The sequence below is a fragment of the Oncorhynchus nerka genome, linkage group LG24, assembly GCF_034236695.1.
Source record: "Oncorhynchus nerka isolate Pitt River linkage group LG24, Oner_Uvic_2.0, whole genome shotgun sequence".
NCBI lineage: Eukaryota > Metazoa > Chordata > Actinopteri > Salmoniformes > Salmonidae > Oncorhynchus > Oncorhynchus nerka.
The window spans coordinates 55,456,610-55,600,788 of NC_088419.1; the positions used below are offsets into that span (position 1 = coordinate 55,456,610).

The 144,179-nt window shown below is 43.0% G+C and overlaps 3 protein-coding genes and 1 long non-coding RNA gene across 6 annotated transcripts in view; 3 read left to right on the forward strand and 1 right to left on the reverse strand.

Annotated features, from left to right (window-relative positions):
* Positions 1–3,250, forward strand: part of LOC115108213 (cystathionine gamma-lyase-like) — a 7,129-nt gene extending 3,879 nt beyond the window's left edge. Inside the window, exons 8-12 of one of the 2 annotated variants that reach the window (XM_029632292.2) lie at positions 68–220; positions 501–622; positions 843–895; positions 2,019–2,157; positions 2,404–3,250. In XM_029632292.2, the coding sequence (XP_029488152.1) occupies positions 68–220; positions 501–622; positions 843–895; positions 2,019–2,157; positions 2,404–2,418 (482 nt within the window). In that variant the 3' untranslated portion in view covers positions 2,419–3,250. The other variant, XM_029632293.2, reaches the window with a different exon arrangement.
* A 4,302-nt stretch (positions 3,251–7,552) lies between these two features.
* Positions 7,553–103,953, reverse strand: LOC115108211 (unconventional myosin-IXb-like). Its single transcript, XM_029632284.2, is given in 43 exon segments — positions 7,553–7,811; positions 8,198–8,325; positions 8,511–8,629; positions 9,652–9,702; positions 10,015–10,138; positions 11,343–11,474; positions 11,624–11,729; positions 11,982–12,110; positions 12,333–12,525; positions 12,646–12,719; positions 12,875–12,986; positions 13,602–13,643; positions 14,031–14,201; positions 14,290–14,397; positions 14,561–14,712; positions 17,739–17,848; positions 18,906–19,006; positions 19,928–20,083; positions 20,275–20,344; positions 20,499–20,987; positions 20,989–21,636; positions 21,869–22,026; positions 22,267–22,416; positions 22,622–22,747; positions 25,592–25,702; positions 27,109–27,189; positions 27,368–27,490; positions 29,533–29,572; positions 32,280–32,372; positions 33,392–33,467; positions 34,402–34,597; positions 34,804–34,945; positions 35,135–35,256; positions 35,380–35,514; positions 35,781–35,897; positions 36,036–36,125; positions 36,638–36,767; positions 37,077–37,177; positions 39,097–39,196; positions 40,327–40,389; positions 45,458–45,552; positions 62,152–63,058; positions 103,556–103,953. Coding segments are annotated over 42 exon segments (6,366 nt in total). The 5' UTR covers positions 62,992–63,058; positions 103,556–103,953; the 3' UTR covers positions 7,553–7,749.
* Positions 103,954–112,781: 8,828 nt separating this feature from the next.
* On the forward strand, positions 112,782–114,300 carry LOC135564317 (uncharacterized). 2 transcript variants are annotated; one of them, XR_010460918.1, is made up of 4 exons: positions 112,782–112,955; positions 113,025–113,139; positions 113,236–113,347; positions 113,442–114,300. It is a non-coding gene; the product is annotated as an uncharacterized LOC135564317 (long non-coding RNA). The 2 variants fall into 2 exon arrangements; XR_010460917.1 differs by lacking the exon at positions 113,025–113,139.
* Positions 114,301–128,827: 14,527 nt separating this feature from the next.
* LOC115108214 (sphingosine 1-phosphate receptor 4-like) lies at positions 128,828–133,040 on the forward strand. Its single transcript, XM_029632294.2, has 2 exons — positions 128,828–128,929; positions 129,739–133,040. Exon 2 carries the CDS (start codon positions 129,887–129,889, stop codon positions 131,084–131,086), a length of 1,200 nt encoding a protein of 399 aa, XP_029488154.1. The 5' UTR covers positions 128,828–128,929; positions 129,739–129,886; the 3' UTR covers positions 131,087–133,040.
* The last annotated feature ends 11,139 nt before the right edge of the window (positions 133,041–144,179 follow it).

Sequence of the window (144,179 nt, forward strand, 5' to 3'; positions counted from 1 at the left end):
AGGGGCTGATTGGTAGGTTTTGTAAGACTTTGTTCTTCCTTATTGTGCCTTAATCCTGATCCTAAAGCCCTCGGAGCGGTGCCGTCCCCCTTTGACTGCTACCTGTGTAACCGCGGCCTGAAAACCCTGCACCTGCGCATGAGGCAGCACTTCAAGAACGCCCTGGCAGCGGCCAAGTTCCTGGAGGCCGACCCCAGGGTGGACCGAGTCATCTTCCCAGGTGACGGGGGTGGGGTCTCTGGATATCAAAACTAGTATTTCTGTATGTTGTATAAAACACATGTAACATATTTTGACATGACCTGCTTTCTGGATGATATAAAAAATATCAATGTAGTCACTCTGGTAATTCCCTGGGCCAGTATAAACACAGTTCAGTCACACAGCACATGCATCTCCAGTTACCCTCATATTTTCTGATTGAATGGACCGCACCTTGTGGTCATTGAATCTAACAGTTGACCGATTGGTTTTCCTCTTATTCCCTCTCCACTCTACAGGCTTGCCCTCCCACCCCCAGCACGAGCTGATGAAGAAACAGTGCACAGGCTGCCCAGGGATGATCACCTTCTACATAAAGGGAAACCTGGAGAACGCCACCATGTTCCTCAGCAACTTAAAGGTAATTACAAAATTGAGATGCTCATGTGTGATTGACACGACAATGCCAAGACGAGCTGTACTGGGCTGATATGGTTATGCATACAACGTAGTTGCTGGAAGTGACTGCAAGGATCGGCTCTATAGTATGAATCGGGCATTATTGTATTTTACTACAGTATGTGTTGATTCAATCACAGATGGACACTGCAATAACATTGTGCTGTTTTTTTTATTTCAAGTTATTTGCACTTGCCGAGAGCCTCGGTGGTTATGAAAGCTTGGCAGAGCATCCGTAAGTATACCCAAATATCATCAATAAACATTAACCTGCTACAATATTACCATTCATTCACTATTCCACTAGTCTTGTTAATTACAATGTTTCAGCTGAACCAATTAATATGCTGTAGTATGAAAATGTTCAGTATTTTAATTGCTTAACTTTCAACAACAATGCCATAAGGGGGCAGCAGTGGTTAAGATAATTGTATTGATTTTGAACCAACTTGAATCAGACAAAATACATTTAACCTGTTTTAATAGTGGAAGAAATTGAGACCTGCACACTGTCAAAAATAAATGGATCCAAAACTGAGGCTTGAATGCAAAATAAAGATAATGTTTAATGGAAACATCACAGTGCCCAAAGAATATCATAATGCAAGAAAGGGAATAAATAAAAGGTGAAAACAAACGGTGACCTCACGCCATCAGTGTGAATTGTTGGTGCACACACCTGCTTCTTAGATTGCATCCTACCTGGCAGGCCGCTCCTGCCTGGTGACGTGGAGAAGATCTGTCTGCACCACGTACACTCATTACTGGTGTCCCCCAGGGCTTGGTTCTAGTCCCTCTTCTCTCGATAAACCAAGTCACTCAGGAGACCATGTGAGGATATGACGGAGCTATCATTGCTATACAGATGACACTCAAAATTCAACCTCCAGCTGTGTACCCCCTCTAGCACCAGGGCAGGGTCAGCGCACTCTCAAATGTTGTTTTTTTGACATTGTAAGCCTGCCACACACACACTATACAATACATTTTATTAAAACACAAGAATGGGTGAGTTGTCACAACCCGGGTCGTGGGAAGTGACAAAGAGCTCTTACAGGACCAGGGCACGAAAAATATATTAAATTATTTTGCCATCTTACATATTAAACCGTATTTGTGAATAACTCCCCACAGGTTAAGCCCAGTCCAAGCTCTTCTCTGTCCTGACACCCCAATAGTGGAACCAGCTCAGACCTGTTCAATAGAGTCATGATAAAATGTCTTTAAGTGCTTTCAAGCTACTCTAATTGAGGTACAACATTATACACACCCCTGCATAACTTGGCCTTTAATCAGAAATTCACTTTTTTTGGTTTGAATAGTGAGCTATTTATTACCCTCTTCGTTCCCTCTCTCAGAGCGATAATGACCCATGCGTCTGTTCCTGAGAGTGATAGGGCGGCCCTTGGGATCAGTGACACACTGGTCCGTCTGTCTGTGGGGCTGGAGGACGAGCAGGACATCATCGAGGACCTGGAACAAGCCCTGAACGCTGCTGTAAGTACACTACACTCCCTAAAAACAGGTCTCAAGTCAGCTAGCCTAACACCAAGAACCACAGATTTCTGCCCAGCGCGAAGTACAGTATCTATACCAAGTCCAGACAAATGGGTCCTGGTCAAGAAGTGATAATTACCCCTGGAATATTTTTGCCCCACACATCTGTAGCAGATCTACTGAATATCCTGACCACACACACAGTTGTTTCCATCTGTTGATTTATTCCCTCCTTATTTTGAACAGCATCCAAAGAAGTAATATCTTCAGCACGTGCCATGACCAGAGGTGGTCTGTCGTCAGCGGGACGGAGCAGCGCTTTAGCACAACGCACACAAATGATGAAATCATCATCAGGGAACAACCTGCTCTTTAAACATGACTCCTTAATTATTTAACTGATTCTTTGGATGCTGTTTTTATCAGGAGCACTTCCAAGGACTTTTTAATCCATTTGGCTGCTTTTGCATTATTTTAATGTTATCTTTTGTTTGAAGGGTGTTGACAGGGCATTGTGAATTTGAATAAACTGGTATCCGGGACACTAGAGTAAGGCAAAACCTGAGTTACTTTCTGCTTCATTTAGTTAACTTGAACTAATGAACCAGAAGATCTTGCTCTGGAAATGTCTGGATAGTATGCCTAGATGGATAATGTATGCCTAGATGGATAATGTATGCCTAGATGGATAATGTATGCCTAGTAAAGGGAGCGTGGGGAAGCTTTGTCCCCCAGAGTTTGTCTTAAAGTTGGCCAGTGAGGGAGTGCCAGTTTGTCCTTGCCGAGCAGTTTTATATTTTTAATGGAATGACAAACTAGTGCTGTGGTAGGATTATTTTTTGAGCTATGTGGTGGTGTTGCTGAACTCGACTCAGTTCACTAACGGGCTTGTTCTCTGATCAAATCACAGTGACATCAGGGTTTTCTATCTGAGGAGAACCAACCCCACATGTTGGAGCTCTCATCTGACGGTGTAATCTATCACATATACTGCATCTGCCTGCTACTCAATGAATGTGCTTTGTTTGGGAAAGACCTCGTTTGATCATGTGACCATTACCAAACTCAATAAAATCAGTTTGCAGTACATTAACCTGTGCCTTTCACTTCTGTAGAATGTGGCCTAGCCGGCAACTTTGTCCTTTAATATAAACAATGAAGTAAAATAACCTTGTTTTGGCAGCTACGCAACATCCGGGTCTAGCATTAGCCACTAGCAGGACCAGGGTTGCTTACAACAAACCCACAGCAAGGTAGCTCTCCAGGACCAGGGTTGGTTGCAAGGTAGCTCTCCAGGACCAGGGTTGGAGAGCCCTGCTCTAGTGCCACCTGGTAACTTTATGCAGACTCAAGACATGGATAATCTTTTAGCCATAGTGCACTTATGACCCTTGTAAAAATCTGTCCTCAATGAAGTATTTACACATTCAAGCTTCTACAGTAGGGCTGTTTGATGTACCCCTCCCTAGGTTTGGAGCACTTCCAAATACACACTGCTGTCACATTAAGTGGTTCCCTGGCTCAACATTTGAAACGCATGAATGGGTTTGTTAAGGTTCAAAATGCCTGCCAGGGTGGATACCTTTCAGATCAAGATTGTCACACTGCTGTATGGTCTAAGTGTAGAAGTTGAGCTGTTAAACGCTTTGACACCCTCTTTCAGATGTGCTCCGCCCAAATGTTTTGATTTCCACAATTTGAACTGACTTGTTTGAGTGGTGGTGGTAATGTCCTTTGGCACAATGCTCCCCACCACTGTCACTCCCCCAAGTCTGTTCCTTTGCTGCAGCAGATAAGACTATAGGTAAAAATGAAAGTACCCTCAATGTGTGCATCAATACATGTGCAATTGTATTAAATGCATCTTTTTTGGGGCCTTGTCAGATTTTGTCTGTGTTTAGTACATATTCTCTATAGTCGAAGCCTAACAGCAGTTGGTACAGCTGAGCATAAATTTAAATAGTATTTTTATTTTACTGGGCTGATAGTAACTGCAACTGATGGTCATGGTGCTTTCAAGACAAAAGTGAACTCCAAAAGAAACTATGTCAAATGACGTCAGTGATCTTCAGGTCAGAAAGTTGGAGCTCTAGAAAGATGCCCGAGTTACGAACTTTGAATTCCAAAGTGGATGATCGTTCAAAACTCATTTTTCCCAGTCAGATCTCATTTTTTTCAGTTGTTTTGAACACTGCATTAGTCTCAGTGGAGGGAGAGAGCAGCAGAGAGTCCGCCTCTCTTTCCTCCAGAGGGGACACCTCTTCTAACTGAAGTCGCACCGCTTCCACATCTGCCTCATGCACAAATATTGTTCCTATGACCAGAGATTTTGAAATATTCCATGATATTAAAACAAACAAGATGCTAATAAATAATAAAATGCAGGGCTATCGATACACTTGGCTATTCATTCATTGCAGCTGCAGCGCGAGTGAAAGTAGGGAGAAGCGCATTGTTTTGTAATAGTGTTGAATAAAAACTTATTTACAAAAACAGCACTCTTGCTGGTCATGGTTTTATAAAAGTTAAGAAATCTCACGTACGCTAGTATCAAAGTTTGCTGAGGGCAGTGTTGTGGAAACTATAGACCGCGCAATACGGGGAAAAGGGAGTGCAAAGCCTTTATCGTTGGAGTAAATGATTAACAGTCCCTGTTGTCATCTTAGTTCACTTTGATAACTTCCTCATACTGTAAGGACAGACAAAAACTAAATGTGCCACAGTCTTGTGATACAAGATTCTGCTTTTAGTTTAGAGAGAATAATCACAAGTAGGATTCCTTACATACACTGGTATAAAAATCAGGAAGACCATACAGCACCTTTGTTTTTGAGTCACTTGTATTGGATGCTTATATCATTAGCTGCCTCACTACATGGGTTGACCTCTCAATAATGAACATCCAGATTCACTACACTGGTCTCTTATTTTGTCTCCGCCTAGTGGTGAATCAATGGTAAATCCCCAAAATTAAAAGACCACAGCATGGGATACAAGCATGTACTGTATTGTCCTGTTAATATTCATTACAGCTCACATCATTCAATTCACACCATTCAATCCCAGACATTCCAAATTGGCATTCTCAGTATGCAGGCACAGACATACAACATCAAACAGCAGTCAGAAGGACAGTGATTCCTCACAAAACCCAGACATCATCACCCCCCCCACACACAAAATGTAATCCATTGGAAGAAGTATTACCGGGATATTTCTGACATTTTGTCTTTATTCCCATTAACACTCCATAATGTTGAATCTGTAGACGCTACAAAGCAACAATTAGTGTCATATGAAGCTTTAACGCTTTGCTCTGGGATCCTACTAATAACCCCAGACAGGTACCCAAAATGATCAGTTCAGGTTCACATTTTGAACACGTTAACAATAGCTTGGTCGATTGTGTTGGTTCTCCTCTACACGCTAGGAGGCATTTGATAATGCATTAGACTCATAATACAGGTCCCTCAAGCGTCTATTAGCTCAAGCAATAGCTCTAGCGATGCAGAAGGAGCTAGGCTATCGTCCTGTGCTAACACATGGACTATTTCCTACCCAGAGCAATAGCTCAAAGGTCTAAAAAAAACATACGAACAAGACTTTTTAAAAATGAGATGTTTCAGGTGTTATGTCCAATAGAGCAGTGATTATTAAGCAATGATAGATGAGAATCATTGCTATCGATACATATATTGTTGAACATAATATACTCTGCGGGCATATTAAAGTTCCAGACTGGGGTGTCTGTTACTTTTAGCGTTATGATCCAATTTTTAAGCATTACCAACAGAGTGAAAGTGAAAATGGATTCCTGCTGGTGATTTTCAGGATGTGCAATGATACAAGTAAAAGGAGGGCTGTGATTGGCTACAATGCCTACTATGTCAATTTCTCTGGATAAAAATGGGCCATAACTTAAACTAACAGAGATCCCACTCTTGAACTTTGATATGCACGTAGACTAAAGTATGTTCAACAATATATTGATAAATAGGCCAAATCAAATCTATATTTTCAATATTCATCAATTAATGTAAAAAATGTCTTATTGAAATTAAAATACTACTCATATTACAGAGCAAGAGGTAGAGCTTCATATGACACCAATCTTTACTTTCGCATCTACAGATGAAACATCATGGAGCTTTAAAAGGAGGCCTCTAGGTGAGGTCCAAAATTACATACATATGCCAACTTTGATTCATTATTTCTCAAATTATGCGTTTAGATACAAAATGTCAAATATATGACAATCCTTCCTCCAAAGGACTATTCCATAGATTACATTTTGTGAAAACCCCCCAAAAGCATGTTTTTTTGGGGTCTGGTTCCGTGAGGAATCACTCATTAGTATTACATGTCAAACAACTTTTGAAGAGGGGGTCCTCTGTAGTCGATAGTGATCCTGACCCTCCGATTGACATAGTGGCAGGTACAGTACAGTTGACTGAAGCCATATGTATGTAGCTGCAGAAACGTTACAGAAAGTAGAATCTAAAAAAAAGGTCCATTTATAAGACATGGCATGCAGACCTTGACCAGGGTTTAGCGGGTTTTCATCCAGGAGGAAAGTGGCTAGAGTGCTGCTCCCATTTCCCCTTTGACAAGTGAAAGCAGTTCCTATACAGGGAGGAAATGGTGGGAGAGGGAAGAACGTGGCGTCAATCCATTTCCCACGAGAAGGCTGTTCAAGGCCCCATAACTGGATCACAAGTGTTTTGGTCCTCGTTCGAGCATGTCTCGAGTTGGTACAATTTCTTTGAATCAGCACAAGAGTATCATACAAAGATACATACCCCCCTCACCCTCATCGAATATTAAAAGTAGAAATTACCAACGAATTTGTACACTGACAATGTGCAAATCAAGGCACTATTGACTTTACATTGAGCAAACTGTTTGGGTCTTCTCATAAGGAGACCGTGGAATGGAAATGTGCAATTGCCTGCAGTTTTTCCTCATGAAAACTAAGTATTTAAAAAAGAAAACATTTGTCCATAGAATCCATGCGGCCGCGCAAACTTGATTTAATTTGTCTCTTAAAAAACTACAACAATATATTAAGTGTAGAAAAAGTGCTTGGTGACACATCCTGTTATTACCAGGCATAAGTCACAAGTATATAAACACACATCCATGATCCGTGTCCATGGCAACAGCGACAATAACAGACTCCATACTGTATCCTCAAGACCGAGGGGGGCCCACCATAGATATCCAGTTCCTTATCGAGTTCTATTCTGCCTCCTGTCTGTGTCAAGCTGGGTCACTATAGGGGATGTCGGGGTCCGAGAAGCGTCTGAGGGCCTTGTTGGTGGCCTGGAGACTTTGTGGTGTGGAGCTAGAGAGGGAGGAGATGGAGGAGGTGGGAGAGGGGAACAGGCCTTTGTCTGGACTGATGTACAGGGACTGGGTGCCTTCTTTGCGTCGGGCGGGCTGTTTCCGCCTCTTGATCAGGCTGAAGCCATGGCTGGCAGGAGGGGTTGAGGGCCGCAGCGGGGGGCTGCGAGCGGATGCCCGGCGGCAGCTTTACTGTGCCGAGGATGATGGGGCGATGGCGTTGTGGCCGGGAGGTGGAGCCAGAGGAGACTAGGTTGCAGAGAGAGGAATGCCCCCTGGGGCCTTAGGTCTCTGGGCAAGGTCAGCTTGGCCTAATTCAGCAGGAGAGAAAGAGGATGAGAAAGTACATGTTAAGAGGGGAAAAAACAGCATCATCCACTCAGAGTTCGAGAGTAACAGCCATCCTGAAAGGGCTCAATATCACCACAAATAAACACCATGTTAGTTCGGTCAATATCTCTGTGTGCCACACAGACACTCATGCAAACACACAAAACGTTGCTTGTGAAACTGGGAGCCTCCAACCTGCTAAAGAGCAGACCTCCGCCACCCTCTTTAAATGCACCACCAGTTTCACCACAGCTTGTCTAGACCTACATCAGAGACAACATGGACAGACGGGGCCGGGTAGGGCGATGAGAAACACGTGTGTGAATAGGTAGGAAAGGGGGGGTGAGACAGTACCTTTAATACTGACCTTCGGGCTCAGAGTTGTGGCAGCGCTCGTCCAGCAGGCTCTCAGAGCTCACCGACGCCTCAGAATCCAGGTTCTCCTGGTCTGAACCAGGCTGCTCCAGCTCTGGCAGTCTGTAGGCTAGTTCCTCCCTGGAAAATAGGGGGAAGGGAGAGACAGAGAACAGAGCGGTCACAAAAGTAACCAAGGGTTGGTGGATCTCCGCAACCCAAAACTATATCAATCAGATATAACCAGTGTATAAATCACAGTATTAAAATGTGCTGAATTCAGTGGTGAATCTAGGCGTGACTCAGAGGCTCTGCTCGGTTCTTACTTCTCCTGTTTGATGGACTTGATGCGCGCCATCAGGTTCTTCTCAGCCTCCGTATCGGAGTCCAGCGGAACATCGTTCCCAGGGACCACAGTCGGGTCAGAGCACTCTTTCTCATGCACCTGGGAGAGAACACAGTTATTCAGGACACTTCAACGATTGGGCTGTCGCAATGGCAAGTCTACACCACACCGGTTAAGAGGATGAATGAATGGAGGGGAATGGTGGTGGTGTGGGGGTTAGGGGGGCTGTGTTAAGTAATCATGCATAGTGTTGCATAAGGTACCAGGGAACCATGATACCCTAAGGCAGGCAGGAGGTTGTGTCACGATCAGTAGGGAGAAACAGGCACTATGTTATTCAACCACACAACATGTAGGAAAACGTCGGTATCGGATGGGAAGGGTTTGATGCACTATTGAACGCAGCTTGAGACTGCAAATCTGAGCAGAAGTCATGTCATATGATACAAGGTTATTTTACACTAGGAGAAAAAAGTATATCATCAAGACAGACAAGTCATTCCCATGTCAACCATTTCCCTGAGTTCCAATTCTTGGTACCGGTGAACAGGAAGAATCCACAAACCATCCCTCTAAAACCGTGGTTGTGCTGTGTGGAATCATGCATGTTCCACAAAGCACAAGTGAGTTATGATCAAGAGTGAAATGTCACTAAATACTAGTCAACCATACAAAAGTCAAACCATACACAAAATCCTATGTAGAAAAGACCAACAACACCAACCCAACACCATCACCCTGAAGAACCTTCCCATCAGACGCTGGGGACTGAAACAAATATGCAGTATCACAGGGGCCTAACAAGTTCCCAGAGAGCTACTAAGAGCAGGTAAGGTACGCAGGCATTTGCTACAGCGCAGCACTAACAACTCTACTGATCCTGGTCTTTACTCGGGTCCACCATTCGTTGACTTAGTTGTGTTAACGCTGGGCTGGAACAAAAGCCTGCATGCCCTGTAGTTCTCCGAAACCATAGTTGGGTGACCACTGCAATATTGTATACTACCAATTAGTATGAAAAGGAGGGTAAAGGCATCGACTACTACACGTCATGCACAGACGGGTGGACATGGCAAACTGCATCTAGCTACCAGGAGAACTGGAGCTAAGTGGATACGTACCACCACTCCTTTGTACGGAGCAGAAAACCTGAGGGGCAAATGCCAGTGCAGCTGAAGAAAGGGAGAACCACAAAACAATGAGCAGTAACCCACGATGGACATGGGACAGTAGAACACTGCCCAACAGTACATCAAGTCCGTGACTATGGTTGGTTTGCCTAGTGAGTCTACGGACCTGGTAAGTGTTAGGGTCAATCCATTTCAACTCAGGAAGTAAACAGAAATTCCAATTCCAGATGTTTCTCACAGAGAGGCATTGAGAAAAACAAATTGAAATGTCAGTTAACTTCCTGAATTGACATGAGATTGACCCCAACCCTGGGTATTGTTCAGACAGACCAAGGCATGTAGCATTGTGCGTACCGTGTTCTGCCTCTTGAGTTTGAGCTGGTTGACGGCCAGAGCCTCTGCATACTCCAGCTGTTCAATCTCTTCCATCTTCTCGTTGTAGCTTCGGATCTGCTCGTTGATCAGCATCTCCACACACCTGGGACACAGACATTACATCTTAGTCATCCAATTCTATTGTGTTAAAGGCACTGCATTGTTCTTCATAGAGTGAGTGTCCTACCTAGTTGCCTGAACAAAATAATCACTTGATAACAGCAAAGACTAGGGTTGAGATCAATCAAATTCATTCTAAAATGTACCATTTATCTTATTGTATTTCTTTCCCCCTTTATTTAATCTAGGTGGGCTAGTTGAGAACCAGGTAGGCTAGTTCATTTACAACTGCAACCTGGCCAAGATAAAGCACAGCAGTGCGACACAAACAGAGTTACACATGGAATAAACAAACATACAGTCAATAATACAATAGAAAAAGTCTATATACAGTGTGTGCAAATGAGGTAGGATAAGGGAGGTACGGCAATAAATAGGCCATAGTGGCGAAATAATTACAATATAGCAATTAAACACTGGAGTGATAGATGTGCAGAAGATGAGTGTGCAAGTAGATATACTGGGGTGCAAAGGAGCAAAACTAAAAATAACAGGATGGGGATGAGGTAGTTGGACGGGCGATTTACAGATGGGCTATGTACAGTTACAGTGATCTGTGAGCTGCTCTGACAGCTTGTGCTTAAAGCTAGTGAGGGAGATATGAGTCTCCAGCTTCAGTTATTTTTGCAGTTTGTTCCAGTCATTGGCAGCAAAGAATTGGAAGGAAAGGTGGCTGAAGGAAGAAGTAGCTTTGGGGGTGACCAGTGAAATATACCTGCTGGAGCGCGTGCTACGGGTGGGTGCTGCTATGGTGACCAGTGAGCTGAGATAAGGCGGAGCTTCACCCATCAAAGACTTATAGATGACCTGGAGCCAGTGGGTTTGGCAACGAATATGAAGCGAGGGCCAGCCAATGAGAACATACAGGGCACAGTGGTGGGTAGTATTTGGGGCTTTGGTGACAAAACGGATGGCACTGTGATAGACTGCATCCAATTTGCTGAGTAGAGTGTTGGAGGCTATTTTGTCAATGACATCAGAGTCAAGGATCGGTAGGATAGTCAGTTTTACGAGGGTACGTTTGGCAGCATGAGTGAAGGATGCTTTGTTGCGAAATAGGAAGCCAATTCTAATTTAATTTTAGATTGGAGATGCTTAATGTGTCATTTTAAATGATTTAAACATTTGTTCCAGATATATAAAGTAACAGTGGTTCCGGTCTATGCAGTGATCAGAGAGAGACTTACGTGGTGGTCTTGGCCACGTCCCTCATGCTCATGAGCGGGTCGGCGCTGTCGGGACAGCGGAGGATGCAGGGGGCAAACACGATGGCCAGGGAGTTGGGAGACATGCGGTTGTGAGACTCCTCCTTAGACACTCTGGGAGAGGAAATAAACGTTACTCATGTTTGAGGGGAAAAATGTGTCCTTTCAAATTGTATTCGTCCAGCAACATAAACTGAGCATGGTGTTTTTTGTCATTAATCCTTTATTCAACCAATCGAGAGCCCCGGCCAGGAGTATCGCACCTGACTAGATGGAAGACAAGCCTTTCCAAGGTGTTGAAGCATGCAGTGGGGAGTTCTTCCAACACTTTGTAGATGGCATGTAGCTGTTCTTGCTTTTCAGGATGTTCTGGAGGAGAAAAGTACCAACATTTTGGATCAACAACAAATGTAACGCAATGACACTCGACAATATTACACCACATTTCAACATGCAGTAGAATAGCTCAGTAGAATATACAAAGGAGAGCATAACCCACATGGGCTGATATAGGGGCTGAAGAAGAAAAGAAGAGTAGCCATCTCTCTCAATCCTGGAGAAGAGCCATGGTCTATAGCGGGGCAGAGTTTTGTCTAAACCTAGCGTTATAACAGGACTCACCTACGGCCCGAAGGAAGTCATTGTAATGAATGAAGGTCATGAGGGGGTCAGGCAGCTCCCTCAGCCACTGTTTGACCAGCCCCGTCACTGTGTGGATGGGGTAGTCCTCCAGGCACACAGCGTGGGGGTCTGCCACACAACATCAACCATTACACAAGTCATGGAATGGGAACATGAAGAGGCATTCTTACGTCATACATAAGATCTTTAGGCATTATGAAATAAAACAAACACGCTGGTGCTTACATGTTAAGTACGTCTTACGTAGAACCCTTCAAGTGTTAGCCTTCAATATCTTTGTAGCGCTCTTGAAAGCGCTGCTATACTGTTTATGCTATGGCTGGTCCTTACCAGTCTCCATTAGCTGGTGGAGCTCCTTCATGCGGTTGGCAGAGCCAGACTTGCGGTAGATCCCCTCCGTGTACAGGCCGTTCATCTCCACGTGCTCCAGCATTATCTCCAGCACCATGGGAACAGTGTTTTTGTCGCTGGTCAGGTGACAGACTCGCACCCCAAAGTGCAGGCCTCCAGACTCCTCATCACTCTGCATACAGACGTCAACCGTCAGTGGCAGGTTAGTCACATAGGAGTAACATAGGGACCAATCCTGACTTGACATCAGCCAACCTAAATCATGGTCCAAGAATGAGGTTAAAAAGTATACCTTTTTGACACAAAACGTGGAGCAGTCTGTGACAATTTTGCAGAGGCACTTCTTGTGGCACACCATCTTGCAATCTGGAGGAATACAAATATTATCTTAGCATTTGAGTTCACGGTGGGGCTCAGAAGAATGTAAAAACTATTCTCAACATTCACATCAATCATTTGGAGTGTCGTACTTGTTACTTAAATATTGTCAGAATATTTGTGTGTGTATGTGTGGTACTCACAGCTACACATGCAGGCTTTCTCCATGCCCCAGATATAGGAGCTGCACTGGTCACAGGACTGCATGATGTTAACCTGGTACGTGCTGAACACATGGTCCAAAGGGTTCTCCATCTAAACCATAACCACAGGACCATTGATATAAATCTTTAGAGAGTCGTTTCTTTGAATACATACAGGTACCTGCCAAAAATAATGGAAACACTTGAGTAAATTAGCAGTTGCTTCCACACAGGTGTGGTTCCTGAGTTAATTAAGCAATTAACATCGCGCTTAAGGTCATGTATAAAAATTCTGGGCAGGCCATTGTTTTGGCTACCATGGCAATGCCCCTATAGGATGACAATGCCCCCATCCACGGGGCCCGAATGGTCCCTGAATGGTTTGAGGAGCATGAAAACAATGTAAACCATATGCCATGGCCATCTCAGTCACCAGATCTCAACCCAATTTAACACTTACGGGAGATTCTGAAGCGGTGCCTGAGACAGCGTTTTCCCATCAACAAAACACCACATTTTAGATGGAAGAATGGTGTCGCATCCCTCCAATAGAGTTCCAGACACTTGTAGAATCTATGCCATGGTGCATTGAAGGTGTTCTTGCTTGTGGTGCCCTAACGCCCTATTGAGACACTATGTTGGTGTTTCCTTTATTTTGGCAGTTACCTGTTTCGTGCCATATTGAGAACAGAGTGGAAAGATTTTAGGGCTGATCCTTTGTACTTACACTCTTGTATTTTTTGCGCCTCTTCTTCCGAGTTTTATCAGGCTGAAATACAGACAAACACATCAATACCCAATTTATTTAACCCATATATCAAATCAATGCTGTGTTTATCATACAGCGAGGCACTGGTTTTACAAAAGCCTTAAATGGTTTTGATTTTGTTTTTCTATTTGAGCAAAAGAACACAGCATTAGCCATAGCAAAATGCAGGAAATTAGCTTTAAAACTGCAAAATGTTCTCTCCGCTCCATGGCAAAATGTGAAGAATTGCAGGAAATTGCCTTAAAAAAAAAGATGGTGGCCTTTAAAATGTTCAGCCGCGCTGATGGGTAGATTGCCACGCCCCCTATCACACCCACCAAAGTCAAGCCTCTTTTTGACGCAGAAAAAACATTGATAATAGCCCTATGACAAAATAAGCAAGTTCACCTTAGCTGGTTCTGCCTCCTCTTTCTTGATCTCTCCCCGTATGAAGCCGTCCAGGACAGACTGAAAGAGGTTTACCACCAGCTGCACCTCACCCTTCTGCTTGTCTCCGGCCAGGCTGATCACCTTGTTCTGGTAGCCACGCATCAGACCGTTGTAGCCAATGTGGGGTTTCTGTCCACCACGGGAGAGAAAGAGAGAGAGTCAGAAATGCATAAAGGCATTCATAATCCATACTGTGTGAGTGTGTGTGTCCACATACTGGGAGAGAGTACATTCCCTTGATGGTCTCTCTGAACTGCATGGTGGCTGTGACGAAGATGTGCTCGGTTGCCGACAACTGCTTCCCCCTGGAGCGGAAGTCATTCACCTACAGAGAGATTAAACACGTGGTCAATTGAAAATATCACGGAGCATACAATAAGTGTATTTTAGCTCTATGCATCTGGAAACTACACAAGGTGTGTCACGGGGGAACAACCCTCATAACAGTTAGGCTTTAGCTGTATGAAGAAGCAGAAAAGCGGTCCGACCTGATTCCCCAGGAACTCATCCAGATGTCGGAGCTCGTTGGCATTGGTAATCTCCCGGTCCAGTGAGGCGTTCCACTGCTCTGAGACCCGTGTGGCCCGGCTGATCTTGATGGTGGGGTTCCGGCTCACCGCCCGACCTCCACTAGCCGGGTCTGGGTGGGAGCGGGATGTGTGAGAGAGGTGGTGTTGTGTGGAAGAGAGAGAGAGCAGTGTTGTCAATATGTACAAATACCATAATACATTATTTGAAAACAAACCATGCTTGAAATAAAGATTTAACTTTTCTGTAGAATCTGACAGCCATCAAAGCTCTAAAACTAGGAAGTACAACAAGCTGTAAAATGTAGATTGATGAGACCTGGGCGAATTTTATATATAGTGAACAAAAATATAAATGCAACATGTAAGAATGAACAATTTCACTGAGTTACAGTGCCTTGCAAAAGTATTCATTCCCCTTGGCGTTTTTCCTATTTTGTTGCATTACAAACTGCAATTTAAATTGATTTTGATTTCATGTAATGGACATACACAAAATAGTCCAAATTGGTGACGTGAAATAAAAAAAACTGCTTGTTAAAAAAAAAAAATCAAAAACGGAAAAGTGGTGCGTGCATATGTATTCACCCCTTTGCTATGAAGTCCCTAAATAAGATCTGGTGTAACCAATTACCTTCATATATATATATATATATATATATATATATATATAGACACACACACACACGTGTGTACGCACACCTGTTCTGAAAGACCCAAAGTCTGCAACACCACTAAGCGGCACCATGAAGACCAAGGAACTCTCCAAACTGGTCAGGGACAAAGTTGTGGAGAAGTAGTGATCAGGGTTGGGTTATAAAACAAAAGTTCTGAAACTTTGAACATCCCACGGAGCCATTATTATTAAGCACCACAACAAACCTGCCAAGAGAGGGCCGCCCACCAAAACTCGCAGACCAGGCTAGGAGGGAGGGGGATCAGAGGCAACAAAGAAAACCCTGCAGGAGCTGCAAAGCTCCACAGCGGAGATTGGAGTATCTGTCCATAGGACCACGAAGCAGTACACTCCACAGAGCTGGGCTTTACGGAAGAGTGGACAGAAAAAGCCATTGGCGAACACATATGGCGTTCGCAAAAAGGGGCATGTGGGAGACTCCCCAAACAAATGAAAAAACGTACTCTGGTCAGATGAGACTAAAATGTTGCTTTTTGGCCATCAAGGAAAACGCTGTCTGCCGCAAACCCAACACCTCTCATCACCCCGAGAATACCATCCCCACAGTGAATCATGGTGGTGGCAGCATCATGCTGTGGGGATGTTTTCCATCAGGGGGAACTGGTCAGAATTTAAGGATGACGCTAAATACAGGGAAATTCTTGGGGGAAACCTGTTTCAGGCTTCCAGAGATTTGAGACTGGGACGGAGGTTCACTTTCCAGTAGGACAATGACCCTAAGCATACTGCTTAAGCAACACTCAAGTTTAAAGGGAAACATTTACATGTCTTGGAATGCTCTAGTCAAAGCCCAGACCTCAATCCAATTGAGAATCTGTGGTATGACTTAAAGATTGCTGTACACCAGCGGAACCCATCCAACTTGAAGGAGCTGGAGCAGTTTTGCCTTGAAGAATAGCCAAAAATTCCAGTGGCTAGATGTGCCAAACTTGTAGAGACATACCCCAAGAGACTTGCAGCTGTAATTGCTGCAAAAGGTGGCTCTACAAAGTATTGACTTTGGGGGGGTGAATAGTTATGCACGCTCAAGTTCTGTTTTTTTGTCTTATTTCTTGTTTGTTTCACAAAAAAAAGTATTTTGCATCTTCAAAGTAGTAGGTATGTTGTGTAAATCAAATGATACAACCCCCCCCCCAACAAATGTAATTCCATTTTACTTCCAGGTTGTAAGGCAACAAAGTAGGAAAAATGCCAAGAGGGGTGAATATATTTTGCAAGCCACTGTACAGTTACAGGAAAATCAGTCAATAAATTCATTAGGCCCTAATCTATGGATTTCACATGACTGGGCAGGGGCACAACCATGGGTGGGGGCCTGGGAGGGCATATGCCCACCTGCTGGGGAGCCAGGCCCAGCCAATCAGAATAAGTTTTTTACCCACAAAAGGGCTTTATTACAGACAGAAATACTCCTCAGTTTCATCAGCTTTCCGGGTGGCTGGTCTCAGACAATTACGCAGGTGTAGGAGCCGGATGTGTAGGCCCTGGGCTGATGTGGTTATACGTAGTCTCCGGTTGTGAGGCCAGTTGGAAGTACTGCCAAATTCTCTAAAACTATATTGGAGGCGGGCTATGTTAGATAATGGAACATTCAGTTCTCTGACAACAGCTCTGGTGGACATTCCTACAGACAGCATGTCAATTGCGCACTCGCTCAAAACTTAAGACATCTATGGCATTGTGTTGTGTGATAAAACGGCACATTTTAGAGTGACCTTTTGTCCCCAGCACAAGGAGCACCTATGTAATGATCATGCTGTTTAATCAGTTTCTTGATATGCCACATCTGTCAGGTGGATGTATTATCTTGGCAAAGGAGAAATGCCCACAAACAAGGAGGTAAACAAATTTGGCCTCAACATTTGAGAAGTAATATATTTGTGTGTATGGAACATTTCTGGTATCTTTTATTTTAGCTCATGAAACATGGGACCAATACTTTACATGTTGCGTTTATATTTTTGTTCAATACATTTAGTTTTGTCCATGAAATGAAAGCTTTTAACTTCATTCCAAATTAGTTTTTTTACAGGGTTCTTCATATCACTGTAGATATAACATCCCTTTTTACCCCTCTTAAACGCCAAACTCTCATTCACTGCCATAGCAAGAGGCTAGAGCCAAATTCATGAAAGGTCCAAACTACCTTGTTTTGATAAGAGCTTAATCCTACTTGCCTCATTATTTACCCTGAAAGCAAACACCTGGATTTTCTCTCTGGGTCCCATGTTCAGGAAGTGGCTGACCCTGTATCACTCCTAGCTACATCACTGCACTTTTCCAGCACCTTCACATGATTAAAACCACTGACAATTCCAGACCAGATCAGCACAAATAATGTGAGCCTTATTGTATAACCTATTGTAGAACTAGGACACAGAGTTTTTCCTGGTCAGGTCACATATTTGGTGTCCCTCAAGGCTGCGACCAGGTGCCTCTTACCTTCTCCTCGTTCGATCAGGGCCTGGGCCATGGTCAGTTCTACATCGTCAGGGGTCTGAGGCTCCTTATGGGGACGTTTCTTCAGGATCTTCCTCAGGAACCCTGAGGGTCTACAGCACAATCAAACTGTAACCACACTCAGTCAACGGAAATGCACTGTAAGTCTAACATGTGTTATTAACGTGTATTATGGTTTTTAATGGGTTTGACTAATTCTTGGCGCAAGACTGCACTATAGTAAATAGGCACAGGTGAGTAATGTATCTAATCCTAATAACATGTATAACAATTACAAGAGTACCTGTTGTTCAGACATAGATCACATCTGCCACCATGCATGAGAATTGGATAGAACATGCTTTGTTTTAGTGAACACATGTGTGAGATGTGAATGCTGAATCTTTATGAAGTGTGAATATCAAGAGGCAGACCTGTGAGGGTTTATGTATGCAAGACTACAGTACTACATTTTCTCATCGGTACAGTCCAGCACCACATATTTTCAGGGTTTACAACTCCGCTCACTGAGAACCATGGTAACAATCCAAAGCTAAATCAAAACAAAGCGCAATATTTGATCTTCCAATCCGATAACTTTGTCATGGCACATTCAAAAAAGTGAATTAATGAAAGAGTAAATGAAGTTAAGGAATTTATCCCATCCAATAATCTGTCTCTATAGCTATATATGGGAAACTCTAGTTTGTGTAGCAAGCCACATGAAGCTGGACAGTTTGATTACACAAGAAAGAGTGTTTTCCCATGGGCCATCTGACTCAGACCGCCTGGGTGGACAAAATCGTCTGCTGAAGTGTTTTCCTCCACTGTTACTATATTAGCCTCTTTCCATCACCATCACACAAGCATTGGGGTTATCCGGAAGACCCTTAGGACATAAGTATACGATTTGACATCCAAAACCCAAGGCATCAAACCATAATATTGGCCAAGTATGGTTCTAATCTACACCACTAGTTCCCAAACCATTTTATGCGGTGACCTGCCAAAAGCTCTTATGACTCATCAAATAAACAAAACCAATATTTCTAGGTCCAACACAGTCTCTTTTCACAACCCAAAAGGAATCAGCCATGAATCAAGGCAGGACTATTCTGTTCCCCATCCTGCTGTACAATATCTCCCATTAGTTTCCCTGAAGCAGCGTACTTCTCTGGGGTGGAAGGATGAGTATGGACAGTGTCCTGGTGGCCTGATGTGTCATGGGTCCTCCTCTTCATGCTGCCCTTTGACCCATCCTCTGTAGGAGACTGGCGATACAGGGAGAAAAAATAAGAACAATGTGAGGAATCAAACTAATTCCCTTCCCATTGAGCAGGTGTTCAAAAGCAGTTTGAGAAGATAAGGCCTTGTTAGAAACTCAATGGTGATAGATCATTTGTTTCAGTTGTGATAGGAAAGAGATTACATTTCCAGCAATCAAGAATGGCCCCAACCAAATAGCAACCAATAAACTTCCATGAGAACCCCACCTACACAACTTCCAGAAACACCCAATCTTGGCAACAATTACCTTAAAAAGTTCACCACTTCTCATAATTGATACACAAATTATGGATGACGTTCTCATTTTATTACCTGAAAAATACACCCATGTTTATTCCCATCAGCACATTGACCTTTTTTTGTGGTGGATTTGGGGAAAGCCAATTTATTGAGTCCACAAATAATCTAGGAGCACTTGTTATTTAAATAACAAATGAATCATTCAATTGAAAAATGAGAGTTGCGTTAGTAATCCACAGGAAAGTCATTGCCTAATAACACACTTACAGTAAGAGCCTGGTAAAATGGTAGCTACGTTACAACTACTTATTTTTTTGCTGCCATGGACATGACATTTGATAAAAGAAGATTAACTGCTGGGTGAAATAGCCCATGACGACACACATGGCTTGCCGAAACAGCTAAATCATGACGGTCGACCAGAAAGGTTTTCATTGTGGAGTTGACCAACCCTGAAGTGTATACACTCCTAAGCCTCTTTATTATGTTCTGTGTTACATCTAAGGAAGTGTATGATGATGGGGTTAAACACTATGGCAGAAAAGGTCAGAAAATGGAGTCCAGAGAAAGAGCCAAAGGTGTGCGAGGAGGCACCAAGTTTGCTTTGGCTGGCAGGGCTCAGTTTCTCTGAGATGGCAAGCTGTGCTCTGGCTTTGTGATTATACCTTATCCATGGACTTTGAGTGCAAGGGCCTGCTTGGGCCCACAGGGGACAAAGGGAAGCAGGTCCAATAGTCCACTTCTGCACTTTTCTTAAAAGGCGAGCGTCTACGAGCTAGCCGACGTTTGTGTTTGGCACGTTTACGGTAACGTGATCTGACCTAGCCAGAAAAGCACAACGACACTTTGAGCTTCCATTCAGATGCCTTGCAGGAAGGATGTGATTGGCTAGCTTCAGCCTGTTCAGATCTGATGTGCTGCCCTCATATTTGATGAAGAAAAAAAACAGTTAATAAGAAAAGGCAAGGCACACAACATGGTGGGTATAATAATAGAGCAACAAGCATGTTACCTCTCTGTTTGACGTAGCACCAGCCGATCCAGGGGACATAGCATCAAAAGATGACGAGTTTCCAACACTCCTGGAAATAAAGTAAGTACGATACAGAGATGAGGGAAATTCATGCTCATAACTGGGGGAATCATCAGTCCTTCCTCATGTTGCAAAAACAATGACATCAAAAAATGATATGACATGATATAGTGTAGATATCAGAAGATTATGAAATGTCGTACTGTGAATATTTTTTTATCCTGTCCTTGCTGTGGGCCTCAGGAGGACTGGTACTCTCTGGTTGTTGTACATCAATCTTTCCCTCCTTCCATTTCTCTGCCTTCTCCTTCATAGCGTCCTGTTGGCTGTACCGAGTCAGGTTGCCTGGACCCAGGACCTCATGGCCGTTCCTGTTAGCCATTGGCTCAGCGGGGTTCAGGGGTAAGGTGCTGGGGCGTATAGGAGCAGGGGTGGTGGCTTTGGCTTCCTTCTTCCCCTTGTCGTCCTTCTTCCAGGCTACAAAGGTGTACTGGTCCATCTCCTTGCTATCCGTCCGGCCTTTTGGCTTTTCCTCGGCTCGGCTGGCTGCCTCCTGATCTATGACCTTAGGGGATGGCTCCTCCTTGGTGGCTGCCGAGGCGACCCGCTTACTCTCTCTCTGGCTGTGTTCCAGGCCCCGCTGGCGCCGAAGCTCCCTCTTCTCCTGGCTCCTGGAGGCTGTGACCTTGTGGAGGGGGAGGACGTAACTTCTTCTGCCCTGACTGGGGGTCTGCGGAGGGGGTAGCCTCCGCAGCCGCCTGAGCCCCCTTGTGTCTCTCTGGTGAGTGGGGGGCAGCTGCCTCTGTGGTCCCCCGCTCCTCTGGCTCCTCGGAGTGGGCTTGCTCCTGTTCCTCCACAGCCTGGCTCTCCTCCTCCAGCTGGGGCCCAGCCTCAGCCTGTGTACTGTTGCCCTTATCAGGCTGGGAGACTGCAGAGGCATTCCCCGTTTCCACCTTCTCAGAAGGTGAACTAGCTGCAGCTTCTCCATCTTCCACTTCCTCCCTCTGCTCCTCCTTGTCCTGGACAGGCACTTTGTCCCAATGCCGGCTCTCATCTAGAGTCCTTTCAGCTACCACCTCTGCCTCTAGTTCCTCCTGTGTCTCAGGTTCCTCATTGACGCTTTCTGCCTGCCTCAGCCTTGCCTCTTCATTCTCCCTCACCCTCCTCTCTGCGGACTCCCACTCTGCCTCTTTCTTTCTCCTGAACGCCTCTTCCTCTGCATCCATTTCCAGTCGGGTTGCCTCCTCTGCCTCTCTCACTAGCCTAGCTGCAGCTTCCTCCCTCCTGGCCTCCTCTTCCTCATCCTCCTTTTTCCTCCTGTCCTCCCGTATTGAATGGCACCTGTAAAGTCCAACATGATTCAGAGGTTGTTCAACATCCATATCACAATGTTAGGCATCGCTTAGAATTTTCTAAGTATTTATAACAAATAACTGTGGGGATTCTGGCAACACCAGTACCGGAATTCATGAGATGTTAATAATAACTTAGTCGCTGTTTACCAGTATCTCGAGGCATTTCAAACGTATAAATACTACATTAAGTATTTCAGTGGTGTGGCCTGGTGCTGTACCTCCTCCGTGCTGAGTGTCCTCTGGCCAGAGCCTGTATCTTCTTGATGCTGGTCCGCCTTCGGAGGTACTGTGATCTCTGTCTAGAGCCCCTCCAAACGGCCTGAATCAGCGTGGCCGCCTGACGCCGTCTCTCCTTGTGTTGCCTACGCCATGCACGCTGGAAGGGACGAACAGGGGCAAGAACACATTATTAGCCTGTCTGCAGAAATATGATTGTCTCATATAGGAAGATTATTGGACAATTTATATATTTTTCTTGGTAAGAAATAGACACAGAAAATGATAGTATTCAAGGCATTCCATACAGGGAAAAGTAATATCTTTGACCTGACATCAGTGCCTTTTCTGTACAGACAGTTTTATGGTGGAACACATAAAGGGTTATCACACAGCTTACCTGGATCAAGATGGCCGCCTGTCTCATCTCCAAGAAGTACCTCCTCTCCAGGCGCGCCCTGAACCAGAGCTGCAGGAAGATGATCTTACGCATCACGTCCTTGTGCAGCGTGTCCTGCAGCTGCTGACGCTCTAGTTCCTTCAGGTAAACCTGAGGATCACAATTGAAGAGATACAAGAGACACATAAGTGGAAAACTTTCTCTTATTATATATCTCTTTGGGGAACATAGGCTACCTGTTCATTTTCCTTATGCTAATAGTTTAGAAAGTAACACCACGATAGCCTATATCTTTAACTTATCATAGGAAAGTGAGGTTTCTGAGTAAAAAGAGTGAAGGAGCCGCTTGTCTAACCTTGGTTTTGCCTATCTGGTAGGTGGTGTGGTCTAGATTCATCCTCTGGAACAAGGCTGAGATGTCCTCTGGCTTGGAGGGTGTGGCGTTTTTGGGCAGCAGCACTCGGAATTGCTCGATGAATTCCTATTTATGGAAGGTACTTAGTTCATTGACCAACACAATCACAGATTTTCGTGAAATAGACAAACTACTTATTTGAAATTCACAACAGACACACACACAAAAAAATTGGGGTCCACCACATGACTTTGACCGCACAATTTTTTTCATAACACATTCTTGTCCAGTACACGATTTTCTTCATAATGAATTCCAATTTGTTGTTAGGGTCTTGGAATTACATGTTACGGTAATTGGCCACGCCAATGTACACGATCAGACATAACCATTGGAGGGGAGAGGGCAGGATTAGTGCATATCAGACAACTTTTTTTATCATGTGATTTGCGCACATGGGTTTGGGTTGCTAGACCTTCACGTTATACACACACATCCTCCCAGACCAAACTCCCTCCTATCATTTCTGTATAAAGTAACCTACTGCCTTTATCTGTGATTGAAGTGCACTGTATGCAAAATCGTGTGGTGGACAATTATTTTTGTACTTTTTTGTGTCCGCCATGAATTTCTACTTCACAATCATTTATGATAGTGGGTTACATTAAGACAGACAATGCCCAATAAATATTTTCCTTCTTATACTGAACAAAAATATAAACACAACATGTAACAATTTCAACAATTTTACTGAGTTACAGTTCATATAAGGAAATCAGTCAATTGAAATAAATGAAGCCCTAATTTGGTCACAGACACCTTAAAAAAACCTTTAAAAAAATACCAGTCAGCATCTGGTGTGACCATTTATTTACCTCATGCAGCATGACATTTCTCAGAGTTGATCAGGCTGTTGATTGTGGCCTGTGGAATGTTGCCCCAATCTTCAATTGCTGTGCGAAGACGCTGAATTTTGGTAGGAACTGGAACACTGTCGTACACGTCGATCCAGAACATAGCAAATTTGCTTAAGGGGTGACATGTCTGGTGAGTATGCAGGCCATGGAAGAACTGGGACATTTTCAGCTTCCAGTAATTGTGTACAGATCCTTGCGACATGGGGCCGTGCATTATCATGCTGAACCATGAGGTGATGGCAGCGAATGAATGGCATGAAAATAGGCATCTGGATCTTGTCACGGTATATCTGTGCATTCAAATTGCCATCAATCAAATGCCATTGTTTGCTTTCTGTAGCTTTACCTGACCATACCATGCCACCATGGGGCACTCTGTTCACACAACGCCATACACTGTCTGCCATCTGCCCGGTACAGTTGAAACCAAGATTCATCCATGAAGAGCACACTTCTCCAGCATGCCAATGGCCATTGAAGGTGAGAATACCAAACTGTAGTCAGGTCAAGACCCTGGTGAGTATGACAAGCAAGCAGGTGAGCTTTCCTGAGACGGTTTGAAAGTTTGTGCAGAAATTCTTCAGTTGTGCAAACCCACAATTTATCAGCTGTCAGGGTGGCTGGTCTCAGGCGATCCTGGAAGTGAAGAAGCCGGATGTGGAGGATCTGGGCTGGCATGGTTACACATGGTCTGCAGTTGTGAGGCCGGTTGGACTTACTGCCAAATTATCTAAAACAATGTTGGAGGTGGCTTATGGTAGAGAAATGAACATTCAATTATGTAGCAACAGCTCTGGTCGACATTACTGCAGTCCGCATGCCAATTGCACGCTCCCTCAAAACTTGGGACATCTGTGTTATTGTGTTGTGTGACAAAAACTGCACATTTTAGAGTAGCCTTTTATTGTTCCCAACACAAGGTGCACCTGTGTAATGATCATGCTATTTAATCAGCTTCTTGATGCAAGACACCTGTCAGGTGGATGGATAATTTTATTATTTAATTATTGTCCTCCTCCCAGAGCGCTAAGAACCTTGGCGTGATCCTGGACAACACCCTGTCGTTCTCAACTAACATCAAGGCGGTGGCCCGTTCTTGTAGGTTCATGCTCTACAACATCCGCAGAGTACGACCCTGCCTCACACAGGAAGCAGCGCAGGTCCTAATCCAGGCACTTGTCATCTCCCGTCTGGATTACTGTAACTCGCTGTTGGCTGGGCTCCCTGCCTGTGCCATTAAACCCCTACAACTCATCCAGAACGCCGCAGCCCGTCTGGTGTTCAACCTTCCCAAGTTCTCTCACGTCACCCCGCTCCTCCGCTCTCTCCACTGGCTTCCAGTTGAAGCTCGCATCCGCTACAAGACCATGGTGCTTGCCTACGGAGCTGTGAGGGGAACGGCACCTCAGTACCTCCAGGCTCTGATCAGGCCCTACACCCAAACAAGGGCACTGCGTTCATCCACCTCTGGCCTGCTCGCCTCCCTACCACTGAGGAAGTACAGTTCCTGCGCAGCCCAGTCAAAACTGTTCGCTGCTCTGGCCCCCCAATGGTGGAACAAACTCCCTCACGACGCCAGGACAGCGGAGTCAATCACCACCTTCCGGAGACACCTGAAACCCCACCTCTTTCAGGAATACCTAGGATAGGATAAAGTAATCCTTCTCACCCCCCTTAAAAGATTTAGATGCACTATTGTAAAGTGGCTGTTCCACTGGATGTCTTAAGGTGAACGCACCAATTTGTAAGTCGCTCTGGATAAGAGCGTCTGCTAAATGACTTAAATGTAATGTAAATGTAATAATCTTTGCAAGGGAGAAATGCTCACTAACACAGATGTAAACAAATATGTGCCCAAAATGTGAGAGAAATAAGCTTTTTGTGAGTATGGGCATGTTGCGTTTATACTTTTGTTCAGTATATATATATATATATATATATATATATATATATCAGAGTTACACAGTTAGCTATTGGTAAATAATCAACAACAGATATTGCTTCCTTCCCGGTGTCTGCTGGCTATCTGAGTCAGTGAACAGGTGCAGCGTACCTGGAAGGTGTACTTGGCTCCATAGCCAGACCTTCGGATGCGAACAGTCTCCAGCATGCCTGTGTAGCGCAGCTGCTGCAGCACCAGGGTCTCATTCAGACACATCTCCTTCTGTACACACACACACACACACACAGAACGTCGTTAGAGGAACGAACGCAATCATTTTCCTCATATTGGTTGTAAGTAGTAGACTCAATGTTCTTTATTTATGCATACCTATGTACGAATAACGTAATGTATAATAACTGATACCAATAATGTATAGATGCTCATGTGTTATAGATGACTCCTAATGGAACTGTACCATGTTTTACTATAACTGCTTTTAGTGTCACAAAACTATGAGTTGTCCACAACGTGGTTTTTAAAATCTGTATTTTGTATTGTCAACTACCGTATCATTGTGGATGGACACTTATAAAAAACGAAACTCCGACTCCGTTAACCTGTTGCTTCTACTCGGGACGCTTGCGTCCCAACTAGAGCTCTGGAAATGCAAATGCGCTACGCTAAATGCTAATAGTATTAGTTAAAACTCAAAAGTTCATTAAAATACACATGCAGGGTATCGAATTAAAGCTACACTCGTTGTGAATCCAGGCAACAAGTCAGATTTTTAAAATGCTTTTCGGCGAAAGCATGAGAAGCTATTATCTGATAGCATGCAACACCCCAAAAGACCCACAGGGGACGTAAACAAAATAATTAGCATTTCGGCGTTACACAAACCGCACAATAAAATAGAAAACATTCATTACATTCATTACCATCTTCTTTGTTGGCACTCCTAGATGTCCCATAAACACTATTTGGGTCTTTATTTCGATTAAATCGGTCCATATAAAGCCTAGATAGCGTTATATGTAGACTGTGTGATAAACGAAAAAAACATCGTTTCAAAACGTAACGTCATTTTTTAAAATTCAAAAAGTCGACGATAAACTTTCACAAAACACTTCGAAATACGTTTGTAATGCAACTTTAGGTATTAGTAAACGTTAATAAGCGATAAAATTTATCAGGAGGCGATGTAAAGATCATTAGCTGTCCGTCTGGAAAAATGTCCGGCTAGAAACTCAACGAAAATATCCGGTCCTAGAACGGAGGAGATACGGTGTCCTGTATGTGTTTGACCAAGAAAAAACTCGAAGGGAAATGACAAGACTCTAGACACCGTGTGGAAGCTGTAGGTACTGCAACCTCAGTCAATTAATTGTGGTTCACGTTTATCAATGGGTTCAAGTAGCGCATGGATATATTTTCCCATTTTCAGTGATCAGTTTTTCCTGTGCTTTTCGATGTAAATGCCGTTCTGGTAAAGCCACAGCAGTGATTTAACCAGTTTTTTAAACGTCTGAGTGTTTTCTATCCACACAGACTAAGCAAATGCATATACTATATTCCTGGCATGAGTAGCAGGGCGCTGAAATGTTGCGCGATTTTTAACAGAATGTTCAAAAAAGTAGAGGGTCGACTTAAGAGGTTAAAACATGTTTTTAGTGAAGTGACTTTACCTTCTCAGAGTTGGAGCGAATACAGCGGACGAAGAAGGGCTCTGCTCTGCCCAGATTCTCCAGCAGCTTTGTCAGAGACGTCTGTCAATGTAAAAGAGGTTTCATGTCAATTAAGACTTACCTCAACAAATAAACATTTCCCATGTTCTGCATCTGCATTGTATGAAGTTTGCATTGTGTGAAGTGTGGCTATGTATTTTCAGGTGTATGTATGTTAGTGGCTGCCTGGCTGCAGTATTTGCTGGTGAGATCAGCTGACCTGGAACTGAGCGCTGATGCTGGGGGTCTTCTTCTTCTTGTTGAGGTGATGCAGAGACTTGGTGGAGCGGTCGTGGATGGTCCGACCGACGATGAACTTCAGGGAGCGAGAGTCCAGCAGGCTCTAAGGAACAGCATCAACACCACAGAGTTCTAAACGTCTGCAGATAGCACAACAGTCTCATTGATACTCTCGGAGTTAAATGAAATGTTTTGAAGGAACAAGACCCTCACTGGCCAGTTTATTAGGTACACTCCACTACATTTTTAGTAAATACCTGTAGTCAACTTGTGCAATATGTTAGGAGATAAAGCAGATTGGGTTCTTCATTAAATCGGTCGGATTGGTTTACAATATTAAGCTTACTGTAGTTTCCAAGAACAGTTGAGCCAGTCACGTAGCTTATGCCTGCCCATATCATAAGCCCACCATGGGGCACTCTGTTCACAACGTTGAGATCAACAATCCACTCATCCACACAATGCCATACACATGGTCTGTAGTTGTGAGGCCGGTTGGATGTACTGCCAAATTCTCTGAAACAACGTTGGTGGCTAATGGTAGAGAAATTAACATTAAATTCTCTGGCAACAGTTGTGACACAAAACTGCACATTTTAGAGTGGCCTTTTATTGTCCCTAGCACAAGGTGCACCTGTGTAATGACCATGTCTTGATATGCCACACCTGTCAGGTCGATGGATTATCTTGGCAAATGAGAAATACTCACTATAAGGGATGTAAACAAATTTGAGAAAATATTTGAGAGAAATATGCTTTTTGTGCATATGGAAAATGTCTGATATTTTATTTCAGCTCATGAAACATGGGACCAACACTTTACATGTTGTGTTTATATTTTTGTTCAGTGTACATTAGTGAAACACATTCGGCAGAAAAAAAGCTTCATTTTCATTACATTAGAAGTGCAACACAATTTGGCTGGCAGAGCTACCAATGAAAAAGCAATATATTTTTTGCAAAAACAATGCATGGCAATCATATTTTATATTTATTATATAATGTAGCAGATACAATTCCTAATGTTTTGCTTAAAGCTAATCTTGCATTTTACCAGAGAAAAGTAGGATGGCTACACCGAGTCAGAGCGCTGTCTGTTGATAGATTGCCCGTTTTGCACTTCTCCACTCGGATGAGAATTCACACAAGCACAAAATCAGTCTGATGCCAAGCAGATATTACAATAATAAGCATTTTAGATCTGTTCACAAAACGCAGCAAGCTATTCCTTATGCGTTTTATATTTTGCTGTGTAAAAAAAACTAAGAATTCTGCATTAACGCGACCCCTAAGTTACTTTGCTTGTTATCCAAGTAAGTGGTTTAATTAATAAGGTGAAGGGGCATCATATTGTGTTAGCTTTCTGCCGTGCTTGAGTCAAAGCCCTTTGGGTGAGTTCTGTACAGATGCCACTGCCATCTTTTGATATCCTTGCGTTTTTTGTCCTCCGTTCTTGACCCATCTGCTCCTCCCCCATCTTCTCAGAGCAGGCAGGCCCGTTGCCCTAGCGACTCCAGCCTCCACACAGACACAGCGTGTACACATGCTGCTCCAGAGCCAGAGTACCGTTTTCCTTCTGACAAGCATGTCAAAACTTTGTTCATTTGCACAATGCAGCTCATTCACTTGTATTATGTCCAAACTCAAAAAAAATTACATTTGGTAGCTCCTACCTATATATGTATAATTTTATGAGCTGGATTGCCTGTCTTTGCAATTAGTTTATTCTCATTTGCGCTTGTTAACATATCTAGCTAGCAGCCTCCATGGAAATTCGCTATTACTTGTGCAAATGTTGTTAGCATTCTGGCAATAGACGGACAAATCTGGATAGCACCCAACCTTAGTGCGACAAACAACACACATCCAGTCAGTGGCAGTCCTGTGGGTGAAAACAGCTTGTTGATGAGGTCGAAGGAGAATGGCACGAATCGTGCACCCTAACAGGCGGGGCCACAAATAGTCAAATAACGGTGCAGTACCACAGTGGTGTGCAAAACGGCATCTCGGAACGTACAACTCGTCGATCCTCGTCACGGATGGGCTATTGCAGCAGATTCTCGGATTGTATATTATATTTATTTTTCAAATGACATTAATATAGGCGTGCACATAGCTGGCGTATGTATGATGTATGAAGTTTACCTTGGGTATGATCTGTTTCTGCTTCGCGTTCTTGTTTTTCCTGTGGGGAAGGGATAGGTTAGTGAGAGTGGCTCAGCTCAGAGACGTCGCTGAAAAGGTCTACGGGTGAGCATGGGGGCGAGCCGTGTTAGTATGGTGAGTCATGCTCAGTCAGTGAGGCGTGAGGGCTGGCACCTGGAGTATGGGTGGGATGACAAGGGCTGATGGAGGGAGGTTGCGGGATGGAGGAAGGGGGAACCTGGCCAACCAAAATCAGCCAGCCCGGCCGAGACCCATACGACCTATAGGATTACGAGACGTGTTCCCCCAGCTATCTTGTTTTCATCACTACATATAGAGCATTATATAAGCCTTCGGTTTATAGTGGAACTGTTGCCATGTCCCGACTACACTGCTTGACAGTGTGTTATTTGTGAGGTCAACACTCAACTTTTGTTTTGTTTGACTGTTGAAAATACTTGCATAGACTATACCCAACAACTATAGTTTTATATAAGATAAAAGAAACAATCATTTGTAACAAACTTTTACATTCTTTTTGACTTCACAGTCATAAACAGTTTCATCTAGAAGCCAATGCATTCAGGTGAGTAATGTCCTTGTTCATGCAGCAGCTGATATTCAAGCCATCAGTGCATCCTCAGCTTTTATCAAAGCCTCTGCATTTCCATTAAAACCCATATGGGAAAAAGCCTTGTTGCACTACAACATCAGCCTCATGCTAATCAACATCATATTGGGACCCAGTCTATCTGGGCCTTGCATTTCACTATCACGAGCAGCCTTGTGTTGTTGGGCATCGTTCTGCAAATAATTAGGATTCCTGTGAGGAGGTCTTTGTTCGTAGGTGCATTTTTCATGAGGTGTGGTCTCAAACAGCTAATTATCTAGCCTGTGTCTTCAACTGTCTGTCACGGGTTGAGAGCTTTAACAACCATGTGAGGTGAAGACATTTTTTTGTAGTCAAATCAGGTGTGCTAGTGCTGGAACAAAATGTGCAACTAAGGGGATGCCTCAAGAGGACTAAGGTTGAACACTGTTCGAGCTGGGTTGGACTTGCTAGGCCAAGCTGGGCTGGACTGAGCTGGAAGGGGCCAGGGCTACAGACTCACTGAAGGAGGTGTCGAGGGAACCGCAGGCGACCCCAGGACTGCAGCAGCTTGCGAGGGTCCTCACCATCCAGCTGCAAGTCCTTAATGGAGCTGATTATCTGGGCATGCATGTCCCTGATTCAACCCAGCAAGGGCCACAGTGGGTGAAGAGGACGGTGGGGAGGAGACGGGATGAGGGAGGGGTTGGGCACGGGGCATAAGGGGAGGGCAGGGGATGTAGGAACACCGCTGTTAGGACACCTCAAATGACAGAAAACCCCCCACCACCAAAGAACCCACTTCCAAAGAGAAACACACACAGAACCATTAGAGGTCTGAAGTCGAAAGCAAGTAAAAACTTCTGGTTAACATGTGGGACAATGCCACTTCAGTTCAGACCACCCAACCATTGCTGCAGTAGAAAGTGAGAGGTTGTGCACGGTGTGGATGTTCGCACACGCCATACTCCTGTAAGTAAGTATTGTGAGCATGCATTCCTGAATCAAAGCTTCAGTGGTTGACATCTTTTCTCCATGCTGGTGTTACGCTGCTGGCGACTGGGATTGGTTTTATACTGGTGGTAAACTGGGGTGGACTGGTGTTGTTAAGATGGCTGTTCCTCTGGATCCATGCATTACTGTACTTACCACTCTGAGCAATAAACCAAGGGAGGTCAGGCAGGAAGGGACGGGCCCATAAGGTACCATAGAAAAAACGGCCCCTAGACATGACGTCGTTAGAATTTTCAGGTCTGAAGGGACCAGATAGGGGGAAGCAGTATGGTGGAAACTCCCCCTAGCTAATCGAAAGCCTAGGTGGAGCTATACCCTATCATCTTTGCAAACACACAAGGGGTAGGGCCCTAAGGAAGGAGCTAGGGGTGGTTTAAACACAACTGCTCAGTTCCTCTCAGAGAATGCTCATATTAGAACGGGGGCTTTTGGTCCATTTAGAAACTACAATGATGCATTTCACTTTCTCCGTCGGCAATTGTTTATTACATTTCCGACCTCATCACTAGTACTCCAGGACCTGAGACGTATAGCACTTGCCCTGACCTGTTTCATTAACTAAACTTTACTACTACTGTTTATAGTGTGCACACGTTCTTAAAATGCTGTACTAACCATATGTTAGTGTGCCCAGCCTTTCCAGTTGTTTCCTCCCAGTAAATCAGTAGATTATCAGAGCAGGGCAGCACTAAGACCTTCCTGTGTTCTACATTAACAATAATAAACTAGGGTGTTGAGAGATTACCGTGGCCGAGAGATGAAGAGCGAAAGAAAGGGAGACGGTAACAAGAGCAATGTGGTGGAAAATAGAGAGCTAGAACGGGGGGGGAAGAGAATAAGAACAAGACGCAGCCTGTTGAGTATAAAGGAAAATGTTTGCCGTGTTTGATGTTTATATGAAGTATTTTTCTGTTGTCTGACTATGCATGTTTCATATTAGGACTTCCCTTTCCAAACTAAAGAAACCTATGCCTGCTGCAAACCTTCATGACGTAGAGTCTCTCGTGTATCTCTGACATGATGAATATGAGCAAACTCAGAGCGGGAATGAGCCAGAGGCTAACTGCCCGTAAAAACAACACTGTCCCTTCCTCCTGCTTGACCTCCCTCCATCCTTCTTCCTGCTCTCCTCCAGTCCACTTACTTCTTACTCTCATAGCTAGCAAAGATGTCTTCGAAGGCCTCTAGTGGGCGCTCGTCAGAGTGATCAAAGTAGAAATCGAGCATAGAAGCCCGTCTGTGGAGGGGAGAGAACAGCACACGGGGTCACCCAGGGGCAGGGGAGAAAACGCAGGGGCCAGGATGACATGAAGGAGGATTCATTCCACCATAGAGATATTATTGCATGGATTTGATTCTATGGATTTGACAGAGCTTGCGTCATACAAGCGACCAGGAAGCACACATGGGAGCCAACTGTTTCATTCAGTTCCATTTACCGGGGGACTAGTGGGAGTTCTATTTGGCTCCCAGTACAGATACACTTCCTGAACAATCTTGTGATTCATAATCATGATAACACTGTCTGATCCTGCTTCATGTAATCCTAGGCGCTGGGACACGGATCCAACGGTACGGGTGCTCACCCTTTCATTTGTCATCTTTGTGACAAATGGATTTCTTAAAAATACTTTTACAAATAAAATGGGGATTGATGACCAAATCACAACGTGTTCTCTGTGAGAGGCCCCCCAATCAGGGACTAGTAAGGGCCTTGTTATTGTAAGGCAAACTGATTTAAGTTATTCTGGTTCATCCTAAATACAAATCTTTGTCTTTATAGTATAGATTCAGTGAGATGACTTGGTCTTGGATCAAGGTAGTCGGGTTTGTGCATTTAAGTGGATTTCTGATGGAAGACTGCGACATTGCCCGTGGGCTTTAACGCCACAGGCACTCTGGTAGATTGTAATCACTGTGAACACCTGCCGTTGTGCCTCAGGGGAGAGAGAGAGAGAGAGAGAGAGAGAGAGAGAGAGACCCATCTGTCAATCATGACATCACACCCAAAACAGTAGAGGAAGATGGCCCATTTCACAACGCTACCAGAGTATGTCTCAATTTCCACATTAACATACTATCTAGTACGCATGGCGAGGGCCAGCCATTTTTTGTGACCTAACAGGAAAAACACACGAGGGCCCTATGCATGGGCAATACATCACTTCTTTCTAAGTGGTACAGAAATGTGGATACTGGGACAAATGTTTCCCTTCTTCCCTGTGTGTCCCTCTCTGTCAGAGGTCTGTGCCTTACCGGTACATCCTTTCTACAGGCGTGTTGGACCTCTGCAGCTCCCCCAAAGGAGTCCTGGAAGTGGGGCGCTGCACACCTGTTAAACACAAACCGACATCAGACACACATATAGGTTCTAAAAAGACTAAAAGACTGCACCGCATGACTCCTGCCTGTCAGAAATCAGAATAATCCAGTTGAGTCCTTCCAGGGGCCATTTCCCTGCTTTGTTTTTCCTTGATTCAATTTAATACCAATAATCCCTATAAAAATACCCTCTTACGTCAATGGGCCACTTTTCTCATCTAGTCAACACAACAAAACTTATCTGGCGGATAATGACTGAAGCTTGCAGGGAAAAACCTGACATTTCAAAAGCCTCATGTTTCCCCCCCAAGCCCTGCTAAACTAATTAAGCTAACACAAGTAAGCCTACTGCAATTATTGGTTACTGTGCATGTTACAGTTCAGGTAGTACAGTTCTAACTCTGAGACATGGCTGTAGACTCCTATAGTGTCTAAAGCATGTGTACACCTATACAATCAGCCGCCCACGCATTGTACCACTGCTCCCAGCTGTACACGCATTGTACCACTGCTCCCAGCTGTACACGCATTGTACCACTGCTCCCAGCTGTACACGCATTGTACCACTGCTCCCAGCTGTACACGCATTGTACCACTGCTCCCAGCTGTACACGCATTGTACCACTGCTCCCAGCTGTACACGCATTGTACCACTGCTCCCAGCTGTACACGCATTGTACCACTGCTCCCAGCCACTGCTCCCAGCTGTACACGCATTGTACCACTGCTCCCAGCTGTACACGTATTGTACCACTGCTCCCAGCTGTACACGTATTGTACCACTGCTCCCAGCTGTACACGTATTGTACCACTGCACCAGCTGTACACGTATTGTACCACTGCACCAGCTGTACACGTATTGTACTACTGCTCCAGCTGTACACGTATTGTACTACTGCTCCAGCTGTACACGTATTGTACTACTGCTCCAGCTGTACACGTACCTGCGGTCTTGGTGGCCCAGTGGCGTCCAGCCTCGTTGAAGGCAGCCATCCCCCTGATGGTGGCTCGCAGGATGCCCCAGCGGAACATGGCCACAGGGTCCATCCCGATCAGCTGACGCACGTAGGCTCGGTCACTGCTGCGCAGTAGAGCCACAATGTCTGGACGCATGTGGTCCGTATTCTTCTCCCGGAAGTCCTGCCAGGAGAGTCACAGGGAGACGGTTAAGGATGTTGAGGCCATTTTAGAGTCGCCGCTAAGATTATTAACGCACTGAACAATAATTAGATGTCAGTAACAATGAACAGTTACACAAATGCAAGAAGCCTCGCCCAACCCCCTAGACATTACATGATAGTAAACACGGAGTCTGACTATGTTGGTGGGTGGTTGTCCATCCCTACCTTGATCTGGTATTTGACTTTCCCAGCAAAGTGGTGGATGACAAAGGCAGGCTCCATCACAGGCGTGGGCACAAAGTACTTATTCTCCTGGTGCTGCTGCTTAAACTTGGCCAGCAGGGTCTTATCAGTGGCATGGGGGAAGCTGAAGAGCAGGAGAGAAAATAGAGGGCGTGAGAGAAGGAGAGGGGAGACGTATACCGTTTGAACCTGCATCTCATCTCAAATGTAATTTATTGCCGCTTACAGGCAACTATGTAGCAAAGCAAATCTTTAGGCTGCAGTCACTTCTGGCACATGGAGATCAACACATTGGGGGGGGTGATGTCCTTACTTGCTCTCCTCGTCCAGTAGGTACAGGAGACCAGTGGGCTTCTTGCTGATGAGGTGGATGCAGCCCACGTTGTCAGTGTAGTCTATGTTGTGCCAGGTGATGCCCTCCGCCTGGTACTCCTCCTGTAACGGACCAATAACACGGTCAGAGCTAAAGACATAGGATCAGCTCTGTTATACTGTCCTTATGGCACCATAGAGTCTGTGTTATTCTATTTCAATGAGGCACACCCAGGGCCAACTCGCCTGCTCAAGTTTGAAGATGTGCTGGTTGAAGTAATACTGAAGCTGCTCGTTTGCATAGTTGATACAGAACTGCTCAAAGCTGTTGGTCTCAAAGTCCTCAAAGCCAAATATGTCCAGGACCCCTATTGACAAACACTGGAACAGAACAAATACATACAGTAGATCAGTTCGAAATGTAGGTAAGATGGCCTAATAATGTCACCAATATCATACTAGAGCTCTGGTTAGTTCATTCTTTTTTTTTTGTCATTTGCGTAAAAATATACTTTTTTCCAGTTATTTCTGGGGAACTACCGACATGTCTGGCCTTGACAATGACGAAACATGGAGAGGGGAACTCTAAGCTGCATTCCTAGGTCTGTGCTGTGTGTGTGTGTGTGTGTGTGTGTGCGCTCTCTTACCGGGACAGATTCCTCCATGTCTTTCTTGTTGAGCAGGGCATGATTGATGCGCAGGACAATCCAGTTGAACAGTGCACTGTACAGAGACTTGGCCATGGAGTCTCTCGCAGTGATGGCCTGAGAGACAGAGAGAAGGGTGAATGGGAGTAGACCGACGCACAGGGAAAAGGAGACCAACGACGGCACACAATGATCCCGGGGAAGAAATCCAGCAAGATAATGATAGACTGATATTCAGGGCCTATGGTTGCCTACCTCACTGTGGCTGTAGGGCAGAATCAGCTTGTCATTGACTGTCACCGTTTTCCTCTTAGTTAGTGCCTCGACCAGCAACTCCTCTTCCACCTGGGAGGTCACACAGAGATGACATTACACTCACAATTCTCAAAGCTTGCGACATTACTAGGGACAGACCAAAAATACATACATTTAGTGGAGAGGAGGCTTCCTGTATAATCATTGGGGAGAACCAGGCTTCGTCAGTGGACAATAATAGAACACACTCACTGTTTGGGGATGAAACGGATAACCAGCCACATGTTCAGATTTTTACAATGCTCTAAACTCAACTACATTTGTCTTAGTGGACCATTAAGACAAATGTAGTTGGGCCCATTTTAGCTGTCTCCCTATAGCAGGGATACGTTTGTCATTTTAGATCATAATAAATTAACATGGGGCCTGATCCTAGATCAGCACTCCTACACTGAGACGCTTAGTGCGCAGGCCCCATTTCAAAAACGTTTTTTTTTTTTTGGCTGAATCAGTGTTCCCACAGATACTGCATCCCTCCAGGACCCAGAGTAAAGACTACTTGCTCATTGATGTGTAGACAAGAGCAGCAGAGCCATTGTTACCTTGAGCAGGTCTGAGAGGGTAGCCAGGACTTCCGGTGGTCCCACGTCCAGTCCCTCGTCTCGGCCTGTAGACGTCTGCCTGTACGTCACGTTGCCCAGGTACAAGATGGCCGACAGCACAGAGAAGATCCTGCAGCAGACAGGTGTCATTATCATAGAACCACAATGAATAGAACAGGCCTTCCTTCTACAGTATTTCTATTTTTTCTGCCATATTGGATGCACATGACTGCCAATTACTGGAACAACTGCATCAGAGGAAAGGGTTGTCTGGCTACGTTTGGGCAGGAGATTCAAGTGGATCCAAGTAACGCCAACCGACTACAGCATACGCAAATCTTTATGACCCATTTGCATTAGACAGCCATTTAATGGATCAAATGGGATGTGGTGCCCTTGAAGTAGTGGAGATTGACTGCCCATTGGCATGTTCACTCACTGTTTCTTAGTGGCAGACAGGAAGCCCACCATCTCCATGGCCTGCTGCAGCCTCTCAAAATCATGACGCAGGTCTTCTTCATCTTCGATCTTAAAGTTTTGCTGCACAGAGACAGGAGAATGGGGAGAGCGTTTCATTAACATGCAGCGCACATATGGGCAAGAAACTAGGAGAACAGACCATATGCAGGCCATTCACTGCATAACAATGACACCGCATACCAGGTTTACTACCAACTGAATCAGATGGGGAATGTTACCTTGAGCCAGTTCAAGTACAGGGAAAGAGATTATTAAGACATAGGGAACCCAGGAATAGAATGAGAATCAGGGTACAAAGGATAATACAGTTGAAGTCGGAAGTTTACATACACCTTGGCCAAATACATTTAAAATCAGTTTTTCACAATTCCTGACATTTAATCTGAGTACACACATTTCCTGACTTAGGTCAGTTAGGATCACCACTATTTTAAGAATGTGATGAAATGTCAGAATAATAGTAGAGAATTATTTATTTCAGCTTTTATTTCGTTCCTCACATTCCCAGTGGGTCAGAAGTTTACATACACTCAATTAGTATTTGGTAGCATTGCCTTTAAATTGTTTAACCTGGGTCAAACGTTTCGGGTAGCCTTCCACAAGCTTCCCACAATAAGTTGGGTGAATTTTGGCACATTCCTCCTGGCAGAGCTGGTAAAACAGAGTCAGGTTTGTAGGCCTCCTTGCTCGCACACACTTTTTCATGTTCTATAGGATTAAGGTCAGGGCTTTGTGATGGCCACTCAAATACCTTGACTTTGTTGTCCTTAAGCCATTTTGCCACAACTTCGGAAGTATTCTTGGGGTCATTGTCCATTTGGAAGACCAATATGCAACCAAGATTTAACATCCTGACTGATGTGCATATGTTGAAGCAACATCAAGACAATTCCCTCATGATGCCATCTATTTTGTGAATTGCACCAGTCCCTCCTGCAGCAAAGCACCCCCACAACATGATGCTGCCACCCCCGTGCTTCACAGTTGGGATGGTGTTTCTTCAGCTCGCAAGCCTCCCCCTTTTTCCTCCAAACATAACAATGGTCATTATGGCCAAACAGTTCTATTTTTGTTTCATCAGACCAGAGGACATTTCTCCATAAAGTACGATATTTGTCCCCATGTGCAGTTGCAAACTGTAGTCTGGCTTTTTTATGGTAGTTTTGGAGCAATGGCTTCTTCCTTGCTGAGCTGCCTTTCAGGTTATGTCAATATAGGACTCGTTTTACTGTGGATATAGATACTTTTGTACCCGTTTCCTCCAGCATCTCCACAAGATCCTTTGCTGTTCTTCTAGGATTGATTTGCACTTTTCGCACCAAAGTACGTTCACCTCTAGGAGACAGAACGCTTCTCCTTCCTGAGCAGTATGACGGTTGCGTGGTCCCATGGTGTTTATACTTGCGTACCGTTGTTTGTACAGATGAGCGTGGTACCTTCAGGCATTTGGAAATTGCGCCCAAGGATGAACCAGACTTGTGGAGGTCTAGAGTAGATGCCCTAACCGACTTGTCAAAACTATCGTATGTTAACAAGAAATTTGTGGAGTGGTAGAAAAACTAGTTTTAATGCCTCCAACCTAATTGTATGTAAACTTCTCAATGTAGTTAAGGGACGATAATAAAAAGGTACTGTACAGAAGAGAACACCGCAGAAAATCAGTACCTAGGGAACTAACTAATGGGGATGTGGCTCTAGATTTAGTAGTGGTGTATACAGTAACTGGATATATACTGCTTGAGGTAGAGAAATACATGTACTGTGCTAAGAAAAACATTACTAGTGTAGTGTCATTGTTGAGGGGCGGATGGCTCATAATAATGTCTGGAACGGAGCGAATGGCATCAAACACATGGAAACCATGTGTTTGATGTTGATACCTTTCCACTCCAGCCATTACCACTTGCCCGTCCTCCCAAATGAAGGTACCACCAACCTCTGTGTGTGTGTGTGTGTGTGTGTGTGTGTGTGTGTGGTACCTGCTTGAGGTAGAGGTAATCTTCAGGCTGCAGGAGTTTGAACTCCTTGCGCTCCTCCTCGGACGCTCCCACCAGTAGATAGTAAAACACATGGTAGTTCCTACAGGAACACAAAACCATGTTTAGTGCATTCAGTAAAATCTGTTTTGTGTGTGGATACAGTGTGGTTTTCGGCTTTTATTATTTGTTTGCTTTCATTATTTGGTGAAGGTGATATATTTTAAGGTGGCAATAAATAAATCATTCATTTAATTTAAAAAACGTGCTTCTTATATTGAGAAATAAATCACTTTTTATTGGTACACATACACATATTTAGCAGATGTCACTGTGGGTGTAGCGAAACACTTGTGTTCCTAGCACTCAGAAGTCAACACTGCGGTAGTATTAGTTTCCACCACCCAACATTGACTCTGTGTCTAAGGTGCAAGCCTAGTAATGAGCGGGAATGCAGCTATCAGTTGTTCCAGTCTTGCCATCAGGTGGCCGGTCAGCTTGCATTGTTGTAAAACCACACGGACATAATGAGTTTCCATGTTTACTACAGAGTCTCGCTGACATCACAGACACAGGCAGACGTGATCAAAACAGAAGCTCATTTCAACAGACGTGTTGGCATATGAGTAACATGAGTAGTGCATGATACTATAATACTACAACTCCTGTAATACTACAACTCAGACACATCTAGTGAGAACAAGGGTTCATTCTGTTTATAGGCTATACCAACCCTAACCAAAGCATTTGTAGTAGAAATAGTAGCACTTTTTAATTTACCTTTATTTAACTAGGCAAGTCAGTTAAGATCAAATTTTTATTTTCAATGACGGCCTAGGAACAGTGGGTTAACTGCCTGTTCAGGGGGCAGAACGACAGATTTGTACCTTGTCAGCTCGGGGATCCGAACTTGCAACCTTTCGGTTACTAGTCCAACGCTCTAACCACTAGGCTACGCTGCCGCCCCACTACGGTGCTAGTCACGGGTAAATAAAATATACATTTCATTTTTATTCCTCAAAAAAATACTCAGTTCACATATTGATGCAACTCTTTGGCACATTCTGGCTGGGTAAAAAGTTAGCTCTGTGTCTAGGCCCGAAAGTCACCCTTGGACATGGCATGTTAACTGAATATGAAAAAGGCACCCAGGGGATCGTCCCTCTGTTTGTACAGAGGGCCTCCACAGGTCAATAGGGGTCAAAGATCATGACCCCTGCTGTTGCCCTTTACCTCTCATTCTTTTCTCTGGAGACCAGGCGAGACTTCTCCAGGAGATACTTCTCTACGATTGCCCTGAGAATGAGAGAGAGAGGAGAGGGGCGAGGTGAAAGGGGAGAGGGGAGAGAGAATGAAAACATCAATCAAGTCACACGAGTTAGTCTGGTCCTTTCACTTGGCTCTGTGTCTCGTGTTCGTGTGTACGTGCGTGCACGGGCGAGTTCATGTGTAAGGGTCGTAAAAGCGGGATGGTAGTGACTGAGGAGGAGGGGAAGCAAAGGCAGATGGTCAGTGGAACAATAAAGACTTGAACAAAGAGTCCAGATATGGACAGCCTTAGCGGGGTGCATAGTGGCATGCTCATGTTAACGTGCATCAAAATAGCCACTACGAGCAAGAGTTTGAAACTGCTCTAATTAAATTTCAGGCATATGGAAAACATTAAGCTAATCTTCCTGTTTATTGACAAACTAAAAATAGAGTGTCAGGGCGATGGCTGAGTGGTGTGTGTATATTAACCCCTTACATTCGTGGAAATTGGCCTACATGGATAGGGCCAAATTGAAATGTTTCTAGCAGAATAACTATAAAAAGCATACATACCATGGTACCAATTGAAAGGGAAACACTTGATGGGGAAAATGATCAGACCAACAGTTCACCTGACAAGACTGAATCTAAAGTATTACACTTGATTTTGTGCATTTTTACATATCCTGTACTTTTCACAGCATTTATCAGTATAACATAAGAGTAGTCATTGAAATTGGGGTAGGTGGTACAAGATAATAAAAAACTAGGGTTTGAGTGAGGTCTAACTAGTGTCTCCAAGTGGCCACACACCTCTCCAAACTGGGCACAGTTCCTAAGTCATTTCAGTACACTTATGATTCAAGGAGAGAGCCTTCAAATATAAGGTGCTTTTAGCTCTTCTAGCCTTGCCATTGAGGAAGTGAAGCAAGCACAGTTTTGTTTGGAACACAGCCCTGCGTCCCCACCGGCACACAATTACTGTCGTTGTTTACGCAATCCAAAAAACATTTCATTATAAATCTCAATCTGGGTCCGGTGGGCATCATGGCTAGCTAAGTTATAAAATACGATCTTATAGTGTTATGCTTTCAAAAAGGCACTTCAGACCGTCAGACCGATTGTAAATTTTGGTCCGCACAGAATGGAGTCGTGAGTGCATTCACGTGCGTGTTCCACGGCTACTTTTCTGCACAATACAAACAAACACAGGCTCATTGTATTCAGGACAACCCAGGCTATAATGCATGTCATCCTCGCAACTGTGGAGCAAACAGTGATCATCAAGGTTGATACTGTAAATGACATGAGTTTTCAAAACATGGAAATGAGAAGTACACATTTGGACTTCTAGGTGTGTGGTTTTGCTTGTACGACGTCAAGCGGTATTCATTATAATCCTCAACGTCTCATCTTTCGGAACACAGACTCCTCTCGACTTAGAGAATTTCCCCACACTCTGATAACAAATGAGGAAAAGTAGCGCAATTAGCAGGCCTTTTCCTCATTTGTGGCATCTTCCTGTTACACGTGCGGTGCTCAAGTTTATAACGTCCGTTAGTCAAAACCCATACAGGGCTGTGGAGCGGAAAACCTGAGCTCTGACATGTATAGCATGTTATCGTACAGCCACTGTGTTCCAATGTAGGCACTTCTCAAAGACAATCTGGCATTTTCAACTGTTTACAGGATGACAGGTGCTGTGAGTGGCAAGGGTTAACACTAGTAGCTCAGGCAGGCAGAATGCCCAGTGCTGGGCATGGAAACTTCACTAACTGGCCCGCTGTCTCTTTATAGAGCTGATCTAATAAAAAGCAATGCCAGGCCAGAATGTGCACTAATGCATTACCACAACCAAGCTAAGGGGCTACTGCCTATGATATATTATCTTCATCATTAAGGTCCATATGCAATGCAGACACACTATGACCGATACAGACAGACACACAGTTCAAGACCAGACTATGGATATTGGATAGATCCTCAAACTAAGAAGCCACTCCAGGTATCACAGTGAGTCTAATCTCCAAATCCCAGGCAGTGAAAGCTAGTGAGATCCAGTGAGCCAGCTAGACTAATGCGGCGCTGAGCGATAGAACCAGAATCATTTAGCAGAGGCCCTTGTGAAGAACGATTTACAGGAGCAATAAGGGCACAGATTTTTCACCTACATGGATCAGGATTCGAACCGGTTACTGGCCCAACACTCTTAAATCACTACGCTACAGTACATGCTTTCCTCTGCTGCTCCTTTCACTGCTGCTCAGCAAGCCATTGTTCAGCAGAATGTCAGCACTGTCTAGCTGTAATCAATGGCTTCGGACTGACAGACCGAGACCCTCAACTACAAGCATAACAAGCTCAACCAGCACTACTACAGCTCAGCCACTGAAGTCTCAATGGCAACATTTCAGCCATCGATATTCAATTACTTTGAGCCCTCTCAAGCTAAACAATTCAATAAAAAGCTATGTGTCCCTGTTTTAGGTTGCCTGACAACTCAAACTAAATTATTCCGCTGCTCTATGTTCGCTACATACTTCAGTTTGACACTGCCATCGTCGAAGTCGTTTGTGGTGCTGCAGGATTGTTGAGAATACAGATTATTTATGTTCAAAAGGTTAATCCACCCAGGACTCCTCCATGTACATTGAGGAATATAGATGGTCAGTCACAGGCTTCATTAGGAAATGTATTGATGTTTTACCCACAACAACAATCCAGACATGCCACAACCAAAAAGCCTAGATGAACGGAGATATCCGTACAATGGTGAGAGCCCGTACTGCAGCATTCAATGTCAGCAAAATGAACCCTGATGACTTGGTGGTGCGCGACATGTACAAGGAAAGCAGGTATGAGCTTCGCAAATCCATTAGGGACGCATAAAGACCATACAGACTCTTGAATTGATGTTCGAGAACTCAGACCCGCGTCACATATGGCAAGGACTACAAGGGCAAATCCAGCCGTGCGGTGCCCACCGAAGGCTCCCTCTCAGAAGCACTTAACACTTTCTATGCTCACTCCCTGCTCCAGACGACCAGGTGCTTTTGCTCTCAGAGGCCGACATGAAGAAAACTCAAGACTTGAATGCTCACATAGCCGCTGGCCCAGGTGGCATCCCTGGCCAAAAAAAAGTGACATGCCCAAATGACTATCACCCCTCAGTGTGTGCTGACCAGCTGGCGGGCATCTTTTCAGACATCTTGAACCTGTCCCAGGCTATAGTCCAACTGCTTCAAGACCACCACCATTGTCCCAGTGACCAAGAAAAAAAATAATAAATGTGACATGCTCAAATGACTATCACCCCGTCACACTCACCTCTGTCATTATGGAGTGCTTCAAAAGGCTGGTCATGGCACACAAGGCCAGCGTGCTAGGCACACTGGACCCAATAATTTGCCTACAGAGCGCCAACAGATTCACGGAAAATGCCATTTCTATCACTATTCACACAGCCATAACGCAATAACTCCTGTGTGAGAATGCTTTTCATTGACTACAGTTCAGCATTCAACATTATTGTTAACTCCAAGCTCAACACCAAGCTCAGAAACCTGGGTCTGGACACCACCCTCTGCAACTGGATCCTGGACTTCCTGATGGGTAGACCACAGGCAGAGAGGACTCGCAGCACCCCCTCCACACTCTCTTAACACAGGGGCCCCCCAGGGGTGTGTCCTCAGTCCTCTGCTGTACAATGTACACCAACGACTGCGTGACATTTCACAAAATTTGGCATGCCGCCCCAGGGTCCTCTCCAAATACTACCGCCGTGCCATGACCATTTGAATCATTGCCTGGTACGGGATTTGCTTGGTCCACGAACGCAAGGCCCAGTACATCACTGGCACGCAGCATCAAGGACCCCATACACAAGCTGTTCTCTCCCTTACCGGCAGGCTGACTGTATAGGAGCAGGAGGTCTGAAACCGTCTCAGGGCCTGTTGGTTTCTACAAGCCATCAGACTGCTGAACACTTGAACTGACCACCTGCTTTGATTCTCCTCACCTTAGCACACATGCACTCACTCATGCACACATCTACTTGGACATACATTCATGCCACACACACACCTGCTGCTACCAGACTCTTATTATACTGCTCAGTTTATGCACTGCCCCCCATTCACCCCCTTCCCCAATACAAGTGTAAATATTGGACTATAAAATGGTGCCTTGTATTATACTTACGCTAAAATCTTTATTCTATTCTACTGAGCTAATGACTTTGTTCCTATTCTTATCTTTTATCATTTCTTATTGGTGTTGCATTGTCAAGAAGGAACATGCAAGTGAGCATTTAGTTGGATCATCCACTATGACGAATAAAACTAGGTGACGTCAAAATGAGTGGCGTTGTACAAAACAAAGTCATCAGTGATTGGATCATCTCTAACCAATCACTGTCTCAAAGCCAATGACGCATTTTCAAAACATCGCTTTACCAACGTGTTTTCTGGCTCTGGCCCAACCCATTGGTCTCAAGGGCCAATCAGAATGGTTAGAATGTGTTTCTGTTCTGAAAATCGTCGGGAGACTCAGATGCATTGCGGAGAAGAATGTAACGTCTATGGGCATGGTGTAGCGTTTGTAATATCTTCACTGAAACGTTTAGGAGCAGCACCTCTGTTAGAGAGGAAATGACAGAGCAGAGCAGTGTGTGACGCAGGCGGTAACCAGAGAGACTGCAGGCAGAGAGAGGGAGGCTCTGCTTTAACTTGGGCCAGCAGGCTTCAAACAGAAACAACCTAAGACAACTAATACACTTCTCACTAGCCTTGTATGGTATGATGGAAGTAACAGCCGCAGTCTGCTGTCACGGAGGTTTCTGCTAGTCACATTACAGTTCTACTGAATTTCAACGGTAACTGCCTTGTGGCTGCCTTTGAGAGCCGGTGTGTGAGTGTGCTGATGAGGATGTTGTTTGTGTTGAAGGGGCAGAGTACGGTGTGGGTGTGTGTTATAAAGTTTTACAAACATACTCAGGAACATCCACACAGGAGGAATGTAGTGTGTGTGTTTACAGGGTTACTCAGACAGACAGAGACAAGAGGATTGACTGTGTCATCACAACACACAGTGTGGGCCAACGGTCAGTACTTACCCTCTCACCACCCCGCTCTCCAAGTAGTTGACCTGGATGAACTTCCCAAAACGGCTGGAGTTGTTGTTGTGGGCCGTCTTGGCATTCCCAAACGCCTGGTAGAAAGAGACCGAGAGAGAGGTCGAGATGGTTACGTTCACTGTGTGGACCATAAAATGAGTCTAGTTAAGAAATAGGAATAACTACACTTATGCTAATACTGGGGCTATTAGAAGCTGCCAATGTTACCAACAACAGTCTGCTCAGAATGACAACACACGGGCCTCAGAGTCCAGAAGTCAACACTAAATGAAAACAGCAGCTGAGAGACGGGGGGGGGACTCCTCACTTTCCCTCCCTGCCCCCTCCTTCTCTCTTGCAGAAGTCCAGGGGATGACACTAGGCCAGTGAGACTGCTGAGGGTATGGGGAGACTTAGGTCTAGAAGCCTCCCCCCAGCCGGGGACACAAACCCAGCCCTGCCACCAGTCTGAATGGGGAGCCCTGTTCGCGCACACAGGCAACAAAAGGCAGCCACAGGGGAAGTTGAGTCAGTGCATTTTAAATAGGAGCCACATTGTACAGGGAGCAGTCTGAATTTGATACAGTGGTGGTTGAATAGATTTAGAGGGGAGCAGGTCCTCAAAGAGGGGGTAAGATTCCTTACAGTGAACCGTTGACCCATTTCCACTGTTCCAATAGACTGGCTGCCTGGGTATTATGCAGTCTTTACCTATTGCTCAATTTATGAGCAGAAATACACTCACTATATCAACTTAAGCTCCAGGATGAGTGCTGCTGGAAGAATAATAAACTACATTTTTTGAGGGCACAGAAAAGAGTTGGAACTTTATGAAAATAACTAAAACTTGAAGCAAATAGAGTGTAGACGCAGGAGTTGACAGTGGGGAGACGAAAAGTCTGTCTGAAATGTCGTCATCCATGGCCAGGATTATGTGGTTTAACATGAACCTGTTGGACTCCTCTTTCCCAGGAGACTGTATCCTCATGCTAGTGTGTGTCAATGTATGGTTGTGTGTGTTACTGAGGGGGCGATCACATTGACACAGGGCCAGGTTAATTAAGGCACTGTCAGCTGGCATTGACCGCCCATCCGTCTGAATGGTGCCTAGTGTTGTCAAACGGTTGTCCCAGGGTGAAGGCTAGCAGACCCTGGGAACGCTCCCCTGTGCTCAGCCTCTCTGCCATGGAAGGAATGCTAAAATGTGTCACAGCACCATTCACATTCAAACAGCCCTCTATGCAGCCTTTGTGATTGGTTGAGAGGCACATCAGTTAAGAGGAAGTAGCTCAACGGCTTTGCTACCCAAGCAAAGCGAAATAAAGGCTGACCCCCCTTTTTTTGTTAAATGGAGAAAGAGAGGGTTAAGAGAAAGCAGATGGAGAGAGAGCAAGGGGATTGGGGGAACAGAGCGAAGAAAAGCAAAGGTAGAAGATCGAAAGAGGAAGAAAAAGGAGGGAGAGATGATTTTAAGATTCCACAGTGTTAAGCGAGAGTGTACACACACATTTAATATACGACGCCTGACTGTCTTGACTGGCTCCTTTTTCTAGCGTTCCCTGGCAGCCGGCCCCCCTGTATATTTCCACTACAGAAGCCCAAGGCTCAGTTCCCCATTCAGTCCCTTAGCGGGCCACCTCAGACTCTTACCACTTCTCCTTACTAATCACAGCCTTACACGCTAATCGTCATTGTACGGACAGGCATCTCAGAAGAAAGATCCTTGGTTTAAATGACTGATATTTGTTTCCCAGTATCACCGCCAGGCTCTGACCTCACAACCACTTGGCTACATGCACAATAGATTCCTAAGCTGCTTATTTATTACGACGAACATTTCCACATTCATAGGAAATGCATTGACACTAAGAATCAGGCTCTATCTGCATAACCTATAACTGGAGGCTGATATGTGATAGCACCAATATGGTAACACCACAACAACCAAAATGGTACTTACAAGAATAATGACAAAACACTAAATTACAAGGCCAATAAATAAATAAATATATATACACACACACACAGTGCCTTGGGAAAGTATTCAGACCCATTGACTTTTTCCACATTATGTGAGACATTCTAAAATGGACTAAATAAAACATCTCAGCCATCTACACACAACACCCCATAATGATAAAGCGAAAACAGGTTGGATTATTTTTAATAAATTTGCAAAAATTAACAAATACCTTATTTACATAAGTATTGAGACCCTTTGCAATGAGACTCAAAATTGAGCTCGTGCATCCTGTTTCCATTGCTCATCCTTGAGATGTTTCTACAACATTTCCACACAAGGTAAATTCAATTGATTGGACATGGTTTGGAAAGGCACACACCTGTCTATATAAGGTCCCACAGATGTGCATGTCAGAGCAAAAACCAAGCCATGAGGTCAAACAAATTGGCCGTAGAGCTCTGAGACAGGATTGTGTCGAGGTACAGATCTGAAGAATGGTAGCAAAAACCATCTATGCAGCATTGAAGGTCCCCAAGAACACAGTGGCCTCCATCATTCTTAAATGAAAGAAGTTTGTAAACACCAAGACACTTCCTAGAGCTGGCTGCCCGGCCAAGCCGAGCAATCGGGGGAGAAAGGCCTTGGTCAGGGAGGTGACCAAGAACCCGATGCTCACTCTGACAGAGCAAGATGGGAGAACCTAACAGAAGGTCAACCATCTCATCAGCACTCCACCAAATCAGGCCTTTATGGTAGAGTGGCCAGACGGAAGCCACTCCTCACTAAAAGGCACATGACACACCCTCGCTGGAGTTTGCCAAAAGGCAGCTAAAGGACTCAGACCATGAGAAACAAGATTTTCTGGTCTGATGACACCAAGATGGAACTCTTTCCGGAATGTCAAGCGTCATGTCTGGAGGAAACCTGGCACCATGGGTGGCAGCATCATGCTGTGGGGATGTTTTTCAGCGGCATGGACTGGGAGACTATTCAGGATCGCGGGAAAGATGAATGGAGAAAAGTACAGAGATCTTTGATGAAGTCCTGAGCACTCTGGAGCAGGTTCTCAGACTGGGACGAAGGTTACCCATCCAACAGGAAATGACCCTGAGCACACAGCCAAGACAACGCAGGAGTAGCTTCGGGACCAGTCTCTGAAAGTCCTTGAGTGGGCCAGCCAGAGCCGGGAATTCAACCTGATCGAACATCCCTAGAGAAACCTGAAAATAGCTGTGCAGCAATACTCCCCAGTCAACCTGACAGAGCTTGGGAGGATCTGCAGAGAAGAACAGGAGAAACTCCCCAAATACAGGTGTGCCAAGCTTGTAGCATCATACCCAAGAATAGGAGAGGCTGTAATTTCTGCCAAAGGTGCTTCAACAAAGTACTGCGTAAAGGGTCTGAATACTTATGTAAATGTGAAATTTCAGTATTACATTTGAATAAATTTGCAAAATATTTATTTAACAAATGAATAACAAGTTTTTGTTTTGTGTGTATTTTATGCCCCCCTCATCAATTTCATCCATTTTAGAAAAGGCTGTAACTTAGCAAAAATGTGGAAAAGTCAAGGGGTCAGAATGCCTGCATGCCGGCTCCCCACACACTTAACCAGTCCAAAGTTGACACACCTACTCATTCAAGGGTTTTTCTTTATTTTTTACTATGTTCTACATTGTAGAATAATAGTGAAGACATCAACATTATGAAATACATATGGAATCATGTAGTAACCAAATAAGTGTTAAATCAAAAGATTGTATATTTGAGATTCTTCAAAGTAGCCACCCTTTGCCTTGATGACACCTTTGCACACACTTGGCATTCTCTCAACCAGCTTCATGAGGTAGTCACCTGGAAAGCCTTTCAATTAACAGGTGTGCCTTGTTAAATGGTCTTTTACCAAATAGGGCAAACTCCACATTATGGCAAGAACAGCTCAAATAAGCAAAGAGAAACAACAGTCCATCATTACTTTAAGACATGAAGGTCAGTCAATCTAGAGAATTTAAAGAACTTGCAAAGTTTCCTCAAGTTCAGTTCATCTCTGCTGCAGACAATAAATTCATTACTCGCCAGCCTCAGAAAACGCAGCCCAAATAAATGCTTCAGAGTTCAAGTAACAGACGCATCAGAGACTGCGTGAATCAGGCCTTCATGGTCGAATTACTGCAACACCAAGAGACTTGCTTGGGCCAAGAAGCACGAGCTATGAAACACAAGCAGTCCTTTGGTCTGATGAGTCCAAATTTGAGATTTTTGGTTCCAACCACCGTGTATTTGTGAGACTCAAGAGTAGGTGAACGGATGATCTCCGCATGTGTGGTTCCCACTGTGAAACAGAGGTGGTGGTGTGATGGTGCTTTGCTGGTGCCATGGTCTGATTTATTTAAAATTCAAGGCACACTTAACCAGCATGGCTACCACAGCATTCTGCAGCGATACACCATCCCATCTGGTTTGTGCTTAGTGGGAGGATCATTTGTTTTCAACAGGACAATGACCCAACACACCTCCAGGCTGTGTAAGGGCTATTTGACCAAGAAGGAGAGTGGTGAGTGCTGCATCAGATGACCTGGCCTCCACAAATCACCCGACCTCAACCCAAGTGAGATGGTTTGGGAGGACCGCAGAGTGAAGGAAAAGCATTCCAGGTGGAGCTGGTTGAGACAATGCCAAGAGTGTGCAACGCTGTCATCAAGGCAAAGGGTGGCTACTTTGAAGAATCTCAAAATATATTTTGAAATGTTTAACACTTTTGGTTACTAAATGATTCCATATGAGTTATATCATAATGCTGATATCTTCACTATTATTCTACAATGTAGAAAACAGTAAAAATAAAAACCCTTGAATGAGTAGATGTGTCCAACTGGTAGTGTGTGCACACACACACACACACACGGCAAGGCAATGCCCCGCCCCAGGCTCAAAGGGATTTTCCAAGGGCGGGAAAAACCAAGCGCACTCTTAACTACCAGGCCCAACACACACCACTCACGGCATGAAACCAAAATCACAAAACAGAATTGAAAAACAAAATATTAAATAATCCCTTCCCCACCCTCACACCCCTGATTGGAGGACCTCAAACATTTATACTATACATCATTTTTCCAACACTCATTCCACCCTTCAGACAGTCACAGATCAACCCATCTTTCCCAATAAATCCTAATTCTACAATTTCCTCTCGCAATGCATCTCCCCATTGAGTCTCACTAGGGACTTGAACCTCCATCTGCAACATTTCTGCCCAAATTGCCCCAAAAATAAACATTTTACCAAAAACCACAATATTTCCTACTGACTGGTCCTTTCAGTCCCCCAGCAATACAGTTTGCAGATCCAACCGCACCCGGATATTATGGCAAACACAATTCTTGGACCCGACTCCAAAAACAAGCCACCGGTGGACAGTACCAAAAGATTCTGTTTCCGCATGGCAGTCTGCACCGGTCTGACAGTTGAATACCCCATATACTGAGCATTCTTTCAAAGCGAGAATTGTTGTTTTGTATATCAATTCATAAAGCCGATGCCATGATTATGTGGCATAGTTGCCAACCCTCATGACCGTATGTGAAACTAATCCATTTTACGATTTATTAAAAAAGTGATTGACATTTTTTTATGTGACAGACAAATTAATTCCTTTTGTTTGTAGGACATTCAGATGCTAGTTAAATATAACTGTGCAACTTATCTTATAGGTTTGGCCGTGCTACAGGTCATCTCTATGGCTAACCAGACAAAGGTATCCAGGCACAGGTCAACTGAGCATCCAATCATTCATTTTGTTATGCGACCATGTGTAGTGTTAGGCAGTGTTAGTGCTTAGAGAACATTGATGGGGATTCAGTACTGAAAGTGGCATGTGACAAGGGTCCCCCTGTGTGAATCACATCAAATTAGAAAGATCAATTCTAACTGTGTGAATCACTATACATTGTGGGATATGGAAAAGAACCGCCCTATCTCAGATAAACACGTTAACAGACCTTAGTAATCTTCCAGACAAGCTGCACTCATTTGCCTGAGTAGAAAATAAACAAAAAAAAGGGGTTGAATGCCAGGTCAGTGGAAATAAGAAAGAGATTTGATTGGAGAGGTCTCCGGTTAAATTGCTTCAATATGCATCTTCTCTACTGCAGTCAGAGGATGGCTAGCCACATATTAGTACAGGACCCAGTGTACTGGAGCCAGGCAGGGCTGCAGGGAGTCTCGCTCCAATGCCATGGTTCACCAGACGGGTCCCATTTCCAGGAGCCACACCCAGGGCACCATATCAAGAAAGTCTGTGGTCAATGCCATGAATACTGTACAACTGGCCTGTTACATGAGAACCTGTGCTGGTAACTTGGAAAATATGACACAGCCATTTATGTTCCTAACCGGTGAACAGAGTCAACTAGTATGGTGTGCAAGAATACAAATATGACCTACAATATGAGCAAACAATCACATCCCTTGAGAGCTAGGCTAATTTGACGTAGCTGAACTCACAGTAGATGACTGACAAATTGCTACGTAGCTGCTGATGAATGGCCAAAACAAAAGAACTGGTCTTACAGGAGCTGAGGCCATTGTGTGTCATGCCAGGGAGCCAGTTTCCCACACCACCAACCCACTGTAGTGCCACCGGGCATCCAGCCTAGCCAAATATAGCCAGGGAAGAGTGAAAACGCAGGCAGGCTGGGAGATAAACAATAGGCACCCAGAATGGCCGCGACTCCTCTATACTTCCTGAGCAACAATGCGGCGTCTGTCGACACGCCTAGTGGGCCGGTTGGCCAATGGCGAGGGGAGGCTCCTGCAGCTAGCTCTTCCTGTAGCATAAAACTGCTGCTTCCTGTTAGAGTCTGCAGTTTTAGCCCACTAATAAGAGGTTCCTGTCTCTGGGCTTGGAGACGGTGTGTGGCATGGGGTGGGTATGGTGGGTTAGACTGGCCCAGAGTCTGGTAGAGGTTAAAACCTGGCTTAACTCTGGGCTTTCTGCTAGGCTGGCCCATCAGCCAATCAAATCAATGACGCAACTAATTTGTATTATCCAAAAAGAGGTCACATTTGAGTTCTACCAGCATTTGGCTGGTGGCTGTTGTTGAAGTCCCACCCCGACATCAACATTGCATTTTAAAAGCCTGTAATAATTAATGAAGTAACCTTTAATATAGACGTGGAAAATTCAATACATCAGATTTTGTAAATGAATAAAGACTTGCCAAAGTACCAACATTCAGCCTTTTGTCCATCTGTGCACCCTCTGACTTCTAGGAAGATTTTCTCCCACTTAACCCAAACATGTCTCCAGGTTTTCACCACCATTGTAAAGCCCTAGTTATTTTGTTGCTATGACAGTCAGTTATGAAGATATTGTTGTTCTGTTTAATAAAATGCAACACGTAAAGCGTTGGTCCCATGTTTCATGAGCTGAAATAAAATTTCCCAGAAATATTCCAGGCACAAAAAAGTAGTTTCTCAACAACAACAAAAAATAGCACAAATTTGAATACATCCCTGTTAGTGAGCATTTCTCCTTTATCAAGATAATCCATCCACCTGACAGGTGTGGCATATCAAGCCGATTAAACAGCTTGATCAGTACACATGTGTACCTTGTGCTGGGGAAAATAAAAGTCCACTAAAATATGCAGTTTTTCACACAAGACAATGCCACAGATGTCTCAAGTTTTTAGGGAGCGTGCATATGGCATGCTGACTGCAGGATTGTCCACCATAGCTGTTGCTAGAGAATTGAATGTTAATTTCTCTACCAAAAGTCGCCTCTCACATGTTTTAGAAAATGTGGCAGTACGTCCATCCTGCCTCACAACCGCAGACCACGTACATGGTGTCGTGTGGGTGAGTTTTGCTAATGTAAATGTACCCTATTGTGGCTGTGGGGTTATGGCATGTGCAGGTATAAACTACGGACAACAAACACCGTTCCATTCTTTAAATGGCAATTTGAATGCACAGAAAAACTGTGACAAGATCATGAGGCCCATTGTCATGCCATTCATCCGCTGCCATAAACAATGTTTCAGCATGATAAAACACTGCCCCATGTCACAAGGATCTGTAAAAAATTCCCGGAAGCTGAAAATGTCCCAGTTCTTCCATGACCTGCATACTCCCTAGACATGTCACCCATTGATTAAAAAAAATTAAGTATCTGTAGCCAACAAATGCTTATCTGTATTCCAAGTCATGTGAAATCAATAGATTAAAGCCACATTTATTTATTTTTCGATTGACTGATTTCCTTATATGAACTAATTCAGGAAAATATTTGAAATTGTTACATGTTGCTTTTAAATTAATTAATTTGATTAGTGACTCATTTCATTTATGATTACACGAAAACAAGCTTATATCTGAAATGTCAACAGAGCACTAAGCGTATTATTTTATTAAAGCCTTTCCCTTTTAATTTAGCTTGTGTCATGCCAATTTTTGCTTTATAACTGTCGCAGATGACCACCACATGTAAAATTCTCAAAAGTTACTGCGAGAAAGTGGCAGTGATCTTAACAGAGCTCGATGCTTATTATGGGATGTGTTATATTAGGAAACCTGAGATTTTGGATATAATGTTAATGCTATGTTAGAGAAAGATCCCGCTGAACGATTCAGAACATGATAATTATATTTGTCTTGGTAAAAAGCCTTATAACGTAAGTGACATTTCCTCACAAAAGCACATTTTCAGACACCCTATAAACCAAACATTCGCTAGCTAACCAACAACCATAATGTATTTGAAAGACAAAAAAGGTGCTCATTGTGCAAATGTTTGTTTTTAATAAACATTGAGACAAAATATAGTTTACATGTTGTCAACAATATAAGCCAACTCAGTTGGTTTGCCCCATAGTTACCGCACGAGTCAGTTTTGTTGCTAAGTTCATTAAGTTGAACTTCTGCGCCTTATGACAGAATGTTAAAATTAGGTGAAATCAAAAGTTATTCTAACCAAAAAGGGACTCATTTCATGGAACGGCATATACACTAAGCCATAGAAATGTTTTTATGCAAAAACTTCACTCACAGAGAGTAAAGATAAAGAAATGGGCGACAGTCTGGCTGGCTAAGGCTAGGTCTCAGACTGGAGGCTGAGGGGAGGAGCGGTGGTGGGTAGATGGCTAGCTTCCTGAGCCCAGGGCAGAATTCACACAGTGCTATTTGAGCCACAATGATGTCATACAGTGTGACCAGCCCTGAGCAAAACCTGCAGTACTACAAACTCTCCTGCAGAAGGATAGGAACTTTTGCTGCACGCGACAAAAAACAATAAGTGTGCTCTTGCATGTTATATTACAAGATTAACTGAGTTGATCTGAAAGTCTAAGCTAATAATACAGGCGTGGCATGAGAACACTGTCAGCACACAGTATACTGTTTAGACTTGACTTGCAGATCTAGAGATGGTGTGTACTGATAATCACCCAGTGGTTATTCGCAGTAAAACAAACCTTCAACCTACTTCTCAGTGTTAAAAGTATGCAAGCCAAAATGACCTCAAGAGTTAAACGTTCTACTGCAATTGTTTAGGTTTAATTTTTAGACCTGCAGTGAGAATACGACACATGAATAAAAGAACAGGAGCAGTGACATCTTCCTGTATCAGGCTCTCTGTACATGGGACCAGTCTAAAACAGCTCTTCAAAGCACATGAGAGAACACACAGGTGAAACAGAGGTACCTGTATAACCAGTTGTGTGAACAAATCAAGTTTTAGAGCAGGCTTTCAGTTTGTGCACATTGGACTGAGGCAGGAGACTGCAAGGTCCTACAGAGGGTAGTGCGTACAGCCCAGTACGCAGTACCCAGGACCTGTCAGAGGAAGGCCCTAAAAATTGTCAAAAGAAGCCAGCCACCAATGTCAGTCTGTTGCCGCACAGAAAGAGGTACCAGAGTGCTAAGTTTGGGACCAAAAAGCCCCTGAACAGCGGCTACCCCAAAGCCATAAGATTGCTGAACAGTTCATGAAACAGCAACCAGACTTTTTGCTTTTCACCTACATGTACATAGTACTTCAAATCAATTACCTAACCGAAATGTAGATATTACCTAAATTACCCCAACTATCTCGTACTCCAGTACAGGGGTCTCCAAATCTTTTCACTCAAGGCCCCCCTTCCAGCATTAGGGAACAGCCACCCCCACACGCCTATATATTTCTATACGCACAGTTCATGACAAACTATTCACACCCCTCTTGTTGGAGAGAATTTTGCAGCTAATTTTCTATAAAATGTTTCCATGTTTAGTGTGTATACATATATGTGTGACAAAAAAAAAATCTAAATCTACAGGCAAATTATTTTTTGCCTCCGGCTGTTGGCAGTAGGTGCACTCGATTCAACTGCCCTGCGCCAGGTAGGCCATTTTGAACCATTTCATTTGTCTGAAGGTAAAAAGGCTGCCTCCCAGGAGGGCCCAGAGAGCAAATCAAGTGCACTATAGGCCTACCGCTGGCCAATCAGATGGCTCAGATGACAGTGTCTGCATTAATGTGGCAGGCATAAAAGAAAGCTACATCAAAGTTGATACTGTGAGATTTCAAAACGTTAAAACCATGACTAGAGAGAGACTGTCAACGAATACAGCAAAGAGATGCTGATTTATGATTGAGTTCACTTTGAATTCAACACTTTTATAAGCCATAAAATGTGCCTTCTTCCCATTTCCACTTAGTGCTACAACATGCACTGCAGCAGTAACGAATGAATAGGAAAGTACATCTATATGCTTGCGTTGTTGTTAGCGGCTTGGGTCTTTCTTAATAGCAAGGAATATTTCACTTCCTCTGTTCATAGGAGTAACATGAATTTGTGCATGAGGCAGACATAATGCGGTGCGACTTGAGTTTGGCCATCAGCTGGAAGGCCGTGTCCCTTTTTGGTCAGAGTCAGTGTAGGAAAGCGAAGGGATGTTGAGAGGCAGACCACTGCTGCCCTCTCCCTCTGCGGAGACTGTTCCTGCAATAAAAAGCTAATTATTTAAAATGTATGCTCCCTCAGCTGTGCTTCACAAGTAATACAACAGATCTATTACCGGTGTGATTATAGCCTACCTCAAATTTTGAAATATATATATTTTTTTAAATTCCCGAACAATGCATTGGCAGAGAAATTCAAGCAAAGCCAATCTGCGGTGATAATGCATTTGGCCAATACCTCACTGCACAAACCCAATTGCTAAAAAATCAAAACACATTTCCCTTTACTGTGGCAATTGTGAGCAAGTCAATGCAATATTTGCCAGTTTCAATGCAACTTACCAAAACAAACTGCAAGAGATTGTTGTTGTAGGCAGAACGCATAGGAGTAGGATTTTATTGCATTGACACACTACTCTATACAGACCGGGGCAGCAAAAACAGTCAGCGCTACAGTAGGATTACATGCAAATAGACCATTGCCATATATCGATGTGCCATTTACTTTGAACTGGACTGTGTTTAAAGCATGAGCGGTCATGAGTAGATGTGCTTGTTTGGAGATCAAAGCAAGAGCTGCATGTAGTCACGTGTACACATAGTTCATATCCTTTGCTAGTTAGTGAGTTATTAGCCCAGTTATAGAGTGTTTTTTGTTGTCAGCAATAGGGGAGGATTGCTTCCTGCAAGAGCACAACACATGTACATTTCTAGACATCTTTGAAAAGTAGCCAGTAGGCAGAGGGTAGCATAATTTGTCTGATTCTCTGTAATAAGGGTATGGAAATAATATAGTTTTTATTGTAAAGTGTTCTTGCATCACACAACACAACCTTTTCATTCACCTCCTTGTCTGAAGGACAAGTAGATAAACAGGTTAATGTCAAGCCCTGCATGTTTTTCTTCAAAAGTCTCATGGAATGTAGGCCTACATTGAACACCACACATTGGCTGCTACTGTAGACTGAATGATGGAAATAGAACTACTATGTTAAAATGTTATGGGATGCATTTTCTCCATTGTTTTTGATGGCAGCCAATCAGGTAGGCCTACATTATGATCAAATAGCCACAGCCTACATAACCACTTAAAACTAACTTAGAGGGTACAGCGTCAATGTTCACAGAAAACACACGCTGGCAGTTGCCCAGAATTTTCACAACGTTCAAGTTTACTCAGCAGACCTGAAATCTTCTCAGTGCCGGAGAAAATTAGAGGGAGCATTGTTTCACGGTAAAGTCTAAAGATGTATTCGGCTTAACTGACAAATCCACTTTTTTTTTTTTTAGTTCAGATACTCAGAGGCCGTTGCGTAATCGAGCAAATCCAATTTTATTTGTCACATGCGTCATACCTAACAGGTGTAGACTAACCGTGAAATGCTTACGGGACCTTCCCAACCATGCAGAAAGAAAAAAAAGAGAAAAGGTTGATTTTCTTTTTCAAAGTACAAAAGGAATAAATACACAATGAGTAACGCTAAATTGGCTATATACACAGGGTACCAGTACGGAGTCGATGTGCTGGGGGACAAGGTAGTTGAGGTAGATATGTACATATAGGGAGGGATAAAGTGACTGGGCAACGGGATAGCGGTAAATGATTGAGTTGTGTTTAAGAGGTAAATGTTGAATGCTGTCTGAAAGCTAAGCTAGTCCACAAAGCACACTGTAATTTAAAGAGTCACGCTACACGCCAATGATCTCACCTCATCAAAATGCGACCAAAGCTGAAGAGATTCCGCACAGCTTCAGAGCCCAGACAGAGCAGAAACAGTTTACCTTTTACCTAGTCTAACTTTGACTGCCTCCAAGAAAAAGGAGCCAATGCAACCAAATGCCAAAATGTAAAGACTGAAAGCAACCTCATATTTAAGTCATTAGTTGGAATTGGACTTGTTGGAAGAAGAAACGGTAAGACTTGTCTGAAAAACAGGAACACAGAACTTCTAAGAAGATATTACTTCCTCTGTAAAATTCAATTTCATGTCAGCCATCATGTGGGCTTGTTGCAGAACGTTTGCTATGCCTTCTGAAAAACCTTGCAGAGCCTTCTGCAAGAGCAAGAGGAAACGGTGTGTGTGTAGGTGCTTGCACAGGTCTGTGCACTTTACCGAAGGGCTGGTAAGGCTGTTACGGAGGAGCCAGGATGGAGCATCTGGTCCTGGCTGAGTCCTGCAGGAATTGGGTCTCGATTGTTTCACGGGCCAGTCTAAGTCTGCCCGTCAGACCACAGGCCTGGGGAAGCAGCAGGGCAGTCTGGAGCAGAGAGAACCAGCCTCATCCAGCCTGCCAAAGCGACAAGGACTGCTGATTGATGGGGGGTCTTCAGTTCTCTCCAACCAAAGCCTTGGGACCATCTATTCATCTTGCTGCTGCCTTAGAACATTGTGCAGTGACTAGTCTCTCCTGTAAAAGGGTCATGAGGCATTGCAGAGCTGAAAGTTTGACGGATAGTGTGCCAGATACTGTATTATATTCTGCCCACTCTGCAGTGCAGTAAATTGACCAGACCAGTTGACATTTACACAGAAATGCTGCCATTCTAGTGTGAAACCAGAATGAACACTGTTAGAATTCAAAGGGGTCTGACAATTTAATACCGATAAGTTACAATGCTGCATTTACTTCCAATAAACTGCATTCCTCCTGAGGCCTTTGACAGTTTATGACCTATTTTTAGCCACATTACTGAGGAATAAAACAGAAGTATGTGAGAGGGATTTGATACCATATTAGAGCTGGGGCCCATTAGTTAAACACCAAAGCAGCACTTGCTCCACACTCGTTTACAGTCAATGACCAGTGTGTGTGATATCTGGGTTAGACATTTGGCAATTCTGCTGAGTTGTGTCTCTCTGATCTAACCCAGAACCCTATACCAACTGAGCCACACAGGACCATTGATCTGAGCTTGTGTTAAACGCAGGGAGTTCTGCTAGCTGGTATGAGGGGCTCCCGGGGGGCGCAGCAGTCTAAAGCACAGCAGCTCAGTGCTAGAGGCGTCACTACAGACCCTGGTTTGATTCCAGGTTGTATCACAACCGGACGTGATTGGGAGTCCCATAGGGCGGCTCACAATTGGCCCAGTGTCGTCTGGTTTTAGGGTTTGGCCGTCATTGTAAATAATAATTCTTAACTTAACTGACTTGCATAGTTAAATAAAAATGTGTGTTGGGATGTCCAGGCGGACTCAGATGTGACATGATGCCTGGGGCCCAGAGAAGAGCATGCCTGTCCTCCTGTGATCACTGACTGACTCAGTCCGATTACCACCTCTAACAGGAAGTGCTTCATAACGTCACATGACCAAGGGCCCAGAGTTCACTGACAACACATTACTCACATGGAACCCAAACCGGCTGCGCTCGTGCGCCATTGTGCATACATTTACTTTGTCCCCCCACACCAAGCGTGATCACGACACGCAGGTTAAAATACAAAAACAAACTGAACCAATTATATTAATTTGGGGACAGGTCGAAAAGTATTAAAACATGTACGGCAATTTAGCTAGCTAGCTTGCCCTTGCTAGCTAATTTGTCCTATTTAGCTAGCTTGCTGTTGCTATCTAATTTGTCCTGGGATATAAAACATTGAGTTGTTATTTTACCTGAAATGCACAAGGTCCTCTACTCCGACAATTAATCCACACATAACGGTCAACCGAATCGTTTCTAGTCATCTCCCCTCCTTTCAGGCTTCTTCTTCATTGAACTTATATGGTGATTGGCATCTAAATGTTCATAGTATTACCATGACGACCGACAACACAGTTCATCTTTCAATCACCCACGTGGGTATAACCAATGAGGAAATTGCAAGTGGGTACCTGCTTCTATAAACCAATGAGGAGATGGGAGAGGCAGGACTTGCAGCGCGATCTTAGTCACAAATAGAACCGACTTCTATTTTAGCCCTTGGCAACGCAGACACTCATTGGCACGTGCGAGCAGTGTGGGTGCAATGATTGAATAATAGATTTCTAAATTTATTTTGCAACGCTCGCGCACACGACACGTGTAGTCAGCCTGTCAGGCCACAGGTCAAATAGGCTACATCCCGCAGTGTTAAGATCATAACTACAATCCTATTTGTAAAAGGGTCATGATGAGACACCTCTGTGTGTGTAAACTACTCGGTCACCTGATACAAAACACTGATGATGCACAGGCACACACAATTTGCTCTATGCGGCTAGTTGTTCCCTTGTTGCAACTCTTATTACAGTAGGCCTAAACTTGGATTGATTCAAATTTTTCCAATTATAGGTAATGAATGGTAGCCATTGTTCTGCAATAACGTGTGTGATCCAATTAGAATGTACAATTTCATTTCACTCTAGACCACAAGCTGGGACATTATAATGAACCACATGGGAGCTCTAGAGTTAATCAGAGATATTCTAAAGCTTGTGTCTAGAAAGTATTTCCATGAGCTTTCCTTTAGTTTGCACAGCTGTTCAACATAACTGACGATGAATCCTGGTCGTCACTCTATTCTCACATAACATTTATATATAATTTTTTTTACCTTTATTTAACTAGGCAAGTCAGTTAAGAACAAATTCTTATTTTCAATGACGGCCTAGGAAGTGGGTTAACTGCCTGTTCAGGGGCAGAACGACAGATCGGTTATGAGTCCAACGCTCTAACCATTAGGCTACCCTGCCGCCCCAATATGGATATGGAACAGAGGGGGTATATCACAAAGCAGGATCATTGAGCAAAAACATTCAGATATAGCAGCTTGTCATCTGCCAGAAAGCCAAAGTTGAATGCGTAAACACCATATCATTTAAGTAAATCTTTCTTCAGGACCCAGAAAATGTGGAGTGGTTTGAGAATATTTACAAACATTTTCTAAAGGGTTAAACTGATGCCTGGGACAATATCTCCACATCTTCTTTCATTTCTTCCTTTTTCACACATCTACATCAGCCTCAGATCCTCTTTCAGGTCACATGACGGACGACTAACAGATCTCCAACTCCTGGCTCAAGGAAAACACATTTGACAAGGGAAGCATCTCAAAAGTCCTCTTCTCTGGAAGAACTAGGTTTGATGCTCGTCATGCTTCGTGCACTTCAATATTATGCATGTGGACAGAGTGCAGGCTCATGCATCTTCCATGCATCATGACAAGAATAGTCACCTGTGAAGAGGAATCCTCTGCCTTGGGAATGAGAGATCAGCTAAAAACGTTTCACAATGGGTTTAATTCTCTGCTAACCTTGACTGAGACTGGACAAATAATGGGGAATGAGTGTTCACATACACCAATTGACAGACAAAGTGAGTCAGAAACACACATCCTTAACCCCATTGCAACCACACAGACATCCTGCTAGACGAGGTATGATATTAGGTATGAGCTCCAACTTCATTGCACATTAGTAATCAGATAAAAATAAACGTTTTAAAGATACTGTTACAGATCACAATATTTTGTTTTACTTGCTAGGTAGTGCTAGCGCTAGTCGGCTGTACATGCACCAAAGCTCTTAGCCATCTTTTTAAATAGCGAGCCAACATGTTTTCAGCCCTTTTATTTCCATGACTTATCAAAACAACATGTTCTAATGCTATCTTGTTGCTCTGCAGCAGACATAGCCTATAGTGAGCAACATTTTTGGAACATCAAATAAAAAAAATCTATCGAACCGCAATACATTTCGAATGGTGAGAATTGCACTACAAATGTGGCAACTAAGTATCACGATATTATCGTATCGTGAGGTCCCTGGCAATTCCCAGCCCTGTTGCACATGCGTACAAAAAGTCTTACCTCCAGCACAGGCCCAGCACCCAGGATGGTCCTCTCCACTCCACTGGCATAGCCCTTCTGGCTGAGGGCAGTCAGACAGTGGATGAGGAAGTTGGTGCTCTGCGTCTTTCCTGAGCCGCTCTCCCCAGAGATAACGATGCACTGGTTTACCCTCTTTCTTAGCATGGCGTAGTAGGCCACGTCCGCGATGGCAAAGATGTGCGGCTCCAGTTTCCCCAGCTGATGGTTCTCGTACATCTTGACGTACTTGGGGTTGTAGATGGGTAGGAACTTGAAGGGGTTGATGGCAATGAGGATAGACCCGGCATAGGTGTAGATCTTTTTCTTGTGGAAGCGGTTGCGCAGGTTATCCAGGATGCTGCTCTCATTGAGCACTGGGAGGTTGCACAGGTCATCAAAGTCCTCCTGGCGCGGGGGGAGGAAGCCTCTGGCCGCCAACCTCTGTGCCTCCTGCTCCTTGCAGAGGACGGGAAGGTGGACGTAGTGGATGGTGCCGTCGCGGTTCCTCTCCTGGAGAACAAAGTAGAAGCCCTCGCTCTGGGGGTGCTGCTCCTGGGCTTTGCGAGGCCACAGCAGGACCCTCTGGACGGGGAGGTCCCCCGACTCCAGCACCCACTCCTCCCCGCCGCACTCCTTCACCTCGGCCAGCACGTAGAGAAGTTGCGGGTCCACACCCAGGGCCGAGGCTGCGTCCTGGATGACAGAGGCAGCCGTGGCATCCTTGGGCACCTTGAGGGAACAGCAAGGTGAGCAGTCCGCTGAGAGCCGTGGGTAAACCTGCAGGCTGTAGGCCCGCCCATCTTTGCTAGCTGCTCCGCCTTCGCCATCATTGACACTCATTCTGGGGCAGGTGTAGTCGCCTCAGCATGCCGTCCACGCTGCCTTCTGTTCTCTCACCACCCAGCACCTGGGGAGCACAGGAAGACAATTTTTTTAGAGACAGTTTTACATTGAAGCTCATATGGTGAAAAAAAACAAGCTGACAAAGCAACAAGAGCTGTGGTGCAAACGGTTAGCCACATCTACGCTAAAAGTACCAAACGACCCTATGTGGGATAAAGTCTTCAATTAAGAAAATAGTTTAATTTAGGCTAAATGAAAGACATTGAGCTATTCCAGATTGTGGAAGTTTCCCATTGCAGCCTCGCAAAAGGCCTAAACAGTTTGCCACAATGGCATTATGCCGGTGTTTCAAAATGCTAACAAATATGTTGGTTTTAAACAAAAGACTCACAGCCAACAGGGAAAGCTTGGATTTGAGCATTTTGAGTATGTATAAACTCCAAACGTCTGTGTGTCTTGGACTAAGCAGTTGGAGTGGACATGTGACTTGCATCACAGCATATAGGCAGGCAATTGAAAACTGGTTCTGAATGATTATTATTTATTTTTTAAATAAGTGGACTTGAAAGATCATTCAACTTTTTGAATCAAGCAATTTACACTACCATCAAGGGAACTCTAAATCCTTCCCTCAGGAAAATCTAAAATCTAGATATACAGATGTACACACAATTTAAGAAGAAATTGATCGAGGATGATTCATTTAGCGATTCCCAAATGGAGGAATATTTTTTGAACGGAGGAGACATCGTTTTGGACTGTTAAGTTCTTCTCATGCTAATGCCGTTGTTTGAAATTAATAATATAAAATATTATTTGTGGAATGAAATAGCCTATTTGAGGCTGTTGAGGGGAGGGCAGGCCCACAATGGCCAAAGTGAAATGGAGACAGATATGCATATCCTTGGTTCTGTGCCTGAGCTCCAGGCAGTTAGATTTGGGTATGTCTTCAGGCGGAAATTGAAAAAAGTAGGGGGGTAGCTCTAAGAGGATTTATTAAGCGGTTGGTCATCTGAGATTGTATATGTTACTGCTCGACTAACATACACACAAGATATGCGCCCATCTCAGTGAACTAATCCATTGCGGCGGCATAGACCTAAAAAAAAAAATGTATGCTTGATCCCAAAATGTGGTCAGAGGGGGTGTGACGCAAAACAAGCTACATACCGCGTCACCATGCTATTCCCAAAGTTTGTAAGAATGGAGGGCTCTGTATAGCTCCGCATTGACATGATTTGTTGATGGTAGGTGGATGGAGGCGGTACATCCTGTATAAACACACTCACTACCTTGACAACCGTTCTGCACAGGTGCGCAACCTTCACTGGGGACGGGGACAATGTCATGCTCTGATCCAATGGAAACGTCATAAAATAGGCCTACCTGTTAACTTCCTGTAAGTGCTTGACTGTCTGAAATTTGCATATGAAAACCATAACTGGCACGCAGATTGGGAGAAATGGTAAGATAAATTGGCATTCCACATGAGAAAGGTAGCCTTTTACCAGCAACTTCAGGAGAGTAATGGAAGAATCTGAGAAAGCCACCAGGAGAATAGCTGGGGTCAGGTTTTTCTTCTTCTTGTTATCTATATCTCCGGCGCACTCAAGGTATTTGTACCAATCGATTGGTCGAAATAACAAGACAACTTTTGGTCGACAAAGATGTTTGTTTTTTTACCTGTTATGGCTGCAACCCTTTGTTCTCAATTTCCGCCTGAAGACATACCCAAATCTAACTGCCTGTAGCTCAGCTCCAGAGGCAAGGATATGCATATTCTTGGTATCATTTGAATGGAAACATTCTGAAGTTTGTGGAAATGTTAATTGAATGTAGGAGCATATAACACAGTAGATCTGGTGGAAGAAAAGAGAAAGAAAGAGCATACGTTTTCTGTTTTTTATTGTTGTAGTATCATCTTTCACATGTACTAGAAAAGCCACACAGTCAGATAGGATGCTGGAGATAATTTTGATGGATAACACAAGAGGGTAACTGTAGGTGTGCAAAGTTTGACTGATAACTTCAGGAATGGGTGAGCTACATGACATTTAGCAAGAAGTCACCCAGGTGTCCCACACAAGTTGCCCAAATGTACCCAAGTGGCCGAATTGGTGAAATGACCTATAACTATATACAGCAGTGCAAATAACTATATACTACATATCAAAAAGCAATTCTAACACACAAAAACGTTTTTTTAAATATTAGAAAATAAATATTTAAAAAAAAAACAGTACTTGGAAGTCCTCGTCATAATATTTTGCTGCCTGTGCCTTGTCCCATAGCAGTCTCTTTCTGATGTAAAGCAGAGGCAAACTCAACAAGTGGTGCATTTCATGCGACACAGAACACAACGACGCCTCCATGCTGTGCCCTTTTGGCTCTGAGGCACAGTCATGCCTGCAGTAATGAACTGTGGCATATGAACACCACTGGGGGCACAGGTAGAGCGGGCAGCTTGGCACCGGGGAATGGCCGGAGTTGAATGGAACACCTTAGTGACTGTTCCCTCTGCTCTATACAATCAATACATATCTGTTTATTTTATGTGATGATAAAAGGCTCATACAATACAAATATTTTTTTTATGTTTTCTTTCACAGTGATAGCGACTCCGACTCAAACTAAAAATCTGTCTCACTTTCACTTTAGAGTTTGCCTTCGCTTTACATGAAGTTTGCACCAGGATATCTTCAATGAAATCGTTGAAACTACAACTTTCCGAAATACAGCTGCGCGTAAAAAGCCTTTACAGCAACCCTTCTGATCGGCAAAGCAAAAATAGAGTTCCCTGCGCGTGCGATTACAACAAAGGAATTGTGGTCAAACCCCAAACCATTACATACTGGTGTTTACCTCAGCTCATTGGCCATCTACCCAGCTAGATTTCAAGAAGATCAGTGGTCATTGGGCAGAACTATAGTCAATCAATGAAGCTTCGCTAAAATGATTGGTGCGTCAGGTAGTCATTTATCGTTGTCTTCAAATCAGCTCGGTCAATTCTCCCCGCAAAAAAACCAACGGTGTTTGACTGTGTTGCAAACAGAGGAATGCACTGACACCCACCATGACTATGTAACGATTGTTTACAGGGGCGATTCACACCGAATGCTCCGTAAAAAATTGATAGAGATGGAATTCACTGCACAAATAGTTTATAAAATGTTTAGATTTAGGCTATAAAAATGGATTTTAGCAAAGAAAACAGCACTTAATTTGATCAATGGGATACTCAGGAAGAGAAATAAGAGCAAGATATCAGAATGTAAGTCGTAATTTTACCTTCAGATGTAAATGTGTAAAAACTGTCATGGCAGAAAATGTTTGTTCTTGATTGATCTTCTCAAACAAAAGCATGGGATTTGTTCTCTGTAATAGCCATTTTAAATTGGAAAACGTAGTTTGATTACCAAGATTCTAATCTTTTGAAGGGTGTAAGACACTTGCATTTTCAAGAATGTTTAATGTTACGAAATTGTATTTTTAGTTGTCACTCTGAAATTTCCCCTGATGTTGATCCCTGTACAGGGACAGCAGCCATAACAGAAACGCACGCAGACACCCACTCTGTTAAACACGTCGTCTTCCCATTCATGGATGATTACATTTCCACATTGGCAGAGCTCCAGTAGTACTACATTTTGAACCCTAAAAAGTCAATAGGCAGAAAGAGTGGAGAAGCTGTTCAGGCTGGAAACTCAGACATCAGTGATTTCCTGAGGGAAGTGACACTAACCATCTCAAGCATTTGGCAGCATTTTATGGTCGACCACAAGACAGCCAAAGAAACTCAAAAAGTAATATGATGAGTAACACAAGCAACATAAAAACGCAATGTCGCCTAACAAAATGTACAGGAATGGTTTTAAGACTATGCTAATTGATAGGAAGTTAACAGGCAGACATTTTTTGAAAAGCTTTTAGTTAATGGAGCTGTAAATCTAATTGAAGAGAGTCCCTTTCACAGCCTCCTCCAACAAGCTGACAGTGGCAGACTGTGGAGAGACTGGCATGGAGCTGTGCTATACTAGTAAATGCCACGGTTCCTCCGCTCTTTGACCAGATGAGCCTGGCATGCTTTGTTAAGGTGATGCCAATAGCTTTTGGCTCAAGGTCAACTTGAGACCCCAGATTTACATGTGGGCATTTGTTGCAAAAGGACCTATGAGCATCAACATGTGAAGTACATAGGAGCATGTCAAATTAAAGCTAACAGTCTATATTTGAGAAATGAAGGCATATACATTTTTCAACCATTTCCATCCCAAAAAATTGGAACAAGCAAAACCTTTGATTTCAAGTCAAACAGATAGACAACATCTACCAGAAAAAAGTATGTAGGTAATGGAAAAACATAAAAACACAATGTGAAGTAAAGACTCCTGCCAACTATTATCAAAATGAATATTTAACTTTGGAGAAATGATTTGCCTTCTGTAAGTTTAAGAAACATTGCCTTGTAATTCCGCTACCAAAAACCCACATATATCTTAAAGATATTTTCTAACTGCTCTCCCTCATGAGGGAGGATAAAGTTCACTGAAGTAACAATTTTAAAAAAGGTAGACCTACCAATTAGCTAGTGCTTTTACTGATAAAGTTTATGAATTATTAAGTGACTAAAACTCATAATTCTGTTAGGAAATTGGTAACGGAATTAGTGCAATTGAATTGGCAAGAATGGGAACTCATAGTAGTCACAAACCACAGTTGGGTCACCTGTTACTGTCCTGTCCTCCATTCCCTTCCACTAGCATACTGTTATGTTGAGCTTATAACTGTTTCTCTTTCCACTATCTGGTGGTCAAAGCAAGAGTAAAAGTCTGGACAACCCCTCCTTTCACACTACCTATCCAGTTGTCATCTCTCTCCGCTTTTACTGACACTAGGGTTGTGCGATATTACAATAGAATCGTAAATCAACAGATGGTTGACAGCCATAGTCTACGGTGAAGACGACATATGACAGACCATAGTTTTGCCTATTTGAACTTGAATGGCACCCTGCAGTAAAGAGTGTACAACAGAGCATGGCACATGCCTAATGGCAGAGGGTAGCATAATTTGTCTTATTCCGTGTAATAATGGTATGGGAATAATAATGCATTTTATTTTGTAAAGTGGTTTCTTGCATCAAACACCACACATTGGCTGCAGTTGCTACTGTAGGCTGATTGATAGCTGTTCCATTGCCATGTTAAAATGTTATGGGATGGATTTTCTCCATTGTTTTTGATGGCAGCCAATCTGGTAGGCCTACATTACGATCAAATAGCCACAGTAGCCTACTTGGCCACTTAAACCGGATACAGCCTCAGTGTTCACAGTAAATGCACACTGGAAGTTGCACAGATTTTTCATAACTTTCAAGTTGGATCTCAGTAGACCTGAAATTTGCTCAGTGCCGAGAAAAAAAAAGGGAACATTGATCCTGGCTCACCCTACCATACATCCTTACCCCGTCCAATTAAAATATATATTTTTTAATGGATTTGGCCGAGATGCGCGCCGACACAAAACACCCATCATTGTCAGATGTAAAAATAATAATAACAATTTCACCTTTATTTAACCAGGTAGGCTAGTTGAGAACAAGTTCTCATTTGCAACTGCGACCTGGCCAAGATAAAGCATTGCAATTCGACACATACAGAGTTACACATGGAATAAACAAAACATAATGAATACAGTAGAACAAAAGAAAACAAAAAGTCTATATACAGTGAGTGCAAATGAGGTAAGATAAGGTAGTTAAGACAATAAATAGGCCATGGTGGCGAAGTAATTACAATATAGCAATTAAACACTAGAATGGTAGATGTACAGAAGATGAATGTGCAAGTAGAGATACTGGGGTGCAAAGGAGCAAAATAAATAAATAAATAAATACCAGTATGGGGATGAGGTAGGTAGATAGATGGGCTGTTTACAGATGGGCTATGTACAGGTGCAGTGATCTGTGAGCTGCTCTGACAGCTGGTGCTGTCATCCGATCAAGAGAAACAGCACCTCTGTCTCAGTATGTGTATCTGATGCTATCTGGACAAAGAGTATGGCATGACACTTTTGCCAGACTGCATCAGATACATGGGGATACATGGGGCTACAAATTGTATGAAAGAAAAGCGCTGTTTCAGTACATCCGATGCTATTTTGGACTAATGTGCGAAGTTAACCTACTTTTTGAAGTGATTTGTTTTACCATCAGATGGAAACATGACTGGTTGTGTTTATGCCACACTAAAAAAAAGTTACGTGAATACATTTTTCCAGTTAAATTACATGTTACTATAAAACCCACAATAGAACCACTAAAGCAGTCATTTGGACTGCTCATGAAATAAAACACATATCTGCCATTTTTAAAGTCATGCCCCCCTCAGTCTACTACCTTTCCTAAATACATCTATAATACACAATGTCGTAAGAACCTTAATATCAAAGAGAACTGGTGTTAGACAGTTTTAGGAGGGCAGTCATTTTTTATATGGTTCCCCCGTTGTCCCACCTTCCGACAGCAGGGCTTGCACTTCTCCTCCAGATAGGCACAGCATCTTCAACTATTTGATAATTGCTTCGAAAGTTTGCCTAATCTATACCGGAATTAATTTATAAACAAATAAATGAAGTAGGAAGAATAATGGATGAGTTGATGCAAAGGAAAGCAAACAATGCATAATTGATCTATTCTAATAATTGAAATGTTATGTACTCTAAGTCTTCTCTGGCCTACTTGGAGTAACACAGCAAGAGCGTGCGTAATTTACAATGGCAAGAAGAACGTGACTAAACGATGCACTCGTTAGCATTGCTACAACATCTGAATGAAAACGACTCAGATGTTGGGAAAGAAATTCATCATGACATCTCTGATGAGTATTCTTATAATTCTGAGCCTCACCCTGAACCTACACCTCCGAGAGCTAAGGACAGAAAAGCCATAAGTGTGCGCACTGAGCAGGTCCCCCGCCACCACCAAATGAAACGGTGAGAGGACAGAACCATTTGGAATAGAACAAGCCGATGAGAATTCTACGATCTATTATTGACACAAAATGTCATCAGATCAAAAATTGTATTTGTCAGATGCGCCGAACACAACAGGTGTAGTAGACCTTCAAGTGAAATGCTTACTTACAAGCCCTTAACCAACAATACAGTTCATCGCTGATGGGGCAGGCCCTAACATCTCAAGCAAGAAATAGAAATCAGAAATCGCACTAAACAGCTTTTGATATTTAGGCTGTGAAACACACACTAACTGATCATTCACTTTTTGACTGGTGTCATATAAACACTTACAGTATATCCAGCTCAGAGCTCCAGCTTTGCATTTGGTTTGCTAAATGGAGAATTCTGCAAAAACAGGGCAAACTGTCCAGAAAATATTATTTAACACTAATGTCAGATCATAGCATGGGCCTTCAGCCTAAAGCCAAAAGCTAGGATTTATTTTATAAAAACACACTCCTTAACCATATTGTGCCTAGCTGTTTAAAACTTTAGGGATAGGGGGCAGTATTTTCTCGTCCGGATGAAAAGCGTGCCCAAAGTAAACTGCCTGTTACTCAGGCCCAGAAGCTAGGATATGATTTGGATAGAAAACTATAAAGTTTCTAAAACTGTTAAAATAATGTCTGAGTATAACAGAACTGATTTGGCAGGCAAAACCAAGGACAAACCATCCAGGGAAAAAATTATTGCGGTCATAGTATTTCCCATTGGTTTTCTATTGAAAGCCCTATTTAAAGGAACCTGGTTGCAGTTCCTATGGCTTCCACTAGATGTCAGTCTTTAGAAATTGGTTGAGGTTTTTCTTTTGAGAAATGAAGAAGTACGGCTGTTCTTTGTGTCACTGCAGATGGATTATACTGTTTGGTGTGCGTGAACTGGAAGGCGCTTCGCGTTTTTATCCGGTATTAAACACAGTATATTCCTTCTTAAATTTTAATCGATTATTTACATTTTAGGATACCCTAGGTTGGATTTAGGAATGTTGTTTGAAATGTTTGGACCAAGTTTTACAGGTAACTTATTAGATACTTTGTAGTCATGTTGGGCGAGTTGGAACCGGTGTATTTCTGAATCAAACGCGCCAAATAAAATGGACATTTTGGGGATATAAAGGACATTATCGAATCAAAGGACAATTTGTGATGTTTCTGGGACATTTGAGAGCCAACAGAAGAAGATCTTCAAAGGTAATGCATTTATTATATCGTTACTTCTGACTTTTGTGTCGACACCTGCCTGATTGAAAATTATGTTCATGTGTTTGTATGCGGGGTGCTGTCCTCAGATAAGCGCATGGTCTGCTTTCGCCGTAAAGCCTTTTTGAAATCTGACACTGTGGCTGGATCCAGCCCATGATTTATACCATCTCACTAATGTGGTAAGAGAGCCCGTTCCACATCAGTTGACTGTCACTTTGCTCCATCACGTGCGTGAGACCGACAACTGTTCCATGCTGAAGCTCCACCAGAAAGGAATATTGGAAAATATTTGCCTGCCTCTGCCCAGGCTTTCAACTACCTTGTGTTTCATCAGGATTCGTCCAGTTGTAGCATGTGATTTAGCCGAACGGTGGTTTAAGCGGAGTTAATTATTATGTATTTTTTGATTGGCCAATACCATCGTAGAGCACAATGTTTTAGGAATATATCACGATAAGGTTGGGTGACAACCTTTGTCCTAAGTGACACCTACTAGGGCCGGGACGATACCAGCATTGCGATACTGGTTAGCATCATTGTGAGGAAATAAACACGAAGTGAATTTAACTTCTTTAGGAAAACAAACATTTTCCAAGCTATAGCACACATTTTACATACAGCTGGATTTTATAGGCCCAATGAGTAGTCTGCTTCGTGTTGTGTTTTTTCTGGCATGGGAAAAAATATCCTGATATCATCACAAGCCACCACCTACCCTCTTCCCATTTACTGTAATCAGCATCCTCACCCACTGAGCACTAACCTACACCGGATGTCAAAAAGCAGTTTACATTTGTTCACTCAGCCGTGGCATTGATTTCAATGTCCACAGACTTCATTCTTTGATCCGGTCCGGACTTGATTTGGCCCAAATATTGACGTGACTATGCATAAACAGCGAGTAGCAGCAGCGTAAAAATTAAAATAGTCGGGGTAGCCATTTGATTAGCTGTTCAGCAGTCTTATGGCTTGGGGGTAGAAGCTGTTAAGCCTTTTAGACCTAGACTTTGCGCTCCAGTAACGCTTCCCGTGCGGTAGAAGAGAGAACAGTCTATGACTAGGGTGGCTGGAGTCTTTGGCAAATCTTTGGGGCCTTCCTCTGACACCGCCTGGTATAGACGTCCTAGAAGTTGGCCACAGTGAAGTACTGGGCCGTATGCACTACCCTCTGTAGCGCCTTGCGGTCCAAGGCCCAGCAGTTTCCATACCAGGTGGTGATGCAACCAGTCAGGATGCTCTCGATGGTGCAGCTGTAGAACTTTGATCTGAGGACCCATGCCAAATCTCAGTCTTCTGAGGTGGAATAGGGGTTGTCGTGCACGTGTCATGACGGTCTTGGTGATAGTTTGTTGTTGATGTGGACACCAAAGAGCATCACCTTTGATGAGAATTGGGGGGGGGGGGGTTCGGCCCTCCTTTTCCTGTAGTCCACAATCATCGCCTTGGTCTTGATCACGTTAAGGGAGAGGTTGTTGTAACTGACCTCGCTATAGGCTCTCTCGTTGTTGGTGATCAGGCCTACCACCGCTGTGTCGTCGACAAACTTAATGATGGTGTTGGAGTCGTGCTTGGCCATGTAGTCATGGGTGAACGGGGAATACAGGAGAAGACTAAGCACACCCCCGATGGGCCAGTGTTGAGGATCAGCATGGCAGATGTGTTGTTGCCTACCCTTACCACCTGGGGGCAGCCCATCAGGAATTTAGGATCCAGTTGCAGAGGGAGGTGCTTAGTCCCAGGGTTCTGAGAATAGTGATGAGCTTTGAAGGCACTATGGTGTTGAATGCTGAGCTGTAGTTAATAAAGAGCATTCTCACATAGGTGTTCCTTATTGTCCAGGTGGGAAAGGGCAGTGTGGAGTGCAATAGAGATTGCATCATCTGTGGATCTGTTTGAGCGGTACGCAAATTGGAGTGAGTCTGAGGTTTCTGGGATGATGGTGTTGATGTGAGCCATGACCAGCCTTTCAAAGCACTTTATGGCTACAGACGTGAATGCTACATGTCGGTAGTCATTTAGGCAGGTTACCTTTGCGTTCTTGGGCACAGCACTATGGTGCTCTGCTTAAAATGTTTTGGTATTACAGACTTGGGCAGGGACTGGTTGAAAATGTCAGTGAAGACACTTGCCAGTTGGTCAGCGCAGGCTATGAGTATACGTCCTGGTAATCCGTCTGGCCCTGCAGCCTTGTGAATGTTGACCTTTTTAAAAGCTACGGAGATTGTGATTACACTGTTTATCAACATTTTAGGCAAAACAATCAGCCGCATTGCTTTTAAATGTTTTTTTGATGCAAGTGGCTGTATTATTTATGTATGCTTGGAATATTTAATTCTTGCAGAGAAGGACAAGTTGACCAATGGAATAAGTCAACTTTTGTACTATGGGGGATAGTAGATTGGCATAGGCTAGTGCGTTCGCGGTTCGTTAGGCCTTGTTGGCTGATGAAAAGTAGGCCAAATATGGACAGTTGTAACATCTTCAATATGCGCCTCGGAATTCAATAAGAGGAACGTGCGCAGTTGCATCCCCGATGTGTCAGTTTTCATTCACTTGTAGCCTTGGCCACATCAGAGGGCCATGTGAGAGGTTCTTCGGAGCACGGCAGCCGGGAGAAGGGAATTATAATTAGCCTATTACATTCAGCCCAAGGGCACAATGGCTATTTTGGCCACAAAAAGGCATGGATTTTTTTAGGGGGCATTACAACCACACATGGTGGATGCCGCAAGGAAATTTGCGGCCTGGTGAGAATATTATCAACCGCTTGTCAAATTGTGAATGAGAGACTGATGACGTGTGTGCAGCTTGCGACTTACATCATTAGTCCCATCATGCAGCCTGAGAATGTATTAAACATATAGGCCAACATTTGTATCACAACTAAAGTTGCATAAATAACTAAATTAAGCATATAGGAGGACCAGTTTCTTTGCTAACCACTCTCAAAATAGCCACATATGTGCACTTCCTTTGAAATTGTTTGGAGAAAATATCCTATTTTATTAAGCTATGTTCAATTGTATTCTTCTTTTTTTCATATAATAAAGCCACGGAATTCCAATGATATCTTGCCTGCTAAATGAACTAGTGTAGCCCACAGCTACATGGAAGACAGATCAGGGCCTAACACAGACAACTCAGTATGGGTCAATGGCAAAGTTTTAAAAGGGAAACAAACTTGAAATGGGATTTTTTTTAAATTTCAAACACTTATGTTCCCTTGAGTCTTACCCATTGACCTACAATCGTGAGTAAACATTTTTAGAAATGTTTTCGGACCATTATTTCAAGCAAAGAAGAGTATAATATGAATATATGCACGGTCTCAAAGATTAAACATTAAAGTTAAGAGTAAAATGAATATATCCTTGTTTTTTTTGTTTTTTTACTTTTCACTGAACGAGCCCAAACCCCCTCATGAATTTTTAAAACAATGTTAAAAACAGTGTTAGGAAACATTGTAATAAATTAATAGTAAAGTTACTGAAATACAGTAATTCGACATTCTACATTACAATTGCAATAGTCAAATGTTTGTGCATTGTCTTAACATTAAAATCTCCACATTGCATAGACAAAGTTTCTAATTCTAATATTAAAACATCATTTGTGATTACGTTTAAGCAGAACATCGCAAGATTACAACTTTGGATTAAGTTTAATTGTGCAAACTATTCATGAGATTCAAACATTAGAACACAAAGAAGTGATCACTTTGTAGCAAAAGTTAAACTCATTGAAGTTCCCAATAAATCAAACTTGCCTTCTTAAAACAGTGCTTTTGATGTTGTTGCACTAGCGTGACAAGAAACCAGCCCAGTCTGTGTCAGACAGCCGAGACGCTCTTGAGCTGAAGGGCTCGGGCTCACTGATCAGACTTCACATCTCCTTCAGTGGAAGGTAATGTCTTGTACAGAAGGCCAGACAAAAAAAACATTCCTCACTTCATGACCTGCACTTTCTCCCCAATCACCTTCAGCACCTGGCCTACAAAAGGGGCGGTCTTCATCGCTGACAATGACAAAACTACCTAGACTTTCAGCAAGTGTTGACTTGGCCACAGCTTCATCTTGCTGTTCCTCCGTGATGGTCTTCTCCTGATGGTGTTTTTCATTGAAGTTCACTTCCACAGTACTGAAACAGGTGTTGCAGATGCTTGGTCTGCTGCAGAAGCAAGACACTCGCTTGCCACTGTGGAGGTGACCTGGTGCAATTTCATGGTTCCTTTGACTGCAACAAGGTTGTTTGGCACAGATTCCAAACTACCATTTTGGTTGCAACATATGACTTCTCACATTCCCACATTTTAGAGGCAACTACTTATGCACCCATGTGAACACTTGACTTTGACATCAAGTATGCATCTAAATTTATCGATATAAAATAAGGTTCAGATATTTCTACATTCTAATTAGTTAACGGTCGCACCGAATGATCAGATTTTTGGGGTCAAACCTGAAAGGGAGTGGAAATGTAAACTTAAAGATTTACAAGAGACTTGCTAACCTTTATTCTTAACCAAAGCATATCTTAATGATGTCACATCCTGTCATGAGTACCATCATGTGATTTGATCAAAAATAGTGACTGTAGGTCACAACAAATGATGCTATTTTTTCCTAAATTAAACTGTCTAAGCTGTCTTAACCATACAGACGTATAGTGCAATAGACCCTTAAATCATGCCAGAATAGTCGTTTGGCAGTTTTATGATTTGAGATGTTTTATTAACATATATAGATTGCATTAGTCGGACAGTCGCTCCGCTCCGTATTACTTATTTGAACTTTAGAGCACCGAAAGGGACAGGGTTTTTTTCCTCTAACATTCAACCATCAACTCTTTCAGGACTCAAGATTAAGGGCATAGTTACTTAACATTGGTATAAATGGGTTGTTGATTTTGGAAAATATTTCAGTCAGACAGCAAAATATTCACAGCAGGTCATTGACCCGTATGTTAGTCGGTTCTTCTGAAATAGACTACATTTTCTTCATGTTTCTTTAGACCCGTCTAAAAATAAATAATGGATTTATTGTGATGGTTTAGGCTACATTAAATGGATTTATTTGAGTTTTTAAAAAGTAGATGTTCCAAAAGGTCTGCATCAGTGGCTTGTAGGCTATGCGTGGAAGCCAGTAGATGCTAAACGTGTTTATACTAATTAACAGTCATTCAATTACCGTGAGACCGGCAGTTATTTGCTTCACAATTTTTCCTGACCGCCACAGCCCTAGTCTCGGTGTAATTCTGTTACTGTGGATCTGCCCATATCCAAGTACATCTAAAAGGAAGAAAGCAAAGGAATATAATATAGCTATCTATAACTAATATTGATGTAAAACAATGAGCTAAAAACAAAAGCAGAAAACAGCGGATTATAGCCCAGTGTAACATATCATGTAACCTAACTTGGCACTGGTGGCTCTACTGAGTGAACCCCGAGAAAGAGAGACAAGAAAGACGTAAATTACTGTAGGCGCATAACCATCATTTATCACTGCTGTCATCAGGCCAGAGTTAGTTTTTTTCAATGTGAAAAATACAAAATGTCGACCTACATGCCCAAAAATGAGTCCCTCTCCCAAAAGGAGGAATTTGTTTGTTTTGTAATCAAAACATCTTAAAAGCCATTGTTTCGTCTTGGTAAACATGCAAAAAGCCTGCATTACCAAATGTAGGCCTGTTCTCCACATTCACTATAAATTGCTCCCAAACAGAACAGCAACAAAGCTGTAAAGAGACCATAGCCAGAGATGGGCATCAATAGTAAGACACTCTGGAATCATTCAGAAGGGAAATAGCTACAAAACAGCAGCCAGTGACTCAATTGTTGACCACAACCCAAGAAATCCGGCCAGTAAAATGGAAAGGCATGCAAAAATACTGGGACCACAAAAAACAGCATTATCATTATCCTCCATTATGAGCTGGTCTGGTTTAAATCTGTCAATTTAACTCTTTCCACTGATACCCACACCGGCTTCAAAGCAGAGAAGCAAAGCCGTGCGAGGGGTCTCAGAACATAGTCAAAAAGGGTTACTGCGAAAGTTTTAGCCAAACGCAGAACCTCCTGGAAGCTTGGAGGATGCCCAGAATTCCAGAGATAAAGATAATGTATTGTCTGTGTGGTGTAGGCTAAGCTACTTACTGTGAGCAGAAAAGGAATTAAAACAAACAAGCTCCTTAGAAGTAGCTAATTGGTGAAGAGGGTACCCCTATCGCCTCTGAATTATCAATGGGAATAGGGTAAGTGTCAGTGGAGGGGCTGCAGAGGGGAGGACGGCGCATAATAATGGCTGGAACGGAGCAAATGGCAAACACATGGAAACCATGTATTTGATACCATTCCACCTACTCCACTCCAGCCATTACCACGAGCCAGTCCTCCCCAATTAAGGTGCTACCAACCTCCTGTGGTACGTATCTACTGAGCCCAATATCCCTATTGAGCCCAAAGTTTAGACATTTCGATCATATACTGCCCTAATTTCTAAGAAAATGAGATTAATATTTCATTCTCTCTAATGTGATGTTATGAATTTACTTGTTTTAATAAGACGTACAAATATTTAAAATATGTGAAAAGTCCAGACTGTGCTTAATGGGTAGGCTACCGAATGTACCTTTAAGCCCTTGGGTGTCCCAAATTAGTCCACCTCTTAAAATGAATTAAATTATTTTTCCAAATGTTTAAAAAATGTACAAAAGAATAGTTCTTATGTAAAATTACATGAATCTCACCTAAAGTTATTTAAAAAACTGATCATTACTATTCATCATGAAAGTTGCACTCATATCCAATCAAATGTATTAAAAAAACAGGGGGGGACTTGCAAAGACCATAAGTAATTGAAAGTTATCTGAAAGCTGATTCACAAAAAGATTAAGATGGGCAAAAGAACAGACACTGGACAGAGAAACTCTGCCTAGAAGGCCAGCATCCCAGAGTCGCCTCTCTTGACGTTGAGACTGGTGTTTTGCGAGTACTATTTAATGAAGCTGCCAGTTGAGGACTTGTGAGGCGTCTGTTTCTCAAACTAGACACTAATGCAATTGTCCTCTTGCTTAGTTGCATACCAGGGCCTCCCAATCACTATTCTGGTTAGAGTCAGTTTAAGCTGTTCTGTGAAGGGAGCTGTACACAGCGTTGTACGAGATCTTCAGTTTTGGTAATTTCTCACATGGAATAGCCTTCATTTCTCAGAACAATAATAGACTGACAAGTTTCAGAAGGTCTTTGTTTCTGGCCATTTTGAGCCTGTAATCAAACCCACAAATGCTGATGCTCCAGATACTCAACTAGTCTAAAGAAGGCCAGTTTTTGTATTGCTTCTTTAAAAACAGTTTTCAGCTGTGCTAACATGCTTGCAAAAGGGTTTTCAAATGATCAATTAGCCTTTTAAAATGATAAACTTGGATTAGCTAACACAACGTACCATTGGAACACAGGAGTGATGGTTGCTGAATATGGACCCCTGTACAGCTATGTAGATATTTCATACATTTTGTTTATTATTTTTTAAATTTTATTTAAATCAGCCGTTTCCAGCTACAATGGTCATTTACAATATCAAATGTCTACACTGGATTTCTGATCAATTTGATGTTGGTTTAATGGACAAAAAAAAGATTTCATAAACAAGGACATTTCTAAGTGACCCAAACTTTTGAAAGGTAGTACACACAGTTTACATTTGTTTTACGCTTATTTGATGACAATTATTTAATTCCAAGTCATCTCTATTTGTCAGGTCTGAAATGGAGAGAAAATCGAGAGGGATAGAGACCAGTTGCTTCACGAGGTATCTACTTGAAAATACATGCTTTAAGATTAATAGTTGGTAATCAGCAGTTATAAAAGTATGCCTTTTTACTTTGAAGAACTACTAAAATACTTATTGTCAGACAGCATAGGCAGCAGCTCTAAAGACATACGACTTAGATTGAAATAAAGTCAAATAGGCCTAAAACAAAACAATTAAATTATTTTATTCAAGTGAATAAATGGTTAATAAGTGATAAGCAGTAATGTGCAGTCACTCATGGCACAGCATTCAACCTGCACAATGCAGCGCATTTAATGTAAAAAAATAATAATTGAAAAATAGAAAAAAAAGTATTGAGTATTTGTTAATAATCGAACCGAAACTACCTCAAAAAGCTATACTGAGTAGGTACAAAAAATATATATTTGGGAAATGTGTTTGAGGGTCACCTCCACACCAAAAGTATTTTTTGCAGCTTTGAAATTGTACACTAGTTGGAATTTACACAACAGTCAATAACTTAATAAAAACATTTGATTGGCTTAGAATAAAAATGTATGGATAGAACTACATTAAAATAAAATAAAAATTGTTTTAAATAATCAATCAAAAATTTAAGTGACTTAATAGGTACACTTAACCTAGGTCTGGCCTAAATCAGATTACTCTCATTACCTTTTGTAAGGGTAATGAGAGTAAAGACAGCATTTCCTAACCATTTAAACAATGATGACTGTCTCAAGATTTCAATTAAAGTTCTTGTTAAAGCACCCTTAGAGAAATGTAAACTAGGCCAGTTTGTGTAAGACCACATATTTCCATCACTGGACATTTTGCTGTGGCTTTTCAATCCTATGCCTCCAAGGACCGTAACAAATATCACTTGTGATGTGACCAATATTTCAATGAGCTCCATTCTCAAAACTTAGAGTAGGCGAATAGCCCTCGAGTTCAGTTTTACTGAACCTTAATGACGTCACCAAGACGGACATAAAATGCACGCACACAAATGATAACTGTTTTACTGGAAGCACATAAAGTATGAGAGCCAAACAAACCTTTTGTGATGGAAATTAGGAGTGTGTTTCTGGAAACACTGGTGAAACAAAATAGCAGTACCAGCTTCAATATGGGGCAAGGAACAGAAATCTGTAAACACCACGTCGCATACACAGATTTTATCAATATAACTGATCCCACTTGGCACAGAGAGATAGGTAAATCACTCAAGTCGCAGCATTTCCCTGACTGCCTAGCCTGCAATGCCAACTGTGCCATGTTACTCACTCCTCCACGCCATTTAAAGCTATAAACCCCACCCAAAGTGGGGGAGCAAAGCCTGAAGTGCAATACAGTTGAGAGAGGATCCCACCCCATTCCACAATGAATGGGTCTTGCTATAGCTTTTATGAACAGTTGTTTTCAGGGTTTATGACCGAGCTGACAGCCTTAAGATTACGAGCATTTCGCTACATTAGTCAGTGAACTGAAGACGGCTGTCAGGCTTCTGCAAACACAGAGCAGCCAGTCAAAGCTGAGCAACCACTGGGTGACTGGCAGGAAGTAAATGAGCCATTACTGAGACAGACCAATGAAGGCGTTTGGTCATTAACCCCCACACAACATAGCTCTTTGGGGGTCAACCCACAGGAAGTGAATTCTGAGTGGCCTGGTCTCCTAGGACATGAGCTAGGAGACAATCCCTTTGAACAAGGCAAGCGGGAGGGGCAGGATAAATGCTGTACAGGCTTCCCATGCTATGATGAATGTAAGGGTTATGCTAGGCTTCCCATTAGTGTGACACAGGATTAGCTAAAAGGCAACTATCAGTCTCAGAGGAAGAGTATATCTTCCTGCAGACCACCTAATTCTCTTTGGGGGGGGGGGGGGGGGGGGGCCATTGAGGCGGTCAGCAGCTAGCCTGATTGGGATGAGCAGTAGAGTTGGCCCGGGGCAAAACAGATTGTCCCACAGGCACAAAAAGGGCCTGCAGTAGAAAAATCAGCCAGAGTCCCTTTTATAAAGTGCAGATGCAAACAGAGTCAGTCTGAATGAAAGAGAGCCTCCCGCTGAAGCATGTGGCTGAAACAGAAACACTGCCTTTGTTTAAAGGAACACCTCAGAGATTTAACTCTTCTAGCAGACGGCCAGGGCAGAGAGAAACTCAAGGGCCAGCAGAAAAGAGCGATGCAGGCTGCCCCCTCCTCCCCACCAACACCACTTGGTTCCCTAAACCTTGCCAGCCATTAACAAAACACGAGTTCAAAAATAATCTGCTTCTTTCTTCAGGGAAAAGTAAATAGGAGAATAGAGGTATCCCTAACTGCATTTGATTTGTATATTCTCAAACTCTACACCCCATTCTGCCACCTCCACTAGCACTGACATTGCCATTTTATCAAAGGAAAATGTACTCGCCAAGACAGCTGGGAGTGACAACCACATCAATCTTAAGATAAATGCTCTAATTGTAAGTCTTTGTAAGTAATTGTAAGTAATTGTCTGCTAAATTACTCAAATGTTAAATAAACATTTGGTAAAATATTCCATATAAAAGTAAGCTGACAGACAAGGGAAAGACTAACCATGAGCCAGCCAGACATCTGATGGGCTATTCTCCTCTGGAATAGCCATTCAGTACCAAATGGAAGAGTACTAACAATGGGATGCCAGTGAGTATGGTCCACAGACTGCACTGTATTGATTAGGTACTGCAGAAACATGCACAAGTGATCAATAGATAAACAAATAGCCAGCTGCCGTCACAATCTCACATCTCTTGAAAGCAGGCATAGACCTAACACTGTGTTCATACAAGGTCTTCATGGGACACGCAGAGGGCTGATTGGCATGCATGCAGCAGCAGGGAGTACGTTTGCAAAATATATAACTGGATCATGACCCCGGGATGAGACTGTACATCGAACCTCTCCCTCTGTTCCTCAGGGAATTCAACACCAATTTTAGCTGGGCTCAATAAAACCCCTTTGTGTAATTTACACAGCAGGTGGGTAATCCGACAGGCCTGGCACGAGCTCTGCCCCCCCACAGCCTCACATGTGCCTCACAGCCCCAGATGCCAAGTTACTTAGTTTCCCCTGCAAAGGGTGTCAGGAGAGGAGCTATGAGTGCTATAGGCCGGGCCACAGCATGTCCACACACCAGGAAGGAAAACATGGTCGGTCTCCTTTTCATGGCTTTAAACCAACCTTTTCTCCGTTTGAAGTAGGCTAGGGGGGATAGGTAGCCAGTTAGTGTTGGGCCAGTAACCGAAAGGTCGCTGGTTTGAATACCAGAGTCAAGATGAAAATTCTGGTGATGCTCAAGGGCACTTCACCATAATTCACTCCAGGGGCGCCGTACTACTATGGCGGACCCTGTAAACCACCACATGTTTTTATTGAACCTTTATTTAACTAGGCAAGTCAGCTGAGAGCAAATTATTATTTACAATGACGCCCAGGAACATTGGGTTAACTGCCTTGTTCAGTGGCAGAACGACAGATTTTTACCTTGTCAGCTTGGGGATTCGATCTAGCAACCTTTCGGTTACTGGCCCAACGCGCTAACCACTAGACAATGAAACATTACATTTTTTTAGGCCGGTTTAAAAGGCACTTCATAAATGGTTTTCATCGCGGTCATGATGGCATATTTTATATGGGCTCATGCTTACTGTGTAGTCCTAATTGTTTTAACACTAGGTAATAAGCCTACTTGTTTTTACCTTCTCCCAGTCAACCCACCCATTTTTGGACCAGAATGACAAATCATTCAAGAGACAAAAAGGTGCTCAAAGTTGGCCATTTGTATACCCCACCATACCTCCCTCGCTGGAAAATATAAAACAGTTGAGAATGAATTTAAAAGCTTACAAACAGGGATGTCAAACTTTTTTGAACACAGAAAACAAAAAACAATTTCAAAGACTTTACTGGGTTACAGTTCATATTGAAATACTTAATTAGGCCCGAACCTGATTGGGAATACAAATATGCATCTGTTGGGTCACAGAAAGCTGAAAAAAAATGTATGGGTGTGGATGAGAAAACCAGTAAGTATCTAGTATGACCACCATTTTCCTCATGCAGCACGACACATCTCCTTCGCATAGAGTTGATCAGGCGGTTGATTTGCGGCCTGTTGTCCCACTCTTCAACAGCTGTGCGAAGTTGCTGGATATTGTCAGGAACTGGAACACGCTTTCATACACATTGATCCAGAGCATCCTAAACATGCTCAATGGGTGGCAATTCTGGTAAGTATGCAGGCCATGGAAGAACAGACATTTCCAGCTTCCAGGAATTGTATACATATCCTTGCAAAATGGGGGAGTGCATTATGCTGAAACATGAGGTGGTGGCGGAGGATGAATGGCACGACAATGGGCCTCAGGATCTTGTCACGCATCTCTGTGCATTCAAAATGCCATTGTGTTTGTTGCCCATAGCTTGCGCCTGTCCACACCGCAAACATGCAGCACTCTGTTCACAACGTTGACATCAGCAAACCACTCGCCACCACAAAGCCCTACACGCAGTCTGCCATCTGCCGGTACAGTTGAAACCGGGATTCATCGGAGTACACTTCTTCAGCGTGCCAGCGGCCATCGAAGGTGAGCATTTACAAACTGAAGTCGGTTACGACACCGAACTGCAGTCATATCAAGACCCTGGTGAGGAGGATGAGCTTCCCAGAGATGGTTTCTGACAATTTGTGCAGAAATTCAGTTGTGCAAACCCACAATTTATCAGCTGTCCGGGTGGCTGGTCTCAGACGATCCTGTAAGTGAATAAGCCAGATGTGGAGGTCCTGGGCTGGCATGGTTAAACGGGGTCTGCAGTTGTGAGGCTGGTGGGACGTACTGCCAAATTCTCTAAAACGACATTGGAGGTGACTTATGGTAGAGAAATTAACATTAAGTAATGTAGTAACTGCTCTGGTTGACATTCCTGCAGTCAACATGCCCACTGCATTCCAATACCATGCCAACTCGCTCAAAACTTGGGACATCTGTGGCATTGTGGTGTGACAAAACTGCACATTTTAGAATAGCCTTTTATTGTCCCCAGCACAAGATGCACCTGTGTAATGATCATACTGTTTAAGCAGCTTCTTGATATGTCACACCTGTCAGGTGGATTAATTACCTTCACAGTAGGTATGGTGTTCTTTGGATGCAACTCAGCATTCTTTGTCCTCCAAACACGACAAGTTGAGTTTTTACCAAAAAGTTATAATTTGGTTTCATCTGACCATATGACATTCTCCCAATCTTCTTCTGGATCATCCAAATGCTCTCTAGCAAACTTCAGACGGGCCTGGACATGTACTGGCTTAAGCAGGGGGACACGTCTGGCACTGCAGGATTTGAGTCCCTGGCGGCGTAGTATGTTACTGATGGTAGGCTTTGTTACTTTGGTCCCAGCTCTCTGCAGGTCATTCACTAGGTCCCCCGTGTGGTTCTGGGATTTTTGCTTACCGTTCTTGTGATCATTTTGACCCCACGGGGTGAGATCTTGCGTGGAGCCCCAGATCGAGGGAGATTATCAGTGGTCTTGTATGTCTTCCATTTCCTAATAATTGCTCCCACAGTTGATTTCTTCAAACCAAGCTGCTTACCTATTGCAGATTCAGTCTTCCCAGCCTGGTGCAGGTCTACAATTTTGTTTCTGGTGTCCTTTGACAGCTCTTTGGTCTTGGCCATAGTGGAGTTTGGAGTGTGACTGTTTGAGGTTGTGGACAGGTGTCTTTTATACTGATAACAAGTTCAAACAGGTGCCATTAATACTGGTAACGAGTGGAGGACAGGGGAGCCTCTTAAAGAAGAAGTTACAGGTCTGTGAGGGACAGAAATCTTGCTTGTTTGTAGGTGAACAAATACTTGTTTTTTCCACCATAATTTGCAAATAAAATCATTTTTAAAAATCCTATAATGTGATTTTCTGGATTTTTTTTTCTCATTTAGTCTGTCATAGTTGAAGTGTTCCTATGATGACAATTACAGACCTCATCTTTTTAAGTGGGAGAACTTGCACAATTGGTGGCTGTCTAAATACTTTTTTGCCCCACTGTATCCTCAATTAAACTGAAGTAGCCTACCCCACATAGCCTGGTTCCTCTCTAGGTTTCTTCCTAGGTTTTGGCCTTTCTAGGGAGTTTTTCCTAGCCACCGTGCTTCTACACCTGCATTGCTTGCTGTTTGGGGTTTTAGGCTGGGTTTCTGTACAGCACTTTGAGATATCAGCTGATGTACGAAGGGCTATATAAATACATTTGATTTGATTTGATTGAAAAATAGACAGAAGGGAAAGTGCCTCATCTCGGGAGTTGATAGGCTTTAAGTCATAAACAGCGCAATGCTTGACACACAACGAAGAGCTGCTGACAAAATGCACGAAAGTGCTGTTTGAATGAATGTTTACACGCCTGCTTCTGCCTACCACAGCTCAGTCAGATTATATGCAGGACACGCTAGATAATATCAAGTAATATCATCAACCATGTGTAGTTATAACTAGTGATTATGATTGATTGTTTTTGATAAGTTTAATGCTAGCTAGCAACTTACCTTGGCTTACTGCATTCGCGTAACAGGCAGTCTCCTTGTGGAGTGCAACGAGAGAGAGGCAGGTCGTTATTGTGTTGGACTAGTTAACAGTAAGGTTGCAAGATTGAATGCCCCGAGCTGACAAGGTGAAAATCTGCCCTGAATGAGGCAGTTAACCCACTAGGCCGTCATTAAAAATAAGAATGTGTTAACTGACTTGCCTAGTTAAATAAAAAAAGGTATAAAACTTATTTTTATTCGGCAAAATCGGCTCCCAAAAATACAGATTTCCGATTGTTATGAAAACTTGAAATCGGCCCTAATTAATCAGCCATTCCGATTAATCGGTCGACCTCTAGTTGAGATGCAAATTTCTCAAATCCTAGCGTCATGCAGGCCAATATATATAATTTGGATTTCTAAGCCATTAAGGTCTATCATTCACAACTAAGTCTATCGTATAGGACCCGTTTCAAATTATCACTTTTATGCTCAGAGCCACTTCATATGTGCACTCGCTCCGGAATGGGAAAAATATCCTTTCTACTTTATTCAGCTTACTATAAAAATTCTACAATATAAAATCTTGTCAGATAAATGAACAAGCCTACAGTTTATGTCAGGTATTCCCACAACTGGGGTACGCGCAATGCCATCGTGGGTAATCCAAATAAGATTCCCATTTATTTATTTTTAAATACATTTCAAAAGTCCATTTATATTTCCAACAGAGCTATACATTTGGGTGATGCGCCCCCTGCCTGAGTAGGCTTGTTTCACTGCAAAAAATACAATTTAATTAACCATCTAGTGTTCAACGAATTAACACAATGTCAAATACAGGTAGCCTAGTCAAATAATTAACATCCAAACCTATTAACCATTACTCTCTCGCGGGAATTCCACTAACGGTCCGTATATGTAGCCAAACGTAGCTGCTGCTCATGTTGGTAGCTGTACTGATGGTGCAAAAGCCATGACAGGGAGACACAGTGGAGTGGTAACGCGAGTGCAAGCAGTTGCACCCGACGCCACTTGGGTACACTGCAGCATCCACTGAGAGGCTCTTGCTGCCAAGGGAATGCCTGACAGCTTGAAAAACGTTTTGGACACTACAGTGAAAATGGTTAACTTTGTTAAAGCAAGGCCCCTGAACTTTCGTATTTTCTGCACTTTACAAAGATATGGGCAGCGACCATGTAACACTTCTACAACATACAGAAGTGCGCTGGTTATCAAGGGGCAAAGTATAAACATGTTTTAATTGAGATGATCTTAAAGTTTTCACTGACCATACTTTTCACTTGTCTTAACGCTTGCATGACGACTAGTTTCTCACGACTGGCCTATCTGGGTGGGAATTTTTCCTCGCACGAATGATCTGAATCTAGGATTACAGGGACTCTCCGCAACTATATTCAATGTGCGGAACAAAAATTGCGGCTATGATTAAGAAGTTGGAGCTCTTCTCTGTCTGCATTAACAAGGACAACACACAGGTCTTTCCATCATTGTATGATTTTGTGTGCAAATTAACTCAAAGCTTACGGACAATGTCAAATGTGGCATAGCGAAGCACCAGAGTGAGTTGGGTGCGCAATTACGCAGGTACTTTCCAAAATGACGACAAACAACTGGATTCGTTATACCTTTCATGCCCTGCCTCCAGTCCACTTATCAATATCTGAACAAGAGAGCCTCATCAAAATTGCAACAAGCGGTTCTGTGAAAATTGAATTTAAAAATCAGAAGCCACTGCCAGATTTCTGGATTGGGCTGTGATCACGCTGTTAAGACACGGATGCCCTTTGCAACCACGTACCTATGGGAGAGTGGATTCTCGGACCTCACTAGCATGAACTAAATACAGGCACCGACTGTGTGGTGCGCGTTTGGCCAGTAACCGAAAGGTTGCTAGATCGAATCCCCGAGCTGACAAGGTAAAAATCTGTCATTCTGCCACTGAACAAGGCAGTTATAACCCACTGTTCCTAGGCCATCATTGTAAATATGAATTCACTCTTAAACTCTCTGGGGTAGGGGGCAGTATTTAGACATCCGGATGAAAAGCGTGCCCAGAGTAAACTGCCTGTTACTCAGGCCCAGAAGCTAGGATATGGTAATAATTGGTCGATTTGGATAGAAAACTCTAAAGTTTTTAAAACTGTTCAAATAATGCCTGAGAGTATAACAGAACTGATATGGCAGGCAAAAACCGAGGACAAACCATCCCCCCCAAAATTCAGCCTACCACTGTTTTCAATGGCTGTCATGTTTATTATTCGGCGAAATCCTCCCAGATTGCAGTTCCTAGGGCTTCCACTAGATGTGAGTCTTTAGAAAGAGTTTCAGGCTTGTTGTTGGAAAAATGAGCTAGAATTTGGATGAGAGCATAATTTTTGTTGTTTATCTCCAGTAAAAACAATAACGATTCTCTGCCTTAATTTTATTGTTTATTTATATATTAGGGTACATGAGGATTGATTATAAACGTTGTTTGACTTGTTTGTAGAAGTTTATTGGTAACGTTTGAGATTCATTTTGAAGGAGGGAAACCGGTGGATTATTGAATGAAGCACGCCAGCTAAATTGAGTTTTGGGGGATATAAAGAAGGACATTATCGAACAAAAGGATGTAGCTGGGACCTTTTGGAGTGCCAACAGAAGAAGATCTTCAAAGGTACGGCATTTATTATATCTCTATTTCTGACGTTCATGGCACACCTGCCTGGTTGAAAAATGTTTTTCATGCTTTTGAATGCAGGGCGCTGTCCTCAGATAATTGCATGGTGTGCTTTCGCCGTAAAGCCCGGGAACGGGAACGTTATCATCAGACACTAATTAGCATAACGCAACAGACATAAATCTTCCTAGAAAATATTCCTATTCATGAAAATCACAAGTGAAATATTAGAACACAGCTTAGCCTTTTGTTAATCACCCTGTCATCTCAGATTTTCAAAATATGCTTTACAGCCAACGCTAGACAAGCATTTGTGTAAGTTTATCATAGCATTATGCCTTGCTAGCAGCAGGCAAACTTGTCACGGAAGTCAGAAAATCAATCAAATTAAATTGTTTACCTTTGATGAACTTTGGATGTTTTCACTCACGAGACTCCCAGGTAGATAGCCAAAGTTAATTTTTTCAAAAAATAATATTTTTCTAGGCGAAATAGCTGTTTGTTCTTCACGGTTGGCTGAGAAATCGCCCGGAAATTGCGGTCACCACAACGCCGAAATATATTCCAAATTAGCTCCATAATATCGACAGAAACAAGGCAAACGTTGTTTAGAATCCATCCTCAAGGTGTTTTTCTAATATCTATTCGATAATATATCCGTCGGGACAATTCCTTTTTCTCTAGGACCGAGTGGAGTAATGGCTACCTCTGCACTTTACGCAAGAATCTCTCTCGGAGTCACCATGTGACCACTTACGCAATGTGTCCCCATACAGCTATTCTTCAACAGAAATGAGTAAAATTACGTCACAATGCTGTAGACACCTTGGGGAATACGCAGAAAGCGTAAGCTCGTTGATGGTACATTCACAGCCATATAGGGAGTCATTGGAACGCAGCACTTTCAAAACCTGGGGCACTTCCGGATTGGATTTCTCTCAGGCTTTCGCCTGCAACATCAGTTCTGTTATACACAGACAATATCTTTACAGTTTGAAACGTTAGAGTGTTTTCTATCCAAAGCTGTCAATTATATGCATATTCTAGCATCTTTTCCTGACAAAATATCCTGTTTAAAACGGGAACGTTTTTTTCCAAAAATGAAAATACTGCCCCCTAACACCAAGAGGTTAACAAGGAGTTAAGCTTTATGTATGACACTTGTATTTTCATGAATGTTAAATATTTCTATAATTTGAATTTCACACTGCAATTTCACCGGAAGTTGTCGAGATGGGACGGTAGAGAAGTTAACTGACTTGCCTAGTTAAATAAAGGTTAAATAAATAAATCAAATGTAGTGCTGAGTACCAGGCAGTTAGCAAGTTTGGTAGGCTAATAATGACCATCAGCAGCGTCAGCTCTTGGAGAAGCCCAATTACGATGACTAAACAGTGAAGTGGAATTTGACTGCAGTCATGACTCGTGACCGCCGTTGTGGCGGTTATACGGTCACCTTAACAGCGCTACTCATAATTAAGCATTTCACTGTTAGTCTACACCTGTTGTTTATAATGCATGTGACAAGTAACTGTAGTGATGCATTTGAGACATCACATTTTGTTGGTTAGCAGTGAATTTTTGCCATATTAGTATAGATGTGTCAGGAGTCAAAACAAGGTATCAATAACAAGATACAATGAGCTGAAACAAGCCACCTACGATTCCCAACATAGAAACTTCTTGTCCTTGTTGCCAGTTATCTGACCGTCCAGAATCATAACACAACAGACTTCTGCCCCATCGTTTGGGACGTTGTCAGCTAACAAGTCTATAAACCACACGCAGCAGACCAACGAGGTTTAATCACAACTTTCAATCCAGAGGACCTGCATGCATGAGAATAGAGGAGTTCCCAGCAGAAGATTATTTTAACCAGAAGGCAGCTTGAATGGATGGGGATGACGGCGTTAAAGGGGAAATGTGCCTTCAGTCAGGCGGATGAGCCGAAACAACTCAATGCGGTCACATGAAACATTACCTTTACAATAAGGAAATCCAGAGCATTCAATGGCTCAGGACATCCTGCCTTTTGCCCTTAAAACTGCTCAGACCTGGTGGGGGTTAGGTCAGTGTGGAGCAGAATTTTGAAGAGAGAAATAAACCATAGAGCAGACTATTTACAGTTAGAGGCCTCTGGAGCTGACAACTGTTCAATCGACATCCCATCGAAACATGTCTGTACATTCTGTAATGCTGCATCCCTCCTGAATAAGCCTGAGCAAAGAGACTGGGGGGGGTATTCTTCTCTCAAGACGTGGGCAAGAATAGGGGGAGGCGTGGAGGGAGCAGCTGTGAGCGTCAAGTGGCAGAACTCAGGAGGTGAATGGGAAGTTGTGGCAAGGAGGCAGACAGAGAGGATATTGTGCGGGAGCACTCATGTGGGCCTCTGCTCTAAAAACACATGACTCCATTGTGGCACCAGAATAGCCACTAACTGTTCCCTCCCCCCTTGCTAAGCCCTCCCATACTCCCTCACTCCTACTCCTAGTAGACAATGCTCTGAAGACAGGAGCTTAAGGTCAAGTACTAAACCCGGACCACACCCCATCAGACTAAACCATGTGTTCAACCGGGATTGCCATAAAACAGCATGTTGATATAAGGAGCTTGTCTGTTACCAAGGAGGGCTTGTGTAATCTCTTCCTATAGGGCAGTGGAGCAGTCTTCACTGTGGCGTGCCCCTGGTGATGTTTGGGTGCCCTGTCGGGTTCCTGCACTAAAAAGGTGCGACTACAACCATTTTAGAAAGGATAACTCCTTTCTCTCCTTGAAAATCCACAAAGAGTTTGTCACTTTACTGACCATGATCTAAACGGCTTCAAGCACATTGTTTTGGTAAGTCAGTTAATTTTGCTGAACTAGAATACCATCTCAAAACCACAATGTTGCCCCGAACCATAAAATGTGGTCTAGGCCTACAGCCTAGGCCTGCTGACAGTGCCACTTCCATATGGATCCTTTTTAAAAATGTATTTTAACTGACTTGCCTAGTTAAATAAAGGTAAGAACAAATTCTTAATGACGGCCTAGGAACGAACAGTGGGTTAACTGCCTTGCTCATGGGCAGAACAGATTTTTACCTTGTCAGCTCGAGGACTCGATCTTGCAACTAGGCTACCGGCCGCCCCAAATGACCCTAAAATGTCAATTATATTACCATTCAGCAAGATATAGAATCTTCCATGAAAACATAACATACATGGAGACATTCAGCCGTGAACAGACAGACTTGAACAAAGGTAAAAATAGATTACAAGCAAACGCAACCAGGTGAACCCGGGCAATACTAAACACTGAGTCTACGGTAGGTCTTCTGTTCTTTCCCGCCCATCACTCACCATAATCGTTAAGGCATCCCTCACTACGCAGCCAGCTCGAGCTGCAGCCTGGAACATATACAGAGTTCAGTTCAGTCACACTGACTGGCGTTGCTGGACTAGCTGGCACATTCAATGGGAATCATTCGTCACTATTATTGCCTCGCCTGGCTGATTTATTTATTTTTTCAAAAATGTCCCTCCTTTGCAACGGTGACGTCATTAATCGTCAAGTCAAAATGGTGGGTGGGAGCTCCATTATGAACGGGTCTCTTTAGCCTCGTGTTATTTTCTCTGTGTTCTCTCAAGTACACAGTGTTTATTTACTGGGCCTTGGTCTCCAGAGGAACCTTGGAACTGTGGCACTGGAACAGGCCACTGATATTCATCATCACCATCATGAGGAGCAGTGGGGGAATAATTCACGTCACTTCATAGATGTAACTTTTCACATCGCAACCAATTCAAGTAACTCAGCCATGGACATATTACAGCAATACTAAAGTTTATGAAGCATCAATATCAGGCTAATGTTCTAAAACAGGAAACCAAAGCGCACCCAGGACCTGTACTGCTAGTCAGAAGAAATGGAGAAAACAGGGTGGCCTTGACCGATCGTTGTGATTCTGGAGTAGCCAGGTTTAAGGTGGATGCTAGGACTGGGTCTGGTGCAGGGGAGTGCCTGTCATGTCTCTGGGCCTGGCTCACTGACCACAAAGGATAGAGGGGGGAATGCATTACTTCTCACCAGGGCAAACAACCAGTCATCCTGTCCACACCACACACACGGCCAGACAGCGCTCTTCCTGAGAGAGCTAAGCTCAGGGACCGAACCGCTAGTGGGTGGGTGTAGAGCCATGGTCCAATAGTCTCTACTTGACCTGGGATACTAATTTTACAGTATATTATTTATAAATGTAGAATGGCCTAGTCTACAGGAATAGAATATTTAAAAACACTACCAGTACCTGTTTGGGTACCTCCCTCCCTGTCTGGACAAGACAACCAAGGAAAATGTCTACAGGGGCTGCCCCTAAACCTGTGATGTGGTCTTTGAAAGTGCATATTAAGATGTTGTCTAAGCCTACGCCATCTTCTGGGATAACTCTTTGACGTGCATGATGCGACAAGTGGCTTTTAAATGCAGTCACCTGTCCATGACTCACACACTTCACACGTCACTCTGCTAGAAAATTGCTACATTTTGTGGATGAACATTAAGCTACACTAAAACTCCAGCTAAACACCTAGTTCAGTCTTTGATCATTCATCATCATGACGTCATTATGTTTTACTTCATTATGTGCATGTTATTTTATGATGGCTGTGGTGGCCTGAATGAAGGCTCAGTACAACAGCCCCAAACAAATATATCCCTTCAAATTGATAGTCTTGCTTTTTCACTTATACACTGCAATTGCAGCTATTTATAAACTCGCAATAAATTCAGATTGCCCACATTGAGAGATCAGAGTTGCCAGCAGGATTCTGGAGTGCCGTCCAAGTTCTGTCTCCAGCTTAAGCGTTTTCCATACGTTTAAAAAGTACCAAAAAAAAACACGTTGTCGCCAAATCCGCACCACATAGCTTGGTTAGCTGCTTACTGCAGAATTCAAAGCTCTTTTTCTCCTTTCTCCCCACAAAACGACACACCCAGGAGCATTCCTGTCAATATACTGCAGGCAACGCTCCTCTGGATTAGAGGCCCGCTCTGACCAAAACCTCAGCCAATCACAGACAGAGGACCTGGGCCCAACACCTGCAAGAACAACTCCATATTCTAGCCTATATTGGACAACCTTTTCAGAAATTACCAGTTCAATGCTGGTACAAACTCCTATACTGTACTTGGAATTAATGCAAATATAAATTGGGACAGATGTTCTTAAAGGAGTGCATTACTGTAATATGCCTACATAATGACAACTTGTCACCTTTTTTGAACACTAGCCTATGGACAGTGAATGAGTTACTTGGTGAGGGAACTGAAAGGTTTTTATTTAACCTTTATTTAAACTAGGCAAGTCATTTAAGAACAAATTCTTACTTACAATGAAAGCCTAAAGGTAAACTACACTAACAAAGGATCACTCCTCCCTGCCCATCCCAGTATTCTTCAACAGGAGACAGGAAGAAAACAGCCTCCCTGAAAAACACAAAGACAGGCCTCTACGTGTCCACGACCTTCATGCCAAGAAATGTCCTCAGCAATATTATCACATAGTAACTTAGGGCTGATTCATTCTCATTTCTCTAGTGACTTAACAGTTCCATTAGATTTAGATGTCTTTTCAAAGTAGTCACAACTTGGCCTAGCCTATTTATTACAGAACTGTCATTTCAAGGCAGCAGCTCCTCTCCAAGTCAGGGTTCCAAACAAACTTTTTCCAGTTGATGGCACCAGCGCTTGATCTGGTCATACCGATTTTTTGACACTGTGCAACGATAATGACCCGTGTCCCATAAATGTACCTGCATTCTATACAGAACCAGGCTAATAATGACTAGCCATCTTTTAAATTAGCATGCCCTTGCAGGGCTTGACATTCAGGTAAATTTGCCAGTGCCAACTGAAAGCTACTGGCCCAAATGACAAGAATACTGGCCCGGGAAAGCATCATTTAAATGCTTCTACAAAGTATAGTTAAAGAGATCTCTATTTCATTGTTAATAAATTTGCAAACATCTCTAAAAACATGTTTTCACTTTTTCATTCTGGGGTATTGTGTAGATGGGTGACAAAATCCATTTTGAATTCAGACTAACAACAAAATATGGAATAAGTCCACAGGTATGAATACTTTCTGAAGGCACTGTACATATGGGTATGGGCAAAGTTACTAAGCTACAGGATAGATAATAAGCAGTAGCATCAGCGTATGTGACGAGTCAGAAGAGTTAGTCCGGGGGGGTCAATGCAGATCATCCGGCTAGGTATTTGGTTAACTATTTAGCAGTATTATGACTTAGGTGTAGAAGCTGTTCAGGGTCCTGTTGGTTCCAGACTTGGAGCATCAGTTATGCTTGCCGTGCGGTAGCAGATAGACTGTTCTATGACTTCGGTGGAGTCTGACCATTTTTAGGTCCTTCCTCTGAAACCGCCTGTGTGTGTGAAATATATACATATGTAACAAAAAATAATAATAATAATAATAATAATAATAATAATAACAACTAGGCAAGTGATTTAAGAACAAATTCTTATTTACATTGACGGCCCCCCTGGGAAAAACCCTAACAACCCGGGGCCAAATGTGTGCCGCCCTATGGGACTCTTAATCACGTCCGGTTGCGACACAGCCTGGAATCGAACCAAGGTCTGTAGTGACGGCTACAGCACTGAGATGCAGTGCCTTAGATGACTGCGCCACTCAGGAGCCCCAAACAGAGCGCTCAACGTGGAGCACGAACCCACAACCCTGAGATTAAGAGTCTCATGCTCTACCAATTGAGCTAGCCAGGCAAAGGATGGCAGGGAGCTCGGCCCCAGTGACGTACTGGGCCGTACACACCACCTTCTGTAGCGCCTTGCAGTCGGATGCCAAGCGGAATGCAGCCAGTCAATATGTTCTCAATGGTGCAGCTGTGGAACTGAAGATCTGAAGGCCCATGCCAATTATTGTTCCAGGTATCTGAGTTTAATCAGATTCACTCTCAAAAAAAGAAAATCCCATTTTGTATAGCAATGTCACTCAGCAAAAAAAAAACTAAGTCAGCAAACTTAACATGTGTAAATATTTGTACGAACATAAGATTCAACAACTGAGACAAACTGAAAAAGTTCCACAGACATGTGACTAACAGAAATGGAATAATGTGTCCCTGAACAAAGGGGGGGCAAAATCAAAAGTAACAGTCAGTATCTGGTGTGGCCACTAAATGCATTAAGTACTGCAGTGCATCTCCTCATGGACTGCACCAGATTTGCCCATTCTTGCTGTGAGATGTCACGGGGGGTAATGGCCCTAGCCCCTCACCCGCCGATCCAACAGGTCCCAGACGTGTTCAATGGGCTCGTCGCTGGCCATGGCAGAACACTGACATTCCTGTCTTGCAGGAAATCACGCACAGAACAAGCAGTATGGCATTGGCATGCTGGAGGGTCATGTCAGGATGAGCCTGCAGGAAAGGTACCACGAGGGAGGAGGATGTCTTCCCTGTAACACAGTGTTGAGATTGCCTGCCTGCAATGACAACAAGCGCAGTCCGATGATGCTGTGACACACCTCCCCAGACCATGACGGATCCTCCACCTCCAAATCGATCCAGAGTACAGGCCTCGGTGTAACGCTCATTCCGTCAACGATAAACGCAAATCCAACCATCACTCCTGGTGAGACAAAACCGCGACTCGTCAGTGAAGAGCACTTTTTGCCAGTCCTGTCTGGTCCAGCAACGGTGGGTTTGTGCCCATAGGCGACGTTGTTGCCAGTGATGTCTGGTGAGGACCTGCCTTACAACTGGCCTACAAGCCCTCAGTCCAGCCTCTCTCAGCCTATTGCGGGCAGGCTGAGCACTGATGGAGGGATTGTGCGTTCCTGGTGTAACTTGGGCAGTTGTTGTTGCCATCCTGTACCTGTCCCGCAGTTGTGATGTTCGGATGTACCGATCCTGTGCAAGTGTTGTTACACGTGGTCTGCAACTGCGAGGACAATCAGCTGTCCATCCTGTCTCCCTGTAGCGCTGTCTTAGGAGTCTCACAGTACGGACATTGTAATTTATTGCCCTGGCCACATCATGCCTCCTTGCAGCATGCCTAAAGCACATTCACGCACAAGAGCAGGGACCCTGGGCATCTTTCTTTTTGAGTTTTCCAGAGTCAGTAGAAAGGCCTCTTTAGTGTCCTAAGTTTTCATAACTGTGACCTTAATTACATACCGTCTGTAAGCTGTTAGTGTCTTAACGACCATTCCACAGGTGCATGTCCATTAATTATTTATGGTTCTTTGAACAAGCATGGGAAACAGAGTTTAAACTCTTTACAATTAAGATCTGTGAAGTTATTTGGATTTTTACAAATGATCTTTGAAAGACAGGGTCCTGAAAAAGGGACATTTCTTTTTTGCTCAGAGATATATATATATATATATATATATATATATATATATATATATATATATATATATATATATATATACACACACACACACTGCTCAAAAAAATTGAGGGAACACGTAAACAACACAATGTAACTCCAAGTCAATCACACTTATGTGAAATCAAACTGTCCACTTAGGACGCAACACTGATTGACAATAAATTTCACATGCTGTTGTGCAAATGGAATAGACAACAGGTGGAAATTATAGGCAATTAGCAAGACACCCCCAATAAAGGAGTGGTTCTGCAGGTGGTGACCACAGACCACTTCTCAGTTCCTATGCTTCCTGGCTGATGTTTTGGTCACTTTTGAATGCTGGCGGTGCTTTCACTCTAGTGGTAGCATGAGACGGAGTCTACAACCCACACAAGTGGCTCAGGTAGTGCAGCTCATCCAGGATGGAACATCAATGCGAGCTGTGGCAAGAAGGTTTGCTGTGTCTGTCAGCGTAGTGTCCAGAGCATGGAGGCGCTACCAGGAGACAGGCCAATACATCAGGAGACGTGGAGGCCAACAACCCAGCAGCAGGACCGCTACCTCCACCTTTGTGCAAGGAGGAGCAGGAGGAGCACTGCCAGAGCCCTGCAAAATGACCTCCAGCAGGCCACAAATGTGCATGTGTCTGCTCAAACGGTCAGAAACAGACTCCATAAGGGTGGTATGGGGGTTGTGCTTACAGCCCAACACTGTGCAGGACATTTGGCATTTGCCAGAGAACACCAAGATTGGCAAATTCGCCACTGGCGTCCTGTGCTCTTCACAGATGAAAGCAGGTTCACACTGAGCACGTGACAGACGTGACAGTCTGAAGACGCCGTGGAGAACGTTCTGCTGCCTGCAACATCCTCCAGCATGACCGGTTTGGCGGTGGGTCAGTCATGGTGTGGGGTGGCATTTCTTTGGGGGGGGGGTGTCGCACAGCCCTCCATGTGCTCGCCAGAGGTAGCCTGACTGCCATTAGGTACTGAGATGAGATCCTCAGACCCCTTGTGAGACCATATGCTGGTGCGGTTGGCCCTGGGTTCCTCCTAACGCAAGACAATGCTAGACCTCATGTGGCTGGAGTGTGTCAGCAGTTCGTGCAAGAGGAAGGCATTGATACTATGGACTGGCCCGCCCGTTCCCCAGATCTGAATCGAATTGAGCACATCATGTCTCGCTCCATCCACCAACGCCACGTTGCACCACAGACTGTCCAGGAGTTGGCGGATGCTTTAGTCCAGGTCTGGGAGGAGATCCCTCAGGAGACCATCCGCCACCTCATCAGGAGCATGCCCAGGCGTTGTAGGGAGGTCATACAGGCACGTGGAGGCCACACACACTACTGAGCCTCATTTTGACTTGTTTTAAGGACATTACATTAAAGTTGGATCAGCTTGTAGTGTGGTTTTCCACTTTAATTTTGAGTGTCACTCCAAATCCAGACCTCCGTGGGTTGATAAATTTGATTTCCATTGATAATGTGTGATTTTGTTGTCAGCACATTCAACTATGTAAAGAAAAAAGTATTTAATTAGAATACTTCATTCAGATCTAGGATGTGTTATTTTAGTGTTCCCTTTATTTTTTTGAGCAGTGTATACACACACACCTTTTTACGTTCTAAGTCCATAACAACGACATCAGAAAACAACTTTTGCAGTCTGGGAGCAATCCCCCCCAATGTGGAGGGTGGAGTTTCCCATTAATTAAATTGCGCACCCTACAAGAGACCTGTGTTTGACTAGCAGTGTTTTTGTACTGCACAATGTAATGGCAGAGTTTACAACATTTAATTGGGAAAGCCTTTAGAAATGTTTTTATTTAAACAGTTCATGACTGAATTGTCCATCGCTAAGATTTAAATATGACTTTGGAACAAACTTTTATACCTGGTTTGCATACCCATTACTGTTTACATCTTGATAATAAAAATAAAAAGCTAATTGTAAACTTGAAAAAAAACATGTGACCAATGAAAACAATTCACTGCCACCCTAGCGACCAATTTTAAAATTGATGTCGCATCGCCATGTCAAAGGGTCTACTGTTTTGGTCGCAGTCTCAAATCCTGCAATTGTGTGAGTTTAAGTCCTTTCATCTTCTAAAATAATTTCAATGCCACTGAATAACTGCTGAGACTGTTGCATAGTATCATGTGAGGGCAGGTGGCTTTGACTACTTCTACAGGTAGACCAGGCAGCATATAAACAGACTGGGGGAGCTGGGGGACTCATTAGTGTTTCTAACAAGAGAACAACAGATCTAGGATCAGATTCCCAAATCCTATTCTTTACTATTTGGAGGATAAAAAATATTAAAAAATATTTTAAAAAATCTGACCATGGAAGTGCAGAGGGACTCTTCAGGGTTTGTTACAGAGAACACTGCAATACCAGCACTGGGCTACACATCCTTCTCCACACTCCAAGTCCAAACATGGATACCTATTAAACCAGAATAGTTTCAAATCTATGAAGTCACATACATTCACTTTTTTTATCATGCATAGGCCTACTTAATTACAAACTACGCAAAAATATCAAATGCAACAGGCAGCAATTTTACTGTGTTACAGTTCAAAAGGAGATCAGTCAATTGAAATAAATTCATTATGCCCTAGTCTATGGATTTCACATGACTGGGCAGGGGTGCAGCCATGGGTGGGCCTGTTTCCCTTGTGGGTGGGCCTATGCCCTCCCAGGCCCACCCATGGCTGCGCCCCTGCCTAGTCATGTGAAATCCATAGATTAGGGCCTAATGATTGAGGCCTGTTGGACGTACTGCCAAATTCTCTAAAATGACGTTGGAGGCAGCTTATGGTAGAGAAATTAACATTGAATACACTGGTAGCAGCTCTGGTGGACATTCTTGCAGTCAGCATGCCAATTGCACATTCCCTCAACTTGGGACATCTGTGGCATTGTGTTGTGTGACAAAACTGATCATTTTAGAGTGGCCTTTTACTCTACCCAGCACAATGTGCACCTGTGTAATGATCATGCTGTTTAATCAGCTTCTTGATATGCCACACCTGTCAGGTGGATGGATTATCTTGTCAAAGGAGAAATATTCACTAACAGGGATTTAAACAAATTTGTGCAAAAAAAATCGGAGAGAAATAAGCTTTCTGTGCGCATGGAATATTTCTGGGATTTTTTATTTCAGCTCATGAAACCAACACTTTCCATGTTGTGTTTATATTTTTGTTCAGTATACTTTCTCTGACCTAATTTCGCAACGTAGCCATGAGTCATCATTGCTTAGGGCCTGCGTGGAAAAATGGGGGTGATTCCCAAGTTATTCGAGAAACTCAGAACGACAGGCTTGGGAGATAAGATCGCTAGAGATGGTTCCCAGACAGCTTTCAGCTCTTCACTAAACGCACCCACCCATATACATCACTTTGCTTAACCACTTCTGAGAGTCATCATCTAAAAATAGGAAACACATATCCGCACAATTAAAAACACAATAGGCCTACACCATACAGTCAATGGCTTACACTCAAGCCTCCGACATACACAGAGTACACCAAACATTAGGAACGCCATCCTAATATTGAGTTGCGTGCACCTCCCCCTTGGAACAGCCTCAATTCGTTGGGCCATGGACTACAGGGTGACAAAAAAGTTCCACAGGGATGCTGGCCCATGTTGACTTCAATGCTTCCCACAGTTGTGCCTAGTTAACTGGATGGCCTTTGGGTGGTGGACCATTCTTGATACAAACAGGAAACTGTTGCGCATGAAAAACCCTGCAGTGTTGCAGTTCTTGACACAAACCGCTGTCCCTAGCACCTACTACCATACCCTGTTCAAAGGCACTTAAATATTTTGTCTTGTCCATTCACCCTCTGAATGGCACACATACACAATCAATGTCTCAATTGTCTCAAGGCTTAAATTATTTAACCTGTCGCCTTCCCTTAATTGAAGTGGATTTAACAAGTGACATAAATAAGGGATCATAGCTGTCAGTGTCATGGAAAGAGCAGGTGTTCTTAATGTTTTGTACACTCATTGTACAGTAGCATCATTCGTTAAGGCTATAGTATGAGACTAAGAAATGTAGGGCCTAGGAAATAACCTAATTAAAAAAGTGTAAACATTTAATGCAGTTGTGTAACCTGCTGTGTGCTTGATAAGACAAACAGGGAACAACAACAGTTCCTGTATTAAAGTGCTAGACCTACAAGTTTAGTTTTGGTGAATTAATCAAACTGATGAGACTTCTCTGAAAAGAGCTTTCCATCTGCTTAGTTGCTTATGCAAAAGCAATGTTGCCTGTGCAAATAGGAAAAAGGATTGTGGATGAAGTCAACACAAGTGTGGATTTCTGTTAAGTTCGCCTATGTACTGAGACACGGAGCAAATATTTTCTATCACAGCCTACTATCAGAGAGAATAGACTGCTTGTAAAATGATGTATCAAAGCATTCCTTTATCAAAGTGTTGTACATGGAGTGAATATCAAGACATATCTGGCTGATAAATATATTACGTTGATCATCTTTCCACCCACAGTTCCACTCAATTGCATCCGCCAGGCTATTTAGGCCAATTAGAACTCGACTCCTAAAAATGGAACATCACCCTGAGCTTTAACCCTCCCACTTTTCCAACACCAGTAGCCTGACAACAGTAGGGCAATGGTGTATGAGCCAGAGGCCATATGGCCCTTAAGACAAACAAAAAAAACTTTATGTGGATCCAGTGTGCTTTCTGCAGTGCATCCAGAAGAAAATTATTCAAATGAAACCCTGTCTTTCATATCTTTAACATTCCAAGGCATTTGAGTCAGCTATGAAACAAAGTCTCTATTTATTACATTGGTTTACTAATCAGAGTTAGGGGTTAAAATGGTCGCTGTATCTTGTTCAGCACAGAACTCTTTCAAAGAAGTTGAAGCTGTAAGGGCCACTAAATGCAGACACATGGCAAACAGAGCAGCTTAGAGAGGGAAGTGTAAATACACTATTTCATCAGAAGGAAATGACTTGCACATTACACACCCCCACTGGAATAACACCAAATAGCAAGTTCAAGAATGACAGACTTCAGCTAAACATCCACCTAATTTCACTGTTGGGATCTTGCACCTTAAAAAGCACAAGAAAGACGATTGGCACTCCCCATCTCAGATTGTTCTGAAATCGTTTATGTTAGAAACAGATGAGATTAGTATTCCAGGAACATTATTTTGTTGAATTGAATTTGATCACTGAGAAATTCAGCTAATTGATTGCACACAAGTTGGCTATTTAAAATGTATAGGATTATTATATTAAAAATATAACCTAAAATCCAAGTTGGAGTAAACATTTTCTAACAATGAGTTAGACATGAGGAACCCAAACAAATGGTCAAGACACCCACATCCCATCCCAACAACAAGTATATAGTATCAGTTCTCTATGTTTGACAAGTAGTATGGAGCTGGGGCTCTGAGTATTGTTTCTTCATCCTACGTAATGTATTTTCAGTGAATTTGGTGATGTTTTTTTCCCCCCTGTCCAGAGAAATTAGTCATTGAAGTTGTTGGGTTTATGTCAAGACCATGGTGCTTGCCTACGGAGCTGTGAGGGGAACGGCACCTCAGTACCTCCAGGCTCTGATCAGGCCCTACACCCAAACAAGGGCACTGCGTTCATCCACCTCTGGCCTGCTCGCCTCCCTACCACTGAGGAAGTACAGTTCCCGCGCAGCCCAGTCAAAACTGTTCGCTGCTCTGGCCCCCCAATGGTGGAACAAACTCCCTCACGACGCCAGGACAGCGGAGTCAATCACCACCTTCCGGAGACACCTGAAACCCCACCTCTTTCAGGAATACCTAGGATAGGATAAAGTAATCCTTAAAAGATTTAGATGCACAGTGGCTGTTCCACCCTTTGAAAAAGATTTAGATGCTAAATGATTTAAATGTAAATGTCCCAGCTTACATCCTGATTTTACCAGGTTCTGACCACTAAATGGTGCTGTTCCAGGTGGGGTTTTTTTTTTTAAGAATCCCTCCTATTCATTGGAATTGGTCCACAAATGCAAAAAAAAAAAAAATAAATAAAAAAAAAAATAAAAAAGTGGTACCGTGGTTGTCTTACTCATTAGAAAAAAAGTTTGGTCCAAATCATGTGTTAGGTACTATATTTATTCGAAATTATATGAATCCTAAAAAAAAATTTATGGCCAATATGGGTGCAATCAATTACCTTAATTTCTCAGAGATATAATTATATTTCAACAAAATAATGTTTCCAGAATGCTTATCTTATCTGCTTCTAACTGTTCTGAATTTGTTTCTGTAATAAGAGATGATGGGTGTCAGGGCTTGCTGAAATGACATGGAACGACCTTGTTCCTATTTGGTCTTTTTCTGTTTGTGATTAAGTTTTTCCACAGGTCATACATTAGTAATGTAGCTACAATGCTGTGGAGGATTTTGGCAGCATGTGGTTGGGTGGAGGTGAAAGGACGTGGGACTGAATTACAGAGGAGAGAGTCCTCTAACTTTGAAGCTTGGCTACCCCACTCTTTTTTGCTCCAAGATGTGTCATAAAACGTATGTCAGCGACACTTGTGTGTGTAAGCTCAGACAATGAGCAAGAGCACTCGTTGTCACAATGTATAGAGGCAAATGGGTTTTATTAAGTTCACTACAAACTTGTCTGGCTGTTTTTTTTGGACATTGGAATGAGAATCAAAGAGGAAGTAGACACTGAGGTAACTTGAATTATAGACATCAATGAACTGCAGTGAAATGTCTTATCACTATTGATTACTATAGCGACACTAAGTTCACTAAAACTCCTACACCAAATGATTTGGATACGGCACAACAATTCTGTCTAGGGTCTGCTTCCCATATTTCATTGATTTGTTCATTGACAAACTTACGTTCAGAACAAGCATTGTAACTAGATAAACATACATTATCTTACCTTGTTCAGTTGTTTTTCTCATCGTCTAAGATGACTCCTTTCCTTATTGTGTTTCCCGCATACAACTGACGGATAATTTAAAAAGCTGCTTTTGTAGTTCCCTTGTTGATTAAATCAAGACTGGCTAACCAAATACATTCAGCTAACGTTAGCCTGTTAGCTAAGGACGTTGTCGTTCAGAATCAAGCAGTAAAATTACGCAATTAAATTAGCTAACGGTCAAAAACATAAGCAACCCGCAAAGTTATGTATCTACAAGGTGGTGTACCTGTTTGCTATTGCTATCTTACCCGAATATTAAAACCTGTCTTGTAGTAAAATACGTTGAATTGTACATCCTTTTCAAACCTACTGGCTGTCTTTTCGAGCTGACTAATAACTGCTAGCCAGCTACTCTACTTCCTTTTTCTCGCAAAGTACTATTCTGCCAGCAGCACAAATGATAACGTCACTTTAGTTATGGCAATAAAAAAAATCTAGATAAAAGCCCGCATTTCAACACATTACAATATCATTAGTTGATTACAAATATATATATATAATTTTTTTATCAGCAGCCACTTTTATTGTGCCAACAAGAAATGTCGATAAGTAATTTATGAAAACAAATCCAAAATAAGGTTGATTTTTTTTTTAAAGACCAATAATGAAAAAATACAATGTTGACGCTGGTATGTTGAGAAAATTGGGCTGTAGAGAGAACTTTTCTACCTGTCTTAGCTAAAGGGGAGTGGAAAAATACTCATTAGGGTCTCTACTAACAAAATATGGTTTGTTTTTTAGGGGGACTGTGTCACAAGGCCTGCTGCTGGCTTTTCACTACACCCAATCTATATCCTCCAATTGAATACACTGTAATAGACTTTACATGGGAACACCAAATCTACTTGTCTCAGCTAAAGTGGGGTGGGAAATTCTCAGTAGGTTCTATACTAACCAAATAGGTGTCGTTTTGGAGGGAGACCTGTTTTGTACATATTCAGCAGCACTTCGTTCTCCACCCCCTCCATAAAGTAATTCCAATAACATATATTTGTTTGTTTTTTCAAAGTGTATTTCTTTAAATTTCAGCATACCAGTATTTGTGTAAACTTCGAAAAGAAATGCTGGGATAAAATACTTCAAATTCTTAATTTATTTTGTCAAAAGTAGTTGCAGTCAGAGGTGGAAGAAGTACCTATTTGTCATAATTGAGAAAAAAGTAACGATAACTTACTAGAAAATGAGTCAAGTAAAAGTGATGGTCACCCAGTAAAACACTACTTGCATAAAAGTCTAAAACAATTGTTTTAAATATACTTAAGTATCAAAAGTAAATATAATTGCAAAAATATTCTCATGTATCAAAAGTAAAAGTCTAAATAATTTAAAATTCCTTATAGTAGCAAACTAGACGGCACCATGTTTTATTTATTTATTTCCGGATATCCAGGGGCACACTCCAACACTTAGACATCATTTACAAACGAAGCAGGACTGTTTAGAGTGTCCGATAAATCAGAGTAAGTAGGGAACACCAGGGATGTTCTCTTAATAAGCGCGTTAATTGGACTCTTTTCCGGTCCTTCAAAATGTAACAAGTATTTTTGGGTGTCAGGGAAAATAGATTGAGTAAAAATTGCATGACTTTCTTAAGAAATGTAATTAAGTAAAAGTTGTCAAAAATATAAATAGAAAATACTTTAGTAGATACTTTAAAGTACTACTTAAAGTAGTTTTTGGGGGTATGTTTACACCACTGGTTGCAATGCTGTGAAAAACAGTAGTATTGCAGGAGATGGCTAAAAAAAATAGCTATTCTTTGTTTAGCATGTCTTTGCAGGGGGACTCTTATTTAGAAAAGATAATTCCCGATTGTGCTTTCATCATAATATCCTGCTGCTAGGAGAACGGTTCTCTCTAGCGGGCTACGCGCGGTGGGAAAAGTTGAGAAAAAGCTGCAAGCGATATTCCATACAAAGCACTGTTGCACCAAAAATTAAATTGCTCAGCGCCCTCTACAGATATTAGATGAGTGATGCACTTTGAGTACAGACATCACAGACGAAAGTGGAAACCGGCTTAGTTTGATTTGTCTTTTATTTGTCTGGTAGAGATAAAATCAAATAGATGCAACTATTACACTGGTGGTTCACTTCGGTGGTGTTGGTCGTACCCCACCTATTTCTACAATGTCTCTTAAAATGTGATTTTTAACCTAATCCTTAACCCTGTAACCTCAATACCCAGAAAACAGAGGTCAAACAGGGAAATGGTTCCAATCGTTTTTCCATAATTAATTTTTCCCATAGGGAATTTTAGAAACACTGAAAATTAGGGATGCACAATATATTAGTAAGAATTGTCCGATATTGGCTAAAAATGCCAACATCAGCATCATCCCGATGTATAGTTTAATGCCAATGTGCAAAACCGGTGTCAAAGCTGATGTGCATACCTATATAACGTAGGTAGATGACGTAGTGATGCCACAAACAATAAGGCGCAACACGTGCAACAGCATTCCTAACCTAGCCCACAATGTCTGCCGTTGTGGATCGAGCAGTCTTTTGTCGAGACAATTCAAAGGCGAAATCCATTAACACCAAGATAATGAAATTCATTGCCCTTGACAATCTATCTTTCTCTGTCGTAGATGATGTTGGCTTTCGCCGACTGGTCAGGCACCGGTACACACTACCAAGTAGACACTATTTTTCAAATGTTGTCATACAGTATTGTTGAAACTCACATCCATGAGCTACTTGCTATGGGAGTCACTGTTATTAGCTTCACAACGGACATTTGGACCAGCGATGTCAGCCACATGAGCATTATGAGTCTGACAGCACAGTGGGTCCATGAGGATTTCATACTGAGGAAAGCTGTATTGCATGCTCAAGAATGTGCTGGTTCTCATACCGCTGCTGCCATTTCAATTGCATTTGAGAACATGTTTGACACACGAACACTCCTAGATCCATTCGAACAACTGACTCGAGAAATAAGCTCAACTGTGTCTGCAGCAGACGTGATACCCTCTGTCATGGCATTGAAACGCCTGCTCAACAAAAATACGAACACAGACCGTCGGCTTAACTTGCAAAGGTACTCTACTAGAGGCTGTGAACAAGTGATTCGGGAGCATTCTCTCTGAGCCTCTACTGTGTTGCCACCATGCTCGATACTAGGTACAAGGACTGCTACTTCGATGCAGACAAGAAACAGGGTTTAAGTGAAATGTTAGACACAGCTGGACAAGATGGAAACGGACACACTGACAGTGCGCACCGAGGAAGAGAAGCCACAAAAAGACAGAGCTGAAACTTCACTGCTTGACATGTATGATGATATCCTGGTTGAGACTGAACAAATGAACAACGAAACAGCATAGCAAGTAAGTGAAAGAAATTGGTTTTGATTATGTTTTACTAGTAATAGGGACATACGTAAGACAAGACTGGCGAATCGGGGCAATGGTAAGAGACCTGGATGACATATCTATTTTTTTTTAAATGTTGCCAAGAATAAATTGGCAACATTTAAATGGACAATTCTGTGAACTATCTTGTGGAAGTTTTAAATTGACACAACACCAGTTAGCAAAGGTGTCAGCTAGAGATGACGTGCAGGAGCTTGCAGGGATTTGTAGTCTTTCGAAACTGAGTAAATGGAGCCGAATATATTGATAAAAGTCACTTTGTTCGAGAGAGATTTACATGGTTCTCAAAACGTCGCTCCTAGAGTGTGCTCCTCGAGTGTACGGCTCACTTTAATTTTCAAGTTTTCTACTCCGCTAGCCAGTACCTCGCCTAAATAGGTGTGCGTTTCTTTTCTTCTAGATTATCAAAACGTCACGCCAGGGTAAGCCTTATTTTAAGTATTTCTAAAATCCCCTATGGGAAAATTTAATGGTGGAAAAACATTTCCTTGTTTGACCTTTAGGTTTTATGGGTATTATGACTCATACTGTTGTACTTTATACACCGAGTTGCAATTCAAATAATAATAAGGAATTAATTCCCCTCGACCACACCCACAAATTGGGGGAAACAACCATTCATTCCCATTGAACCCCAGTGTAAAAGAGCCAACATGCCGAAAAGCTGTGTTGTACAATGTACATGTAACCAGGTCAAAAATCCCGACCTGCAATGCTCCAATGTAGGGAAATATAGCCTGCAAGAAGAGCCCTGTGGCTTCAGGCAATTCAGCGTGGGAAATGAGGGGACCCGGTGTCCAGGAAAGCAACATGTAGCAATGTGTGTGAGAAACACTTAATTACAGGTGAAACATTTAACTTGCTTAGTATCCACCTAATTTTCAAAAGTTACTATGGGCACAGCCAAACAATGGAAGTGATGGATTCAAATTCACTTACGTGAGCTAGACCTACTAGTAGGCTAGTTCTGTTGTGATAATAATAATAATATAAAAATCATCCACATTAGAGGAAAGCTGATCGTTTATCATTCTAGTCCTACACCGGTCAATCAACTGATCAACGCATCCTACATTAATGTGGTAACAAAACCATTCATAAGATCCCTAACACACACTGGTACAGACCATTCAGTGCTTTCAGGGTATGTTCACTGTCAGTGACAACTGCAAGTACTACTTCAATGTACAGTACATGTAGGTCTAATGAAAAATAATATAGTAACTTGCATATCTTTTACAGTGTGTCATTGCCTCATTGTTCAAGTGGTTTGCAAGTGATTTCTATTTTTCGAATGGTTGTCAAGTCCTTTGGGTCTTTTTCATTGAGCTCATCTCTCCATCTGTCCTGTGCAACTATTTGCAATGCATCAGCGCAACAATGTTATAACCTGACAAAAGTGATCACACCAATGCACTTTCTCTCCTCAACTTTCCCCTACATGCATGTTCTATGCTGTAGGCCTGTTTTACATGTTGCAATTAGGAAGAGCAAGCCTGATCCTTCCCCCAATAGGCATTGTATAAAAAAAATATATCAAAATGTCCTGTAACTTTTGTAGCCTATAGCTTTTCCTGGGATTTCACGAGAAGAGGAATGGCCTATGGCGGAGAGGCTTGCATAGCCTGCTGCACACGGGAACAGCTGAAAGAGAGAGGCTAGTGATGTGTAGCCGAATTCTACCTGTCAGTGCCAGGCTACTCTGTATTTTTTTTGTCGTATTACAAATATTCTGCTAATGTCTCCAGTCATATAGTCCTAAAGCCAACATTTTTGCTACCAATGAAATGAAATGTCTCTGCCATTTTCTATAGACATTGGAATTCTTCCATGCAGCTTTCTCGCACAGTAGGGTAGGATCCCTACACATAAAGCCTCAAATAAAGCAATGTTTGCACAATTTTATATAGGCCTATATACAGTTAATTCAAACGAATTATGAAAACAGGATCTTCGAATAGCTTCATTAATTAAGGGCCTGTGTTTGTAGCCATGTGTGCGACGCTAGGCAATATGTTTGAGATAAATCGTTTTGTACAGTTTAAAGGAACAAAGTTGTACAATATCATGGAAATAACTCAGTTTAAGCAGGACTCTCCAACCCTGTCTCTGAACAGCTACCTGTAGGTTTTTGCTCCAACCCTAATCTAGCACACCTGATTCTAATAATTAGCTGATTGATCAAATGAATCAGGTTAGTTGCAACTGGGGTTGAAATGAGAACCTACAGGAGGGGTGGCTCTCCAGGAACAGGGCTGGAGAGCCCTGGTTTAATGAAACAAGAGAAGTTGTATTTGTAGCCAGCTTGCAGAAAATATCAACTCTTGTTTATTTCTGTAGGCTATAGGTTGCTTGCATGAGATTAAATGTTTTGCTCGCTCTGATTTAACAAACAAAAAATATTGCATACACTTTTATAAAATGTTAATCTCAATTAGACCAATCTATTGAATAAAGGTAAAATTCCTGGTTAAATAAAGGTTAAATTGGTCTTTGCATAAAGCAAACTTGTAGACATATGCACTTTCATTAGCAAAAAATGTTTTGCCTTTGCATTTGTAGAGAAGTGTGAAATTAACTTTAAAAAATACCATTCTAAAGAAAAATATGTAAATGCCTTTAATATATATAAAATTAAACACTTATTTTCAGGGCTGTAACCAGGGTTGGCTGCTGTAGGTTTTCACCTATACAATTGTAATGTTGTAACCCTGAAAGAGGGAAAATGTGAGAAATGATTCACACGGACATGTCGCATCAGCGAATAAACAAACATATGACGTTTTTAAGGACTGCATTGGTTGCATGTTAATGTATGCCTATAGGGAAGATAAGCCATGTGGAGATGTTCATATTGACACGTTTGTTGATCAAATTTGTAAAGATTTCCTCAGAGGAACCCACGTGGAGCCAGACCACAAGTTTGGGAACCACTGTATCCTACTAACCTCGCTCTCCTCTGCATGCAATTTCAGCCAGCCTCGCCACATTGGTCTCAGTAGACTACTCTATGTAAAGCAGTAATGAGAACTTAGTAGGGGTATTTTTGCTCCTGCTGAAGTAGGCTTCGTTTAACGTTTGCTTTTTATTTCATCCTTCGATTAATTCTAGCCAGTGCCCTTCAACATCACTGCAATATAAATCACTGCTGGCAGCTAGCCAACGCCCTAACATATCTAGAAGCGACTATTTATTTATCAATTGTGCATTCATTCTCCGAGGGTCGGTTTTTGTTTGGGGGATGTCGGTAGACACCACACGGGACGGTTTTAAAATTGCCCTTTGTCCGGCATCTCGTAAACACAGTGACTGTGAGCTAGGGAAGTTCCTTTCACGCCAGGCTCTCCGACTGTGCAACCGGAGAGCGGAGTCAGACTTTGAAATAGTGAATGTGACACTAAAAAGACAAACTGGGAGGTAAATCTGGGGACCCTGGCGAACAAAGCACTGTTCATGATTCCACTCGTTCGCAATGAGGCAGCGTGATTAGAACACAATCACGCCAAAAAAATATGAGTTCTGGGGCCTGTTGCACAAAAGTAGAATTAAGACATCCGGGATAAATGACTCAGCTGAGCTCAATGAAGCCAAAACATGTGCGTCCAGGCTTAATTGGTTGCACAAAGACCAAGCCAGGATGAGCAGACACGGATTCATTAAGCCAGGTGAAACCAATCCTGGATAGGTGCGCGCTCACGGCTCACTCAAATAGACCCCGCCACAGATCACAGATTAACTGATTTACCATGGCAACTAGAGCCGCGTACTTTTCCCCGTCGGAAGCACAAATCCTCATGGAGGCATACGAGGAGGTAAAAGATATAATTAAGAAGAAAGGCAACACCGCCACAGTGATAAAGCAAAGAGAAAAAGCGTGGCAAAGTATTGCAGACCGCCTGAATGCGTAAGTAGTGCACAATTACACACTCACCGCTCCGCTGAAACATCACAATTACAATTCAAATATTTAATTCACATCTCCAAAAATGCAGTTGTACTGTAATTATGAAACGGTTAAATTTTTAATTGAAATGCACTGCAGATATGAGTGAAATTGTGTAAAGTAACTCCATCACACTGTATAAAGCTATGTTAAATTTTTTGATATTTTTACTGAAAACAAGACAAAAATACCAAGTAATTTTTTGTAGTGTGACTCCATTAAATGTGTGTGTGTGTGTGTGTGTGTGTGTGAGGATTAAACATGAACGGGCCAAAACAGACATGGCAGCAGGTCAAAATCAAATACAAGAACATTCTGCAGAATGGTATGGTCCCTGACTAATATTTAACAAAGCACAAGCATATATTGTACCCAGAAGGTGCCTGCTCACACATTGTCTGTACTGTTTTAGCAGTGAAAAAGAATACCCACAGACAAGGCACGGGTGGTGGGTCACCAAAGGCTGACCTTACCCCAGCAGAGGACATGGCCTTGGAGCTAAATAAAGGCAGGCCCGTCTTAGAGGGGATCCCTGGGGGGAAAGAGACGAGCATAGGTTCCTCCCAAGATGCCACCCGCTTCATTCAAGGTATGTCCTTCCATCTCTACATGGGATACAACCACATTCATATTGAATCAATTTGGACTGTCTGACTTTGGTTTACCTATTGCCTTGCAGTGCCTGGCAGCACTGTGTTCCTGTTAGAGCCACCAGCACAAGCACCAGACGATGCTGATCCAGTGAGTACTCCATCAAAGGCATACTGTAGGCCTGGCATGTCTTGTCTACTAGCTTCAATATGAATCCGATTAAATGTGATAGGGTGAAGGCCCCAGTGCAGCAGCAACAGCACATGATGGAGACGATGATGAGGAGGAGACCATCTCTCTGGATTCCAGAAGGCATGAGGTATCATGTTAAGACTGTGAAAGTACTATTTACTCTACAATGGTGAGGAGTCCTCATCAAAATCAAAAATCTAATTTCTTTTACAGGACCCAGATGCTATACAGTGGGAAAACCAGCCTGGCAACATAGTGCGTATTAATAAAAGGACACCACATCCTGCCAAATTCCAGCTGCGCTAATTGTATTGTGTTCACAGAGCTCACAAGCTATCAGAAAGTTGTATGGCAACCACCTCCGGCGCCAAATAGAACTGGCAGACATAGACATTCAGTACAAGAAGAAGAAGATGGAAAATCTTGCACTGGAGTCCGAAAAAAAAGAGGACAATTAGGAAACTGGACCTTGAAATAAAAAAACTTGAGAGGGAGGTGAGATATGCCTTCAATGTACACTGTATGCTAACTGTAACACAAATGTATTAATCATTATTTTTCTTTCCTCCCCAGCTCCAAGAAGATGACACAGCTCAAAATAAAAATTAGGTATATTCTCGTAAAGTCAAGTGAGCCATGACATATGAGCTCTTATTGTGAGCACACAGGACGGTGGCATCTTTCTAAGGTTTTTTTATTTTCCCAGCAATCAGTACAACCAAGTCATCGTTATAAGGCATCGCCCTCTTTTGCCCACCCCCAGCACCAGGTGTGGCCACTAGCCTATATGAAGGCCCAAAATTGTGTGTTCCTTTCTGCTCTGACAATGGCATGCCCATTCGTGCGAGATGTGGTGGATGAAGAAGCACTTGTGCTGAGGAGAGCCTTCAGGCGAGAAAGGGTCTTCAGGGACCGGTTGGACCCACTGGCCTTCCCTGATGACCATCTATATGAAAGATACAGGTTTTCTGCAGATGGCATCAGGTATCTATGCAGACTACTGGGTCCCAGGATTAAGCACCGCACTGCACGGAGCCATGCACTGAGTGTGGAGCAAATTGTTTGTGTGGCGCTTTTTGCTAGTGGAGCCTTCCTGTACTCAGTGGGGGATGCAGAACAGCTGAACAAGGCCACAATTTGCCGCACAATAAGGAGTGTGTGTCTGGCTATCAAAGCATTAGCAGATGTCTTCATCTCCTTCCCTGGCCACAGAAGACTCTGTGACATCAAAGAGGAGTTCTATAGGATTGCAGGTAAGAGGATCTACAAATTACAGGACAACTGTTAACACATAGTAGGATACTCATTACTTTGTGTGACAGGTTTCCCCAATGTCATTGGTGCAGTGGACTGCACACACATAAGGATAAAAGCCCCTCAGGTGCCCATGAGGCCGATTTTGTGAATAGGAAATCCTTTCACAGCATTAATGTTCAGGTGAACATAACTTTTTGATATTGTCCATTGACGAACACTCTGCATTGCCAGTGATGTGCATTGATTGGTGTAATATTCCTCATCTTATGATTTCAGATGGTTTGCAATGCTGACTGTGTGATCAGCAATGTTGTGGCAAAATGGCCTGGCTCAGTCCATGACTCCAGAATCTTTCGGGCCTCTGAAATCTCTCAGTGCCTATCACAAGGTAAGCCACACAACCCCTATTTATAACCATCATGGCTGTGTCAAGAATATCACTGTGTTTATGAGGTAGTAATGATGAGATTTTGTGTTGACAGGTGAATTCTCTGGTGTGTTGCTGGGAGACAGGGGGTATGGCTGCCAGCCTTTTCTCCTGACACCTTTCACAGACCCCCAGGAAGCACAGCAGGCCTACAACCATGCCCATGCCAGGACCAGGGCCAGAGTTGAAATGACCTTTGGCCTCCTGAAGGCACGCTTTCAATGCCTTCACAAATTAAGGGTCAGCCCTGTTAGGGCATGTGATATTACTGTGGCTTGTGCTGTCCTCCACAATGTGGCCTGCCTGAGGAATGGACTGGGACAATCCGGTAATCTTCCCTGATGACGACAGTGGTCGGCTGCTGAGGGACCAATATGTGTTGAATTATTTTAGTTAGTATGTGTGCTTTCAATTTTGGTTAAATATGTCCTGCGGTGGCAGAGGAATTTGGGTTTTTGGGTTCGTTTTTGACGAATTTGGCCTCTTATGATGTTTGTGCGGTATACTGTGTGTAATACAAGGCTGCAGGGAGGCTACTGCATCCATTCATTTGTCTGTTCAGTTGATGTGTATGGATTTGTCCTGCATTTATTTTAGTGTGCAGACATGCAGGGTGTGTTATATACAGACCTTTGAATGTGTATGTATCATTTTGTATAATATGCTTGGATTCTGTGCTTTCCATCTTGTAGAGTCACTGTGACTTCAGTTTGAAAGGAGCTGATGGTTTACCTGCTTTGTTTTGTCCTTATTCAATAAAGGAACATAATGTTACACATTGTGTTTTTATATTCATATGGAATGTGTATTTGTTTATATGACAGAGTACTAGGGCCACACTGAAGAAAAAGGATAAAGTCATACATTTATGAGGCTGGTTCTTTCTGCAGAAAAGCTACATATTGTTTTTACAGTTATGATACTTATGACAATGTGATACTTAATATTCTGGCACATCAGCATGTCTTTGTTTATGAAACCATACTGAAGTACAATTTCACGAAATGCCCCACATCTGTCATTTTAACAACTGTCCTCCTTTAAAACAACTGGTTACAATATTATGACTTGTGTTTTTTCCCTCTGTGGCCCTAATATTCTATCATTTTATATATAGCCTTATAGTCTATGGGAAACTGTAAATTATCTAATGATAGCAACATCATCTAAAAATCATTTTTTATCCAAAATCATTGAAATTAATGATCACAAACGTTTAAATAATAACAGTGGGTCTAGTTATATGTGATAACAATGTATAGTGAGCAGTGAAATAACTATTGGTTTCCATTTGTGGTGACTGCTGACTGACATTAGGGATGAGATTAAATAGATCCTTGAATTTAGCCTGGTCTGGAGCAGGCTAGCTCCACAGAATAAATCTCCATGGTAATTTATACCATAACATATCCTCCTGCCCCCTATCCATCTTTAGTGCAACCGGATTACGGATCAATTGAGCCAGGATCACCAAGATATCCTGGCTTAATCCCTTATCCTAGTTTTGTGCAACAGGCCCCTGATCTTTGATCAACAGGAGCAATATTTATATTAACCCGTACAACAACAAAATATATAAATTACCGCGCCCCCTACTTACTATCATGTCTCAGGTACGCCTACAGCCCGCGAAAGCCTAGAGGCTATGTAATGCAATAATGCATTTACTAATTTGTGGCATATACTAATAATTATAACGTGTCAAAAATATCGACATGGTGAAACTTTCAGGCATTCTTGAAAGTTAGGACAGTCCTTGTCCTGCAAATAAACATATGTTTTATAGTTGGGGGGAAAAAAATGATTTGGCAAGCAGTCGTCTTGTGGAGTGGAGTGGAGTTTCTAGTTACGTGATGACATCACGTTCCCCGCGTACCTTAAAAACGAAGCTATTCGGCAATCATCGTTTATTCGGAAAAACACCGTTTCCATCATCATTTGTCGCAATAAAGTTCGACCAAAGAAAACTCCACCGCTGTCGACAAAATAAAAGTATACGATTGTGGTTGATATTTAGAAAATCTCTCCTTTAGCTGCCGTTTCCATTACACATGTCACAATATTTTTTGGGGGCGACATTTGTTATGTCGAATTAACCTGCGTCAATGAAAACATGTTGAGTGTAATCAAGCATCCTCAGCACGCATATAGAAGTAGGCTCATTTTCCTGCCCACAAATGTATGCCTATTAAAAAAACTGGGATGTTTGATAGCCGAGTATTTTTTATTTGTCTTAACACCAACACCACCACCACCAATGAGCAAATCCTTTAGCCTGCCTCTTGGAACCCCACAGGTCTGCTCAGCAGCGGTGCCATGAATTGTTCACTGGGGTAGCCTGGCCATTGCATAGGAGTAGCAGGCTGCATTAGCGCGGGATGCTCAACGGTCAGCATTTTTCAAGCTGCGGGTAGTCAGACATACATCTTCGCTTCGGGATGATTATTTATTTGAAAGGGGGCGTCTTTCGAGTTTTTGGTCATTATATTATTGGCTATGAAATCACCTTTGTCACAATATTTACACATACATCTTAAATTGCTCCACCTCATTGTTCATTCATCCTCTCCCCAGTTTGGGCCATGGGTGTATGTGTGTGTTCAAAACAGATGTTATTTGTCACATGCGCCGAATAAAACCGGTGTAGTAGACCTTACTGTGAAATGGGTACGTACATGCCCTTAAACCAACAATGCAGTTTTTAGAAAATATTTACTAAATATAAAAATATATATATAAAAACACAATAAAATAACGATAATGAGGCTATATACATATACTGGTACCGAGTCAATGTGTGGGGTACAGGTTAGTCGAGATAATTTGTACATGTAGGTAGAGGTAAAGTGCATGGATAATAAACAGAGAGTAGCAAGCAGCGTAAAAATGGGGGTGGTACCAGAGCGGCAAGTCTAGGTCCAAAAAGCTCCTTAACACCTTCTACCCCCAAGCCATAAGACTGTTGATCAATGAATCAAATGGCCATCTGGACTATTTGCATTGACACCCCTCCCCCTTTTGTTTTTACACTGCTGCTACTCGCTGTTTATTATCTATGCACAGTCACTTTACCCATACCGACATGTACACATACAACTCATACAACTCAACTACCTCGACTAACCTGTGCCCTCGCACATTGACACTGTACTGGTACCCCCTGTATATAGCCTTGCTTCTGTTATTTTATTGTTGCTCCTTAATTCTTTTGTATTTTTCTTATTTTTAATATAGATTTTATTTTTTTATTTTTTACTTCACTTTATTTTAGTAAATACTTTCTCAACACTTTTTCTTCTTAAAACTGCATTGTTGGTTAAGGGCTTGTAAAGTAAGCATTTCACTGTAAGGTCTACACCTGTTGTATTCGGTGCACGTGACAAAAACAAATTGATTTGATTTGGAGTTGTGCTTGGCCACGCAGTCGTGGGTGAGCAGGGAGTACAGGAGGGGACTAAGCACGCACCCCTGACGGCTCCCGTGTTGAGGATCAGGGTGGCAGATGTGTTGTTGCCTACCCTTACCACTTGGGGGCAGCCTATCAGGAAGTCCAGGATCCAGTTGCAGAGGGATGTCCTTAGTCCCAGGGTCCTTAGCATAGTGATGAGCTTTGTGGGCACTATGATGTTGAACGCTAAGCTGTAGTCAATGAACAGCATTCTCACATAGGTGTTCCTTTTGTCCACGTGGGAAAGGGCAGTTTGGAGTGCAATTGAGATTGCATCATCTATGGATCTGTTGGGGCGGTATGTGAATTGGAGTGGGTCTAGGGTTTCCGGGATGATGGTGTCGATGTGAGCCATGACCAGCCTTTCAAAGCACTTCATGGCGACTGACGGTAGTCATTTAGGCAGGTTACCTTTGCTTTCTTGGGCAAAGGGACTATGGTGGTCTGCTTGAAACATGTAGGTATTACAGACTCTGTCAGGGAGAGATTGAAAATGTCAGTGAAGACACTTGCCAGTTGGTCCGCGCATGCTCTGAGTACACGGCATAGTAATCCTTCTGGCCCCGCGTCCTTGTGAATATTTACCTGTTTAAAGGTCTTGCTCACATCAGCTACCGTGTGATCACACAGTCGCCCGGAACAGCTGGTGCCATCATGCTGTGTGTGCGGAATGGAGGCTGTCTGCACGCTTTGACAGTGAATGCGAGGCGAGCTGATTAATAAGAAGAAGAAGCATGGCGGTAACTACATATCTAACTACACATCTATTTTCTATGCAAACGTTCTAAATCTCGACAAAAAACATCACTGGACAACTTAATGCAAGCATAGCTAGTGATTGAAAAGAAGGGTTTTTTTGTGGCGATTATTTTGCAGGTGATTCATTGTACTGCCCAAACAAGAAGTCTAAGAAACTGGACATAATTGTTGGTGCGGCTGAAAGGTTTTTGGGTCCTGCAGGAATTAACAGCCGAAGCATTGCAGGGAATGCTGAATTAAGATGTTCCTGCTTCCCAGGCCCCTGAGCCTTTGTAGAGATTTGATTTGGAATGGACTGTGACTGAAGGAGTGGGATGTTATTTTTAAATATATATATTTTCTTTCTATAACATCATCCCCCCAACAGTTTACTACCCGTACAGTAGGTGGCGGAATGGACATCACATTTGTGTGAACACCATTATACTCGAGATGAAGAAAGAATATCTCTCACTTACAACTTTGTGTCTGGAGTAGTAGATGCAATTTTATTAAATGGCCAACAGGTGTTGATGCAGCTCTTCCCAGACAATAATTAGTATTGGGTTAGATCTTTATAGAAGTCTGTGGGATAATAGTACTTGCCCCATATATCAACAGTAATTGACCTACAGTAGGTGTAAACTATTATGTGATTTATTTACTGAGGTAGACCACTAGCTTCAGTGCAAGTAAAACTATATCATTGGTAACTGAATGTAGCATTGACCTTGAATGCCCTTAGTAGGTCATCAACCGATATGCATCTGTCACATAAATGCTCAATTGAGGTAGAATTTGGTCTTAACAAAATATCTAGCATCAGATTACCCTACCTCCAAAAATATAACCATATCCTGCTGTATCTGTGGTTTAAGGGCAACTTGTCGACTCTATTTGGCATACTGCCCATACTGTATATGTTTCACATACTAAAAATAGAATCCTTAGAGTTGCTACATCCATTTTATTTTAAATTAATGCTTAATACCCATTGATTTTTGAAGACTGTAACTTATAAATGCCTCATGAGCTTAGTTCAACTGTCGTACCCCATCAGAACCCAAAATATAAGCTCCAATGTTTGTAAACAATGTAAATGTAAACAAACACTGTATAGCCTCAAAACATTTTTAAAACTATAGTTTTGATATCATGGATGGTCTATGAACTTAAGAATCGCCATATTTCTCCAGGCCCATCCCTCAGCTTTGTACCAAAACAGAGGCAGTGAGATCGCTTGTTTCAATTAAGGACTCTAGCTTTAAAGGTCAAATAGAATGTTGAGGAAAGAAGGTAAACAATTTCATAGTTACAGTTTACTTGTAAGCTAACCACATTGTGGTTTTAGTGGTATTTTCAGAGACTGTCTTTTCAACAGTTCTGAGTGTGTTGTTGACACTTAAGGATGCGGTTATTTTCTATTGAATTTTTTTGAGAATTTTTCTTAGGACCACAAACAGGTACTGCCTTTGTAGCATCACTTGATTGAGGAGATTTTCAGATTGATCATCTTTATGTGCTGGGTTTCACAAAGATCATACCCCTAACATGAATTCATTCAGGACTATCTGTAAATCATGGTAGCATCCACAATCATGTAGAAGTGTTCAGAAACCTATTCTTATTTACAATAATAGTGACTTCAATATGACACTACATTATTCACCATTTTGTTCCTATTGGGCACAAAATAATCTGAAACACAACCAAAAGAAACAGGAAATGCATCCAACAAGTTTGGAGAGTGCTAGGAATATGGGACCAAAATACTAAACTTTTGACTACTTTAATACACTAAATACTTACAAAATACTTACGACACCTTCAAACGGGCGGACTAGATACATAAAGTTCTTTCATTTCTAAATGGTAAAACAGATATGTATGAAAATACCCTAAAATAAAAGGTGACATTCTGTACTGTCGCCTCATACAAAACATCTGATCTCAAATCCAAAATGCTGGAATGTAGAGCCAGCAAATGGGATGGTGTTTCTTTTTTCTTTTTATCAGTAATGATATTTTTGACTACTGAGTGTGTGATGTCTTTAGCCACTTATGGTAAGTGGTTGGGGCCCACTGGGTAGACCAAGTAGGTCTTTATGGCAGGAGTATGGTCTGGCACGGCTGGGTGAAGTGATGTGTGAAACCATAGCTGTACCTCTGTAGTAGAGAAACCAAAGGGAGGGTCCCTTTACACATCTGATCAGAAGGTTCCTGTTTTCTTCATGTCGTTATTCTGTTTTTTGCTGAGAGGTCTTGCAGGCTCTAGTCACGCAGGCTCTAGTTTTATCTTAAATTGATTATTGTCCAGTCATATGGTCAAGTGTTGCAAAGAAGGACCTAGTTAAGCTGCAGCCGGCCCAGAACAGAACGGCACGTTTTGCTCTTCATTCTAATCAGAGGGCTAATATCAGTACTATGCATGCCAGTCTCTCTTGGCTAAGAGTTGAGGAAAGACTGCATCACTTCTTGTTTTTATAAGAAACAATGTGTTGGAAATTCCAAATTGTTTGCATAGTCAACATTCAGACCCAGAAGGCACAGTGATGCCGAAACATTGGTAATTTACCCAATAAATTACTGGGAGTTCATATATAGTGTGTGACTTTATTTTTATAGCTTATTCGCCATTCGTCAGCAACTCTGCATAAAATAATTTTCTCTGGGTGTGTGCCAGCTCATGTTTTTAATAGTCAACATAAACACAGCACTGACACACACACTTACCCCACCAGACATGCAACCAGGGTCTTTTTCACAGTCCCCAGGTTCAGAACACACTTACCCCACCAGACATACCACCAGGGTCTTTTCACAGTCCCCAGGTTCAGAACACACTTACCCCACCAGACATGCCACCAGGGTCTTTTCACAGTCCCCAGGTTCAGAACAAAAAGGGAACGTACAGTATTATACACAGCCAGCCATGAGTGCATGGAACTCCCATCTTAAATAGCGCAAGTGAACAGCAAACCTGGTTTTAAAAAAACAATTAAAGCAACACCTCTCCCCATATGACCTATTTGCTGTGTTTATGTACTGATATGGAAGTATAACTGATACACACACACACACACACTGCATATTAATGTAATTATTGTCAATTATTTTGTCTGTGTTGTCTTTTTCGTTATGTGTCAGACCCCAGTAAGACTAGATGTTGCCATTGGAGTCGGCTTATGGGAATCCAAAAATACAGTTGAAGTGAAGTTTACATACACCTTAGCCAAATGCATTTAAACTCAGTTTCACAATTCCTGACATTTAATCCTAGTAAGAATTCCCAGTCTTAGGTCAGTTAGGATCACCACTTTATTTTAAGAATGTGAAATGTCAGAATAATAGTAGAGAGAATTATTTATTTAAGCTTTTATTTCTTTCATCACATTCCCAGTGCGTCAGAAGTTTACATACACTGTAATGGGTGCGTGTCACGGTCGTTATATGAGGGAGACCAAGGCGCAGCTTGGTAAGCGTACATTCTTACTTTATTCAATAACGAACACTGAACAAAACGAACTGTGAAGCTAATATGGCTAGGGCAGACAGGCAACTAAACATAGAATAAGAACACACAAAATACCCAAGGAATATGGATACCTAAATATGGTCCCCAATCAGAGACAACGATAAAAACTCCCTCTGATTGAGAATTAACCATAGACATATAAACCCCTAGACATTACAAAAACCACCCTCGTCACACCCTGACCTAACGAAAATAATAAAGAAAACAAAGATAACTAAGGTCAGGGCGTGACAGTGCGTGCTGGGAAGGGAAGTCTGACGCAGGAGAGTGAACTTGGTATAAACGGAGCAGTTGAATAAATGCTAAAAAAAAACATAGAAAACCAATATATACAAAAAATGTATAAAAGGGTACAAAACCCGTCGCACCCCAGAACATGACTTGCACAAAATATACAACAAACAATCACCGACAAAGACATGAGGGGAAACAGAGGGTTAAATACACAACATGTAATTGATGGGATTGAAACCAGGTGTGATGGAAGACCAGACAAAACCAATGGAAAATGAAAAAATTGATCAGCGATGGCTAGAAGGTCGGTGACGTCGACCGCCGAACAAGGAGAGGGACCAACTTCGGCGGAAGTCGTGACATACTAATTGAGTGTATTTGGTAGCATTGCCTTTAAATTGTTTAACTTGTGTCAAACATTTCGGGTAACCTTCCCACAATAAGTTGGGTGAATTTTGGCCCATTCCTCCTGACAGAGCTGGTGTAACTGAGTCGGTTTGAAGGCCTCCTTGCTCGCACAAGCTTTTTCAGTTCTGCCCACAGATTTTCTATAGGATTGAAGTCAGGGCTTTTTGATGGCCACTCCAATACTCCAATACCTTGACAATGTATTTTTTTTACCTAATGAGAAGGTGATGGATGCTGGGATAAGGATCAGTACATGTGCCAGTGTAAAGGTAGCCTGACTTGTTTACGTGTTGCTGTGCGTTTTGTTGACAACCTTACTTTGCCACCTGACAACTTTACGGTTTTTACTTTTTAATTACCGTTTATATTTTTGGTTTTGCCCTCAACTTTTTATTTTCATTCAACTTTTTCACTTGGGACGCTTTATCTGGACATGGTTTGTCAGGACCTCCAACAGCCGAAGCTAAGTAGTAACATTAACATGATGCCTTCTAATTGCAGTCGCTGTACTCATAATATACAGGAAACGTGCTACAAGCCCAGCTTCAGACGCAATCGTTAGGCAAGGGTAATTTCAGTGTAGGAAAGGATGAAACAGCGTCTGTGCCACCAGTAAGTACAGATCGTAACGTTAGTATAAATTCCCTCGCACGTTCCCCACAGCCGGACAACTTTCTCAAGGTTTCTGGAGGGAAATGCTGTAGGAATGCTCAACCGGTGTTGCTCATTCAGCCGACAGAAACTTTCAACCGGTTTTCCCCATTAAGCAGGGAGTCAGAGGCCGAGCCTTCTCTTGTCTCTACTCCCGTTACGGGGTCTGAGACAACGAAGCTTCCCACCATTAGCTCTGACAAATTGAAAACTCTAGTCATTGGCGACTCCATTACCCGCAGTATTAGACTTAAAACGAATCATCCAGCGATCATACACTGTTTACCAGGGGGCAGGGCTACCGACGTTAAGGCTAATCTGAAGATGGTGCTGGCTAAAGCTAAAACTGGCGAGTGTAGAGAGTATAGAGATATTGTTATCCACGTCGGCACCAACGATGTTAGGATGAAACAGTCAGAGATCACCAAGCGCAACATAGCTTCAGCGTGTAAATCAGCTAGAAAGATGTGTCGGCATCGAGTAATTGTCTCTGGCCTCCTCCCAGTTAGGGGGAGTGATGAACTCTACAGCAGAGTCTCACAACTCAATCGCTTCTGCCCCTCCCAAAATATAGAATTTGTAGATAATTGGCCCTCTTTCTGGGACTCACCCACAAACAGGACCAAGCCTGACCTGCTGAGGAGTGACGGACTCCATCCTAGCTGGAGGGGTGCTCTCATCGTATCTACCAACATAGACAGGGCTCTAACTCCTCTAGCTCCACAATGAAATAGGGTGCAGGCTGTTAACCAGCCTGCCAGCATAGTGGAGTCTGCCACTAGCACAGTCAGTGTAGTCAGCTTAGCTATCCCCATTGAGACCGTGTCTGTGCCTCGACCTAGTTTGGGCAAAACTAAACATGGCGGTGTTCGCCTTAGCAATCTCACTAGGATAAAGACCTCCTCCATTCCTGTTATTATTGAAAGAGATCATGATACCTCACATCTCAAAATAGGGCTACTTAATGTTAGATCCCTTACTTCAAAGGCAATTATAGTCAATGAACTAATCACTGATCATAATCTTGATGTGATTGACCTGACTGAAACATGGCTTAAGCCTGATGAATTTACTGTGTTAAATGAGGCCTCACCTCCTGGTTACACTAGTGACCATATCCCCTGTGCATCCCGCAAAGGCGGAGGTGTTGCTAACATTTACGATAGCAAATTTCAATTTACAAAAAAAAATGATGTTTTTGTCTTTTGAGCTTCTAGTCATGAAATCTATGCAGCCTACTCAATCACTTTTTATAGCTACTGTTTACAGGCCTCCTGGGCCATATACAGCGTTCCTCATTGAGTTCCCTGAATTCCTATCGGACCTTGTAGTCATAGCAGATAATATTCTAATCTTTGGTGACTTTAATATTCACATGGAAAAGTCCACAGACCCACTCCAAAAGGCTTTCGGAGCCATCATCGAACATGTCTCTGGACCCACTCACTGTCACAGTCATACTCTGGACCTAGTTTTGTCCCATGGAATAAATATTGTGGATCTTAATGTTTTTCCTCATAATCCTGGACTATCGGACCACCATTTTATTACGTTTGCAATTGCAACAAATAATCTGCTCAGACCCCAACCAAGGAACATCAAAAGTCGTGCTATAAATTCACAGACAACACAAAGATTCCTTGATGTCCTTCCAGGTTCCCTCTGTCTACCCAAGGACGCCAGAGGACAAAAATCAGTTAACCACCTAACTGAGGAACTCAATTTAACCTTGCGCAATACCCTAGATGCAGTTGCACCCCTAAAAACATTTCTCATAAGAAACGAGATCCCTGGTACACAGAAAATACCCGAGCTCTGAAGCAAGCTTCCAGAAAATTGGAACGGAAATGGCGCCACACCAAACTGGAAGTCTTCCGACTAGCTTGGAAAGACAGTACCGTGCAGTATCGAAGAGCGCTTATTGCTGCCCCATCATCCTATTTTTCCAACTTAATTGAGGAAAATAAGAACAATCTGAAATTCCTTTTTGATACTGTCTCAAAGCTAACTAAAAAGCAGCATTCCCCAAGAGAGGATGGCTTTCATTTCAGCAGTGATAAATTCATGAACTTCTTTGAGGAAAAGATCATGATTATTAGAAAGCAAATTACAGACTCCTCTTTATATCTGCGTATTCCTTCAAAGCTCAGTTGTCCTGAGTCTGCACAACTCTGCCAGGACCTAGGATCAAGAGAGACGCTCAAGTGTTTTAGTACCATATCTCTTGACACAATGATGAAAATAATCATTGCCTCTAAACCTTCAAGCTGCATACTGGACCCTATTCCAACTAAACTACTGAAAGAGCTGCTTCCTGTGCTTGGCCCTCCTATGTTGAACATAATAAACGGCTCTCTATCCACCGGATGTGTACCAAACTCACTAAAAGTGGCAGTAATAAAGCCTCTCTTGAAAAAGCCAAACCTTGACCCAGAAAATATAAAAAACTATCAGCCTATATCTAATCTTCCATTCATCTCAAAATTTTTAGAAAAGGCTGTTGCGCAGCAACTCACTGCCTTCCTGAAGACAAACAATGTAACCAGACGAAATGCTTCAGTCTGGTTTTAGACCCCATCATAGCACTGAGACTGCACTTGTGAAGGTGGTAAATGATCTTTTAATGGCATCAGACCGAGGCTCTGCATCTGTCCTCGTGCTCCTAGACCTTAGTGTTGCTTTTGATACCATCGATCACCACATTCTTCTGGAGAGATTGGAAACCCAAATTGGTCTACATGGACAAGTTCTGGCCTGGTTTAGATCTTATCTGTCGGAAAGATATCAGTTTGTCTCTGTGAATGGTTTGTCCTTTGACAAATCAACTGTAAATTTCGGTGTTCCTCATGGTTCCGTTTTAGGACCACTATTGTTTTCACTATATATTTTACCTCTTGGGGATGTCATTCGAAAACATAATGTTAACTTTCACTGCTATGCGGATGACACACAGCTGTACATTTCAATGAAACATGGTGAAGCCCCAAAATTGCCCTCGCTAGAAGCCTGTGTTTCATACATAAGGAAGTGGATGGCTGCAAACTTTCTACTTTTAAACTCGGACAAAACAGAGATGCTTGTTCTAGGTCCCAAGAAACAAAGAGATCTTCTGTTGAATCTGACAATTAATCTTAATGGTTGTACAGTCGTCTCAAATAAAACTGTTAAGGACCTCGGCATTACTCTGGACCCTGATCTCTCTTTTGAAGACTGTTTCAAGGACAGCTTTTTTCCATCTACGTAACATTGCATAAATCAGAAACTTTCTGTCCAAAAATGATGCAGAAAAATGAATCCATACTTTTGTCACTTCTAGGTTAGACTACTGCAATGCTCTACTTTCCATCTACCCGGATAAAGCACTAAATAAACTTCAGTTAGTGCTAAATACGGCTGCTAGAATCCTGACTAGAGCCAACCAATTTGATCATATTACTCCAGTGCTAGCCTCCCTACACTGGCTTCCTGTCAAGGCAAGGGCTGATTTTCAAGGTTCTACTGCTAACCAAAAAGCATTACATGGGCTTGCTCCTACCTATCTCTCTGATTTGGTCCTGCCGTTCATACGCTACGGTCACAAGACGCAGGCCTCCTAATTGTCCCTAGAATTTCTAAGCAAACAGCTGGAGGCAGGGCTTTCTCCTATAGAGCTCAATTTTTATGGAATGGTCTGCCTAACCATGTGAGAGACGCAAACTCGGTCTCAACCTTTAAGTCTTTACTGAAGACTCATCTCTTCAGTGGGTCATATGATTAAGTGTAGTCTGGCCCAGGAGTGTGAAGGTGAACGGAAAGGCTCTGGAGAAACGAACCGCCCTTGCTGTCTCTGCCTGGCCGGTTCCCATTTTTCTACTGGGATTCTCTGCCTCTAACCCTATTACAGGGGCTGAGTCACTGGCTTACTAGGGCTCTTTCATACCGTCCCTAGGAGGGGTGCGTAACTTGAGTGAGTTGAGTCACTGATGTGATCTTCCTGTCTGGGTTGGCGCACCTCCTTGGGTTGTGCCATGACAGAGATCTTTGTGGGCTTTACTCGGCCTTGTCTCAGGATGGTAAGTTGGTGGTTGAAGATATCCCTCTAGTGGTGTGGGGGCTGTGCTTTGGCAAAGTGGGTGGAGTTATATCCTTCCTGTTTGGCCCTGTCCGGGGGTGTCCTCGGATGGGGCCACAGTGTCTCCTGACCCCTCCTGTCTCAGCCTTCAGTATTTATGCTGCAGTAGTTTGTGTCGGGGGGCTAGGGTCAGTTTGTTATATCTGGAGTACTTCTCCTGTCCTATCCGGTGTCCTGTGTGAATTTAAGTATGCTCTCTCTAATTCTCTCTTTCTTTCTCTCTCTCGGAGGACCTGAGCCCTAGGACCATGCCTCGGGACTACCTGACATGATGACTCCTTGCTGTCCCCAGTCCACCTGGCCGTGCTGCTACTCCAGTTTCAACTGTTCTGCCTTGGATTATTATTATTTGACCATGCTGGTCATTTATGAACATTTGAACATCTTGGCCATGTTCTGTTATAATCTCCACCCGGCACAGCCAGAAGAGGACTGGCCACCCCTCATAGCCTGGTTCCTCTCTAGGTTTCTTCCTAGGTTTTGGCCTTTCTAGGGAGTTTTTCCTAGCCACTGTGCTTCTACACCTGCATTGCTTGATGTTTGGGGTTTTAGGCTGGGTTTCTGTATAGCACTTTGAGATATTAGCTGATGTACGAAGGGCTATATAAATGCATTTGATTTGATTTGACTTTGTTGTCCTTTAGCCATTATGTCACAACATATGCTTGGGGTCATTGTCCATTTGGAAGACCCATTTGCGACCAAGCTTTAACTTCCTGACGGATGTCTTGAGAATTTGCTTCAATATAACCACATAATTTTCCTACCTCATGATGCCATCTATTTTGTGAAGTGCACCAGTCCCTCCAGCAGCAAAGCACCCCCACAACATGATGCTGCCACCCCCGTGCTTCACGGTTGGGATGGTGTTCTTAGGCTTGCAAGCCTCCCAATTTTTCCTCCAAACATAACAATGGTTATTATGGCAAAACAGTTCTAATTTTGTTTCATCAGACCAGAGGACATTTCTCAAAAAAGTACAATCTTTGTCCCCATGGGCAGTTGAGAACCGTAGTCTGGCTTTTTTTAATGGCGGTTTTGGAGCAGTGGCTTCTTCCTTGCTGAGCGCCCTTTCAGGTTTTATGTCGATACAGGACTCATTTTACTGTGGACATAGATACTTTTGTGCCTGATTCCTCCAGCATCTTCACAAGGTCCTTTGCTGTTGTTCTGGGATATATTTGCACTTTTCGCACCAAAGTACATTAATCTCTAGGAGACAGAAATTGTCTCCTTCCTGAGCGTTATGACAGCTGCGTGGTCCAGTGGTATTTATACTTGCGTACAATTGTTTGCACAGATTAACGTGGTACCTTCAGGCATTTAGAAATTGCTCCCAAGGATGAAACAGACTTGTGGAGGTCTACAATTTTTTTCTGAGATCTTGGCTGATTTCTTTTGATTTTCCCATGATGTCAAGCAAAGAGGCACTGAGTTTGAAGGTAGGCCTTGAAATACAATACATCCACAGGTACACCTCCAATTGACTCAAATTATGTCAATTAGCCTATCAGAAGCTTCTAAAGCCATGACATTTTCTGGAATTATCCAAGCTGGTTAAAGGCACAGTCAACTTAGATAATGTAAACTTCTGACCCACTGGAATTGTGATACAGTGAGTTGTATGTCAAATAATCTGTCTGTAAACAATTGTTTGGAAAAATGACTTGTGTCATGCACAAAGTAGGTTTCCTAACCGACTTGCCAAAACTATAGTTTGTTAACAAGAAATTTGTGGAGTGGTTGAAAAACAAGTTTTAATGACTCCAACCTAAGTGTATGTAAACTTCTGACTTCAACTGTAAACACTGGCCTGATGCCCTCCTAGTAGAAAAAGTATCTTGTGACACATCCTAGAAAACATCATGGTCCAACTTCGACACACATGTACCATGAAAACATTATGAAAGTCTCTTCCCGTAATCATCATGGGGCAACTTGAGCAATAGGATTCAAGTATTGCAGCGGTGCAAGTAGTGGATGGGAAAAGTGTTTACATCAGTGAGATTAAGTCTGACCTTGACATGTGGAAAATTACAGGGGGGGGGATATATATAATGTATATATTTAAAAAACAACATTGTGGTGACCTTATGCAAGCGTGGATTAGCCTATATCTATTTAGCAATTAACGCGTTGATTGGGTGGCATCCATCGATGAATAATCACGTTCTGAAGCATTTCACAATTGGTGTGTTTTCTTCTGGCCAGTGACGAAACACCCCATCAGTGTCAATAACCTCTTGCTTCTCGTGTGTGTGTGTTGGTCGCTTTGGGTGTGGTGTCATGTGAGTAACCTTCTGAGTGTAGGGCTTCCTTCCTCATCGCTTCTATAGAGTGGAACACATCTGCACTACCAGCCCACATAGGGGGTGGCTGTCCACACACCGCATCACTACCAACGGCATCGCTGCACCAGTAAGTGACATTTGTTCTTCAAGTGTTTATTGTGTTAAAATCAAATGGATACAATATTTGTCTTTATGTGTTAGCCTATTCATATGAAATGATACAATTAGATAATGATTGGGATGGAGAGCCAGGTGTATTGTCACATTTAAATTAACTGCAGACGTAAATATGCAAGGTATTTGCGGTCATGTACAAGCTTTTGCTCCCATGCAACAAATTACAACACTAATTATGCATAAAATAACATCTAGAAATGTAAAGGGAAATTGTATTATAAAATCAAAAAATGAACAAAAGTTATAAATGTAATATGGTACTTTTTATTTCACTCCACAGTGGAAAACAGTTAATACTTAGCAATTCTGGGAGAGTAGGATGTTGTTTTTCAGTCATTACTACTAACAGGGATTTGGAAATAGTTGTTTTCAAACTTTGAAAGATGTTGGCTTCACATGCAGATTAAACCCCCTTCCTGGCCGCAGCTGGCTGCTCCTCTCAACTAACCACATGGTGGTTTAAACAGCACCACAGAGGTTTAAATGGCCCTAATGCCTGCTAGCGGAGGCATGCAGTTTTATGATGAGAATCCATGCCAGTCAACTGACAAAATGTCATCTCACTGTCTAAACATTTGTTGTATTTGTGGGATTTTGGGGGATTTCTTTCAGCTTTTCACAATACATTTATAAACAATGCAATTTGACCAAAAAACACATTATTTTCATTACCTGCAGTTTATGCCCTACAAACAGCTTAGAACTTATTATCGCATATCAGACATCTTTTCATATTAAACATCTTCCTGTGTTTGCTAGGTGGGTTGTGAGACAGCAGAGCTCCAGTGGAGAGACTGTTTTAGCCTGAGTCTGAGCCCACATCAGGAGTTCTACACTCACCCAAGTCCTGCCTTGTCCAACCTGAACCAGCCATTTTCTGACTTGCCAAGCCCTTCACAACCCAGCCATGGATGCCCTGTCCTCCCTGAGCTCCTCAACCTCCTGCTCTCATCTGTACCTCTGGGCCAGCAACACAACCAACAGCAGCGCTATTAACATTGATGTGATCCTGGAGCACTACAACCACACAGGGCGCCTGCAGCATCGCGTGCCCCGCCAGGGTGGCCTGAGCTCGGCAGCGGTCCTCTCCCTCTTCATCAGCGTCCTCATCATCCTGGAGAACCTGCTGGTCCTAGTGGCCGTGCTCTCCCGGATCCTCCACAGCCGCCGCTGGGTCTACGTGTGCATCGCCAACATCACCCTGAGCGACCTGCTGGCCGGGGCGGCCTACGTGGTCAACATCTGGATGTCGGGCAGCCAGACGTTCAGACTGAGCCCGGCTCTGTGGCTGTTCAGGGAGGGGGTACTGTTCGTGGCCCTCGCCGCCTCCATCTTCAGCCTGCTGCTGATAGCTGTGGAGCGCTACACCACCATGATGAAGCCGCTGCACCAGAAGTCGGCCAGGAAGACGTATCGTATCTACGGCCTGGTGGCGCTGTGCTGGATCGTGGCCTTCGCCATCGGCTTCCTCCCCCTGCTGGGCTGGAACTGCGTGTGCAGCCTGGAGAGCTGCTCTACCCTGCTGCCGCTCTACTCCAAGAGCTACATCCTCTTCTCCCTTCTCATCTTCTCCCTCATCCTGCTGGCTATCGGCGTGCTCTATGGCGCCATCTACAGCCACGTGCGCAGCAGCTCCAAGGTGGGCTCCCAGCGCAGCCGCAAGCGCTCCCTGGGGCTGCTGAAGACAGTCATCTCCATCGTGGGTGTGTTCATCATATGCTGGGGGCCTCTGTTCATCCTGCTGCTGGTGGACTTCTTCTGTGTGTCGCGGCAGTGCGCACCGCTCTTCAGCGCCGACTGGGTCATCGCCCTGGCCGTGATAAACTCGGCCCTGAACCCGGTCATCTACACCCTGGGCAGCACAGAGCTGAGGAAGGCCATTGCCGGCTTGTTGTGCTGCTGCTGCCTCAGGGCAGGCCTCTGTCACCCTGACACCTTTGTGTCCAAGGAGACCAGCAGCACCGGGAGCATCAGGCACAGCAGCCTGAGGAACAGTTTCAATAAGATCAGGAGTCTCACTGTCAGCCCCCCGCCTGCACCCAATGCCCCCAAGAAGAGCCGCCGCCTGAGCTCCACCACCACCTGCCTGTCTGTGTCAAGCGGTTAGACCACAACGGGCTGCCTGGGGCAGGCGTAGCTGTGTGTGTGTTTGAGAGACATAGAGAGAGAGAGAGTCAGTGGAGGCTCCTCAGAGGAGGAAGGGGGGGGGGGGCTTCCTACTCAGGGAGTTTCATAAAAGTAAAAATATTACAAATACAAATATAAATTATTCATTTGTAGCATACTGCAATTAAAGCCAGACTAAGTCAATGGCACAGATGGAACTATTCAAGGAGAAGATCTCCATCAAAAATCGAAGTTAAAGAATATGACTAAATCTAATCAAATTTAAATGCAATTTAAATCAAGTTTGATTTAGTCTTACCAGTCTCATTTGATTTAGTCTTAATAGCTGTTGATGAATTTGCAATGCTATATAGACCTAAATAGTATAATTGATGATATAGGACTTATAATGTATGGTTACGTTTCCTTTGCTCTGTTAAACCTACCCTTTGGAACTACTTTGATAGCAACAGTGAATATATTTAGTTATTGAGAGGTCTCTGAATAATCACTCACAATAGCACATTGGTAGTAGGTGATATAAAAACTAAGCTGGGTTTGGTTAAAACCCTGTATTGGAGACCAAATGAATAGTTGTAGATCAATTCTCCAATAGGAGGATATTGGACATTCCGTTGAAGATCTGACATTGTTTCAAAAGGTACAAATTCAATTTACTGTATTTTAAAGAAGGGTTGTCTATGTTGAAAAGTGGTTACTATGATGACATAATCCTGTGGTTGAAATTTCACCCTCAAAACAAGTTTGACTTTTTTCAAATCCAATGTATTTTCCACGTAACATATACATTGTCTAATTACACTGAGACAATGTGTATTTTCCACGTAACATATACATTGTCTAATTACACTGAGACAATGTTGATTCAACCAGTTTGTGCCCAGTGGGTCATGGTAGGTATAGGGCAAATTCTAGTATCATGTAGTAGCCTAAACCTATCGATGTTAAATTGAGCTGGATGAATGGAATATGAAATGACAGTCATCCAATATGCTGAAATAGAAATAAGGCCAAGCTCATAAGAAAAAGATTGTCCTCCCAAATCTGAAAGGGCACTAACTGGTGTGTGTGTGTGTGTGTGTGTGTCTGTCTGTGTTACCACAGAGAATGCAGTTCCTCCATTATCTAGCTCCACCCAAATGTGGCCTTGATACAACCAGGTCTACATACAACGGTTTTCTCTGTTGTTGGTTTTGTTCATTGTCTTCATTGTCATCAGCCCAGGACCTGGTACATTGACGAAAGAGCATCTTTTTGGTTCTCTGTTACTGTAGCAACACCAATCTGTTTCATTTTATGCATTCCAATTTATTTTTTTTATTAAAAAAGGAGTTCAAACTCGTTCAAGATTTATCATAAAATATGCACTATGGAAGCTGCTTTTGTTTCACTGTTTCAGCCTTGAAACAGATACTCTTTTACTGTGAAGATGGTTTTCATTGAAAGGGGTGCTTTCTTATTGCACCACTTAAATACAACTGAATTAAAAACAACAACAAAAATATGTAGATATATTTAGAAAATGCAATATTATTTATACATACACTGAGTGGACAAAACATTAAGGACACCTGCTCTTTCCATGACAAAAACTGACCAGGTGAATCCAAGTGAAAGCTATGATCCCTTTTTGATGTCACTTGTTAAATCCGCTTCAATCGGTGTAGATGAAGGGGAGGAGACGGGTTAAAGAAGGATTTTTTAAGCAACTCAATATTTGGAAGGCGTCCCTAATGTTTTGTACACTCAGCAAACATTGTACAGCATAGTAGTTGAATACATGTTTTCAATTGGTTAAACATTTATTTTGTTCAATATTGTTTTTAAGAGTATACATTTGTTGAACGCTTTACTATTGCTGTTATTCTGAAAGAGGATTATATTTCTGTTATTTTGTACATTGACAATGTATAAATAAATATTTTAACAAAATATGTGTCTTGTGGAAAGAGAGAGTTTTTTAAAAACTGTTTTTCAACAGAACATTGTACGAGTGGCAGCAACATGCTGAATTACAACCTACATTTGAATATTAAAACTCAATAACCAGCAGATGTAGACAATTAACTGTTAAGCAGGTAAACCTTGGCTGGGATGGCACAACAACGGAAATGCTCAGTCCAGTTGTATTACTGGATCACTACTGGGTAAATGGAAATGAACCATTGACTCCCATAAGCAATTAGCAACATCTACCTCAAGGTGGAGACATGTTACCATGGGCTTGCGTGAAGATGTTGCTTCGCCTCCAACGGCAAGTTTCATCAGTGCTGCTTGCATAGTCACAGAAACATAGAATTCAGTAAACAGTGATCTCTGAACTACTTAACTTCTGATGAGGTTAACTCATGAGTCATGCATAGAAATGGATATCAACACGTCGCCAAAATGTCCAGACATTAGGATTAGAAAATGTACAGATTCCTTCCATGTGGGATGTCAAGTGACAAGAGTACCTATTGTTTGCAGAGAATGTATTCCTTTTAAGATCATTTTCTGGCTCCGAGCCATAGTTTTTTTGTCCAGAAAACCTTGTTGTTTTGTGACCCCAGATCTGTGAGTGAGGTGAAACGAGTTGAAACGAGAGTTGAAACGGAACCCCTAAAAGGTATTTAATTCATTCATTAAGACTTTGACATCATGTAAAGATCGGGAAGATAACTGGAAGTTACCCCTATGCCATGTACTGAGTTGTCTGAGCTCTGGTGCGTGCAGTTTGTTTTGTCACTAGGTGAGAACATATTAACATAGCTCCCGTGTGGCGAAGCGGTCTGAGGCACTGAATCTCAGTGCTTGAGGTGTCACTGCAGACACACTGGTGCAAATCCAGGCTGTATCACAACCGGCTGTGATTGGGAGTCCCATAGGGCGGCGCACAATTGGCCCAGCACATTTTGATCAGTCATACAGCGGTGAGGAAGGACACTGGGCACACACTGGTTGAATCAACTTTGTTTCAGCTTAATATGTCAACGTATTGTGACATGGAAAATACATTGGATTTGAGAAAAGTCATCAACAGTTACTGTTTTCATCTAATTTCAACCAGCATTGTAAACATTGAAATTAGGGTAAAATTTCAACTTAAATACATGGACTTAACCTGACCGACAGGTTGTTACATCAATCTACACTGAAAAAAATATAAACACAACATGTAAAGTGTTGTTCCCATGTCTCATGAGCTAAAATATAAAATCCCAGAAATGTTCCATATGCACAAAAAGCTTATTTCTCTCAAATTGGGTGCACAAATGTGTTTACATCTCTTTAAATTGAGCATTTCTCCTATGCCAAGATAGGGCATGTCAAGAAGTTGATTCAACAGCATGATCATTTCACAGGTGTACCTTGTGCTGGGAACAATAAGAGTCCGCTCCCTAGTGGGTTGGCTGCCAAGTGGCTGGGCCTATGCCTTCCAAAGCCCACCCATGGCTGCACCCCTGCCCAGTCCTGTAAAATCCATAGATTAGGGCCTCATTGATTTATTTCAACTGAAAATTCCATGTGGAAATGAAAAAACAAATCACTAGGGGAGAACATATTAAATATACACCATGTATACTAAAAATGTGGAACATCTTCCTAATATTGAGTTACAGTATACATTGCCTTCGGAAAGTATTCAGACCCCTTGACCTTTTCCCCAAAAAATATATGTGATGTTATTCTAAAATTGATCAAATTATTTGTTTTCCTCATCAATCTATACACAATACCCCATAATCACAAAGCGAAAACAGGTTTAGAAAATTTAGAAAATTTATTACAAATAAAAAACTTTTCGGACCCTTTGCTATGAGACTCGAAATAGACCTCAGGTGCATCCTGTTTCCATTGAGCATCCTTGAGATGTTTTTACAACTTGATTGGAGTCCACCTGTGGTAAATTCAATTGATTGGACATAATTTGAAAAGGCACACACCTGTCTATATAAGGTCCCACAGTTTACAGTACATGTCAGAGCAAAAACTAAGCCATCAGGTCAAAGGAATTGTCCGTAGACCTCCGAGACGGGATTGTGTCGAGGCACAGACCAGGGGAAGGCTACCAAAAAAATGGCTGCAGCATTGAAGGTCCCCAAGAGTTGCCTCCATCATTCATTTTTTGCCTTCCCAATTTCATTGTATCCAATTGGAAGTTACAGTCTTTTCCCATTGCTGCAACTACTGTACGGACTCGGGAGAGGCCAAGGTTGAGAGCCCCGCTTCCTCCAAAACACGATCCATCCAAGCCGCTCTGCTTCTTGACACAATGCTTGTTAACCCGGAAGACAGCCACACCAATGTATCGGAGGAAACACCGTACATCTGGCGACCGTGTTAGCGTGCATGCGCCCGGCCCATCACAGGAGTCGCTAGAGCGCAATGGGACAAAGACATCCCGGCCGGCCAATCCCTCCCGGACAACGCTGGGCCAATTGTGCGCCGCCCCATGGATCTCTCGGTCGCGGCCGGCAGCAACAGAGCCTGGACTCAAACTAGGATCTCTAGTAGCACAGCGAGCACTTAGACCACTCCGCCATTCGGGAGGCCCCCGGCCGCTATCATTCTTAAATGGAAGACATTTGGAACCACAACGGCTCCTCGTAGAGCTGGCTGCCTGGCCAACCTGAGCAATCGGGGGAGAAGGGCCTTGATTAAGGAGGTGACCAAGAACCGGATGGTCACTCTGATAGAGCTCCAGAGTTCCTCTGTGGAGATGGAAGAACCCTCCAGAAGGACAACCATCTCTGCAGCACTCCAAAAATCAGGCCTTTATGGTAGAGTGGTCAGACGGAAGCCACTTCTCAGTAAAAGGCACATGACAGCCCGCTTGGAGTTTGCCAAAAGGTACCTAAAGATAAAAAGGTACCTAAAGATACCTAAAAATATGAACATTGACTCCTACTGGTATATGAAGGGTAATTCACTTCATAAATTCAACATAATTTCAAGTCAATGTGTTTAAGTTGAAGTTTTACCCTAATTTCAATGTTTACAATGTTGGTTGAAATGTGGTGAAAAGAGGTCTGGTTGATTACTTTTTCAAATCAAATGTATTTTCCACATTTTCCGCACAATATGTTACCAATTGCGTTGGAATAACATTGATTCAACCAGTGTATGCCCAGCGGGTAAAAGTAAGGATAGCTTACAAGACAATTACTAAAGTAAAAGTTAGTCATCTAGTAAAATACTACTTGATTAAAAGTCTAAAAGTATTTGGTTTTAAATATCAAAGTAATTTCTAAAATATACATAAGTATCAAAAGTAAAAGTATAAATAATTTAATATTCCTTATATTAAAACAAACCTGACGGCATCATGTTTTTTATTTATTTACAGTTAGCCAGGGGCACTTTCCAACGCTCAGACATAATTTACAAATAAGGCATGTGTTTAGTGAGTCCGCCAGATCAGAGGCAGTAGGGAGGACAAGGGATGTTCTCTTGATAAGTGTGTGAATTAGACAATTTTCCTATCCTGCTAATGTCACACCCTGATCTGTTTCACCTGTCTTTTGATTGTCTCCACCCCCCTCCAGGTGTTTCCCATCTTCCCCGTTAATCCCCTGTGTATTTATACCTGAGTTCTGTTTGTCTGTTGCCAGTTCATTTTGTTTTGTCAAGCCTACCAGCGGTTTCCCCTCTACTCCTGTCTCTCGATTGTTCCTGTTTCCTAGTTTCCCCGGTGTTGACCATTCTGCCTGCCCTGAGCCTGCCTGCCGTCCTGTACCTTTGCCCCACCTATCTGGATTACTGACCTCTGCCTGCCCTAGAACCGTCTTTTGCCTGCCCCTGTTCGATTAATATACTGTACTTCGACTTTATCTGCATCTCGTTCTTACCTGAAACGTGATAGTACGAACTGGCCATGACTGACCCAGCACCCTCGGACCAGCTGCGCAACGCCATCTCCTCCCATGGAGCCACCATTGGTAGGCACGAGGAATTGCTTCGTGGCCTTATGGAGGGTGTCCACACCTTGGCTGAACGCCATGACCGGGCGTTGGACATCTTGCTGGAGCTATTCCGTGGGTTGGATGAGAGGCATACTACTACTACGGAACCTCACAGCCCCTCAGTAACTCAGCTGTTAACAACACACCCTCACTGGTCACTCTGCCTTCCCAGGAGCCCCGCTTACCTCCCCGGAACGCTTTAATGGAGAGCCGGGCATCTGTCAGGTGTTTCTAGCTCAGTGTGCTCTCATCTTTGAACTTCAGCCCTCCAGCTTCGACAGGACTCCCACAGTGTGGCAGACTGTGCGGTGGATTTCTGCACGTTGGCAGCTGAGAGTGCCTGGAACCAGGAAGCGCTGGTTCCAGGCACTCTCAGCCAGGTAATTACCGTCAGATCTCGACTCCCTCATCGCCTTGACCATCAGGATTGACTATGGGAACGACAGAGGGAAAGGGGATTCGATTTTGCTCGCCCGTCCAAGGAAGTCCCAGACGGCCCCGTTGTCGAGAGAACCCAAGGCTACCCGAGGTTCCCCGAGAGTCGCAGAAGACGGCCGAATCACCGTTTCCCGAGCCTATGCAACTAGGCAGAGCTGGGTTGTCTCCAGAGGAACGGCTATACAGGCTCAATAACAAGAGTTGCCTGCATTGCGGAGCAGACTCAGACGAGGAGACTGGGATGAAGTAACCAAGGTAATAATTGAAACACAGGGATAAGATGGAGGGCAGGTCAGGGGAAGCTCGGGCGGGTTGCAGGAAACCAGGTGTGGAGGCTGAGGCTGGAGCGAGAGGGGTTGGTACAGGGTAAGCAGGTCCAGAGGGGAATCCAAGGCTGAGTAACAGGATGAGGAGAAGTGGGACAGGAGACAGGGACCAGAGTCAGAGCGGGAAGAACTGTAGCGGAGAGGAAAACCGTGTCAGGCAAGGAAAACAAGCACAACAGGATAACAAGATCTAAATAGTGACAAACGGCTAGAAACGTAGACTGACTGAGCAGAGATTACGAAGTGGCAGGACTGAGTATTTGCAGAGGTCTTGATTATGGAACAGGTTGCACCTGCGGGGGACTCCAGCACACCTGTCTCCACCCACACAATCACAGAGAGAGAGAGAGAGAGAGGGAGGGAGATGGAGAGGGAGAGAGCACTGGAGGAGCGGCGGCAGGTCAAGGAGACACAGGATGAGCAGTAGAGGGCGTGGCAGGAGCAGATGTAACAGTAATGTTCTCAAATTGTTCCGAGAATGTTAAGAAATAACGTGTTAAGAAATAACATTCTTCTGTTGGAATTTCAGTACCTCAGCATAATGTTTCCTCATGTCTCTGATTAAAGTCATGTTCTCAAATTGTTCCGAGAAGATTAAGTAACACTGTTCGTCTGTGTTCTTTCCACAGAAGAATCCACACAAGTTCCCATGTGTTTCTATTTAATGTCATATTTTTACTACATTCTGGGAATGTTATAAAAATGCGTGTGACTCGGAACATTATGGAGTATTGTGTGTAGATGGGTGAGAAAAATTATCATATTGAATCCATTTTAAATTCAGGCTGTAACACATCAAAAGGTGTGAATACCTGCTGAAGGCTCTGTATGTTCGAGTCTCACTGATGCCAGGTCACAATAAATAATAAATGTGTTCGTATAATTAATGCCCAAGGAAATTCATTTCTATGTGTCCTATCTGTGCTTGGAGTCGTTAAAAATAAAATTTAAAAAAGCTAGCAGTGTTATTCAAAGTGTTATTCAAACATTAATTGCAAGTTAAATAAGTTATTCAAAAACCTCCAAATAACCTATAATTTCCATAATAAAATCTCCCAAGAAAACTTTCAAGGAACCAGAGTAAACATTTTTTAGAACCTCTATGCAACCAAAAAATGTATGTTTCCGGAACAGGCTAAATGTTCACTTCTGTTTTACAAGAAACCTATAGCTTCGTTCCCACAACCAATGTGAAACCAAAAACATACGTTCCGACAACTTCCAAAGAACCACGTTTGCTAGCTGGGTTGTGGCCTTCTGTGGCTTTACAGTTGTTGTTGTTGTTATATTGTTGAAGCAAACAACTGATTTCAAGTGTCGCTCTACTTCTTCATACAAACTCCTGCACTTTATAGTAATAGGGGGAAAATTCCAGGCTTTATTAGTCCAGGGCTTAGCCGTTTGTTGTATCATATTTGACATGTCAAGGGCTAATCCACTCACAGCAGCTCTCTCTCTCCCACAACTGGCCCTTCTCTGCTCCAATTGAGGTGCGATGGGTTAATGGTGGTTGCGTGCAGACGCAGCCGTGCCCTCTTTAATTACCCAGCACTTTGCCTCCAGGTGTTCAGCAGACAGCCAGTGATGTACTGTCTGACATGACGATGGGCCCTGAAACCGCTCCAGTACTACACTCCTTCTGGCTTCTCTTCCCTTTCCTCTCCTCCCCCTCTCCTTTTCCACTTGCAGTTCATGAACCCGCCTTGAATGCTAGCTACCTGAGTGAGTTATAAAATGATGTGTTCTCTACACGGTAAAATGAGGACAACAGGCCAGGAGGTGGATGTGGTCTGGAGCGTGCGAGCATTTGCATCATTCTCCATGGTTCTGATGCAGATTTTAAGTGGGTAAAGGGGATTTGACTGTGGTGAAGGAACAGAACAGAAGCAATGAGAAAATAAGCTTCAAGGTGTTTGGAGTCTGAGGTAATGGATGACGGTGTCATGGAGGTCACTGGCTATCTGTTCTTTTTCAGTGTTCAGATGGATGATTTCATAAACTGCCGATCTGACAATATTGGAAGTGCCTCCAAACACCTCCAAGTGGTTCAGAGAACATATGTCAGGAATTTCGCATGCAGCGGTCATACTAGGCTTACGCATTAAGCCATTACTGAATGCTATCTAATTAGTGAGTGTTGTTGATACAATCTCATCCAATCAATCACAACACTTGCCTTTTCCTTTTCAGATCATTGACACCATGCAAGGGAAGGGCGTAGCTGCGTAATCACAGCTTGTCCATACAGCACATTATTTGCATATTACACCATTGCTGCCATTGAATTTGTCTGTCACACCTGGCAATGGGATCTTGCCTTGAGGAATTGTAGTACTTTTGGTTCAGTATATTCAGTTGTTCTTGTGTTGTAAGTCCTGTCAGCTTTGATATAAGTTTGGAAATATGTAACTGTAGTGAGGACACACACACACACATACACACACGAGCTGGCCTCTGAGAAGCTGAGGTCAGCACTGACACGGTGTAGGAAAAAACATCTGGAGAGGAAAAGGGAGCATGAGAGCACGGAGGAGATGTGCTGAGGCCTTCAACTCAGCTGTTTCCCTCTCCTTGATCAGCCTCAGATCTCCCTATAGCTCCAGTCTGGCTCCCAGATCAGAAGATGTAGGGGGGAGGACAAGACAGGTTATGTAGGACCAGGAATTCTCTTGTCCACGTTGTCTGTCGAGGAAAAGCTACGGGCCCTAGTTGTGAGAAACTAGAGCAGGGTACTGAGAGCAGGGTACTGAGAGCCGGGTACTGAGAGTTCACTCATTCATTGAGTAAAAAAAGATTATTACTCAAAATAAGTTAATGTTCCTTAAACTTGGACTTAGTCCAGCAACAATTACTTTGTCCTTAACCTTGTGAGCAAATCTGGGCAAGTTTGGACTTTTATCCTCTCCTTATTCTTTTGGCTGAGCACTGTTGCCACTTAACTAATTGTGTTGGGAAAGATGTTTCAAGGGTGATGACACTGCGTACATTTTAAATGAAGACATATTTTCTCTGAAAGAAAAAAAGCATTCTTGAGGTAAAGCTCAATTGACACACCAGATGATGCATGATGACATATTAGGTGATATACGAGGACACGGGTATGACATGTGAAGAAATCCTTCTTCCCTTCCAATGGCTGCTCCCCCTCAAGTCCTGCACATGTGAACTTCATAAAGAATACTCGTAGGAAATTCGGTGTAATTTTTGCATGACTTCACACCGCATACTTTTTCAAAGAGATGTCCTTTTCTTCACTGAGAGTTGGGTTTTGGCAAGGTCGTGACCTGTGGCTGGGAGGACCGACAGGCAGTACCCCCGATTCCGTGGTTTTTCTCCAAGCTTGTCATTTACAAGCTATGAGGCAGAGTGGACTGGGGCTTGGCTTTGTAGCACAGCTGGTATTGCTCAGTCTAAGCCAATTATCCAGCCTGCACGCTGCCACGGCCAGGACCACAAGGACCCTGATTAAATAGTTGAGGGGGCAACAAAAGAGAATCAAGCCAAATAAAGCAGCCACATCATGAAATCTGGTCAGCCTTTGAGGAGGCCGATAAAATGACTTTGACATTGCTATGGAAACTAAAATAGGAGTACTGGGGAGAGCCGAGTCTTTGGTCTGGGTAACCCATTTAGGATTGTGCATATATATATATATATGTTTTTATTTAACCTTTATTTAACTAGGCAAGTCAGTTATGAACAAATTATTATTTACAATGACAACCTACTCCAGCCAAACCCAGACAACACTGGGCCAATTGTGCGCCGCCCTATGGGACTCCCAATTACAGCTGGATGTGATACAGCCTGGATTTGAACCAGGGGCTGTAGCGATGCCTCTTGCATTGAGATGCAGTGCCTTAGACCGCTGTGCCACTCGGAAGACTATATAGAGGGCTGGAGAGTGTGTATTGTCATATTATGGTTCTAGTGTGGGTTGTAGGCAGCCCACTGGGTGGATCAAGTGTAATCTTGGTGGGGATTTGAACCTGTGACCTGCAATTACATGAGAAATCATTTGGGTGTCATTTAAGACACTTTCATGTACCAAGTAAAAACCTAAACCTAAGCAATGACATTATGATGATAAAAGGCTGGTGTTGATCATCATCTGTCGCTACGCCCGCATAGAAGCAAGAGAAAACCTTGGGAACCTTCAGAATGAAGAAATTCTAGAGCAGACATTGTATGAAGTAATACTTTTTTATTAATGGATTTTGTGGTAGTATTACATGAGATTTACAGCAAAAGTGGTGACTCACAGAACAGCATGAAAGAGACACCTGTGACAACAAAGGAAGAGCAGCATGCCTCAGAGTTAATGAACCACAAATGCGACATTTTAAGTAGTAGCTTGATGTTAATCCCCTGTCTGATGGATTAGGCTAGTTTTACCCCTAATAGATACAAAAAAATATATGAATTTGGACCAATGCCCTGAGGACAAGAATCCACAAGTCTTGTCATATTACAAAACTAGGTTTCATTCAGGTAATCTCTTCAAGGTTAAAAATCATTGTAAAAATGTCAAGAGGCGGCAAATGCCGTCTACAATCCACGGCCCATTGGATGAGCTGAGATTTATCGTGTAGTTAATGAACCTCTTTTCTCCTACGAGTGAAAAATCTTGAGATAAAGAATGTTTCCAAAGTCCTGATTTATAACGTGCTACATTATCTCTGTGGCAGGGGAGCATAAAGTAAAATAGCAGACATTCCCAATCAGCTGAAAATGAGGCTCTCTAGGTAACGTCAATTACATGGACATAGCAGACATTTCACTTGGATTACCGCACAATGAACTTCAGTTTCTCCGTTTGCACTCTGACGGCTCAGAGAGCTAGAGAGTGCGTGTGTGCTTGGTTGCGGCATTGTCAAGGGGAAAAAAAGCCATACTGGAATAAACATGAAGTCTGAGGAGAATAACTGCATCAGTATGCAGCAAATTCAATGTACCTTCTCCATGCTGCCTGCCAGTTCCTAATGATAAATCTGGTTATGAAACATTCATACTTGAAGCAGGGACATTCAACTCTCACAGGCTGCAATGCCTCCGTCTGATGTCTCAGGGTTTAATGCTGACAGGAATGTTGGGTTTCATCAAGGCCAATGGCACAAGCCCTTGGGGGTCTGGTGGGCAGGGCTAATGGGGTACTGGATGTCTTTCTGCATGCTGACTGGAGGGCGTAATGGCACACAGTGGGCTCCACTCCTGTTCCTGCTGAACTGAGCCAGTACTCAGAGTTCAAACTGATACCAGTTCAGTAGGCACAGGAGGGCACAGCCCCAACCATAGAGTATTTTAACCCTCCACGTCCATCCCTTTAGAAACACTCTACCACTCTATAACTGAGACCGAATGGAAACCACAGAACATACTGTAGCCAATTTGATGGGTAACCCTGAGAAACTTTCAATTTAAGGCCTTACTAAGCAGTTACCACAAGAGGTCTAAACCTCTTGCCAAAAAAACGTTACAATAGGCCATAAGAACTCTATAATAATGATCCACAATTAACCAACTGACCAATGGACAAGGGGACAGAGATAACTACAAAATCAAATGTGCCTCACGTAAATGGGTTGACCACTGTCCCACAAGATGTTTTGCATGTATGTCAACTCATAAAGTGAATTCCACACACTCGTAATGTGGCCTCAGAGTTGCATGGTAACTTGGTATGGTTCTATACCAAGTACCAAGCCCCCACAGCTCAGAGTGTGACAAGAGGGCAGCCTAGCCCACACACCAGCTCAGAGTGTGACAAGAGGGCAGCCTAGCCCACACACCAGCTCAGCTCTGGGGAGGAGGTGAGGTGAGCTGTGCCCCATCCTCTGCCACATAAATCAGTGCCAGTGCCGAGTGCCAAAGCCAGGCGCTGTGCTCTGACTGACTGACTGAGATAGAGTGTGGAACTGGGCATGCCAGGGCTGGCCTGACATTCCCCCAGCAGCCTTCTTTCCTCTGCTCTTTACGGGGATCGTGCTGTATCCCGCTGTTGCCTCTGTCTCCATGCCCACGCAACACCTCACTCCTCCATCATTATCTCTCCCTCTCTTCCCACCTTCTTCCTTCGTCTTCACATCTCAGAACTCAGCCAGTACTCGTTCATCGCCATCGTTTGGAGCACATCCTGCTGCATCAACTATTTCACCGCAGGCACTGAACTTAGCCACTGTGAACAACACATTAGAGGGATCAATGCTCACCAATTAGCTAAGCTCTGTGCCTTTAGCAAGTGGCTGCTCCCTACAGGATGTACATGAGGAAAATAGACTTTCACTTGCAGTCTGGAGGAACGTTGATTGATTCCTCTAAGGCTGGAAGTACTTTGTAGACTTCTATAGGAGGTAAAACACTCTTT

Excerpts from the sequence above, each read along its gene's own strand:
- LOC115108214 (XM_029632294.2), top strand. The coding sequence starts at position 129,887 with ATGGATGCCCTGTCCTCCCTGAGCTCCTCAACCTCCTGCTCTCATCTG.